Source organism: Neoarius graeffei, chromosome 16, assembly GCF_027579695.1.
Source record: "Neoarius graeffei isolate fNeoGra1 chromosome 16, fNeoGra1.pri, whole genome shotgun sequence".
Lineage (NCBI taxonomy): Eukaryota > Metazoa > Chordata > Actinopteri > Siluriformes > Ariidae > Neoarius > Neoarius graeffei.
In genome coordinates this window covers 4,584,770-4,728,948 of record NC_083584.1, presented here as the reverse complement: position 1 = coordinate 4,728,948, position 144,179 = coordinate 4,584,770, and the positions used below count along the sequence as shown (strand labels likewise).

The 144,179-nt window shown below is 40.5% G+C and overlaps 2 protein-coding genes across 2 annotated transcripts; one reads left to right on the top strand and one right to left on the bottom strand.

The window, feature by feature from the left end:
* Positions 1–59,659: 59,659 nt before the first annotated feature.
* Positions 59,660–70,043, bottom strand: LOC132901025 (NLR family CARD domain-containing protein 3-like). Its single transcript, XM_060943437.1, has 4 exons — positions 69,976–70,043; positions 69,461–69,577; positions 63,925–64,059; positions 59,660–61,433 (listed from the first exon to the last, which is right to left on the bottom strand). The coding sequence occupies exons 1-4, from the start codon at positions 70,041–70,043 to the stop codon at positions 59,660–59,662; spliced, it is 2,094 nt and encodes a 697-aa protein (XP_060799420.1).
* A 2,020-nt stretch (positions 70,044–72,063) lies between these two features.
* Positions 72,064–130,819, top strand: LOC132901024 (uncharacterized). The gene is made up of 11 exons (XM_060943436.1): positions 72,064–72,510; positions 73,392–73,580; positions 119,680–119,904; positions 120,552–120,743; positions 123,543–123,698; positions 124,071–124,194; positions 125,738–127,600; positions 127,782–127,944; positions 129,618–129,780; positions 129,997–130,129; positions 130,271–130,819. Exons 1-11 carry the CDS (start codon positions 72,064–72,066, stop codon positions 130,435–130,437), a joined length of 3,822 nt encoding a protein of 1,273 aa, XP_060799419.1. The 3' UTR covers positions 130,438–130,819.
* Positions 130,820–144,179: the final 13,360 nt, after the last annotated feature.

The window sequence follows — 144,179 nt, the reverse complement described above, 5'->3', positions numbered from 1 at the left end:
CAGGGCTGCCCTTTGTCACCAGTTCTGTTCATAATTTTTATGGACAGAATTTCTAGGCACAGCCAGGGGCTGGAAGGAATCCTGTTTGGGAACCACAGGATGTCATCTCTCCTTTTTGCGGATGATGTTGTCCTGTTGGCTTCTTCAAACCAGGACATTCAGCATGCACTGGGGCGGTTTGCAGTCGAGTGTGAAGCGGCTGGGATGAGAATCAGCACCTCCAAGTCCGAGGCCATGGTTCTCGACCGGAAAAGGGTGGCTTGCCCTCTCCAGGTTGGTGGAGAAGTCCTGCCTCAAGTGGAGGAGTTTAAGTATCTCGGGATCTTGTTCACGAGTGAGGGAAGGATGGAGCGTGAGATCGACAGGCGGATCGGTGCAGCCTCCGCAGTGATGCGGTCGCTTTACCGGTCCGTCGTGGTGAAGAAGGAGCTGAGCCAAAAGGCGAAGCTCTCAATTTACCGGTCGATCTACGTTCCGACAATCACCTATGTAATTTAAGTATTTACATAATAATTTTTCAACATATCTGAGGTAAATGTTGATGTTCTTAATGACTCTGTCATTTCCACTGTCACTGTGTTAGCAGTTTGATGCTAAATGTTATTCCAGTGTAATGTAGGTATTTTCTTATTAATTTTTCAACATATCTGAGGTAAATGTTACATTGTAGGTAATTCTGTGTCATTTCCACTGTCACTGTGTTAGCAGTTTGATGTTAAGTATAATTACTGTGTAATTTAAGTATTTTTGTAATAATTTTTCAACACATCTGAGGTAAATGTTGATGTTCTGGATGACTATGTCATTTCCACTGTCACTGTGTTAGCAGTTTGATGCTATGGTAAATGTTATTACAGTGTAATGAAGTTATTTTCTTATTAATTTTTCAACATATCTGAGGTAAATGTTAACATTGTAGGTAATTCTGTGTCAATTCCACTGTCACTGTGTTAGCAGTTTGGTGTTACGTGTAATTACAATGTAATTTAAGTATTTTCATAATAATTTTTCAACACATCTGAGGTAAATGTTGACGTTCTGGATGACTCTATGTCATTTCCACTGTCACTCTGTTAGCAGTTTGATGCTAAATGTTATTACAGTGTAATGTAGGTATTTTTTTATTAATTTTTCAACATATCTGAGGTAAATGTTAACATTATAGGTAGTTCCGTGTCATTTCCACTGTCACTGTGTTAGCAGTTTGATGTTAAGTGTAATTACAGTGTAATTTAAGTATTTTCGTAATAATTTTTCAACACATCTGAGGTAAATGTTGACGTTCTGGATGACTCTATATCATTTCCACTGGCACTGTGTTAGCAGATTGATGTTAAGGATGTTAAGTGTAATTACAGTGTAATTTAAGTATTTTCGTATTAATTTTTCAACACATCTGAGGTAAATGTTGATGTTCTGGATGACTCTATGGCATTTCCACTGTCACTGTGTTAGCAGTTTTATGCTAAATGTTATTACAGTGTAATGTAGGTATTTTCTTATTAATTTTTCGACATATCTGAGGAAAATGTTAACATTGTAGGTAATTCTGTGGCATTTCCATGCTCGCTGTGTTAGCAGTTTGATGCTAAATGTTATTACAGTGTAATTTAAGTATTTTCCTATTAATTTTTCAACACATCTAAGGTAAATGTTGACGTTCGGGATGACTCTATGTCATTTCCACTGTCACTGTGTTAGCAGTTTGATGCTAAATGTTATTACGGTGTAATGTAGGTATGTTCTTATTAACTTTTCAACATATCTGAGGTAAATGTTAACATTATAGGTAATTCTGTGTCATTTCCACTGTCTCTGTGTTAGCAGTTTGATGTTAAGTGTAATTACAGTGTAATTTAAGTATTTTCGTAATATTTTTCCAACATATCTAAGGTAAATGTTGACGTTCTGGATGACTCTGTCATTTCTACTATCACTGTGTTATCAGTTTTATGCTAAATGTTATTACAGTTTAATGTAGGTATTTTCTTATTAATTTTTCAAGATATCTGAGGTAAATGTTAACATTGTAAGTAATTCTATGTCATTTCCACTGTCACTGTGTTAGCAGTTTGATGCTAAATGTTATTTTCTTATTAATTTTTCAACATATCTGAGGTAAATGTTAACATTGTAAGTAATTCTCTGTCATTTCCACTGTCACTGTGTTAGCAGTTTGATGCTAAATGTTATTACAGTGTAATGTACAGTGTAATGCAGTGTAATGTAAATTACATTGTAATTTAAGTATTTTTGTAATAATTTTTCAACATATCTGAGGTAAATGTTAACATTGTAGGTAATTCTGTGGCATTTCCATGCTCGCTGTGTTAGCAGTTTGATGCTAAATGTTATTATAGTGTAATTTAAATATTTTCCTATTAATTTTTCAACACATCTGAGGTAAATGTTGATGTTCGGGATGACTCTATCATTTCCACTGGCACTGTGTTAGCAGATTGATGTTAAGGATGTTAAGTGTAATTACAGTGTAATTTAAGTATTTTCGTATTAATTTTTCAACACATCTGAGGTAAATGTTGATGTTCTGGATGACTCTGTCATTTCCACTGTCACTGTGTTAGCAGTTTTATGCTAAATGTTATTACAGGGTAATGTAGGTATTTTCTTATAAATTTTTCAACATATCTGAGGTAAATTTTAACATTGTAGGTAATTCTGTGTCATTTCCACTGTCACTGTGTTAGCAGTTTGATGTTAAGGATAATTACAGTGTAATTTAAGTATTTTCGTAATAATTTTTCAACATATCTGAGGTAAATGGTGATGTTCTTGATGACTCTATGTCATTTCCACTGTCACTGTGTTAGCAGTTTGATGCTAAATGTTATTTTCTTATAAATTGTTCAACATATCTGAGGTAAATGTTAACATTGTAAGTAATTCTGTGTCATTTCCACTGTCACTCTGTTAGCAGTTTTATGCTAAATGTTATTACAGTGTAATGTAGGTATTTTCTTATTAATTTTTCAACATATCTGAGGTAAATGTTAACATTGTAGGTAATTCTGGTGCATTTCCATGCTCGCTGTGTTTGCAGTTTGGTGCTAAATGTTATTACAGTGTAATTTAAATATTTTCCTATTAATTTTTCAACACATCCGAGGTAAATGTTGATATTCTGTATGACTCTGTCATTTCCACTGTCACTGTGTTAGCAGTTTGATGTTAACTGTAATTACAATGTAATTTAAGTATTTTCGTAATAATTTTTCAACACATCTGAGGTACCGTAAATGTTGACGTTCGGGATGACTCTATGTCATTTCTACTATCACCGTGTTAGCAGTTTGATGCTAAATGTTATTACAGTGTAATGTAGGTATTTTCTTATCAATTTTTCAACATATCTGAGGTAATTGTTAACATTGTAGGTAGTTCCGTGTCATTTCCACTGTCACTGTGTTAGCAGTTTGATGTTAAGTGTAATTACAGTGTAATTTAAGTATTTTCGTAATAATTTTTCAACACATCTGAGGTAAATGTTGATGTTCTGGATGACTCTATATCATTTCCTCTGGCACTGTGTTAGCAGATTGATGTTAAGGATGTTAAGTGTAATTACAGTGTAATTTAAGTATTTTCGTATTAATTTTTCAACACATCTGAGGTAAATGTTGATGTTCTGGATGACTCTATGGCATTTCCACTGTCACTGTGTTAGCAGTTTTATGCTAAATGTTATTACAGTGTAATGTAGGTATTTTCTTATTAATTTTTCGACATATCTGAGGTAAATGTTAACATTGTAGGTAATTCTGTGGCATTTCCATGCTCGCTGTGTTAGCAGTTTGATGCTAAATGTTATTACAATGTAATGTAGCTATTTTCTTATTAATTTTTCGACATATCTGAGGTAAATGTTAACATTGTAGGTAATTCTGTGGCATTTCCATGCTCGCTGTGTTAGCAGTTTGATGCTAAATGTTATTACAGTGTAATTTAAGTATTTTCCTATTAATTTTTCAACACATCTAAGGTAAATGTTGACGTTCGGGATGACTCTATGTCATTTCCACTGTCACTGTGTTAGCAGTTTGATGCTAAATGTTATTACGGTGTAATGTAGGTATGTTCTTATTAACTTTTGAACATATCTGAGGTAAATGTTAACATTATAGGTAATTCTGTGTCATTTCCACTGTCTCTGTGTTAGCAGTTTGATGTTAAGTGTAATTACAGTGTAATTTAAGTATTTTCGTAATATTTTTCCAACATATCTAAGGTAAATGTTGACGTTCTGGATGACTCTGTCATTTCTACTATCACTGTGTTATCAGTTTTATGCTAAATGTTATTACAGTGCAATGTAGGTATTTTCTTATTAATTTTTCAACATATCTGAGGTAAATGTTAACATTGTAGGTAATTCTGTGGCATTTCCATGCTCGCTGTGTTAGCAGTTTGATGCTAAATGTTATTACAGTGTAATTTAAATATTTTCCTATTAATTTTTCAACACATCTGAGGTAAATGTTGATGTTCGGGATGACTATCATTTCCACTGGCACTGTGTTAGCAGATTGATGTTAAGGATGTTAAGTGTAATTACAGTGTAATTTAAGTATTTTCGTATTAATTTTTCAACACATCTGAGGTAAATGTTGATGTTCTGGATGACTCTGTCATTTCCACTGTCACTGTGTTAGCAGTTTTATGCTAAATGTTATTACAGGGTAATGTAGGTATTTTCTTATTAATTTTTCAACATATCTGAGGTAAATTTTAACATTGTAGGTAATTCTGTGTCATTTCCACTGTCACTGTGTTAGCAGTTTAATGTTAAGTATAATTACAGTGTAATTTAAGTATTTTCGTAATAATTTTTCAACATATCTGAGGTAAATGGTGATGTTCTTGATGACTCTATGTCATTTCCACTGTCACTGTGTTAGCAGTTTGATGCTAAATGTTATTCCAGTGTAATGTAGGTATTTTCTTATTAATTTTTCGACATATCTGAGGTAAATGTTAACATTGTAGGTAATTCTGTGGCATTTCCATGCTCGCTGTGTTAGCAGTTTGATGCTAACTGTTATTACAGTGTAATTTAAATATTTTCCTATTAATTTTTCAACACATCTAAGGTAAATGTTGACGTTCGGGATGACTCTATGTCATTTCCACTGTCACTGTGTTAGCAGTTTGATGCTAATTGTTATTACAGTGTAATGTAGGTATTTTCTTATTAATTTTTCAACATATCTGAGGTAAATGTTAACATTGTAGGTAATTCTGTGTCATTTCCACTGTCTCTGTGTTAGCAGTTTGATGTTAAGTGTAATTACAGTGTAATTTAAGTATTTTCGTAATATTTTTCCAACATATCTAAGGTAAATGTTGACGTTCTGGATGACTCTGTCATTTCTACTATCACTGTGTTATCAGTTTTATGCTAAATGTTATTACAGTGTAATGTAGGTATTTTCTTATTAATTTTTCAACATATCTGAGGTAAATGTTAACATTGTAAGTAATTCTCTGTCATTTCCACTGTCACTGTGTTAGCAGTTTGATGCTAAATGTTATTACAGTGTAATGTACAGTGTAATGCAGTGTAATGTAAATTACATTGTAATTTAAGTATTTTCGTAATAATTTTTCAACATATCTGAGGTAAATGTTAACATTGTAGGTAATTCTGTGCCATTTCCACTGTCACTGTGTTAGCAGTTTGATGTTAAGTATAATTTCCGTGTAATTTAAGTATTTTCGTAATAATTTTTCAACACATCTGAGGTAAATGTTGACGTTTGGGATGACTCTATGTCATTCCCATTGTCACTGTGTTAGCAGTTTGGTGTTAAGTGTAATTACAGTGTAATTTAATTATTTTTGTAATAATTTTTCAACACATCTGAGGTACCATAAATGTTGACGTTCGGGATGTCTCTATGTCATTCCCACTGTCACTGTGTTAGCAGTTTGATGTTAAATGTAATTACAGTGTAATTTAAGTATTTTCATAATAATTTAACATACCTGAGGTAAATGTTCACGTTCTGGATGATTCTATGTCATTTCCACTATACACAGCTGCTCACAGCTCAAATCAATAAACTGCATGCTCAACACTGAGAAAGACATTTAGCCTAAATAAGAAAAGTGCTCATTCATTAAATTATTTAAAAAAAAAGATCTCCAAGCTCTTAACCTGACTACTGAGAACCACTGGAACATTCACAATAGAGAGAGAGAGATTGAGGGAGAGAAGAGAGAGATCTGCAAAACATAATTTTTCTCTTTGCACACTTTTTAACTGAATGTTTTCTGGCTCTGCCTCTCAGATGTGTATAATTCCGGTACTGCCTTCTCTGTAAAATGTCTGCAACCAGGCAACTCATATTTGGGATTGAGTGTGTTTAGTAATTTTTGGAAGCCTGGTTTTTCCACTATACTAATTGGGATCATGTCTTCGGCAATCAAGTTAGTGATTGCATCCGTTATAGCTCTCCATCTCTGACTTGTTTTCTCATATGGGGTGGCTTTGGAGAACGAGGCCGGTTGGGTCATTTGTTTTGCTTGTAGGGAGGTTTTAGCTCGTGGGCAAGTAGTTCGGAGTTTAAGAGACTCTTCATACTGTACCGGGTGAGTTTATGGAACATATTTGTAGTGCTGCTGCCTTTCTTGATGACAGGTTTTTTTGCACACTTTACAAACTGGCATTTGCTGTTCCACGTCCTCCTCACGATATCCAAAAAATGCCAGATGACTGACCCCTTACTAGTTCTTTTAGGAACCAATTTGTCCGCTTCCATTTTTAATTTGTTGCTGAAATTGACAGAGCTTACACGGTAGCCTATGCAGCACCAGCGATTGCATGAACTGAGTCAGCGCTGTAAACCGAAACTAGGAAATCTTCCCGCCGGCAGTGTTGCCAGATACTGCTGACGTTTTCCAGCCCAAAATATGTTCAAAACCCGCCAAAACGCACTTAAAACTGCCCAATCTGGCAACACAACCGAAACTAGAAAATCTTCCCGCAAGTTCCTTTCAGCACCAACATGTCGCCCGGGATTGGTTGGCGAGTGCGTGACGTTTGTTTTCTTTCCCCTTAGGCAGCCTCTCGCGTTACTGCCTGAGGGACAGGGAGAAAACCACCGGAAAAGGTTTTAAACAAAGACAACAAACGCAAGTCGGAAGATGACCATAAAATACTCGATAGTTACGAGATAATAATTTTATGTATCGCACACAGAATTTTCGGTGATATATCGAGTATATTCGATATATCGCACAGCCCTATGTGAACCCTTGCTTGTTTTTCTCTGTCTCCTTCTGTGGTGTAACAGGACGGTGGAGGATTTACTGCAGAGAGGTGCAGAACCCATCCTGCTGCTCAGTGAAGGTGTGGCTGCGGTGCATCTGGCTGCAGGGAAGGAATCAGAAAAAGGACTGCGGTGCCTTAAAGTGCTCCTGCAGAACGGCGCTGATCCAAACCTCAGGTCAGGGATAGAGCGGATAAAAATGATTTATTCTTGAATTTCTTTCTTTTAACTTGATTGGGAATATTTGGTTTGAAATGATCTTATTCCCCTTTTCATTCTTTTCCCCTCTCCTTCCCAGTTCAGTACCCGGACCCTTCTTCTACGCAGCCGTGATGCTGTAATTGATGCAGTATATGGTTTGGCATTGCCATGTTCTAGGGCGTAATTTTGGGTAGGGACGCTAGGGACGTGTCCCTACCCATATTCAGCTGCTACTGTGTAATCACGATCAATAAAACCGATGTCCTAACCTGAGCAATGATTATATGGCACACAAAGGGTTAAATGTATGACACTGTTAATAATCCCCCCTCTAACGTAGATATAATTCTCTGATTAGCTACCTGTTTCTTGCTAACTTACATGGTTGGCTATCCCAGCTGTCACTCCATCTGCTGTAAAAGCAGCACACTTCCCACAGCGGCCGTGACTACCCGTCCATCAACCCCCCGTATCTCACACGTACACACCTGACCTACCCCACGCACCCCCCACTCTCTGTCAGCCTACAAATTGAGCTGGACTTCGATGTCCATGCATGCTTGCCCTACGACTCGCATGCTGACTTGAGTATCATGGATGACGGCCCCCCTCCCAAGAAACGAGACATTCGTTCATTCTTCTTCAAAGTCAAGAATGTAAGTGCAGGGTTTCCGTCGAGCTTTAAAAACTCAACAAAATCCTTTTGATGTATGGAAACCCTTCATAAAAGTATTGCTGCGGCTCCTTAGGCAGGTTTAGCAATGTGACAGGACGCATCAGAGCTAGGCTACTGCATAGCTGCAGAGAAAAGGAATGCTGGAGCAATGTAACTTGGTGTTAGATAATATCCTCAATGAATGAATATTAAATTTATAGACCTAATGGTTTTACAGAATGTAAGTAGTCAGATGTAGGCTACTGCATGGCCATGCAGATGTGCGACTTGCATTTCAGAATCAACAGCGTGACAGCCACTGAGTCTGCTGCTGAGTCTGCTGCGTTCACCGTTTTACAGAGACCTCTTTCTACTACTACTAGGCTAGGCTAGATACAACAAATCCATGGTCCTTTACTGCCACCTACAGACGAATATTGGTAACTGCAGCATGAACATAAAAGAAGTCACAAGCACATCTGCAGTGAAAATCATAACACACGTTACGAACAGAGAAACAGGCAACAAAAAGACATAATATGGAAAATGGAGGGGCAACAAAAAGACAAAAAAATGGGGGGAATACTACAAATGCAATACTAATGTAATCATAATCATGCTATAATAGGCAATCACTAAATTATATATCCAAATATCATTTTAACTAAATTTGAGCTTAATTACAGAGTAGAAAATGCCACCAGTAGCACCTATTTATGAGTGTCTCAATAAGGCAGTCAGTGAATTTTGAGACACCCCCCCATGTCAAACAATACAGATATTGAATTTAAAAACAAACAAACAATATTTAATGCAAAAAATGCTTAAAGTTTTTAATTCTTATTTTCATGTATTTCTGTGGAAGAGACAGAATGACTGCTTAAACACAAATTAGGAATTGTGTGGTGTAAAAGTAATAAATCATCAGATTCTAGAAGATTCTAGAAGAATAATTAGAATTCTAGAAGAATAATTTTGTCCTTTTTGGCTAGCCCTTTTTGCTGAGGCTACAACCTTACCATGAAACTCTACAGTCATTCTATCCCTAATCTGTTCATACACTACCGTTCAAAAGTTTGGGGTCACCCAGACAATTTTGTGTTTTCCATGAAAAGTCACACTTTTATTTACCACCATAAGTTGTAAAATGAATAGAAAATATAGTCAAGACATTTTTCTGGCCATTTTGAGCATTTAATCGACCCCACAAATGTGATGCTCCAGAAACTCAATCTGCTCAAAGGAAGGTCAGTTTTATAGCTTCTCTAAAGAGCTAAACTGTTTTCAGCTGTGCTAACATGATTGTACTAGGGTTTTCTAATCATCCATTAGCCTTCTGAGGCAATGAGCAAACACATTGTACCATTAGAACACTGGAGTGATAGTTGCTGGAAATGGGCCTCTATACACCTATGTAGATATTGCACCAAAAACCAGACATTTGCAGCTAGAATAGTCATTTACCACATTAGCAATGTATAGAGTGTGTTTCTGATTAGTTTAAAGTGATCTTCATTGAAAAGAACAGTGCTTTTCTTTCAAAAATAAGGACATTTCAATGTGACCCCAAACTTTTGAACGGTAGTGTATGTTATGCATCAACATATTTTTGTAAGGTGACAGACAGCAGAGAGGCTGGAGGAGATGAAAGACAGTGCAGAGAAGGTAGAGGAAGAGAGGCAGGAAGAGAAAGAGGAGCAGAGGCTGAAGGAGAGGATGGAGGAGGTAGAGGAGGGGAATCCACAGCTGGAGGAGATAGAGGAGGAGATGGAGAAGCGGAAAGCGAGGTTGGAAACTCACAGGTGAGGTTAATGATGGATATGCCAGTCATGAGATTCAGCCCCACTGTGCCAAGTGTTTGTTAGTGTGATGTTGATCTGAATAACAATGCTTTACCCATGTGGCTTTAAAATCAGAGCTTCATGTCAAGGCTGGTTTTCTAAGAGGCCTCGTCATGTATTACTGGTAGTGTGTATGTGTTTACAGTAGTTGCAATAGAGTTGATAAACTTACATTGTGGTAGCCTTTCGGAAGCTCTGCCTTGGATCACTTTTGTGTCCCCACCAATGTCAAAATCAAAGTGACTCCCTTGGTCATGTTGGAAAATGCAAGGTCTTCCCTGAAAGAGACGTCGTCTTGATGGGAGCATATGTTGCTCTAGAACCTGGATATACCTTTCAGCATTGATGGTGTCTTTCCAGATGTGTAAGCTGCCCATGCCACACGCACTAATGGAACCCCATACCATCAGAGATGCAGGCTTCTGAACTGAGCGCCGATAACAACTTGGGTCGTCCTTCTCCTCTTTAGTCCGAATGACACGGCGTCCACGATTTCCATAAGGAACTTCAAATTTTGATTTGTCTGACCACAGAACAGTTTTCCACTTTGCCACAGTCCATTTTAAATGAGCCTTGACCCAGAGAAGATGTCTGCGCTTCTGGATCGTGTTTAGATATGGCTTCTTCTTTGAACTATAGAGTTTTAGCTGGCAGCGGCGGATGGCACGGTGAATTGTGTTCACAGACAATGTTCTCTGGAAATATTCCTGAGCCCATTTTGTGATTTCCAATACAGAAGCATGCCTGTATGTGATGCAGTGCCGTCTAAGGGCCTGAAGATCACGGGCACCCAGTATGGTTTTCCGGCCTTGACCCTTACGCACAGAGATTCTTCCAGATTCTCTGAATCTTTTGATGATATTATGCACTGTAGATGATGATATGTTCAAACTCTTTGCAATTTTACACTGTCGAACTCCTTTCTGATATTGCTCCACTATTTGTCGGCGCAGAATTAGGGGGATTGGTGATCCTCTTCCCATCTTTATTTCTGAGAGCCGCTGCCACTCCAAGATGCTCTTATACCCAGTCATGTTAATGACCTATTGCCAATTGACCTAATGAGTTGCAATTTGGTCCTCCAGCTGTTCCTTTTTTGTACCTTTAACTTTTCCAGCCTCTTATTGCCCCTGTCCCAACTTTTTTGAGATGCATTGCTGTCATGAAATTTCAAATGAGCCAATATTTGGCATGAAATTTCAAAATGTCTCACTTTCAACATTTGATATGTTGTCTATGTTCTATTGTGAATACAATATCAGTTTTTGAGATTTGTAAATTATTGCATTCCGTTTTTATTTACAATTTGTACTTTGTCCCAACTTTTTTGAAATCGGGGTTGCATTTGCTTGGACATAATTTGTTTTAAAGGTCCCCTTGCATCGTTTTTTCATTAATTGTGCGGTGGTCTCTAGTATGAATGAATGCCCTGTGAGCCGGTTTTGGTGAAAAAAATGCTGTGGTTCTCCTGTTTCAGGCTGTTCTAGTTTGGTGGAGGAGTGGGTGGTGGGAGAACGACAGGATTTCAGCTCTTACTCATTAATATTCATGACATGTAAACGTATTACCTCTGATTGGCTAACAGCAATCAGTAAACGTGTTACCTCTGATTGGCTAACAGCACTGTGACGCTACCTCCAGTGGGTCAGAACAAGCAGATGTGGGTGTCTTTGGAAAAACTGTTTCGATTGGCTATTATGGTCTCGACATCGATGTTTTGACCAATAACAATGTAGTTGTGGCAGCGGGGGCGTGGCTGAGCGTCGGTCTATGAATGGAGGGTGGAGTCAGGGAAGGTAAGTGGCAGAATCACTGCACCTGACAGGAATTAATGTGTTTGTGTGTCTTCCCCTGTGACCACGCCCTATAAGAGGAGAGGGAGAGCAGAGGAAGGGAGCTCTCTCCCCAACCAGAACACGCGTGCATGTGTGCACGCACGACTGGGAGGGAGTCATTCATTCGTTCATTTATTTATTTAATTGAATACTCCCTGCGGCAGCGGCTCTCATCAAGGCACGAGGCACGGAGCGGAGCTCGCCTTGGGGTGTGTGTGGGGGGAATAACGTCCCCTGGCTGTGAGCTGATGGGCCCTAGCAGTGTTGGTTCGTTCGGGAGAGGGCAGGGGTCACTGGCTGCCAAGTCTGGGACCTAGGGTTAGGGCTAGGTGAATTATGTCCCGAGGCGCGGAGCTAGCCCGCCCAGGGAGCACTCTTTCGTTCGGGAGAGGGCAGAGGCCGCTGGCTGCCAAGTCTGGGGAGGCTGGGATGTCCCCTGCCCGAGTTACAAGCGTGCAAATTCGGGCTGGAGCCGCCATTGAAACGAAACTGATGCGGAGCACCGCGCCGCGCCTCGGAGCGAATTACGTCCCATGGTGCGGAGCTAGCCCGCCCTGGCAGCACTGGTTCCTTCGGGAGGGGGCAGAGGTCACTGGCTGTCAAGTCTGGGGAGGCTGGAACCTCCCCTGCCCGAGTTACGAGTGTGCAAAGTCGGGCTGGAGCCACCGTTAGAAACGAAACTGATGCGGAGCACCGCTCCGCGCCTCGGGCCGAATTACGTCTCTCTCCTCGCGCTTTCTTCCCATGGGCGGTCGCAAGCCAAGGTGGGCAAGGCCATAAATACTAATTTTCGAAATTACATAACTTCGTATGGCTTTTTCTGATCCGCTCGTTTTCCCGACTATTTTCTTTCATAAGCTAATACAGGGAATGGGAGTAGAATTACATTTTCACATGCAGCATGCATATGCAACTCGGAGTGAACTATGGTATTTCAAAAAGAGCCAGTATTCAACGTTTTTGGTGGAAAGGCACCTTTAAAAGGGATCAACCGATATGTTTTTTTCAGGGCCGATACCGATTATTATGGAATTGGGATGCCGATAACCGATATGTGCAACCGATAAATGTAAACATTATAATTCACATGAAATTAAACATAGCACACACTGACACAGACCTTCATATCCATGAAATGTATGTTTAATTGTACAATTGAACATGAAATTTTGTGCAGGGAGATGCCAGCAGCATTTGTACAATAAAGTCAAACATTAGTTAGAATAAAATGAGAAATAAAATAATAATAAAATAAATATTCACCAATAAAAAATAAATCACTCCCTACTATATTACAGCTCACCATTTTCAGTGGAAAATAAATGAAAATACACTCTGGATTCTGGATAGAGAAAGTGAGAACGGAGTGTTAAAAGCTCTGGTTAAAAGGAGCGGCTGCTCCTTTAAGAGTATATCGCTTTCCGAATCAGAAGCGCTAGCGAAGAGAATCACTTGCGCAAGAATTATAAATACTATTGGAGTACATTACAGCGCGATGTGAAGTAGCACAAGAACATTTAAGAGTTTAATTGATGTATTTCGTTCATTACCGTTTATCCAAGCAAGTGTGCATCCACGACACAATTAATTACTGAGCCCACAACAAGCGTCCTGACAAACTCCCTACAGTATTACACAGCCTGCTAGCACCATATCACACCTGGCGTGTTTAAATGTTCAAATAGCGCTTTATAAAGTTACCTAACATATACAAGTGCAATGCGTTTTTTGAGCACGAGTCACGTCATGAAGTTTACTCATCACCATAACAAATAGCCAGTAGGCTTGCGCTAGCCTACAGAACACAAACACTACGTTTTATTTCGTCTTCCCTTGACCACCTCTCTGTATGGCTGTCATTCTACTGTTCGAGTAGAACTACTGACACATTCACAACGTTTCCAGACGGGGATTTAAAAATGACTGCAGCCTACGTTATGCTGGGGACTGCTTACTATGGACAACATTACATGTAGTTTCAGCGAGACTAGTTGGTTGTAGGCTAATTCAAGTGCTTCCTTCCGTAAGCTAAGTTTGCCTGGCTACACAGATGCAAATGGACAATTTTAACGAGTAGTAGATGAAGAATGTAAACATATAACGATGATGTGCTTTTGCAACTTGTGCGTTTGTGACTTATTGCGGCAAAAGCAGCGTGTCCTTACCTTGAAGTGGGATCTGCTTCTGCCCGAGTGCCCGTACGGCCGCCTTGAAACAGTTCACAGCGGTTAGCTACGCGTGTTGATTGGCTGTATCTCTTGTGCCAAACAAATCAGATGTTGTGGTGGGCGGGACCGTGTTCTTGAACTCAGAGAGGCGAGTGCAGGAAAGGACGTGCTGTGACAGTCGCGTTAGGAACAAAATGGCTGCAAAAAGGCATGTTATCGGCATATCGGTGGAAATTATGGCCGATCCCGATAACCCTAAAAATGCAGAATATCGGCCCGATATATCGGTCGACCCCTAGAGTGATGATTTGTGCAGCATTTGTTTTGTTAGCGGAATAAAATTTGTGCATTATAACCCCTGTTTTGCAGAAGATTGTTGAATAAAGTCATTTTTGCGCCGTTCTCTTTATCACAAGCTTTTTGTCATCAGCATGTGCTCTGTTTGAACACATTTCCCCAAGCTGTTTTTTCTGTGTTCAGGTCTGGTGAGGATCTGACTCCGTTACACATTGCTGCGTTATGGGGTTGTTATCAGAACCTCAAACTCCTGCTGAAGAACGGAGGAGACCCGAGTCTGAAAGACCAGGTGAGCATGTCCACTGTGGGAACCACTAACCTGTGTTTCAACACTAAAAATAATCGAACATTTTATTTTGTTCCATTCATGCATATTTTAAAATATTTTTTCTTTTTTTTGTACAATCTTTTGTTCTTATCAATTAAACATGTTTATGTTTAAAATGCGTTCAATATAAGGAGAAAAAAGACGAGAATAGGTTCTATATTTCTGTAACATTGGATTTCACTGATAAACAAAGCGGTATATTGTTACAGTTACATAATCAAGAATATGGTATATAATTATCTTTAAGTAAGAAATTTATGTATACTGTATACTTTAATGTTATTGTGTGTGTGTGTGTTCAGGATGGGAATAAGGCAGTTGATCTGGCAGAACAGGAGGAAAACAGTAAATGCGCCAGCATCCTTCAGGAATACGAGTCTCACACACCCCAAGCTGAATATGAGGATTTGCCCAAATTTCAATACTGTAAGAGATTTTCTTTACTATTCCACTAGAGTTAAAGCTGTTAAAGTGAATGTAATGCCTTATTGTAATGCTTTAAAATGAATATATGTCATGAGTAACAACCAAAATGAATAAAGCAGAGGGAAAAAATAATATAAATTATTTATTTTATTATCAAGCACAAAACTATCAATAAATCGCGGCTTCCGGATCCCGGAAAAGGCAGCCTTGCCACAGGGCTAATCTTGCATGACGTCACGTGTGGAACCGCGGTTATCTGGGTCATTTTGGTTCATCTGACTCCATGTTTGTTTACTCACTGAAATTGGACATTGTTGTTGTAATCTTACAAAAATAACGATGTGAAAGTGCTGTGTTGTGTTTGGATGTTCAAATCCATATACAACAGAACATTCAGTTCACAAATTTCCGAGAAATGACACTAATCTAAAGCGACAGTGAGGTTTGCAAAAACGAAGCGGGTAGATTTTGTGTCACCTACTAATAATAAATCTGATTCATCAAGTGTTCATCAGCACCAGAACGACTACATGGGAATTATTGGAGCAAAAAAGAAACCCATTGATTTCATAAATGACATTTGATCTGACGTTTGGACAGTTTATCGATTCCCCCATTATCGCCCACTTCATATTTTCTTTTAGTAATTACACTGCATAAGTGTACGTTTTAGAGGTTATATTTCTGCATTTATTGAGGTACATGTAAGTATTTTTCCTATATTGCAGCAGCCAGCTTAGAATAAAAATCCACAAACCAATCTGTTTCCCCAATTCTCTCTGGCTGATGGCGCGCTATCGGCGCTGAGCGGGACTGTCGTGAACTGGCAGGTTCTGGTCTTGGGGGCTTGAAAAGATAACCATTTGCTCCAGAATATCCTTGATAATCATCTGCTCCTTCATCCGACATATAAGAATCCCAATCACTATCAGAATTCTCTCCAAAACGTGATTCCATATCAAGACTGCTCTAACCACTGCTGCACACAGGAATGAAATTAATATCTGGATCTTTATTACACATGTGATGTCACGCAGCCCTTCAGGATCTTGCGGTTCAGTCTCGGCAGATTTCGTGAAAATCGGCTGAGCTTCTTGATTTTCCATTAATTTATGGCCTTTTGGATCAGCTATGGTTCAAAAACACATGGTCAATCAACATAATGACTTACTTTGTATAAGGAAAAAAAGTGTGGTTTAGGGGCATTACATTCACATTAATAAGCAGTGACCTACACGACATGTTTTGGTGGCAATATATAGGTATGTACGGTAGGTGTGTCTTTTTGAGACCATATAAGGAAGTTTGTAAATAGGAGGAAGGAAGTCGTTGACTGCCAGTCTTAGACACACCAGTCTGTCCCACTCGGACACACCCAGCTCCTTTCTAGTCACACCAAAAAGTCTTCCTTGGACACACCCACTTTCCCTATTCGGACACGCCTGTTTGTCCCTTTCAGAGCCATTCCCATGTGTCTCATTCAACACCATCCGTCTCTTGCGTCAATCTCAAATAAACATCCCTGGAATCTGTCTGTCTTTTCCAGCGCTCTACTCAGGCCACTCGGTGAGAGACTGCAGCGGGAACCTGACACAGATGAGTGATTTCGGAGACAAGCTGCTCAGCAGCACCCGATATTCAAGTTTATTTGTACAGCGCTTTTAACAATAAACATTGTCGCAAAGCAGCTTTACAGAATTTGAACAACTTAAAACATGAGCTAATTTTATCCCTAATCTATCCCCAATGAGCAAGCCTGTGGCGACGGTGGCAAGGAAAAACTCCCTCAGACGACATGAGGAAGAAACCTCAAGAGGAACCAGACTCAAAAGGGAACCCATCCTCATTTGGGCAACAACAGACAGCCTGACTATAATATTAACAGTTTTAACAGGTATAACCCTCAACTGTCCTCATGGGGCCGTCCTTCACAGGAGTGGGGCGATAAAACTCCGACCAGACACAGGGCACCAGGATGGATCAAGCAGGTCCGAGGGGCAGAAGAGGCCAGCATCTCAATCCCAGGATCAATATGTAACTCAGAGGGACAGATGGGGGGGTGGGGGGGGAGAGAGAGAGAGAAAGAAAACACGTTGTTAGGTATGCCCTAAAAATGACAAGTATTAAATCTGTGTGGTAGGCTCGCAGAGACGAGAGTCTTTACATCAGGCATGACGCACAATGGCATGTTAATACGGTAAAAAATATATCATGACCTGCTCTGGCTGGATGCTTGATTGGGTGATGGGAGCACACTCCTCAGCAATGATGAGATGCAGATGGGACCGTTAGGCCTGGCCAAGACAATTCAGTTACATTTCACCGGGTCTGGGACATGCGACAGAATGTCTGACGGCCGATTCCCTGCAGGCTACGATAGCCAGTCGAGGTCCCCACCGTCTCCACCAAAAGATTTCCTGTTGACTCCATGTAACTCAGAGGGACAGATTTGGGGTGGGGGGGGAGAGAAAGAAAACACAGGTGGTTAGGTATGCCCAATGTCACCTGAATAAGTAGGAACAGTATACATATTGCACCGAGTACAAGCAGGGACTCCGGCAACTAACTATGACAGCATAACTAAAAGGAGAGAGCCAGAAGGTAACACAGGCATGAGGGAGCCCCGGGACATAAAGCAGCCAGCCACTGCACCGTCAACAAACTCGAGTGAGCAAGCGAGTGGGGACTGACAGCATCCATACATCCCAGTTTACCAAAACACTCTATGTCTGAGGACCCTCCAGATCTACTCCTTTACCTCATAAACACCATTAACAAAAGGCTTGACTAAACAGATATGTTTTCAGCCTAGACTTAAATGCTGAGACTGTGTCTGATTCCCGAACATTACTTGGAAGGCTGTTCCATAACAGTGGGGCTTTGTAAGAAAAGGCTCTGCCCCCTGATGTAGCCTTCACTATACGAGGTACCAGCAGATAGCCTGCACCTTTTGATCTAAGTAGGCGTGGCGGGTCATAGAGGAGCAGAAGTTCACTCAGGTACTGTGGTGCGAGACCATTTAGTGCTTTAAAGGTCAATAGTAGTATTTTATAATCAATACGAAATTTGATTGGGAGCCAATGCAGTGTGGATAAGACAGGCGTGATGTGGTCATATTTTCTAGTTCTAGTAAGGACTCTTGCTGCGGCATTTTGAACTAACTGGAGCTTGTTTATGCACTTATTGGAACATCCAGACAGTAAGGCATTACAATAATCCAACCTGGAGGTAACGAAAGCATGGACTAGTTTTTCTGCATCATGCAATGACATTAAATTTCTTATCTTTGCAATATTTCTGAGATGAAAGAAAGCTATCCGGGTGATGTTATCAATGTGAGTTTCGAATGAAAGACTGGGGTCAATAATCACTCCGAGGTCTTTTACTGCTGCACGTGAAGAAACAGAAAGGCCATCCAGAGTTACTGTGGAATCAGAAAACTTACTTCTAGCTGTATGTGGTCCTAGCACAAGTACTTCAGTCTTGTCAGAGTTAAGCAGAAGGAAATTTATAAGCATCCAGTGTCTAATGTCCTTAACACATTCCTCAATTTTATTAAGCTGGTGTCTCTCATCAGGTTTTGCAGAAACATACAACTGTGTGTCATCAGCATAACAGTGGAAACTAATACAATGTTTACGAATAATATCGCCCAGAGGTAACATATATAGAGAAAAAAGCAGTGGACCCAAGACAGAACCTTGTGGAACACCAAACTTTACCTCGGTACGTCTAGAAATATCACCATTTATATCGACATACTGATAACGATCAGTTAGATAAGACCTGAGCCAGGAGAGGGCCATTCCCTTAACTCCCACAACATTTTCTAGTCTATCCAGAAGAATGGAATGATCAATGGTATCAAATACTGCACTAAGGTCAAGCAACACAAGTAGCGAGACACAGCCCTGATCAGACGCCAACAGTAGGTCGTTTACTACTTTAACCAGTGCTGTCTCTGTGCTATGATGAGGTCTAAATCCTGACTGATACATTTCATGGATGTTATTCCTATGTAAATATGAGCATAACTGCTGTGCCACAGCTTTTTCAAGGATCTTGGAGATAAAGGGGAGGTTTGATATTGGCCAATAATTGGACAGCTGACAGGGATCAAGGTCAGGTTTTTTAATCAGGGGTTTGATAACTGCTAGTTTAAAGGATTTGGGTACATAGCCAATCGTAAGAGAAGAATTTATTATTTTTAGAAGCGGTTCAATTACTCCAGGCATTATCTGTTTGAATAGATGTGTCGGTAAGGGATCTAGTACGCAAGTTGAGGCTTTTGATGTAGAGATTAATGAGAGTAATTCAGTTTCTTTTAGGGGAGTAAAACATTCTAACTGATGATCTGATACAGTTATATTGTTAACTACAAGGTCACTTTCATTGTCTAACCTTAAATTAGTAGTTTGAATTTTTTGTCAGATATTCTCAATTTTGTCATTAAAAAAATTAATGAAGTCGTTGCTACTACATACTGCAGGTGTGCATGTGTTGATAGTGGACTTATTCCTGGTTAATTTTGCTACAGTATTAAATAGGAATCTAGGATTATTTTTGTTATCTTCTATTAGGGAGGAGAGATATGTTGATCTCACAGCACTAAGAGCTTTTTTATACTTCAGGAAGCTCTCCTTCCACGCCAATTTGAACACTACCAATTTTGTTTGACGCCATTTACGTTCCAATTTTCGAGTGGTCTGTTTTAATGTGCGAGTGTCATCATTATACCAGGGTGCTAATTTTTTGTCTCTGACCATTTTCCTTTTTAGAGGAGCTACATTATCTAAAGTATGGCGGAATGTTGACTCTAAGCATTCAGTTGCCTGATCAAGTTCTGCAGGGGCTGACAGTGACCCAATCAAAGTTGACAGCTCTGGGAGATCATTTATAAAGCTCTGTGCAGTAGTTGACGTGAAAGTACGTTTAATACAGTAGCGTGGTGAGGTGCATATATTATTACTCAGACATATTTTGAATGAGATGAGACAATGATCTGAGATAACTTCAGACTGTGGAAGTCTGACTATATTGTCTACGTTTAATCTGAATGTTAGTATTAGATCAAGGGTGTGACCACCATTATGGGTCGGTCCTATGACATTCTGCTTAATCCCGACTGAATCTAAGATGGACACAAACGCTGTTTTTAAAGGGTCTTCTGGGTTATCAAAGTGAATATTAAAATCTCCGACAACTAAAGCTTTGTCTAAGGAAATAACCAAATCTGAGATAAAATCTGCAAATTCAGAAAGAAACTCAGAATATGGCCCCGGGGGCCTGTAAATAATAAGCAATGGAATTAACTGGTTAGACTTATTTTTCGAGGCTACATACATTATATGAGTATGAAGAACTTCAAATGTATTAAATTTATAACCAGGTTTGTGTGTTACACCTAGATAATCGTTATAAATAACCGCAACGCCTCCTCCTCTGCCAGTTAGACGAGGCTGGTGTATATAACTGTATCCAGGAGGACTCGCTTCATTTAATGCTATATATTCATTTGGCTTAATCCATGTTTCTGTTAAACACAGTACATTAAACTCCTGATCAGTAATGAGTTCATTAACCATTAGCGCTTTAGATGTAAGAGATCTAATATTTAATAGCCCCACCTTTAGATCAAAGGTGCTGGCAGCAGCTGTACAGTCAGTCTGATCTAATTTTATATTGATTAGGTTACTGGAACAAACTCTCTGAAAATTTCTACCTTTTTGTTGAGCTCGGGGAACAGACACAGTCTCGATGTAGTGGGCCCTGAGTGACGACTCTGTGCAGCTAGCAGACAGTTGGTTTAGCCTGTTCGTCTGCTCCCTGGCCTTGGCTCTGGATTGTCAGAAATTAACTAGGCCTGTTCTGAGACTATGACCTATGCTGCAGGAAATGAGAGCAGCACCTTCCCGAGTGGGATGGATACCGTCCCGCCCTAACAGGCCAGCAGTGCCCTCAAAATTAGCCCAATTATCTATAAAGCCCACACTGTTTTCAGAGCACCACCTGGACAGCCAGCAGTTCAGCAACCATAACCTGCTGTAAGCTACATCGCCACGCCTCATTGGGATGGGGCCAGAGCATACTACAGCATCGGACATCGCCTTCGCTAATTTAAACACCTCTACAAAGTTACTCTTAGTAACCTCAGACTGACGAAGGCGTATATCATTAGCTCCTGCATGGATAACTATCTTTATTCCTACGATATTCCTCGTTTTACCGTAAAGCAGAAAGTAACGGGCTGCCAAGGGCCAGAGACCCTCACGAGTCCTGGCTCTCTGACATCTCTGGTTTTACTGCACGTGATAGTGACGTGTTTAACAGAGAAGAAGTGGGCGGTTCTCTTCCTCCGGTTCTCTCCAGTACTCGCCTGTCAGGGATGGACTTTAAGAAGAGTACAGAAGTGGTCCAGCCAGCTTGTTTTCTCACAGCAAGCCGGAAAAGCGTCACGTTCAGAGATTACAATGAGGATTTTCCAGATTTGAACCAAAACAATGATGACATCAGCAACTCCATGGACTCGACGGTCGATTTCTCGCTGTATCCCGACTTCTTGCACTCGGAGCGCATGACTACTGTGCTGCAGAATCAGGGGATTGACGTGACGTCTCCAGATGATGTATTTGTCTTCTGCAGAGACGGAAACACCACAGACGATTTTGATAAGACTGTAGTGGGAGGGACGGCTCTGGGGGAGGACGACGGAGATGATGGAGAAGACGTGTTTGTTGATAAGGTTGATTCGCTGAAGTCGCCGCTCACTCCGCTGCCAGCAGCAGCAGTGGGTCGAGTCAGTACAGCAGCTGCGACAGCGAGCCGTACAAGACTACCATCAAAGCACCTTTATCTTCTGAAAACATTGCACCATCAGAAAAAGATGGACAGACAAAAGGAAGTCTGGACTCTGACAAGAAGGAAGAACTTAATTTACAGTTGCAAGCATGCGATGAAAAAACGAGTGAGCTTTCCTTCACTCCGAGTCCGTTCGTCACAGGCAGGACCTGTTCACGGCTCAGTCGCTGCTCCCAGAGAAACAGCACATCGTCTTTTTCCTCCTCGTCTCTTTTTGAACAGATGCTCCCTACACCAACGCGAGTGCGCCGCGATGTTACTCAATCAGACAAACGTAAACAGAGACGTCCCTCTGAAGAAGACAAAGGAGCACATCTCGATTCCCAAATGGCCAATCTCTGCGTTTCTTCTCAACTTCATGGAAGCCAAGCGGATACTCTGATTATCTCTGGAAGCATGGCAGATACCATCATCATTCCGAGAGGTGCCACTGAGGATGCTTTAGAAGGTGGAACATCATCATCATTATCATTATGCCACCAAGAGGAGGATGTGTTCACTGAAGACGAGGAGTTTTTAACTTCAGATGTTTCCACATCAAATGCAGAAATACACAGAAACACCAATTCTCAAGAGTCCAGTTCAGAGTCAGGTTCCAGCTTGAGTCAAATCCTCGAGGTTCCATCCACCAGCTGCACGCCGAGATACAGCATGAGCCAAATCTGCAATCGTTCCCAAACTCAGTCACTCGCAAACCTGTCCTACACCCTCGGAGGACGTCCTCTCATCACTGACGTGGACGAACCGGTGGAGTATCTTTACACTGATACTGAGGAGGGGCATGAGCTGATCGAGACACACGTCCCTCCTATGTCCAACATGTCTCTAAGCTCCTCTGTCAGCGAGGAGACCGTTATTTACTACTGGCGCTCGTTACAGGCTGCAGCCAAAAGTCCAGAGAAGGGAAAAGAAAACCGCTGTCCTAATGAAGTGATGGAGAGCGCGAATATCTCTGAGACGGAAGGGTTAACAGACCGAGAGCTCAGGCGCAAACTCGTCGAACTGGGAGAGGAACCCGGACCCATCAACAGAAACACGCGCCGTCTGTACGTTCAGAAATTACGAACACTGCTGAAGGAACGTGTTGCTGAGAAATCAGTGCAGGATGAACAGAACACAATCGCCGGTATGTTCAAGACCCTTACATTTACATATAAACACAACAATTAAGTGTCATTTTTTTATCATGGTTTATATAATAATTATGAGTGCATTATTCAGGGTTAGTGTTTATTTAGCGTGATTAAGGAGCATTAGCAGAAATGTGAGTTGGTATTTATGGCAGTATTTGTTCCCCGTATGAGTTACAGGTTACAGTCCAGAGATGAATAAAGTGTTGTGTTCGTTCAACCTGCCTGACTGTAAAGCTGATGAGTTTGCGCTGTGTGAGCAGTTCGATCAGCCTGATCAAAATAAACGCTGGCGTGAAGGTGTCATAAAGTCCAGCTTTAACTACCTGTTACTTGACCCCAGGTAAAATATCCAAGTCTACTCTAACCCAAAACTACAACCCCAAATCAGAGTTGGGACGGTGTGGAAAATGCAAATAGAAAAAAAAAGAAAAGCAGTGATTTTCTAAATTTACTTTGGCTTGTACTTCATTGCAGACAGAATAAACCCGAGATATTTCATGTTTTGTTGGCCAGGTTCATTTCATTAGTTAATATCCATCCATTCCTGTGTTTCAGACCTGCAACACATTCCAAAAAATGTTGTTACGGGGCAATTTAGGGCAAGTAATGAGGTAAAACAGTTAAATAATGATGTGATTTGAAACAGGTGATTATAATCATGATTTGGTCCAAAATCCAAAAGATGGGACGAGGATCTCCCAGTTGATCAACAAATGTGTGAGAAAATTATTGAAATGTTTAAAAACAATGTTTCTCAAAGAAAGATAGGAAGGGATTTGGATATTTCAACCTCTACTAAAATATCATTAAACCATTCAAGGAATCTGGAGGAATTTCGGTGTGTAAAGGGCTCAAACCTAATCTGAACCCCCGTGATCTCCGATCCCTCACTGCATCAGGAACCGTCATTCATCTACAGCTGATAGAACCACATGGGCTCGGGATTACTTTGGAAAACCTTTATCAAGCTACAATACGGAGTTACATCCACAAACACCAGTTAAAACTTGACTGTGCTAAAAGGAAGCCTTATGTTAACTGTGTCCAGAAGCGCCGTCGACTTCTCTGGGCTCGGAGGCGTCTGGGATGGACCATCACACAGTGGGAACGGGTACTGTGGTCAGATGAATCAGTATTCCAGGTTTTTTTTTTAGAAGAAATGGACGCAGTGTGCTCTGAAGATGAAAAGGGACCATCCAGACTGTTAGCAGGAACGAGTCCAAAAGCCAGGGTGTGCCATGGTATGGCGTTGGGTCAGTGCCCTTGGCAAAGGTAGCTTACACTTCTGTGATGGAGCATTAATGCAGAAAAGTCCACTGAGATTTTGGAGCAACATCTGCTGCCTTCAAGACGACGTCTTTTCCAGGGAGATTTCAACAAGACGATACAAAACCACATTCTGCTCACATTACAAAGGCGTGGCTGTGGAAGAAGAGGGCGTGTCCCCTCTGTCCCCAATAGAGAATGTGTGGAGAATTTAGAAATGATAAATATGACAGTGACGACCCCGAACTGTTCCACACCTTAAGACCTGTTTACAGGAAGAACGGGACAAAAATAACACCTGAGACACTTCATCACTTGGAGTCTTCAGTCCATAAACAGCTTTAAGTGTCGGGAGAAGGAACGGGAACATTATACACATTATAAAGTGGGAAATGATTTACTGTAACTTTCAACATTGAAAAATGTTCATTTTGAAAAAAAAAACAATTAATGAGGTAAAACATCAAATGTGCTTTTGTATTGATTTGAGTGTGATACAGGTCAAAGAATATTTACAAATCATTGTTTTTAGTTTTAATTTCAATTTCAACACACCGTCCTGACTTTTTCTGATTTGGGGTTGTAGTCTACACTCGACCAAGTGAAGTCCACTTAATCCTGGGGCAAAGCCACTTGATCCCAGTCTCAGGAAGAAGTTTTTCATTCTCTGTTTATTAATTAAAAAGCTAACACCTTTTTAACAATAACCCAGTGTAAATAATCCTTTGTAATGTGGTTCTGTGTTCAGTGTCAAAGAATCTTCCATACCGCAGTCAGTGGATGACTCCCCACGAGTGTTTCCAGACTTTCATCAGCTCCATTTTCTACGTGGGAAAAGGCAAACGCTCTCGACCGTACAGCCACCTGTACGAAGCTCTGGAGTATTTCAAAGGAGACAAATCATCCAAGGTACAATACTCAAGAGATACTAGCTAACTACACTATGGGATAACAATGAAGTTAATCTCAGTAGTGTTAACATTAGCAAAAGAGAGTTAGGTAGCAGATATGGACTTACAATCCTGATGAAAGTGGATCTGAACGGGGAAAAATATGGCAATGACAGAAAAATCATGAGAATGAAATTATAGAACACCATGGTGTTTTTGTTCCTGGTGTTTTTCAGAAACTCTGCTCGAAGGTGCAGCACATCCTGCAGGTGTGGAACTGTGGTCATGGTGTTCTCGTTGCACTGCTTCCAGAATGTGATTCCTGTGGAGGCGTACACACGCGAGGCCTGCATGGTGGACGCCATCGGTACGAACTCTGTGCTCATGTGTGATAAACGATAAAAACAGACCATAATATCAGGATCTCTCTCTCTCTCTCTCTCTCTCTGTATAAAATGAATTCGTTACATTTCAATTCATTCCTCTCATCAGGTTTGAAGATGTTGACCAATCAGAAGCGAGGGGATTATTATGGGATGGTCTCCACCTGGCCTGCTAAGAGGCAGCGTGAGCTCGGGATTCACCTGCTGTACAGATCCATGCAGATTTTCCTGGCTGAGGGAGAGAGACAGCTCCGGCCAGCTGATATCAGGCGATGATGTCACGCTGTCTGTACGACACTGAGCGTTAGAGAGTCCTTTGGGTTAAATCAGTCAGATCCGAAATCCTGAGCGCACCACGGTTGATTTTACTCCATTAGTCATCAAGCACTGTACCTGTTTCTGTACTCGTGCCCTACCCGTACTCCCTATTCCCCTTATGTTGACACTTAATCTAAGCCGTGCATCGTGGAATCTCCTCAGGGGTTACAAAAGTTTAATTTGTAAATTATGTTCCAGTATGATTTGAGACATGCTGACGAAAGACAAAAGTAGTGCACTATATAATCACTAAGTCCATAAAGTGGATTCTGATTGGCTGAAATAAGTACAAACACTAACACGCCTGGGCTGTGTCTCAAATACTGCACTTTACACACTTAGTTCAATACGAGATCATGTATTTAAATAATAACCATCCTGTCTCGAGCTGTTACAGTAAACTAATCAACAACTGGGTGGTGTGATGAAACAGTTACCATCCAGAAGCTGATTTTCCTGTCACACCATGTCCCAAAGATATTTAAAAAAAAAAACCACTTTTTTTTTAAACCCATATTGTTTTATTTAATGTTCTGTGAAATAAGTTAGTTCCCAGTTAGATTATAAACAGTCGCTCCCTCACCAGCCTCTTTTCTCTCTAACATTAGTAAAACAAAAAAACAAAAAATGCAGTTTGTTACCAAGAAACCACAAAGAATTGTAAAATTGTAATCCTGAAACAGTCAGAAAACTTGAACTTTACCTCTGACTGTTAAAAAGCGCTGACACTAGAGACTCCTTCCAGAAATGTGAAAAAATAAAACTCTCCTCACAGAAAACTTCATATTAGTGATTTGAGCACGTTAACATAAACCTGTGAGTTGCAGCTGCGCTACTGTCAGAGCTGCAAGTTATCGACAATTTAATCAGCACCTTCTGACCAATCAGAGTCCAGAATCCAGCAGCGACATGCTGTACCAGTGCTTCATGACTGATGGAATAAAATTAGTCATTTTATAGCGCACTCTGTAGCATTATATTTCAATTAGCGTATCGTTAAACCCACAACAATCCGGTTGCAGCTCAAGAAACCCTAAAAAATACTGAGAGTTCCAAAAATCATGATCACATTGGAACAGGCCACTGAAGTTAACAATAGGTTAAAAAAAAAGCATTAATATTGTTTACCAAGACCTAGCAAGGACACTTTATTTTTGGAGGAAAATGTCTTACAATCGTGTTACTGTGCAACTGTTTTATTACTAATGAAATATTAATGCTAATGTAAATGATTAATAATAAAGTTTTGAGAGATGATCTGATAACTGGAAAAAAGGAACCTGCTGTATGGTGTAAAAAAAAACCAAGTTTTATGTCAATAATCTGAACCATCATTGGGAAAAACACAATGAAATAAGGACTATTCATTAAACACACACACAGCTGTAGAACTCTTGGTCCTGTAGTCATTTCAGTATAGTCATAGTGTTAGAAATTGATGGAAGGATATTTACACCACTGGGGTTTTGACTTTTTTTTTTTTTTTGCTCAATGTGAAGACAAACCTAGATCAAGTAAATAAAGTCAAACCAAATTTAGTATCATCGGATTCTTGAATGGTGATTGGGGGAAACTGCTGCTCTTCTTCTCCGTGCTCTCATGGAAGGCGGTCGCATTTCTCTGCTCTCCTCTCCTTTTTTTCCTGCTTGTGCTCTTTGTTTCATCTCGTCTGCCTATACTTTTTTTTTTTGAGAGACTCTCTCCGCATTGAATTTCTAAACTAAAAAAGCATGGATTTGATAAACTGGTCTCCTAATGAAATTGACAGTTTCTGGGTTCGGGGGAACCCACCTGTCCTGCCGGAACGTCTGTGGAGGACATTGGAGATATCTACCTATTCAGAACCATGATTACCAGACTTTTGCTGATTGGATTAGGCATTGTCCTGGTATATCGAGGAAATCAGACAACGGTGACAGCTGTTCAAAGCCCCATAAAGCTGCCCGATATGATTGAAGCGGTGGGCAAAGCTGTCGGCACTCAGACTGTGGCTGTAGAACTTGAACCACAACATGGTTGTCATCTGGAGATGCTTTCGGCTTTGCAAGGAATAAGTATTTCGGAGACCAAATGGAATTGAATTGAACGGAAATGGACAGATATGGACGAGTTGTGTGGACGTGTAAAGACTGCGTCTGTTCGAAAGACCAAACAATCTCTATCTTATCGACATTCGGCTCCCTGTACAGCGCCGGCCTTGATCAAGGCCGTTGCTGGGGCAACATTTCCCGCAGAAGGTCACTGCTGGGAGACACTCTCGCATTCTTCGCATTCCTTCCCCAATTTCTGCAGTTGCCATTTTTCACCCCCAGTGTGACAAGCGAATGCGTGACCAGCACCGCTTGCATGGCTGCAGGAGTGGACGGCTGCTTGCTTGCGCTGGGTTACCTCTACCCCTCCCCTCCTACCCCCTTACCCCTGATTGCCCCTCCTTACCCCCTTTCCCCCCCTCAAGTCCCATGTTTTAAAGTGTACTTGTGTTATTGTGTGCTTGTGTGGAGGTTTTTAAATGCTCCCACACTGTACTCCTGATAGGAGCGTGGTGGTGGTGTTTCTTTTTTTCCTCATCTTTCCTCATGTTTTTACTGTGTGTGGTTTTTCTTTTATCCCTGTCTTCCTGTCCTGTTCCCCCTCTGTAAGGACAGGTTGATGGTCAATTTCACTGGTAACAGTGAGAATAAAGGGTTAATTCATTCTTATGCCTTTTTCACAATTTTTAATACACATGATTACATTCAAATAAACCTTTACAGACAAATTTACATTATGAAATTCAATTTGAAAAAGTAAGTTATTTACAAACTGAATTCTCATATCACTCTGGGTGGGTTTTTATAAATGTTGTGTGATAGTGTTAATTCTTTTGTACTCTTGGTTTTGTTTCATCGAACCTTAATAGTTGATTATTCATGTGAATGGACAAATATTCAGTATTTGTGTTTGGTTTTTTGCAGTGATGTAAATCAAAACTGTGAGGAACATCTTAACATTTAATGAGCCCGTGACATTATTTCACTCACCAAGTAGGAGTTAGCAACTTTTTTAACCCATGTTCATTGATGTACTCTTGTGAAAGGCATCTCTGTTTTGTGCAAATTGTATTATACAATACTTTAACTGTTCTGCATAAAACTACCAGTACTTTGTGTTTCCTTTTCCTCCTAGCTTGTCTTGATGAAAATCACTTTATTAAAACTTCAGTTTAGACGTAAACACAAGCAATATGACTCTGGTGTCAGTTTCCCCCCCCCCCCCCCCCCCCCATGTTTTATGTTTGCTTCACACACAGTGATATATTATTATATAGTGGATTTACTTACAGAGAACTTCAATCTCTTACCAAGTGTAAAATCCATGTCTGTAATTTTTAAATAAGCTACATGATTGATTATTCAGACTAATCACTAACCGTATGAAGGAATACTTTGTTATACACTGATCAGCCATAACATGGAACCCACTGAGAGGTGAAGTGAATAATGTTGATTATCTCATTACAATGGCACCTCTTAAAGGGTGTGGTCTATTAGACAGCAAGTGAACAGTTAGTTCTCAAGGTTGATGTGATGTAAGCAGGAAAAATGGGCAAGTGTAAGGATCTGTGCCACTTTTTTATGAGGGCCAAATTGTGATGGCTAGATGACTGGGTCAGAGCATCTCCAAATCAGCTGGTTTGTGAGGTGTTCCTGGTTTGCGGTGGTTAGTACCTGTTAGTATGTACCAAAAGTGGTTAAAGGAAGGACAACTGGTGAACTGGCAACAGGGTCATGGGCGCTCAAGGTTCACTGATTCGTGTAGGGAATGAAGGCTAGCCTGTCAGGTCTGATCCCACAGAAGAGCTACTGTAGCGTTCCTGAAAAAGTTCATGCTGGCTCTGATAGAAAGATGTCAGAACACACAGTGCATCACAGCTTGCTGTGTATGGGGCTGTGTAGCTGCAGACCAGTCAGAGTGCCCATGCTGACCCCTGTCCACCACCGTTTACCTGGGGAAGAGGATGCTCTATGGGTAGAAGGCAAGCCTATGGAGATGGTGTGATGCGCTGGGCAATGTTCTGCTGGGAAACCTTGGGTCCTGGCATTCATGAGGATGTTACTTTTGCCTCTTTCATACCAAAGACCAGGGTTGAATCTGGGTTATTTGACCAATGTTTAACACTTCTGTAACAGCAAGGATGTGGTCAAGTGTCAGCTGTGAACGGCAGGGAGCTGGGTTGAACCAGCAGGTAACATGTGATGAGTTACACCTGTGTCTCATTACTGGCTGTCTATTAATGTGTTTTCCTGTGTGTTTTGCAGATGGCCAGTAACGAGACTGAGCTGTGTTCTCCAACGTGTGTGTATGTTATTCACTGAAAGGTTTTTATTATATTTTCATTATTGCAAACAGACAAATGTTTTTTCCCCTCTTCCCCATATCTTATTCTTTTTTTATATTTGTATATGCAAATACCTAATTTAATTTATCTAGAAGTTTTTCTCTATTTCTAATCTCTGTTTATCCTGTAATGATGCTATTGGAATTTTAATTTCCCTGAGGGAACCCGCCCAAAGGGATCAATAAAATTCTATCTAATCTAATAATAATAATAATAAATAAATAAATGAAATAAAAACAAGACAGGCAGGTAAGTAGGTAGGCAGGGTAGGCGACTCAACACATCTGTCCACCAAAACTATCCCATTTTTCTTTCATCATTATCATTTTCACAGTTTAATCTCCCCAACATCATCTCGCACGCCACAGTCGCCATCATCTGGGTTTTCCACATATTCAGTGTAGGAGCTTGAGGCTCCCTCCAACACCTCAGAATAGTCCGCGCACATGCCAGTTTTTAATATTCTAAAAATATATTTGTTTAACTGGGGTACCATAGTTCTGTCTCCGAGGAGACATAATCTTGGTGACCTGAGAAGTTCACAATTTAACCATTTGCTCATATAATCTATAACATTTTCCCTTAAGGGGAGGATCTTATAACATTCCCATAATACATGGATATAAGTGCCACTTTTTTCCCCACACTTCCAGCATAGATCATTATTAAGTAAACCCATTCTGGACTTCCGGTGATGTCGTGATGGGAGCAACAGCCTGACCTTTTAGCTCCTGAGGAGAACTTAAAAAAACCTAGCCAAAATTTATTCATTTACAATACGGATAATTTATACTACTCACAACAAGTAAACATGATGTCTGCTCTTCGAAAGGAAGCAGAAAAGCAACTGAAAAAAAGTAAAAGCGGCAAGCAAAACCAAAACGATACAGAACTCAGTAAAGAAGACATGGCGGGCGTACTAGAAGAGCTGCGTACGTTAAGAAGAGAGCATGCAGAGGCCTCTAAAGAAACCAGAGAATCATTAGTTAGAGTGGAATCCGCTCTGAGTGAAATTGCTGAAAGAACGTCAAAACTTGAGCGGCGTATGACAGAAGTTGAGCAGAGATTGAGCGACACAGAAGATAAAGCACAACGACACGAGAGAGCCCTTCACTACCTATTACAACGAGACGCTAACCTCTCAGCTAAATGTGAGGACCTAGAATCCAGAACAAGATGGAATAACCTCCAAATTTATGGGGTGAAGGAGGGCGAGGAAAAGGACCATATGGTCAGCTTCATAACCAACCTTATTCAAACCTCACTGGCCCTACCAGAAGAACTGAACCTGAACATAGTGAGGGCGCATCGCTCATTGACCATGAAACCGAAAGATTCAGACCCACCGAGATCCATTATCGTCAGGTTCCTCGACTACAGAGTCAAAGAAACAGTCATCCAAGAGGCATGGAAACACAGAGGAGGGGTGACACATGAAGGACAAAAGATATTCTTCGACCAGGACTATACAACAGGTATACAGCGGAAGCGGAAACAAGTGAGAGACGTGATAAAACGGCTTAAACAGAAGAATATAAAAGCACAGTCACCTTTCCCCACGAAGCTGAAAATTCACCTGGAATCAGGAGTAAAGACCTTTGCGACCCTCGCCGACACCTCAACGGTACTGGAAGAAATGGGTATTCATGTTCAAGTTGACCAACGGGAAAAGCTCCAGACGGAACTTTTGCACAATAACTGGGCGCAAGCACCCGCGACAAACAGGGCGAACCTAATTATGACCAGCGCGGACCTGAAGTGCTTTCTGCATGATGAACAATGAGCTAACAAGAATAACTGTGAGTAGTAGTAAAAAACCGTAACAGGACATGATGTAGCTGACTGTTTAAAAGATATTCTGGCTAGCAACAGTTTAAAAAAACCTGAGTTAAAGTTCTCCTCATGCGAGGAGTTTCACTTTCGCGCCATCTCCTGTAGGCCTAGGCTATTTATTTATTTATCAATCTATTTTTTTAAATATTTTTTTTTCTCTCTCTTCCCTGGAGAGGCCTTAGCACAGGCAATGTGCATGCCTAATTGCAAAAACACTGTGTGTACATCCCCGGCGAGAATGTCACAACTCTCCGTCCTTGTTGAGACTGATTTTACGTTCTTCAAGTCGGTCGGGTTTTTGGAAGTCAGTTTTGTTGTTCAAAAATTGTGTTTATTTTTCAAGGAATTAGATGTTACCGTACAATATTTCTATGCGATCATGTATGTCTTGCAAATACAGGTACACTTTTGGGAAAATATGTTTTTGATAATCAGCTTAAAGAGGTTTTTATATCCACATGGATAAATTAATTATAACAACTTACGAAGTCCATGAACTAAACCATCCAATCAAAAGGAAAAAAAAATTTACTCAATTGAAAAAGACGCAATGCTCAGTTGCATTACTACAGGAAACACATTTAACAGAGATTGAGCATACAAAATTAAGAGGAGAATGGGTGAACTTGGTATACAGTGCTTCAAATGGTAAAAACAGAGGAGTCGCCATCTTAATCAGTAAAACTTTGGCCTTTTGCACCGAGAAAGTAGTGCAGGATAAATCAGGAAGATATGTCATGGTGATTGGGACAGTTGGAGGCATAGAGATATCCATCTTGAATGTATATGCCCCAAACGAATATGATTCAGGCTTCTTCAGGGAAATTGCTAACATCATTGCAGATAACTCAAGGGGTTTACTAATAATTGGAGGAGGTTTTAATGCTGTACAAAATGGGAAGTTGGACAAGACGCCACCAGAAAAAGGGCCGCAGAATATAAAGACGCAGACTTTGAATAATCTGTTCTCTGGATTAGGACTTATAGACCCGTGGAGAGCTAAGAATCCAAAGGGGAAAGATTTTAGCTTTTTCTCCAAGGTTCATAATAGTTACTCAGGGATTGACTTTTTCTGTCTCCCCCAGCAATATAAATATATATATATATATATATATATATATATATATATATATATATATATATATATATATATATATATATATATATATTGTCATATAGAACCGATAACTCTGAGTGATCATGCTCCTGTGATACTGAAAGTAGATTTAGGTGCTCATTCCTTTTTCAGATACTGGAGGTTAAATGCATCACTACTAAACAATGCAGAAACAGTGAAAGAATTAAGACAACACTTAAAATAATACTTTGAGATTAACGACAACAGTGAGGTTAACTCCTCCATTTTATGGGAGGGTGCGAAAGCAGTCATTAGAGGGAAAATATCCAAATATCATCAAGACTAAAGAGACAACGACTGGAGGAACAATTTAAACTAGAAAATAAAATAAAACGAATGGAAATACAACACAAGACCACAGGAGCAAGTAACATCTTGTCAGAGCGTAAAGAGACAAGAAAATCCTTAGATAAGCTCTTGTCTTACAAAGCAGAGGGAGCCTTAAGGTTCACCAAACAAGGATATTATGAAATGGGGAATAGAGCTAGCCGCCTTCTAGCTTTCCAACTACGTAAAGCTCAGGCCGATTGTACTGTCTCCAAAGTTACTCATCCTGCTATTCGAAAAATGGTATCTCACCCTAAAGAAGTGGCAGATGCCTTTGCCTCATTCTATCAGAACCTATACAGAGAAACTAAACCAACACTAGACAACATTGAGACCTTCCTTGCTAGTTTGGACTTCCCTTCATTACCAGAAGAGGCGTCAAACCAAATGATATCAGCAATCACTGAAACAGAAATAAGAGAAGCAATAAAAAGGCTGAAAAACAATAAATCCCCAGGTGTGGATGGATTATCAGGAGAGTTCTATAAATGCTTTGTAGACGACCTAATACCAATACTAACAAGGGTCTTTAGATACTCTCTATCTCAGGACAAGCCGCCTGAGACATGGTCACAGGCTATAATATCTGTGATTCATAAAGAGGGAAAGGACCCAACACTCTGTGAGGGCTATAGACCCATTAGTTTGATTTGCAATGACCAGAAATTACTGACCAGTATTTTAGCACAGAGAATTCAAAAACGTATTACAAACCTGATCAATCTGGACCAGACAGGGTTCATACCCAATAGACAGGGAGCAAATAATATCAGAAGAACCCTAAACATTATTACATGTGCCAAGAAACAAAGGCAGACTTCTATGCTAATTAGTTTTGACACTCAAAAAGCATTTGATACTGTAAACTGGGACTTTCTGAACAAAACATTATCTGTGATGGGATTTCATTCAAAGTTTGTAGACTGGGTCAGAGTCATGTATAAAAGTCCACGGGCATGTGTCGGAGTAAATGGTTGCTGCTCTGAGTTTTTTGACGTACAGAGGGGGGTGAGGCAGGGAGATTGCCTAAGTCCCCTGCTCTTTGCTATAAATATTGAGCCATTGGCAGCCTCCATTAGACAAAATGTGGATATTAAAGGAATTAGAGACATGAGTAATAGAGAACACAAGACATCACTCTATGCAGACGATTTATTGGCCTATATAGCTGACCCAATAGTCTCTGTTCCTTCACTAATGGATACATTAAAAAGTTATGGACAGCTTTCTGGTTATCAGATTAACCAATCAAAATCAGAGGCAATGATGCTAAATGGAAACTGGCCCACACAGTTATCAGGTAGACTTCACTGTCGTTGGTCACAAGGTTTTAGGTATTTGGGAATCGTAATAACAGATTTAGCAAAACTATTTAAACTTAATTATGGCAAACTGATGGGCCAAATAAAAGTGGACCTTGCAAGATGGGAAATTATACCACTATCCCTCATAGGGCGAATAGAGGCGATAAGGATGAACATTATACCAAGATTACTTTTTCTTTTTCAGTCACTACCCATATATGTCTCGACCTCCACCTTCAATACAATTGATAAATGACTATCAAAATTTATATGGCAAAGCAAAGCACCCAGAGTTAAATTTAAAAGACTACTATGCTCAAAAGCCAATGGAGGTCTAGATCTTCCTAACTTGAAAATGTATTATTGGGCAGCTCAACTTAAGTAAATGGTTGCTTGGATATCCCGGGACACTGATACGATATGGGTAGGAATAGAACAGAGCGATTGTCCTGATATGCCATGAGACTCAATCCCATTCCTGAACCAAGATCAGTGGGGAAAGGGGAAAATTAATAATATTTGGATAAAAAAATACTCTAAAAATATGGTCAACTGTGAGGAAAAAACTATCCAAGGCTGTAAGGATAGCAAACAACATAGATTTCCCCTAGCTGGACTTGATGGAGGCTTTAAGAGATGGGAAGAGGCAGGTTTAGTGGTTCTAGACCAGCTGTTTGAGGGACATACTCTTAGATCATTTGAACAACTCCAGAACAAATTTGATTTACCAAACCAGGATTTTTTTTAGATTCTTACAAATAAGACATTACTTACACGCACATCAAGAATGGGAGACCCTTTGTAACCCAGCATCTGTTATGGAACATTTCTTTATTTCAACCATTGAAGGCACAATTACAACCAAGTTCATATCACACATCTATAGGATATTGCAAGATGATTTAAAAAACAATAATCTGGACATCAAAGGAAAATGGGAGTTAGAGATGAACGTTATAATTTCTGATGAACATTGGGAAAATTCATGTAGCCATGGACATAAAATAACCAGTAGCCCTAACTGGAAAGAGTTTGGATGGAAGATTAAAATGAGGTACTTTAGGACCCCACAGTTTACGTCAAAATGGAGCAATACCTCAGTACAATGCTGGAGAGGATGTGGTATGGTGAGGGACCATACATGTATTTTTTGGGACTGCCCAATACTTTCAGAATACTGGAAAAACGTACAAAAAGAAATTAAGAAATGTCTATCAATAGACATGCCACTAGAACCACAATATTTCATATTAGGGATATTACCAGAGGATCTTGAAGAAAATAACCAGGCAGATTTATTGAGAATTCTTCTCCTGATAGCAAACAGTAATTACAGTCTCCTGGTTAAAACCACACTCCCCAACAATAATGCAATGGCGAGAAAGAATCCAAGATGTTTACAATATGGAATACTTGACTGCATCGTTACATTTAAAAATAGATGCTTTCATAAATAAATAAATGGGCCCCAGTTGCCTTGCATTTTAATTTAATATAATTTTTTTTCTTTGGATCGTTTTTTTTTTTTTTTATTTATTTAATCATTATTTTTTATTTATTTTTTTATGTCATTTGTATTTATTATTATTGTTGTTTTTTCTCTCTTCTCCCCACCTTGAATAAGACTGTGAAAATGGCCATTTGCGGAGTAATGCCAAAGTGTTTCTAGATTGTGAATCAATCCAGTTTTGTAACATCTCTAATTGTATGTGGACTCTTGGTGTAGATTCTCATTTCACTCTGCACATGATGGGCAAGATTGGAGACCCATGGACTAATGACTCTTTCAAGACTTTCGTACCTGTGGATATACTTGCTTTGTTTTGTTTTTATTGTACTGTATATAAGATATATGACTGCACATGATAAATGGAAATAAAAAGAAGTTCCAAAAAAAAAGTAAACCCATTCTGTTAAGTCTTGATGGGGTAAAATAATATCTATGAATTTTTTTATACTGAATAAATTTGCCTCTGGCTTCTCTTATGTATTCTTCAGTGGTGGAAAGAATCCCCTCCCATGTTTTTTTCATCTAGTGTACAAGACAAATCTTTTTCCCATATCATCTCGAGATTATTGCAACCATTATTTGTCCAAGGACACATCTCAGACCATCTTGAAGCCTTATGATGCATTTTGGGTAGTTGTACGGTAAGTAGCATTCAACCGCACTTCTATCCTGACCAACAGGAACAACCTCTTTAATACAGTGTCTAATTTGTAAGTACTTCCAAAAGTGTCCTCTGCCCTCCAAATTAAATTTTTCTTTAAATCTGATATATGAAAGAAAATTGCCATTTTCAAATAGATCATCTATTATTCTGATGTCTTTTCTTAGCCACTGAGCCCAATAGATAGACTGTCTGTCTATCTTTATTTTCGGGTTATGCCATATGGATGCATATTTTTGAGTATACTGAGAAATTTTACATCTCTTATATACCTCCTGCCAAACCATTTTTGAATGTTCTAGAATAGGATTGCTCACCTAATTTTTCTCATTTTTAACTGTTTGTGCTAGAACCTCAATAGGTTTAAAGGGGGAGGTGAGTTCCCGCTCAATCAGGACCCAGTCCAGGTCAGCACCAGCTTCGTCCCAATGTCCTGTAAGCTTGGACATCTCAAATGCAACACTGTAATATTTTATGTTTAGTAATGATAAACCCCCTCTCTTCTTGGACTCACAATTTATCCAAACGAATTCGAGTTTTTTCCCCACCCCAAAGAAATTATCATTTTGTCATATCTTACTAATAGTTGCTTTGGAATGCATATGGGTATCATCCTGGTTAGGTAATTTATTTGTGGTGCCACAACCATTTTTATTGCATTTACTTTACCCCATAATGTCAGGTGTAATTTACTCCAATTATCCAAATTAGCTTTTATTTTATTTAATACTTTTTCCATGTGGGGCGGCACGGTGGTGTAGTGGTTAGCGCTGTCGCCTCACAGCAAGAAGGTCCGGGTTCGAGCCCCGTGGCTGGCGAGGTCCTTTCTGTGTGGAGTTTGCATGTTCTCCCCGTGTCCACGTGGGTTTCCTCTGGGTGTTCCGGTTTCCCCCACAGTCCAAAGACATGCAGGTTAACTGGTGACTCTAAATTGACCGTAGGTGTGAATGTGAGTGTGAATGGTTGTCTGTGTCTATGTGTCAGCCCTGTGATGACCTGGCGACTTGTCCAGGGTGAACCCCGCCTTTCGCCCGTAGTCAGCTGGGATAGGCTCCAGCTCGCCCGCGACCCTGTAGAACAGGATAAAGCGGCTAGAGATAATGAGATGAGAATGAGACTTTTTCCATGTTAGTTGTCATAATTTCCCTTATGTCTGGGTCTAATTCTATACCTAAATATTTCATCCCCTTTGGTAACTATTTGAAATTAAAAGCGGATAGCTGATCATGTGAACAAGTTTGAGACACTGGCATGGCTTCTGATTTGTGCCAATTGATGCAATAACCAGACACTTTAGAATATGTTTCAGTAGTTTCTAGTAAAACTGACACAGAACTGGCTGTTTTTGGTATTTTGTAAAAACTGTCGAGTTTCTTTCAGTGTGTGTGTGTGTGTGTGTGTGTGTGTGTGTGTGTGTACACCATTACACCTGAAACACCAAGGAATAATGTACAGCACGCAAATAAGTTCATATATATATATTCTGATACGAGTTATACGTTTATTGAACTGTTGCAGAAATTTAAATACACAAACTAGTTTTATACAATAAAAATAAAAACACTACATTTTTATTTCTTTGGAATGGATTTGACTGATAAATTGCGCAGAGTACTGTAAGCAGTTTCATGCAGCTCACAAGTTGTTCCTAATAAAGTGCTCATTTCCAACATGGAACTGCAGGAACACGAGAGTCTTCATCACACACACGCGTTCATCGAAACCTGAAAAGAAAAACATCTGGATTAATCCCCACGCACTGGACTGCGGTACTTCATGACCACCAGCATGTAATCATCTCTGCTCCAAGAGAAACATTATTATTATCTCCTGTTTATAATTTAATCCAACATTTATTCAGTCTTCTATAAGATCTAACATTTAGCTCCAACAAACGAGAACTTCCACAAGATCTAACAGGAAAGTGAGCAGACGTTTCCCATCACATCACTGCTCTTATCCAATCCCAGGCTTTGGAGCTTTTTAAACAGTAACTCCCACTGCGGTGGGTTTGATCTCTTGTTCTACATGTAGATTTAAGTGCAGACTTTAAGAAGAAGCCGAGGTGAAGTTTACAGGAAGGACAGAAGACACGGTGTGGAGGTGGAGAGCAGGAAGGAGTGTCAGAGTGAGTCAAGTGGCTCCTTAAATCACACATTTGTGGCCGTGTGGCATTAAAGAGGATCATTTTACTGAGTTTTGAGGAGAGTTGAGAAGAAAGTGTGCTGCTGATCAGAAACAGGGAAAAGCCGAGATCATCTTATTCAGACAAAAGCAGCAGGATGAAGTCAGAGACAGCAAGGTGTCACAAGGAGACGAGTTGCTCATTTACAATCACTCTCATGCACTCAGACGGGACATTTTGGAGACTCGGACTGACTCCCTGTCTTCTGCTTTCAGAGCCATTTTAAATCAACACTTTAATGAACACTAAACAACATTAAAGGTAATTGTGAGAAGGAAAAAACCCACATCTGATTAAATAGAACACAGTGAACATTTCCAAAACTGGTTTCATTTCATGGCCTGGTCATGTGATCTTTACTGAACTTAAACAAAAATGATAACGAGATTAAAAGATTTTTCTTCCCCAACATTGAACTAAAAAAGTCATTACTCACCCCAGTGTCTGTAGTTTGTAATGTTTATCATCCTTAAGAGCAGAGAGCAGATTCTTTCCTGAGACTCTGATTTTATTCCCAGACAGATCCAGGTCTCTCAGGTGTGAGGGGTTTGATCTCAGAGCTGAAGCGAGAGCAGCACAGCCTTCATCTGAGACACCACACCGCCCCAACCTGCAGAGACACAATGACACACACTTCACTGTCTCAGTTTATGATCATCAAGATTCGCTTCGTGTCTTTAAATTCGAGGTGTGTGTGTGTGTGTGAGAGAGAGAGAGAGAGAGAGAGAGAGAATATCGCTCCATAATCGTTCAGTCTGTAGAAGAATACCTGATTAGTGTTGGATGGAAATGATTTTCATTGGTTTTGTTAAACAGACTTTCTCTGTAATTTAGAACAGTTTTATTGTTCAGTGTTGTTTCTTCCAGTGGACACATGAACAGAGACTTTAGTGAGTTCTAGAGATTTCTGCAGCTGTTCTGCTCTCCTTTGCTTTCTCTTTCTCCTCCTTCAGTATTCCACGCTGTGCTCTTGGAGTGATTTTTGCAGGATGCCTCGATCTTAGGCAGAGGAGCAACAGCACTGAATCTGCTCTGTTTGGAGACAATTTATCTTCCTGTGGACCGAGTCACACACACTCGCTCTTTACAAACGCTGTTTTAGTCACGTTTTCCTGCTTCACACATCTCTACAAAATCTCTCTTTAATCAGAGTTCACATGAACAGCTCTTTCCTGAGAAGATCAGACGGTCAGTAATCAGACTGTGTGTGTATTTTATAGAACAGGGTCGGACTCTAATTGGCTTTTGGAGAAGTCGTTATCAGAGAGGGTCACACACTTTAAAACCCAGAGTGTGGATGTTTAAATGGTTTATTCAGGACTAACAAGAACAAGTGCGAGTGTGTTTTCTTTCGACAGAATGGGTTTGTCGACTCTTCTGACTTGGATGAAGATTAGACCATGTTTTATTATTAATGAACGCAGAAAACCAGGTCATGTCAAAGGCTTCAAAAATGTTTCTGCAAACACAAGTAGTGAAATATAGATTTTTAAATCACCTGTTATTTAGAAAGAAACATTTTGTGGCTGTTCAAATTGGTGCATTTTTCAATGTATGGTAGTGTAGGAGCCATATTTAGGTTGCTGTATGACTTAGTATTTGTTGTTTCTATATGATTTAGTTTGGTAACCTGTAAAAGGAATTATGTTAGAATTATGTTAGATACTTACCTGATTGCCTTACCTGTCATGTGGTATGTAGCCACTCCCCTTGACGTGCCGGTGTGGCGCGTAACTGCAAGCTTTAATTAGTCCTTTGAATCAGGGGTAAGGTAGATGACGAGGCGGAATAGTTTTACGACCGCAATAAGCCGAATGCATTGGAATAACCTACTAAACTAACAGAGCTTTACCTTAGTTTCCCTTTTCGATCCTTTGTTCGCAACCGTAAAGTAAACCGGAATTGTCTTAATGGAATAAACCACCATCTCATTTCATTGAACTTTCTGAGTGCTTAACTGGATTGTGTGTCGGGAACCTCATCAACCTCACGTGGCAATATTTGTTGCAAGGAATTGCTATTTCAGGTAGAGTTTTATCTCTCATCTCATTATCTCTAGCCGCTTTATCCTGTTCTACAGGGTCGCAGGCAAGCTGGAGCCTATCCTAGCTGACTACGGGCGAAAGGCGGGGTACACCCTGGACAAGTCGCCAGGTCATCACAGGGCTGACACATAGACACAGACAACCATTCACACTCACATTCACACCTACGCTCAATTTAGAGTCACCAGTTAACCTAACCTGCATGTCTTTGGACTGTGGGGGAAACCGGAGCACCCGGAGGAAACCCACGCGGACACGGGGAGAACATGCAAACTCCACACAGAAAGGCCCTCGCTGGCCACGGGGCTCGAACCCGGACCTTCTTGCTGTGAGGCGACAGCGCTAACCACTACACCACCGTGCCGCCCCTGGTAGAGTTTTAATTTCAGAAAATAATTCTTCTTCTTTACAGTTCTGTGTGTGTGTGTGTTTTCCCATGGATTGGTGATGTTTGTGAACCTGATGTTAATCATATCTGTAGAATAAAACAGAGCGTAGTGGTCGTGCCCTGTGATCTCCTCTCACACACACCTATTGATCCTGTTCTCCACTTTAGCTCTGGGTTACTGTATGAATGGGACGGAGTCAGTGGGTTTACTCACAGACAGTCTGTATTTATGACAATGTGGAATAGGAGATGATTTTAGTGAAAGCACTACTGAGGAAAACTGCATGGGTTTAATCCTGCTGATCCACTGAGCTGCTTCTGTAACGTAGATCTGGCAACCCTGTTCAGAGCAGCGAGACGGAGACGTCCTGAGAGAATATTTACTACTTTATCCTTTTATTACTATATTACTAGGGGCCCATGGAGCAAAACTGTAGGAACCCTGTTGGTTTTCTTATAATAATAATAATAATAATAATAATAATAATAATAATAATAATAATCTCCTAAAAGTATGTGGACAGAAAACTGTAACTCACACAGGCACCAAACTTGGTTTATCGGGGCCTTTCACATGGTGTAATCCTAACTGTGGATTTGTTTATGTGGCCATGTTTAAGCTTTGTGTTTGACGACCGGCACAAGTGTACACGAGTGATTGTGAGCCCAATTCAGTAAACATCTACAGATAAACTTATAGAAGTTACACAGCGAAATTTCTCCTCTGCATTTAACACCCATCTGAAGCAGCGAACACATGCACACAAGTGAACAAATCAGCGAGCACACACACACACACACACACACGTTCAGGAAAAAAAATTATGGGTAAATTAAGAAAGAAAACAACTTTATTCATCACACCATGCAAACAGTGCCCGGGGAGCAGTTGGGAGTTCGCTGCCTCGCTCAAGGCCGTCCCATATTAACCTACTGCATGTCTTTGGACTGTGGGGGAAACCGGAGCACCCGGAGGAAACCCACGCGGACACGGGGAGAACATGCAATCTGCTGGTAGAATCTAAATGTTTGATCGTTTCAGAGAGATAGTACTGACTGCAGTCGTCTCGATTTTCATTATTAACCATCGCGTTTTGTCCACAGGAGGCGCTAAAACTGAAATATTGTAATATCTTAAAGGTAAAGTGCCTTTAGCCACATGGCCCTAAATTCTCTGCTATTTTTTCCTGCTTCCCCATGACCCAATTCAAGATACTACGTCATGCATCACGTGGTGGGCTTTCCCCGTTCACGCAAGGCATTGTGGGATACAAATTTGAAACAGGAGAGAAAAATGGAGGACACGAGTGTGCGAATGAAACGTGAAAGAGCAACTACAGTAACAGAAAGTGAGAAGAAAAGACGTTATGTTCTATACGAAGGAAAGGAAACGCAGGACCAAACTAATAAATATGGGCGCTCAGCGAGCACCTCGGTGTGATCAGCTGTTCGTTTAGCGACAGAATGATGGAACTGTCAGTGCACGCTCAAAGGGAAACCTGTAGATGGCAGTAATGCAACACTGTGGATGCCAGCTGCCGTAAAACCCAAAAGAAGAAGGTGTTAAACCTGTGCATGCGCACACGGACTTCCTCTGTCTGCTTGACTGCGTGAAGCGAGCGATTTCATGCACAATATTTGCTTTAATCCCCTCAAATTAAATAACTTCCCAGCCACAGAACGGCCTGATATTTTGTGAGATAGTACAGAAATAAACAGATATCACAATCACCACATTTCAGACGGAAACTAAATTTCACCGATTTTATGAAATCGAAAGGCCATCTCGTTTTAAGAACCTCTCAAGTAAGAAATTTAAAATCGGGTGTGGTCTCACTTGGCCCCTTATTGCTTGGATCCCGATGATCGCTGCTTGTGGCTATATTTATTACTATATTACATTATTTGAATTATTAAAAAATCAACAGAAAGACAGTTACTATGATCGGCTCCATTTAATTTTTTTTAATTTAAAAGCAAAGTTTTTTCATCAATTCTTTGGCATTAACGTCTCATTTTAGTTTTCAAATTTTGTATTCCCGAGATCATTTCCACCATGTCACTGCTGCTCACACAGAGGGCAGTTAGTTTGAGTCTCAGGTGCAGTTTGTGGGATTCGTTACAGTGTTGTAGTAAATTTCACAGTGAGTTCAGACACATCGCAGTCGGATCAAGTCCCGTTTTGTGCTGCAGCTTCTCACATACGTCCATCTGACCCAAAGACTCTGTGACAAATCATCAGTGTGCAGTGAACAGAAACAATCTTCCTCCTCAGGACACTGATGATGAAGCTAAAACCTCTGCTTCAGTCTCACTATTAGAGAATGGGTCTTACTGAGGAGCAGGTCATGTGACTCTCAGAGAGATGATCTTACCCCAGTGTCTCCAGTTTACAGTGAGGATTCTCCAGTACAGCAGAGAGACGCTTCACTCCTGAGTCTCCCAGATTATTACCGGACAGATCTAGGTATCTCAGGTGTGAGGGGTTTGATCTCAGAGCTGAACTCAGAGCAGCACAGCCTTCATCTGAGACACCACACTGCCCCAACCTGCAGAGACACAATGACACACACTTCATCAACAGATTTAATACTGACTTTAAAGATGATGTGTCTGATGATGGACTGTCTCCCTTCTCTTGTCCAATCACAAGATATTATTAACTCTGACCAATTATTAAAGCTATTTTTGATTATTCTTGACATCGAGTTTACAAGAGGTGTAAAGGTTTTACTGGTTTAAGGAAAAAAAGAAAAAAGAAACCTGACTCATCTGTGTTTAACAGGGTTTTCATTAGTAACCGATTGCCGATCGAAATCATCGGTTGTAATGACGTCTGAATCGGTTGTTTTTTGGCCAAATGCAATTTTCCCGTAATTGTTCGAGCTTTCTCGTCGGACTTACTTGATAAGGAACGCTGTTACCTGCACGCCGTTTGGTTGCTGAGGCTGTGTACATGTGACTAGATAAAAGGTGGGAACCGATTGGCTAATCTATATTGTCCAATCATTTAGCGCGTATTAAATTATAGCATATCACATGGTTCCCACATGGTAAGATGGCGACCCTATCCTGTATGGTATAGCATGATGGCGACCGCGAAAAAATGAAAGCGAACGCTGTTCAATTTCGGCTTCGCAGAAAAAACTGGTAAGTCTCGCGGAAAATGCCCAGCAGTGTTCTCCACGGGCGCTTTTAAAGTGGCGCGCTGCCCTTCCCTTGGCCAAAAAAACCCCCCCCTGTGACTTCATCAGTATTCACCAAATAAATCATAAAGTATTTGCTTTATTATAAATTTGAAACTATTTAACACGCAGAAGACCATTAAACGAATGCATACGGGGCGACCTGAAGTGGCCAAAATAACGAGCCAGCAGCTAAATAACTCTGCAGGTGTTTGTAGTGTTATTGTGCAACGGGTATGCTTATCTATAGTCTTTTCTGACCCTACACCATTACAGTAATCATATAACAACACACACACACACACACACACTAGTTAAGTTCAGGTCTTTTATTTTACGTATCTGTGATCGTGTAGGCGAGAGCTGCATTTTCCCGTTGCTTCAGTGTTTGTTTACTGCAGGACTTCCGGGTTCCTGGGTCAAAGGACCCGAACTACGGAGGCCGGGTGGCTTTGTAGTGCAGTGGCGGCTGCTGGTTTTTAAAACAGGGGAAGCCCATTTTACGCATTCATCGTAAAACCTGTAGGCCGGATATCAAAGCATAGAAAGGTGTGCCCCATTAGCATAGTGAACTAGACAACCCTACCTAGTGGCAGAAAGTATTTTTGCTTGTACATTTCATGTTATAGTCTGGCTTGCCAGGCTAGTGCCTCATATCCTTAATCAAAAATATCAAACATCCAAAAATCACTGGCTATTCAACGAAGAGCCTTGAACATCATACCCTGATATGCAACACAGAGTCTTTAACACAACACCCAGCTGTGCAACACATCCTTGAACATCTTCTGCAACACAGTCTGGAAATTCATAACCAGATAGGCTATGCAACACACAGAACCTTGAATATTATACCCAGGTATAACCTATAACACAGAGCCCACCATTCTCTTAACATTACTGAACAATATACACACTTCAGATTCATGAACATTATATGATGCACACTATTTATACACAAATTCTGCCCTCCGCTCCTTTTCCAGAAAATGGTCTGTGACCCTGTCATACTAGCTAGTTGTGCTTTCCAGAGACTTCACCAATTTCTGTTAGCAGCTAGCACTGCAGATCCCAATAAGGCTCAAGCTAGCCTACAACCAGATTGAACTACAAATGAAATAAACGAGTGAATTCATGAATGATCAAACTGATAGAATGGATGAAAGTTAACGGAGCACAACGAGTAATATTTACATTTATTTACAGAGTAATGTACAGAGACATCAATGAGAAGAAACGTTTATATGAAAAGAAATTCGGACAGCACTTTGGCACACGACTACACTTTCTCGACATCCGTGTCATGCTTCCGTGTTCCTTGCTGACGCCGAAGTACAGAGCCCGCCCTCCTCATGTCTTTCAAACACTACCTCCAATAATCCTTCATCAGCCCGGCTTCTTGCCCCTCCCACTGTCTCGTTAGTCCCAGAGAAGCCCGGCTTCCCTGGAAGTGACAATTTTGTCGATTTTAACCAATAACAACTAGCCGAAATTGGCTGTTCAGAGCCCTCTCATAGACTGCAACGGATACCCGGCTGCCAGCGCATAGAGCCCATTGTTACAGCCAGTGTTGCCAGATTGGGCGGTTTTAAGTGCATTTTGGTGGGTTTTTAACATATTTTGGCTGGAAAATGTCAGCAGTATCTGGCAATGCTGGTTACAGCCTGGCAGCAAAGGTGATTCTCGTACTGCAAGTTTGTCAGACATCACTCAAATAAGTTACAGGATAGTTATGAACGTAAATACAATCTTGGGCATATATTATGTTATGCAAGTTATTGTTTTAATGAGAATTCAACGTCATAGATGCCGCAGTTTGGGGAGAGAATTTTAGGGGATGCTCGGCTTCCCTTGTTGTCTCTGAGAAATCGCCCCTGTTGTAGTGCCAGTCTCGGGCACGCGCACCAGCTGGTGCATGGATTGAAGTGGTTTCACCCAATCAACATTAATTATGTGCATTGTAAAAAATATATGCATTTATTGTAATTGGGTATTTTGTTTATGCATGGAAGTTCATTTATTTTTCTCACAGAAAAAAAAATATAATTAATTCAGGGATGCGCAACAGGCGCATCAGTCTCAACTGAAATGTCAAATGAGTCTCACATTGACAATAAAGATATGTACAGTAAGAATGCGTTAATTTTCTGTAAAATGATTTTAACAATGATTTAGCATTTCCTATCCATTTATTGGCCAGTTTCACTGTCAAAAAAGCCCAAAGTCTGTCACCTTCAGGGGGATTTTGTCCCCCTGGCCCCCCACTGGGGCCCCACCCCCTCTTTTTATTTTTGAAAAGTGGAGAACCCTGCCCAGTTTACATTTTAAAAAAAGTTATTGCTATTTTGCATGTTTCTTGTGATACATTCGATTTCTTTATTCTGCAAGCGTTGGTGTTGTTCTGATTTCCCAAATCTTGATTGGGTTTTGTGGCATACGAACTGTAATCGCCATGAGACCCAGGAATGACTTGAATTTCTATTTCAGATGGACCATGGAGAGCTAACGACTGGCTGTTAGAAATTGCAAAATTCGTTTTCGGCTCTGGGCTCCGCCCCCCTGGTCCTCCCACCAGGGCAACATTTCATCTGTTTTCCATACTAATGAAAACCCTGCTTTAACTGTATTTTTATCCCCATGTATCAAATTCTCAGTGTGTTTAATTAGTGCTTTAATGCAGAAGTGAGGAGTTTAATGAGGAATATATTTGTTCTGCATGTTGTACTGTTACAGTCAAATTCAACTGAAAATCAATAATGCACACAAAGAGATGATCTTACCACAGGCTCTCCACTTTACAGTGAGAATTCTACAGTGCAGCGCAGAGACGCTTCACTCCTGAGTCTTCTACAACCCCGATTCCAAAAAAGTTGGGACAAAGTACAAATTGTAAATAAAAATGGAATGCAATAATTTACAAATCTCAAAAACTGATATTGTATTCACAATAGAACATAGACAACATATCAAATGTCAAAAGTGAGACATTTTGAAATTTCATGCCAAATATTGGCTCATTTGAAATTTCATGACAGCAACACATCTCAAAAAAGTTGGGACAGGGGCAATAAGGGGCTGGAAAAGTTAAAGGTACAAAAAAGGAACAGCTGGAGGACCAAATTGCAACTCATTAGGTCAATTGGCAATAGGTCATTAACATGACTGGGTATAAAAAGAGCATCTTGGAGTGGCAGCAGCTCACAGAAGTAAAGATGGGAAGAGGATCACCAATCCCCCTCATTCTGCGCCAACAAATAGTGGAGCAATATCAGAAAGGAGTTCGACAGTGTAAAATTACAAAGAGTTTGAACATATCATCATCTACAGTGCATAATATCATCAAAAGATTCAGAGACTCTGGAAGAATCTCCGCACCTAAGGGTCAAGGCTGGAAAACCATACTGGGTGCCCGTGATCTTCGGGCCCTTAGATGGCACTGCATCACATACAGGCATGCTTCTGTACTGGAAATCACAAAATGGGCTCAGGAATATTTCCAGAGAACATTATTTGTGAACACAAGTCACCGTGCCATCTGCCGTTGCCAGCTAAAACTCTATAGTTCAAAGAAGAAGCCGTATCTAAACATGATCCAGAAGCGCAGACGTCTTCTCTGGGCCAAGGCTCATTTAAAATGGACTGTGGCAAAGTGGAAAACTGTTCTGTGGTCAGACGAATCAAAATTTGAAGTTCTTTATGGAAATCAGGGATGCCGTGTCATTCGGACTGAAGAGGAGAAGGACGACCCAAGTTGTTATCAGCGGTCAGTTCAGAAGCCTGTATCTCTGATGGTATGGGGTTACATTAGTGCATGTGGCATGGGCAGCTTACACATCTGGAAAGACACCATCAATGCTGAAAGGTATATCCAGGTTCTCAAGCAACATATGCTCCCATCCAGACGACGTCTCTTTCAGGGAAGACCTTGCATTTTCCAATATGACAATGCCAAACCACATACTGCATCAATTACAGCATCATGGCTGCGTAGAAGAAGGGTCCGGGTACTGAACTGGCCAGCCTGCAGTCCAGATCTTTCACCCATAGAAAACATTTGGTGCGTCATAAAACGGAAGATATGGCAAAAAAGACCTAAGACAGTTGAGCAACTAGAATCCTACATTAGACAAGAATGGGTTAACATTCCTATCCCTAAACTTGAGCAACTTGTCTCCTCAGTCCCCAGACGTTTACAGACTGTTGTAAAGAGAAAAGGGGATGTCTCACAGTGGGAAACATGGCCTTGTCCCAACTTTTTTGAGATGTGTTGTTGTCATGAAATTTAAAATCACCTAATTTTTCTCTTTAAATGATACATTTTCTCAGTTTAAACATCTGATATGTCATCGATGTTCTATTCTAAATAAAATATGGAATTTTGAAACTTCCACATCATTGCATTCCGTTTTTATTTACAATTTGTACTTTGTCCCAACTTTTTTGGAATCGGGGTTGTAGTTTATTCCCAAACAGATTCAGTTTCCTCACAGTCAGATGCAGTTCTCTCAGATTGGAGGTTTCTGAGTTGAGCGCTGAGGCCAGAGCTTTAGCGCTGCTCCCTGCAATTCCATCACAACTGATACTGAAGGAAATAAAATAAAACATCATAAACTCACCCAAATGATCAAAGTCAGGTTGAGATGAAGCAGGCAGAGTTAGAGGCAGAGTCATATTTATCTGAACAGCTCAGACATTGGATTTGTTCTCTAATTAGTGAGCTACTGAAATGATCACCAGCCCCGTGCTGAAGGGGTTTTATGGAGCGACTCATGATGAGCTCGTTGGATAGCAGTGTGTGTGTGTTGCCAGGTGCTCCTTATTTGTTCCTGGTGCCAGTGATTTACAGACTGGACATGTTCTTCCCCTTACACTCTGTGTGTTGTGTCTCCCAGTCTGACTTTCCCTGTGTGTGGGGGGTAAAGACCTCTCCCAGAAAAGGACACTGAAGTTTGAGACAGAGCTTTTTGTTTCAGAGACAAATAAACACACCAAAGAGTGACAGCATGAAAAAGAATAAAAGCTGTGAGAAGGTCAACACAACAAAAAAGTTACAATTTATAAACGCTGTCAGGACATTACAACAACAGAATAATTAGCGCGGAATCAATTTACATTAGGCCAAGCAAAAAATAATAAATTGTGTTTTCTGTCACAGGGGCGGCACGGTGGTGTAGTGGTTAGCTCTGTCGCCTCACAGCAAGAAGGTCCGGGTTCGAGCCCCGTGGCCGGCGAGGGCCTTTCTGTGCGGAGTTTGCATGTTCTCCCCATGTCTGCGTGGGTTTCCTCCGGGTGCTCCGGTTTCCCCCAAAGTCCAAAGACATGCAGGTTAGGTTAACTGGTGACTCTAAATTGAGCGTAGGTGTGAATGTGAGTGTGAATGGTTGTCTGTGTCTATGTGTCAGCCCTGTGATGACCTGGCGACTTGTCCAGGGTGAACCCTGCCTCTTGCCCGTAGTCAGCTGGGATAGGCTCCAGCTCGCCCGCGACCCTGTACAGGATAAGCAGTTATGGATAATGGAATGGTTTTCTGTCACAACCTCAAAAATTCAGGGTACGATGGTCAGATTTTTTTCCCTTTCCTTTCAGAACCGTATTAAATTGGTACATATAAACAATTTGGTGACTAAATATCAAACTGAGTTATGATGGAAATTTATTATAATTATATGCATGATTTCAGGATTTCATGAAAATAAAAATAATACTTTTTGAGGTGTTTTTCTTCTTTGTTCATACACCACCGCCCAATGTTTGATCCCACAAACGCAACATCAACACTTCATAATGTTCTTCTTTATCAGTTCCACAATGAATGCATGAGCATGAAGATGTGTTGATAACAGTAGCTGCCATAAGACAGATTGGAGTTGACAGATTGTGGGCTGTCGTAAAGTTGTTGTCATAACTTAAGCATGCGCGAGTAAAGCGACACTGGCTGTTAACTGATTGTACAGTTTAATGTCAGTTTTGGGTCTTGTTTTAAAATGACATGGAAGAGATTCATTTTAATATTCATTAAAATAACGTTTTAGTCACATCCGCCCCCCAGCCACGAACTATCACTGGCGCCCACGTGCAGTCGCACTCTCAACGAGCAGCGTGTGACTCAAGGACCAATTACAGGCTGAACACAAACAGACTTCGTGAAGTCACCGCTCAGTGCACTCATGTCTGACCTTCTCGAGCCGTTCTTTGTGTTATTACTCCGGTTTTTGTCTCGGCCTTGACTCGCCTGTCTGTAGATCACATGACCTTTGCTCGTCTTCCGATTTTGATTCTTCCCAATCTTTTGGAATTGTATACCTGCTTATTGTTTTTAGAATAAACACACTCTTCCAGCGATGACATCCGTCTACCGCCACTTACACGACAGTTTTACTGAATCAATGTTCAAACCTTTCCAGCAGATCTTCAAGTGGGATGTCTGCACTGACCTGAGCACCTTTTTCAGTGGCGCTATAATTGCAGGCGGACACGAATGCTGATGTGTGATTTTGACTGGGATTGTGTGTGGAGGGATGAGTATGGGATAGTTTTATATTGGCTGTGACTGGTTTTCATGCATGTGAAGTGAACGTTAAATATCGCATGTGTTTGCATTACGTTTGTCACCATTTTGTCGCCAATTGGTTTCCCGCGAGAATCACGTTGAATTCCCGCGTGTTATCGCTGTCGTCACGTGGTACATCAAATATGGCTGCGCCCGTAGACGCGATTGTTTCTGAGCAGCGGTAAACGTTTTCCATCATTTTAAATGCTTGATACTTTAAAAAAAAAAAGACTGCTTGCATTTTTCCAACACTTCAGAAATGTTCAGGGTTGGACGGGTGATCGGAAACAAACTTTTTTTGATAGACCTTGTGACGTTTTAAAAATAAATAAGAATAGTGCTTCTAATAAGCGCTCTGTGAAAGGCTGTTTTCACCACCTGAATAAAACCTTTTATTAGACAGACACGAGTGTTTTACTGGGAAACACGCCACTCGTATTTTTCATATGAAACACATCCTTGACCTGAGTGACACATACAGAGGATATTACATGGTGGGACAAAGACATGAAGTTTATCTTCGAGCAGTGAATGTATAGATCACGAGTGAGCGAAGTGAACAAGTCAAATATTTTTCAACACGAGAAGATAAACTTCAGATCTTCAAGCCAACGTGTGATTTTCTTTTTATTATATCGACACGTTCACAAACAAAAAGTCCCCAAATTTATCAAAACAACTCACTGATTTCCTCACGAGTGACAGATAGAGATTTACATCTCGGTTTTGGTTCTCCATGTCCCGGATGGAGCTCGGATGAAAAACACGAGCGGTGGATTTCCCAGTAAAACACTCGTGTCTGCGTCATATTTCCCAATATTTCACCCCGATGACGTCACTCCCAGCGTTTCCCTGCTGATTAGACGCGCATTGTCAAAATGGCGAACCGGTTCAAAATTAAAACTCTTTTGATTAACTTGTGTCCATATAATATAAAGAACATTACACGCTCACTTCACTCACTCGTGATACGTACATTCACCACTCGAAGATAAATTTCAGATCTTCGTGCCACCGTGTAATATCCTCTATTTATCAGGTCATTAATAACAGTAAAGTTTTGTGGAATTATAATTTTGTATTACTGCAAACTCCACATGGCTCTACAGGCCCAGCGTCTGTGTAATTACATTTCAGCTACAACACAAATTTAATGTGGAGGGATGTGAACAAAAAACCCTCACACTGCACTCAGTGAAGGTTTTACACAGAAAAAAAACCCTCAGTGTTTACGGGACATCGGAGCCTGCAATAGTGGTGTAATTTGTAAATATTGTAAATAAACTGTTAGTATAAAGTTCTGTTTGATTATTTGTTCAGTTTTGGAAATGTGGTGTTTGTGAGTCTCGTTAGCTGGCTGTCACTTCCATCTTCAGCTCACAGCTTCCACACTTCTTGGGACAAAATGGCAGAATGTGAGACGTAAACATTTTTCTCCTGAAATGACATCAACTGGTTTCTACTTCTTTAATAGCTGAACTTCAGTTTTATTCAATTCTACATGCAGCTGTTTTCCCCTCATTTATCTACTGATCTATTTGTATTAACACACTCTGGATCACCTGAAACTCAAAACATCCCAAAGTGCGTTTCTGTCAAAGTGCTTTCAGTTTCTCTCTTTCTAACAGTGTGTTGTAAAATAAATTAATGCATGTCCAGTAGGATGCTGTGTGTGCGGGTGTGGGCCGGGCTAGAAGTAGGGTAGCGGAAGGAAGATAAATAAAATAAAGGAAAAAAAAAGATATGTAGTCAGCGCGGCAACCGGAGCAGTTGTTGTATTGCGAGTTCCTCACAATAAATCCTCGGAAAGAAGCCGTCGTGTGAAGCCTTGTATATAAGCTTATATAAGTTTATCCAGAGGGAAGTTAACCCCGGAGTAGGTCATTACTCCGGCCCTGGAGACCCAACGCACCAGTAAACTGAGATTCTTCTCCCCTGATCTCCTAACTACGGTTGGGAAAACATCAGGAAAGGTTAACACTGGCGACCACGAAGGGACCGTTACACATGCAACACCGGTGAGCATATTTATACCTCATGGGACTGGAGATATTGGCAAAATAGTAAAGTGGCATTTATTTTTCTTAACCACGAAAACAAGATGGTGGCCCCCAGTCAGATACATCTGAATATAAGTAAACACGAACTCGGCAACGTAACCAGCCACTCTAACCCTGCGATGTCGCTGACTACGGCGAATGAAGGAGAAATAATAATGAATGTAGACAAACATTATGGTCGCAAGACACAAAATAACCCTTTTTCATGTGATGAGAGGATGTTACATGCAAGTGCCACGAGCTATATACCCATCCAATCTCTGAAATTATCCGATTCTAATCCATTTAAGACTGATGTGGAGAGAGACTATAAAGCTGAAGTGCGATGCAAACCACCCTGCACTCACATGCATAACATTGATAGTTATGGGCAGGTAGAAATGCCATCCACAGCTACTGTTGCAACCCCCAGCACAAATCCCTTTGCCACTGTTCACTCAGGGAGTTTTATTCATAGCACTCCTGTTTTCAGTCATGCCCCTCAGTCAAAGCCATTGCCCCACTCTGCCCATCTTAAAGCATCTAAAGACTCTTATCAAGCACGCTTATTGCAAGATGGCAATACAGTTATGCAATTAATGTCTCATTCCCCAAAATGCGAGCAACGCCAACTCCGTAGACATAGCCGCCGCCCCTGCTCCGTACGCTACCAACCCTGATCAGAGAGTGAGGATGATAGCGATGCTAGGGAAAGAATCCCCACCCTCCGTCCTGGCCAGTATGATGGCACCACGCCGTGGACAGAGTTCCTGCACCGGTTTGAGAGCTGTGCCAAGGCAAATCATTGGACTGAAAAGACTAAAGCCATCCAGTTGAAGTTTTGTCTGGTTGGCGCAGCAGGGGCAATCGTGCATAAGAACCCCCGGTCCACTCAGTGGGACTATAGCCGCCTAGTGGAGGAAGTCGAAAATGCATATGGCTCTTCATCAGAGCATGCAGCTGCCATTGCCATCGAACTAAGACAACGTGTTCGCAAGTCAGGCGAAGCTCTCCATTCATTAAGGGATGACATATATGGTAAAGTGTCGGTGGCATACAGTGATAGGACTGAGAAAGAGCAAGATGCAGTAGGCGTTGAAGTTTTCACTCATGCCATAGGAGATGCAGAAGTTGTACAAAAGCTGTTAGAAAAGCGACCGCAGACCTTAGTTCAAGCCTATGACATTGCTCACCGTTACGAAAACACCAAGCGAGCAGCATCACATGTCACCACCCTTATGCACTCAGGGGCATGGGGTCTTTCTGAATGCAAACCCCGCACTGCAGCTATGGTGAGGGAAAGGACTGAAGGGGGGGGAAATGGATATTCTCACCACCATCCCGGGGGTCAACAACAAACCTGCTAGCCCTGAATTTCAACAAACAGTCCCCTGAAAAACATATAAAAACACTAAGTGGGAGGAAATTCGCTGCCACAACTGCTCAGGTATTGGGCACATGAAGAGAAATTGCCCCTCTCCCAGGAAAACGAACAGGACAGTTCATCAGTACCGAAACACCTCTTGCAAGAGCTCCGGGCCCACCGTCCTTCATTTCAAAACCCACGGTCATGAAATGAGCATTCATCTGATGGTTTATGAGTTGGACATCTGTGCTGTGCTGGACAGTGGAGCACGGCGGAGTGTGTTTCCCCTGCGCTGTTACAACGCCATTCACCCCAATGTTAGGCCTGTACTTCAGCCATCTACGGTGAAGATGCTGCTGGGGGTCGGGCCGGGTGATGTTCCGGTGATAGGGGAGGTCCAGCTCCTTGTCCAGATTAACAACCGGCAGGTGAGCATGAATTTCCTGGTGGCCGATATTGCTGGTGAAGAGGCACTCCTAGGCCACCCATTCCTCACTCAAGCCCAAGCGCGGCTTGACTTTGGCACCAATCGCATCATCCTGTTTGGTGAGGAAGTGCCTTATTTTAGCACTGTGAGCCAGCCAAAGATCCAGGCTGTAAGGGTTTCTCGGACGGTGGTGGTGGAGGCCAGGGCAGAGTATGTCATAAGAGGCAAAGTCCCTGTTAAAAGGTGCCTGGAAGGGGAGGTGATGCTAACTCCTACCAGGGGTTTCGTAGGGAGACACAAAGTGCTAGTTGCTCACGTGCTGCTTGAAGCCCAGCCCTTTAAGGGTGTGCCCCTCCGTGTATTTAACCCTGGCAATACTTCTGTCACCATCAGGAGAGGCACTATTGCAGGTGTCCTCCAGCCTGCGCAAGCTCTGCCGCCCAGCAGCACCACAGATATGGCCAAACCACTAGAGCACCATGAGGTCCCCCAGCACCTGCAAGAGCTTTACCAGCAGAGCGCTGCTGAGCTTGAACATGAGCAGCAGTTTCAGCTCACCCAGCTTCTATGCAGGTATGGAGCGGTGTTCTCGACAGGGCCTAATGACCTCGGCCATACCAGCCTTGTGCAACATGACATCATGGTCTGGCCAGGTGCCGCTGTGAAGCAGCAACCGCGTCGCATGGCCTGGGAGAAACAACAGGATGCTGACCAGCAAATAGAGCAGGGCCTGGAGGCTGGAGTGGCCCGTCGCAGCAACAGCAGCTGGGCCTCGCCCATCGTGATGGTCCGTATGAAAGATGGAATGTACCGCCTCTGCGTTGACTATCAGGCACTGAACGACTGCACTATCAAGGATGCCTACCCGCTGCCCCGTATCCAGGACACGTTGGACATTCTTTCCACTGCCAAGTGGTTCAGCACGCTGGACCTCGCGTCTGGATACTGGCAAGTGGAGCTGACACCACGAGCCCGCCGAGCTGCCGCTTTCTGCACCAGAAACGGATTGTTTGAATGGAATGTCATGCCATTCGGGTTATGCAATGCCCCGGCAACGTTCCAACGTTTAATGGACCGGGTGTTAGCTGGCATGCAGTGGGAAACGTGTCTTGTATATTTAGATGACATCATAGTGCTAGGCCAAGACGTGTCCGAGATGTTACACCGTCTCAGTCAAGTATTTGACAGGCTACAACAAGCAAACTTGAAACTGAAGCCGGGAAAATGTTGCCTCTTCCGATGACAGGTAGCTTACTTGGGGCACATTGTCTCCGAGGAAGGAGTGGCTTCAGACCCTGCCAAGATACAGAAGGTACGGAATTGGCCTACGCCCACTTCGGTTCAAGAAGTTCGCCAGTTCATCGGGTTGGCATCGTACTACCGAAGATTTGTCAAGGATTTTGCAACAGTAACTGGACCCCTCCACACTTTAACTAAGAAATATGCTCAGTTCCAGTGGACTGTGGAATGTCAACAGGCTTTCGACCAACTCAAACATCTGCTGACCACTGCCCCAGTCCTGGGCTACCCATTAGACAAAGGGAATATGGTACTGGACACTGATGCAAGTGATGTCGGCATTGGTGCAGTACTTTCTCAAGTGCAGCTAGGCAGAGAACGTGTGCTGGCCTATGGGAGTCGCCGACTGTACAAAACTGAGCAGAATTATTGCACCACCCGGCGAGAATTGTTAGCGGTGGTTGAGTTCACATCGCATTTCCGACAGTACCTCCTTGGACGGTCATTCACTGTCCGCACCGACCACAGCAGTCTCCGTTGGCTGACAAAGATGAGGGAGCCTGAGGGTCAGCTGGCCAGGTGGCTCGAGAGACTCGGCGAGTATAACTTCAACATTGTCCATCGTCCTGGCCGGCTGCATGCTAATGTGGACAGCCTCTCTCGACAGCCTTGTAGACAGTCATGCCCATGTCAACTGCCAGGGCCATCTCCTTACCCGAGGAAGGTCTGCCATCAGGCCGTGCAGTGCGATCTGGACCCTGTTCAAAGTCTGACGGTGCAAACTCCAGTGGGGGTGGGCGGACACCTAACGATGATAAGAGCAAGTTCAGTGGGGGTAAATGCTCCACCTCATGACTCCCCACCATTCAGTGGTTGGTCTACCCAATAGTTACGACAGGCACAGGTGGCTGACCCAGACATTTCACCTGTCAAGGCATGGCTAGAGGCTGGTGGAGAGCGGCCTTTGTGGACCACCATCTCATCCCATAGTCCAGCCACCAAAGCCTATTGGAGCCAGTGGAAGCGCCTCTTTGTCCGAGATGGCATTTTGTTTAGGCGGTTTTACTGCCTGGATGGTGCCCAGTTTTATCCCCAAGTGATATTACCACATGTGTTCCGTTCGGATGTCCTAGGGCAGATGCATGAAGGTCCCATTGGAGGGCACTTTGGAACGGAGCGCATGGTGTCACGGCTTCAGACACGATACTACTGGTATCGAATGCGAGAAGACGTTAGTCTATGGTGTCAGACATGCACCAGCTGTGCATCCAAGGCAAGGCCCCATAAAACACCCCAGGCTCCTATGGGAACTGTCCGAGTTGGAGCACCGATGGAGCGGGTAGCACTAGACATTATGGGTCCACTGAATGAGACCGAGCACAGAAACTGCTATGTGCTCGTGATCCAGGACTATTTCACGAAGTGGGTGGAGGCTTTTCCTCTGCCCAACGAAAAGACAGAGACGGTGGCGGAAGTGCTTGCCTCCGAGTGGGTGAGCCGTTTTGGTGCTCCACATACTTTACACAGTGACCAAGGTAGAAATTTCGAATCTGAAGTGTTCCAGAAGATGTGCGCTCTGTTCGGTGTCGAGAAGACACATACTACCCCATTCCGACCGCAGTCAGACAGCCAGGTCGAGCATTTCAATTCTACCTTGCAGAAGATCCTGGCCACGACCGCTGAGCGTTGCCACTGGGATTGGGACATTATGATTCCCTATGCAGTTATGGCCTACAGATCAACCAGGCACAGTGCAACTGGCCTCACTCCCAATTTCATGATGTTTGGCCGGGAAGTGTGTGAGCCAGCAGACCTGGTGACCAGCCTTCCTCCTGACTCAGAGGATGCTCCTACTGCTCCCGAGTATGTCCAGCGCCTCCGTGAATGACTGGAGCTAGCTCATCAGATTGCTAGGGACGCACTTGGGGAGTCAGTGGAGCGTGCAAAGAGACAATATGACAAAAATTGCTGCCGTACACAATATCGTGTTGGAGATGCTGTGTGGTACCTCATCAAGGGCACATGGAAAGTCAAGAACAAGGTCAAGAAGTTCCTTCCATCATATGAGGGACCTTTCTTCGTCTTGGGGCAACTTGATGACCTGGTGTATCGCATACAGAAGAGCCCAAAGACCAAAGTGAAAGTGGTTCACCATGACCAGCTGAAGCCCTATCGGAGTCGTGATCCACTGGATAATGCCTGGGTCATGGTGCAAGCTCAGGCATGGGCACCAGTGGAGGTGCCCTCCCCAGCCTTGACCGCAGATCCTGTGGACCCCGACCTCGCCAGCCTGTTCTCCCGCACGGACCAGGAGGAGGTCCTGGATGCAGCTGGAGGTGACTCTGAGGCAGCTGCACCGCTGTCTGATCATCGCTCTCAAAGGCCGAGACGTCAGCGAAGATCCCCAGTCAGGTTTGGGGATTGGGTAAATTAGATAGAAAGCTGTGGTTCCACAGGGCAGAATAATCCCTGCACGGCTTGGGGACCCGGGCAGTCTACCCTGACCCCTAGAGTAGGAAAGTTATGACTGAAAAAAAAAATGTTATTGTTTACTGTTAACAATGTGTACTGTTCACTTGCTCTTATGCTCCGGTTGCTCAGGTATTATAGGGACTGTACCTTGTTGCTGTAGGCCAGCACTCATGTAACTGTAATGCCCTGCTTATTATGAATGACCTGCAAGGACTATGCCTCCCTATTGGGGTATTTTGCTTTTGTTTCCATGTATTTAAAAAAAATGAAGTAAAGAGATGTTTGGTTATGCTGTTATACTGGATTAGAATTAGTTGTAATTGCTATCCAGAGTGGGGGTAGTGTTGTAAAATAAATTAATGCATGTCCAGTAGGATGCTGTGTGCGCGGGTGTGGGCGGGGCTGGAGTAGGGTAGCGGAAGGAAGATAAATAAAATAAAGGGAAAAAAAGATATGTAGTCAGCGCGGCAACCGGAGCAGTTGTTGTATTGCGAGTTCCTCACAATAAATCCTCGGAAAGAAGCCGTCGTGTGAAGCCTTGTATATAAGTTTATATAAGTTTATCCAGAGGGAAGTTAACCCCGGAGTAGGTCATTACTCCGGCCCTGGAGACCCAATGCACCAGTAAACTGAGATTCCTCTCCCCTGATCTCCTAACTACGGTTGGGAAAACATCAGGAAAGGTTAACAAGTGGAACAGTAGAACAGTTCTATTCAGCTTTACTTACACGGCTTTCCTGGATGCTGCAATCACAGGCATCACCTTCACAAGAACCCAATCTGGTATCTTCTCTGTACTGGTATATTTTCTCAGATCAAACTCCTCCAGCTCCTGTGCTGAAGTCAGTAACACAAACACCAGAGCAGACCACTGTGAAGGAGAGAGTCCACTTCGTTTCCCAGATTTCAGGTAGCGTTGGATTTCCTCCACGAGAGAATCATCACCCAGTTCATTCAGACAGTGGAACAGATTGATGGATTTTTCTGCAGGAAGATCATCTCTACTGATCTTCTTCTTAATGTACTTAACTGTTTCCTCTTTGCTCTGGGAGTTACTTCCTGTCTGTGTTACTAAGGCATCTAAGAGTTTCTGATTGGACTCCAGTGAGAGACCCAGAAGAAAGCGGAGGAACAGATCCAGATGTCCAGTCTCAGATTTTAACGTCTGATCTACAGCCCTCCTGTGTACATCTGAAATTGTCTCAAAGGACCGACTCTGATCAAGAACATTTCTCTTTTCCTTCATGAAGGTCAGATGCACATACAGAGCTGCGAGATGCTCCTGAATGCTCAGATGAACAAAGCAGTACACTTTACTCTGGTGAAGCCCAGGCTCCTCTCTGAAGATCTGCGTACACACACCTGAGTACACTGCTGCTTCTGTCACATCAATGCCACACCCTCGCAGGTCTTCCTCATAGAAGATCAGGTTGCCTTTCTTCAGCTGCTCAAAAGCCAGTTGTCCCAGTTTGAGCAGCATTTCTTCATCACTCTCCTGCTTCTTTGAGTATTTTTCTCTGATGACGTTTGTCTGAATGATGAGGAAGTGTGTGTACATTTGAGTCAGAGTCTTGGGGATCTCTCCACTCTCTGCTTCACCCAACATTCTCTCGAGGACAGCGGCTGAAATCCAGCAGAAGACTGGGATGTGACACATGATGTACAGGCTTCTTAATGACTTCAGGTGTGTGATGATGTTCTCGGCCAGGCTCTGATCACTGACCCTCTTCCTGAAGTACTCCTCCTTCTGGGGGTCATTGAACCCTCGTACCTCTGTGACTCGATGGACATACTCAGAGAGGATTTGATCAGCTGCTGCTGGTCGGGAGGTGATCCAGACGAGAGCAGAGGGAAGCAGATTCCCTTTGATCAGGTTTATCAGCAGCACACGCACCGATGCTGATTCAGTTACATCACACACTCTCACTGTGTTCCGGAAATCCAGAGGGAAACGACACTCGTCCAATCCATCAAAAATGAACAGAACCTTTTCCAACCTGGACATTTCTGTTTCTCTGGTTTCCTTAAAGCAGACATGAAGGAGCTCCATCAGACTCCGGTTTTGGTCCTTCATCAGATTCAGCTCTCTGAAAGGAAGTGGAAATATGAGGGGGACGTCCTGATTTGCTTTCCGTTCAGCCCAGTCCACAATGAACTTCTGCACAGAGACTGTTTTTCCGATACCAGCCACGCCCTTTGTCACTACAGTTCTGATGGGTTCGTCTTCTTCAGATAAGGGCTTAAAGATGTCACTGCATTTGATTGGTGTTTCCTCTGTTGTTTTTCTCCTGGACGCTGCCTCAATCCGTCTCACCTCATGTTCTTTATTGACGTCTCCACTGTCTCCCTCTGTGATGTAGAGCTCGGTGTAGATCTCATTCAGGAGCGCTCGCGTTTCCGGCTTTATCATCACTCCATTTAAACACTGAAACTTCTTCATCAGGTTTAATCTGAATTTTTTCTGGAATTCATTTACAGCAGGAGATTCTGGGGCGTGTCTGTGTGACGGGGTGAAATAAGAAGACGCGGTGAGACCTGGGCTCCAATTATTACAGTTTAACATCACAGTTTTTTCTGACTGGTTCCCACAGATAACCGTTCTTTAGGATGCTAACACTATGGATTTACCGGATTTGATTGTATCTTTTCCACTGAGCTCTATATTAAACCTGGAGAGCTCAGAGCCTATTCCCTGCTGTAGAGACGAGTGAAGCCGTCTGGCCGCCATATTACCACTCCCATCGCGTGTCTCTGGCTTGTGTGTTAAACCGTGGTATCTCATCAAATTTGCCCCAAGAAAAGTACCTCCTGACTCTGCCCCCTTTCATTACCTCCTCTTATTTTCTCAACTTGACCCCCATTCCTGACACATCTTTATCGCGCTCTGCTTCACTGTTAGTATTTTTTTTCCCTTTTCCAGTTCAGTCTCTGATCATTTTTTTCATGGCTCTTTTTTTTTTACTAGAGCGGCAGCTACAATTATCAACAGTCCATAATTATCGACACCTTTTCAGATTTACCAATAAAAACAAACAAACAAACAAACAAACAAACAAACAAACAAACAAACAAACAAACAATCGTACAAAGCTGAGTTTCAGTTACAGCAGTTATTATCGGTTAATTAATAAACCGGAAGACCCCACCCCCACCCTTTGATCTTGTCGTCTGATGACACAGCTCGTTACCTGAGACGGAATTTCTTTTAGCACGATCAGCAAGTTGAGGAAAACCCGGACGTTATCATCGCAGGGAAGCATGGTGCAAAGATCATGGACATGTTTTTACTGATCAAATTCACCGATATTTCATGATCTCCTCGTCAAAACCTACTTTATTTCTTACTCTTTCATTTACAGCCGCCATTTTGTATCTAAACGCACGTTTGAGAAGTCACGTGAGGTGTCGATAATAGTGATCACTTTCACCGGTGTCCACCATTATCGACACCCTGTGGGATTAAGGGACATTTACGACTGTTATGGATCGATCTCTGTGTGTAACGTTGTTGAAGTAGATGAAGTGCTTTAAAAAAATAAAAGTGCTGTGATTTATAATAATTTTTTTTCTGATTTATAACAGAATGGAATGTTTATAGAGTATTTGGAATCCGATTGAAATCAGTAGAATTAGACCTGAATTAAATTCCTAACGTAAAAAAAATTACATGCTTGAAATATTCAGATTTTTCTATTCCATTCAGAATTTTTTTCAGTTTGTTGTAAATATCGACCACATATTACAATATCAGTGGACATTTTATTTTTGGTTCAAGGAATGACATGCGACCTTTGACCTGGATTTTCATTTGGTTACAATGTCAACTGCCTGTTGTCAATGCATTTATTGGTAAACGACAAAACTAGAAATTAATACAAACAACAACAACGAATGACTAACAAAATGTGATTTACGAAAATCCTTCGAAAGTGGAACAAAAATATTTTCTGACGCAGGTTAAACATCAGTTGATTTGTTTACAAACATTAGAATTACCTCCTCATTTATGTCAACACCAACATCCATATATTTATATAAAAGATTTTATATTTAGTACAAGTCTACGTAAAACAAATTTTAAATTAAAGCTGTCTTGTTAACTTAATAGTATGTACGATTTTTTAAAAATAAAACCATCTGAATGTCAATAATTGTGGAACGGTGTCGATAACTGTGGACAAAGGTGTCGATAATTGTAGAACGGAGTCACGTGATCTGATGCGCTAAATAATCAGGAATCAGCTCATTTTTCCCAGTGGAAGTTTGAGTAATTATTCATGCACAATTTACAGATTGAAAGTCTCTTCCACTTTTGCAACGACCAAAAGATCGTTAAGGTGTCGATAATTGTAGCCGCCACTCTATAATTCTTTTTACGGAGATTATTTCAGTTCCTGTCGCTTTCTCCTTCATACATTTCTTCTTCCTTTTTTTAATATTTTATAGACAGACATTGGCTTTGATCTAGTCAGGAACATTTGCATCGATAATCTGACACAGTCACAGTGTTCATCCCAGATATCAATGTCAGATTTTCAACAAAAACAGACAAGACGATCAGACAGGTTTTCCCCTCTCTTCCTATAGGGGGTCCACGCAAACGGCACTGTGCACACACGTGTAAAAATGATCACACGCTAGCCATCAATACTCACAGGTGAAATGTCCGTCCACAACCTTTGACCTGACGATTTGTACAGTTCACTGCTGCACATGTAGGCATTTTTCTTCTCATTTTTCTCACCGACTACATAAATAACTCGTCCAATTTTGTGGAGCTTCCAGTCGTCTAAATGACAGTTCCGCTCCGTGATGGGAGTGGTAAGATGGCGGCCAGCTGGCTTCACCCTGACGAGCCTATGAGCTCTCCAGATTTTATATAGAGCTCAGTGATGTTTTCTATAATCTAATCCTGTAGATAATAACAGCAGAGAGGTTTAGAATACCAGAGCGTCAGTGTCACGGTCATGTTGTTGGGTTTGATCTTACCCTGTATCTGCGATGAAGATCTTTTCTCTTCTGTCTCCTGCCTTCTGTAAAACACTGAGAACAAAAATAGTAGCTGTTAAAGACAACAACTTTAATCCCTTTAATACTGGAGTCTCAGATTTAGTCCCAATTTTACTGCAATAAATGGAGCAAGTGAATAATTATTTAGAGAACACAGAACTAAATACAGCAACATTGTGGACCTGGAGAAAAATCTGTCCCTGTTTTAATTTTAGGCTGCTAGTTTTTTTTTCCTTCTTCCGACAGGCCCCTCCAAAAGTACCAGAATAGCAAGGCCAGCTCTTTTGTTTTTGCTTTACACTGAAGACATTTGGGTTTGAGATCCAAAGATGAATGAGATAAGAGATCAGAATTTCAGCTGGTTCAGTTCTTTGTGCTTATATTACTGTAACAGTTCAATGTTCGTGGGTGGAGCACAGAGGGCGGCAGGACAGAGATCAGGTTTGACAGAACGTTTTATTGCCACACTTTTCAGCATAACAATTATGTATGCACTTTTCAGACACACACACACACTCAGCGTCTGGTTCAGGAAGAGCTCCCCTGCTCTCTGCTCTCCCTCCCTAAATAGGACGCGGTCACTGGGAAGACACACACAAACAGGTTAATTGCAGTCAGGTGTAGTGATTCTGCCACTTACCTTCCCTGACTCCGCCCTCCTGTCACAGACCGGTGCTTGACCACGCCCCCGCTGCCACATACCCCCACTGCCCAACTCAGGCCGGGCGGCCGTCCGGCCTGCAGCTGACTCCCCCCCCCCCCCCGACGGGAGAGGAAGTCCGCCACAACCATCTGCGCCCCTGGCCTGTGGACCACCTTAAAATTGAAGGGTTGGAGTGCCAGATACCAACAGGTGATCTGCGCGTTGGCATCTTTCATGCCGTGGAGCCACTGGAGGGGCGCGTGGTCCGAACAGAGGGTGAAAGGGCACCCCAGCAGGTAGTAACGGAGGGCGAGGACCGCCCACTTGATCGCCAGACACTCTTTCTCTATTGCGCTGTAGCGCCCCTCATGCACTGACAGCTTCCTTCTGATGTACAGGACGGGGCGGTCCTCCCCCTCCACCTCCTGGGACAAAACCGCCCCCAGCCCTCTGTCCGACGCATCGGTCTGCAACACAAAGGGGAAAGAAAAGTCAGGGGAGTGTAAAAGTGGCCCCCCACACAGTGCAGCCTTTACCTCCGAAAAAGCCCGCTGGCATTGCTCCGTCCACTGGACCGGATCTGGTGCCCCCTTTTTAGTGAGATCAGTCAGCGGGCTGGTGATGTCCGAATAATTAGGTATAAACCTATGGTAATAGCCAGCCAGCCCCAGGAACTGTCACCCCCTTTTTGGTCTTGGGCCTCGGGCAGGCCACAATTGCTGCCGTCTTATTAATTTGGGGACGCACCTGCCCATTGCCCAAGTGGAAGCCCAGATACCGTACTTCCACCCGCCCAATCGCACACTTCTTTGGGTTGGCTGTGAGCCCCGCTCGCCTCAGCGACCTAAGGACGGCCCTCAGATGTTCGAGATGCCACTGCCAGTCATTACTATAGATGATGATATCATCTAGATAAGCGGCCGCATAAGTGGCGTGAGGGTGGAGGACTCTGTCCATCAGCTGCTGAAACGTAGTGGGCGCCCTAAACAGCCCAAACGGAAGGGTGACAAATTGGTGTAAACCAAAAGGTGTGGAAAAGGCCATTTTTTCTCAGGATAGTGGAGTCAAGGGGATCTGCCAATATCCCTTCGTCAAATCCAGCGTCGAATAAAAGCGAGCAGTGCTGAGTCGATTGAGCAACACATCAATATGAAGCATTGGGTACGCGTCGAATTTAGAAGCCGCGTTGACTTTTCTGTAGTCCACACAGAACCGGACCGACCCGTCAGCCTTGGGTACCAAGACCACCGGGCTGCTCCAGTCACTGTGGGACTCCTCGACGATGCCCATTTTGAGCATGGTCTCAAGTTCTTCCCGAACCACCTTTTTTTTGTGTTCGGGTAGTCTGTAAGGGTGGCTACGCACTACTACCCCCGGGGGCATCTCTATGTGGTGCTCTATGAGGTTAGTGCTACCGGGCAGGGGCGAGAACACATCCGAAAACTCGGCCTGCAACTGGGCGACCTCCGTGAGCTGGGTCGGGGAGAGGTGGTCTCCACAGGGGATTGGAGGGGTACGTGATGTCAATGCCCCTTTTTGAACCTTTTTGAACCACTGACACCAACGCCACGGGGACCTCCTCCTTCTAGAGTTTAATGAGATTGAGGTGGTAAATTTGTAGCGCCCCACCCCTGTCCGTTCGCCTCACCTCGTAGTCGACGTCCCCGACTCGCCGTGTGACCTCAAAGGGACCTTGCCACTTGGCAATCAATTTGGAGCTCGAAGTGGGCAACAATACGAGTACTTTATCTCCCTGGGTGAACTCCCTAAGGCGCGTACCCTTGTTGTACAGGCGGGCTTACCGTTCCTGGGCCTGCCGCAAATTCTCCTGGGTTAGGTGGGTGAGCGTGTGGAGTTTTGCGCGCAGGTCCATAACGTATTGAATTTCGTTCTTGCTTTGTGAAGGTCCCTCCTCCCAATTTTCCCGCAGCACGTCTAGGATGCCGCACGGATTACGCCCATATAATAATTCACACGGGGAGAACCCCGTCGAGGCTTGGGGAACCTCTCACACTGAGAATAACAAGGGTTCAAGCCACTTATCCCAATTACGTGCGTCCTCACTTATGAATTTTTTAATGATATTTTTGAGGGTGCGATTGAACCGTTCCACTAAGCCGTCCGTTTGTGGGTGATACACACTGGTGCGGATCGGCTTAATCCCCAATAACCCATACAGTTTGCGCAGTGTCCATGACATAAATTTAGTGCCTTGATCAGTCAGAATCTCTTTCGGGATTCCGACTCGGGAGATGACGCGGAAGAGTGCCTCTGCAATACTGCGTGCTGAGATATTGCGCAGAGGCACTGCTTCCAGGTATCACGTTGCATAGTCCACCAGAACTAATATAAAGCGGTACCCTCGTGCTGACCGATCTAATGGCCCGACGAGATCCATCCCAATTCTCTCAAATGGGGTCTCGATCAATGGAAGAGGGCACAAAGGAGCTTTTGGAATAGCCGCTGGATTTACTAACTGGCATTCGGGGCATGCCATACACCACCTACGAACATCGCCGCGAATCCCCGGCCAATAGAATCGGGCCATTATTCGGGCTAGTGTCTTGTCCTGCCCTAAGTGTCCAGCCATGGGATTAAAGTGAGCCGCCTGGAATACCAATTCCCGGCGGCTCTTTGGAATTAAAAGCTGCGTGATTTGCTCTTTTGTCTGAGTGTCCTGCGTCACTCGGTATAATCTATCCCTCATAATAGAGAAATAGGGGAAGGACGGGGTGGCGTTCGGCGGGAGCGTTTGACCATTGATTACTCTCACTTGGTCAAACGCATGTCGCAGAGTCTCGTCTCGCGACTGCTCTAACGGGAAATCTGCGAGGGATTCCCCGAGAGAGTGAGGAGGAGCCTGGGGCTCCTCACTCTGACGCGGAGATGACGTAGACGGCTCTGTGACAGCTGCTCCCGCCAAAGCGACACCGGGACCTCCCCCTGCTACATGGCAGGACCCACTCTCTACTAAGCGCGTCAACAAACCCCGAAATCCCGGCCAATCAGTCCCCAAAATCAGAGAGTGGGTAAGGCGAGGATTAACCGCCGCCTTCACTATAAATTTTTCCCCTCGGAAAAAAATGTGGACTGACACCAAAGGGTAGCTGTGAACATCCCCGTGCACACACAACACCTTCACCCCCTGTGCTCCCCCCAATGCCTCGTTCTGCACCAGGCTTTGGTGAATTGAGGTCTGATTACAGCCAGAATCCACCAACGCCTGATATGTATCCCCTTGGATACTCAACAGTATGCGATATGCTCCGGCCTGATCGAGGGCGGCCTCTGACGCATCGGGGATCCAAACCACCACGCCCACCTCCATCGCCGTGCACTGCTGTTGAAAGTGGCCCGGGTCCCCGCAGCGCCAGCAAACCGGCCCGGGCTTTCCCTCTGCACCGGTGATCTGGGGCTCACTCACCTGAGGGGGGGGAGAGACAGACACAGAAGGGAGAAATGGGAGGGCACCGCGGGTGCGGCGGGCCGGCTGGGGTGGTGCCGGCCCCCGCCTCCGCGGTGGGGGAATGGGGCGAGGACGGAACACAGGAGGAGGGGGAGAGAGAGAGAGAGAGAAGAGGAGAGAAAAGAAGATGCCACCTGCTGTCCTGCCGCTGGGACAGCTGCCAAATGGTCCTCCACCAGCTCGACTACCTGATCCAGCGACGCCGGGTGGTGGCACCGGACCCACTCCGCAGTTCCTGCTGGCAAGTGAGCGACGAACTGTTCCAGCACCACCTGGTCGATGATTCCCTCGGCGTCGCGGTTGTCGGCCTTCAGCCACCGCCAGCATGCATCCCGGAGCTGCTGGCCAAACGCGAACGGCCGGCCGACTTCCTCCAAGCGCAACGCGCGGAAGCACTGGCGCTGCTGTTCTGGGGTGCGCCCCACGCGCTGGAGGATGGCCCGGCGGAGGTCCGCGTAGGCCAGCCGGCGGTCGGCAGGGAGCTGTAGCGCGGCCAGCTGTGCCTCTCCCGTTAGCAGGGGGAGGAGGCGCGCCGCGCGCTGCTCCATCGGCCACCCCAAGGCTTCGGTGACTTGCTCGAAGAGCATGATGAACGCCTCGGGGTCGTCCTGCGGGCCCATCTTGGTGACGGTGAGGGGAGACGGGCCCGCGGTAGGAGCGCTGGTGGACCCCGCCGACGCGAGGAGGTGCCGGAACGCCTCTCGATCTTCTTGTTGGGCCAACACCAGGGCCTCGAACCGCTGTTCTTGCTCCTTTCGGAGGGTGAGTAGAGCCTGGTGCTGGCTTTGCTGGGCCGTGGCGAGGGCGTGGACCAGTTCAGCGAACGGGGAGGACTCCATGGGGCTGTTAGGCTGCTGTGCTCCAGGTCCCGGGTTTCAGCACCACTGTAACAGTTCAGTGTTCGTGGGTGGAGCACAGAGGACGGCAGGACAGAGATCAGGTTTGACAGAACGTTTTATTGCCACACTTTTCAGCATAACAATTATGTATGCATTTTTCAGACACACACACACTCAGCGTCTGGTTCAGGAAGAGCTCCCCTGCTCTCTGCTCTCCCTCCCTAAATAGGGTGCGGACACTGGGAAGACACACACAAACAGGTTAATTGCAGTCAGGTGTAGTGATTCTGCCACTTACCTTCCCTGACTCCGCCCTCCTGTCACAGACCAGCGCTTGACCATGCCCCCGCTGCCACAATTACCATTTCAGGCTTTAGCATTCAAAACATTAGCCATAAGACGTTTTCACCTGAATAAATGTTTACACTATTTCCTCTAAAGCATTTACTGAAAGCATTGTAGCATCACTAAAGACCAAGGAACTATAATAAACATCAAAACAGCTGCTAATGACAGTGGAGCACATCCATTACTGTGACTTTAACCCCGAGAATTATGGGATGTTACCTGTGCCCAGGTGATGGGTTTCCAGTTTTAAAGCTCCAGGGAACATCCATACACCGATCGCTCTTCATCGAGACACAGCTGGGTTCTGGTGAGTCTGATCTCTTCATCTGGACTTCACTGTACAACATTATAGACACGCCATTAAATAAACCATTTACACTCTTTGAATGATTTGTTATTTTGACTTAATTTGACCAACAGTGAACAGTGGAATGAGTCTTTATTGTTTATTTAAGTGATTTTGTTCACCATTACTCTGACTTTTATTGTCACATCCAGATGAATTTACTTCCTGATGATGTACGTGACACTGTGAAACACTGAACTGCACAGTTATTGATATTAATTACTCTAAAATGTTTACTGAAAGTACTGTAGCAGGATTATGGCCTAATTAAAGTATAACAGACTGATAAATATCAAAATTCTGCTAATGATCTGAACTGGATAAAGGAATGTGTAACATGGCCTTTCACTCTGCAGTGACTTTAACTCTGAGAATTATGGGATGTTACCTGTGTCCAGGTGACGGGTTTCCAGTTTTAAAGGTCCAGGGAATATCCATAGACTCATCGCTCTTCATGGAGACACAGCTGGGTTCTGGTGAGTCTGATCTCTTCATCTGGACTTTACTGTACAGCATTATAGAGTGGACATGAGACAGTTTTTCTTACACAGACATGTAAATGTGTTACCTTTGATTGGCTAACAGCAATCAGCAAACGTGTTACCTCTGATTGGCTAACAGCACTGTGACGCTACCTCCAGTGGGTCAGAACAAGCGGATGTGGGTGTCTTTGTAAAAACTGTTTTGATTGGCTATTATGGTCTCAACATCGATGTTTTGACCAATAACAATGTAGATAACACGAATTTTACATCACATTTAACGAGATTAAACGAGACTAAAGATGGCGACTTACAAATAATGTGTAAACATCGTTGGAGTTAATAAAGTTTGAACAGCATGAAGGAACATACCCCAACCCCCTGAAATTAATAAAAAAATTCTCAACAGATTTGGCATAATATAAAAAGGTCGTTTTTTACTCAGAAAAAGCGGAAATCCGCCGAAAAGCGGAAAACTCTCATCCCTGCCGAGCTTGTGACCATGTCATGCATGCTAACGTGGATAATATGAACATGCTATTTTGTAACAAAAATCTTCGAACAAAAAGTTCATGTTTTACTTATAGCTTGTGAGCTGGTGGTCGATCGTCTTGACGGTACAGATCCAGGTATTAAAAACAGCCTCGAAGCAAAACCACTACTGAAGGCACCAAAGTTTGAAAAGTCACTGTGGTTGAAATGATCAGAACACAGTACTAATGTTGCATTACAGTATACTTTGCTGCTGGTGTTTCAAAGATAAATTCCAACCATTTCTTCTTCAGCTCTTCTATCTTGAGCAAGAAATGCAACGTTGATGTGTTACTGCCACAAATAACACAGGCACGAACTTGTTCAGACATGTTTTCAACTTGCTGTTAGGTCCTCTTCATTAGCTATTGATGAAATGGGCTCTGCTATCTCTCCTCGTGCTAAAATCCAAACTTTCTTTCCGTGGGCGGTCGCAAGCCAAGGTGGGCGAGGCCATGAATACTAATTTTCGAAGTGACGTAAGTTCGTAGGGCTTTTTCAGATTCGCTCGTTTTTCCGACTATTTTCTTTCATAAGCTAATACAGGGAATGGGAGTAGAATTACATTTTCACATGCAGCATGCATATGCAACTCGGAGTGAAATATGGTATTTCAAAAAGACCCAGTATTAAACGTTTTTGGTGGAAGGGCACCTTTAAAATCTATATGGAACTCTAAACACTGATAGTGTAATAATAATAATAATAATAATAATAATAATAATAATAATAAAACAGAAGAGCACCTCCTGCTGTACGATGCTGTTAAAACCTTGTGTATGTTGTATATTATAGTTTATACAGCAAGTCCCTATATTTTTAGCTCTCATCTGCAGTTTAAACTTTATCTTTGTGAAACTTTCACACAATTAAAATCTGAGTTATGACAAGATCAGTAGGCCCCCAATGGAGCGGGTACGTTTCCAGGCTTGCCGAGGTGTTGAGCGGGAGGACAAGATCAGTAGGCCCCCAATGGAGTGGGTACGTTTCCAGGCTTGCCGAGGTGTTGAGCGGGAGCACAAGATCAGTAGGCCCCCAATGGAGTGGGTACGTTTCCAGGCTTGCCGAGGTGTTGAGCGGGAGCACAAGATCAGTAGGCCCCAATGGAGCGAGGACGCTTCCAGGCTTGCCGAGGTGTTGAGGAGGAACGCCCGACAGGGGGACTGAGCGCGTGTTTTTGGAGCAGCGTCTGTGAGACTGTGCAGTAGTGTTTTAAGAAGAAATTTTGATGCAACTGCTGGATGGTGGAAAAGGTGGTTTTGCCATAATCTGGATTGTGACTGAATCAGAATGGCTAGTAGTAGTGGAGGACTTTCTGAGGAGGAAGATACGGACCTTGAATGGACAAGAGTAGTAAAAAATAGGAAGGAGGAGGAAGGAAGGAAAGGAAAAATAACAGTGACAACACCAGGCAAACGAGCACTTGAAGAGGATGAGGAATGAAGTGAAGCAGGTAAAAAATAATGAAGGAAGAATTTAAGATTATTCTTAAGTTTAAAGCAGGAGATGAGGTATCGTCTGTAAGTCCAATTGCCTTGACAAATGGACTGAGAAAAGCCATTGGGGATCTAGAGATAGCCGAGGTGTTAAGAGATGGCAGTTTGCTGGTGAAATGCAAAAATGCTGAACAGAGAAATAAAGCGTTTAAACTACAAACAGTGTGTAAGAAAGAAATAGCAGAAAGAAGAGTGATTGGTGAGAAAAACAGAGTTAGGGGAGTGATATCAGGAATCCCCCGAGGAGAAAATCTGGATGAACTGAAGGAAATGCTTAAAGGAGGAACAATAACAGGAATTAGACGGCTACAAGCAATTAGGAATGGGGAAAGAGAAGATAGTCCATTTGTGTTACTGGAGTTCAAAGATGACGTTCTTACAGGAAAGGTGATGGTTGGATATATGAGCTTCTGTGTAAGAGCATATGTTCCTCCTCCCCTTAGATGCTATCAGTGTCAGAGGTATGGCCACATTGCTAGTGTGTGTAAGGGAAAGCAGAGATGTGGATGATGTGGAGGGGAGCATGCATATGGAGAATGTGGGAGGAATAGTGAAGTAAAATGTAACTGCGGAGGAAATCACACAGCAGGATATGGAGGATGCACAGTGAGGAAACAGGCAGTTGAGATTCAGCAAGTAAGAACAGAATGGAGAGTAACTTATGCAGAGGCAGTAAAGATTGTGAATGTAGGGGAAAAATGAAAGTATAATCCAAAATAAACAGGCAAGCAAAGACAGAGGGTTGTCAGATAACTACAAGCAGGAATCACAACGGACAGATTGGTTCTGTCTCTGGCCTGTGTTATCAACTGCTCAGAACAAGCAAAGACTAAAACTGAAAAAATCTAAATTATAGTGAAGGCAGCAGCAAAGTTCCTGAACACAAAGGACTTATCTTGGGAAAAAATATGTGCAGATCTTAGTCAAGGGGAAGGGACAGCAGAGGGAAGTCATCAAATCATACCATCATGCTTATTCTTCAGTGGAATGCTTGAAGTCTGATAACAAATGGGCAAGAGTGTCAAGGTTACATCAATTCATTAAAAACAAAACCAGATGTTAAATACATACAGGAAACATGGCTCAAACCACTTCTAGACTTGAATATTAAAGGATATCATAGCATACACAAAGATAGGGTCAATGGAAATGGTGGAGGATGTGCAACATTTATCAGACAAGGTATGAAATACAGACAGCTAATGGCATTACAAGAGTTAGAAATAGTAGTGATTGAAGTATGGACTAGAGAAGGAAGTATGAAAATTATAAACTTCTATAACCCATGTAAACAGTTTGAGAAAGGAAAATTAGAATCAATTTTGGAGCGCTGGAGAGGGAAAGTAGTCTGGGGTGGAGACTTCAATGCACACAGCACAATATGGGGGAACCAAGAAGACCCAAATGGAGACATTATAGAAGAAATAATGGATGAAAAGGAATTGGTGTGCTTAAATGATGGTTCAGGCACAAGGGTGAATGTGGTGAGAGGAACAGAATCAGCAATCGATATCACACTGGTTTCACAATTGCTGGCTGTAAAAAGTAGATGGATGACACTGAAAGGAAGTACTCTAGGAAGTGATCACTACCCAATATTTGTTAATATAGGAATAGAATATGATATAAAATGAGATTGTAACCCACCTTAAAATTGGTTACTAAAGGCAATTCCAATATAAGTTGTGCCAAAGTATTTTAAGAAAAAAAAAAACAACTAAGAAGGAACCAGAAGGAAACAAATTTAATTGCAAATATTTTATTTGTATTTCATTATCTTGTTGTCTAGTTAGAAGTAAACATTTTCTGGAAGTTTTTTACTTTGATGTAACTTCCTGTAAGGGGGACTTTTTTTCCTTCTCATTCTCCGATCCACTCAAGACACATGTAAGAAGCGCAGCTGAAGCATACTGATCTGTAAAGAAAAGTAAAGTGGAAACTTTCGGTTATTTCGAAGCAGATTGACTGAAAATAGGTTTATTTTTCAAGACTGTATCACTATTGGCTGTTCCGAAGCTTGAAGCATATTTTTTTTGGTGTTGTTACTCGAGAATCCGGTGAGTAGTATGATGTCCGCAAGCAATGCAAGATGACTGGTCTGTGTGAAATGATATGGGCATATTAATGTTTGGTCTGTGTGTCATGATATGGGCGTATTAATGTTTGGTCTGTGTGTAATGATATGGGTGTATTAATGGTTGGTCTGTGTGTAATGATATGGGCATATTAATGTTTGGTCTGTGTGTCATGATATGGGCGTATTAATGTTTGGTCTGTGTGTAATGATATGGGTGTATTAATGGTTGGTCTGTGTGTAATGATATGGGCGTATTAATGTTTGGTCTGTGTGTAATGATATGGGTGTATTAATGTTTGGTCTGTGTGTAATGATATGGGCATATTAATATTTGGTCTGTGTGTAATGATATGGGTGTATTAATGTTTGGTCTGTGTGTAATGATATGGGTGTATTAATGGTTGGTCTGTGTGTAATGATATGGGCGTATTAATGTTTGGTCTGTGTGTAATGATATGGGTGTATTAATGTTTGGTCTGTGTGTAATGATATGGGCATATTAATATTTGGTCTGTGCGTAGCTAATGATATGGGCGTATTAATGTTTGGTCTGTGTGTAATGATATGGGCGTATTAATGTTTGGTCTGTGTGTAATGATATGGGTGTATTAATGTTTGGTCTGTGCGTAGCTAATGATACGGGCATATTAATGTTTGGTCTGTGTGTAATGATATGGGTGTATTAATGTTTGGTCTGTGTGTAATGATATGGGTGTATTAATGTTTGGTCTGTGTGTAATGATATGGGCGTATTAATGTTTGGTCTGTGTGTAATGATATGGGTGTATTAATGTTTGGTCTGTGTGTAATGATATGGGTGTATTAATGTTTGGTCTGTGTGTAATGATATGGGCGTATTAATGTTTGGTCTGTGTGTAATGATATGGGTGTATTAATGTTTGGTCTGTGTGTAATGATATGGGTGTATTAATGTTTGGTCTGTGTGTAATGATATGGGTGTATTAATGTTTGGTCTGTGTGTAATGATATGGGCGTATTAATGTTTGGTCTGTGTGTAATGATATGGGTGTATTAATGTTTGGTCTGTGTGTAATGATATGGGTGTATTAATGTTTGGTCTGTGTGTAATGATATGGGTGTATTAATGTTTGGTCTGTGCGTAGCTAATGATACGGGCGTATTAATGTTTGGTCTGTGCGTAATGATATGGGCGTATTAATGTTTGGTCTGTGTGTAATGATATGGGCGTATTAATGGTTGGTCTGTGTGTAATGATATGGGTGTATTAATGTTTGGCCTGTGTGTAATGATATGGGTGTATTAATGTTTGGTCTGTGTGTAATGATATGGGCGTATTAATGTTTGGTCTGTGTGTAATGATATGGGTGTATTAATGTTTGGTCTGTGTGTAATGACATGGGTGTATTAATGTTTGGTCTGTGCGTAGCTAATGATACGGGCATATTAATGTTTGGTCTGTGTGTAATGATATGGGTGTATTAATGTTTGGTCTGTGTGTAATGATATGGGTGTATTAATGTTTGGTCTGTGTGTAATGATATGGGTGTATTAATGTTTGGTCTGTGTGTAATGATATGGGTGTATTAATGTTTGGTCTGTGTGTAATGATATGGGTGTATTAATGTTTGGTCTGTGCGTAGCTAATGATACGGGCATATTAATGTTTGGTCTGTGTGTAATGATATGGGTGTATTAATGTTTGGTCTGTGTGTAATGATATGGGTGTATTAATGTTTGGTCTGTGTGTAATGATATGGGTGTATTAATGTTTGGTCTGTGTGTAATGATATGGGCGTATTAATGTTTGGTCTGTGTGTAATGATATGGGTGTATTAATGTTTGGTCTGTGTGTAATGATATGGGTGTATTAATGTTTGGTCTGTGTGTAATGATATGGGCGTATTAATGTTTGGTCTGTGCGTAGCTAATGATACGGGCATATTAATGTTTGGTCTGTGTGTAATGATATGGGTGTATTGATGTTTGGTCTGTGTGTAATGATATGGGTGTATTAATGTTTGGTCTGTGTGTAATGATATGGGTGTATTAATGTTTGGTCTGTGCGTAGCTAATGATACGGGCATATTAATGTTTGGTCTGTGTGTAATGATATGGGTGTATTAATGTTTGGTCTGTGTGTAATGATATGGGTGTATTAATGTTTGGTCTGTGTGTAATGATATGGGTGTATTAATGTTTGGTCTGTGTGTAATGATATGGGCGTATTAATGTTTGGTCTGTGTGTAATGATATGGGTGTATTAATGTTTGGTCTGTGTGTAATGATATGGGTGTATTAATGTTTGGTCTGTGTGTAATGATATGGGCGTATTAATGTTTGGTCTGTGTGTAATGATATGGGTGTATTAATGTTTGGTCTGTGTGTAATGATATGGGTGTATTAATGTTTGGTCTGTGTGTAATGATATGGGTGTATTAATGTTTGGTCTGTGTGTAATGATATGGGCGTATTAATGTTTGGTCTGTGTGTAATGATATGGGTGTATTAATGTTTGGTCTGTGTGTAATGATATGGGTGTATTAATGTTTGGTCTGTGTGTAATGATATGGGTGTATTAATGTTTGGTCTGTGCGTAGCTAATGATACGGGCGTATTAATGTTTGGTCTGTGCGTAATGATATGGGCGTATTAATGTTTGGTCTGTGTGTAATGATATGGGCGTATTAATGGTTGGTCTGTGTGTAATGATATGGGTGTATTAATGTTTGGCCTGTGTGTAATGATATGGGTGTATTAATGTTTGGTCTGTGTGTAATGATATGGGCGTATTAATGTTTGGTCTGTGTGTAATGATATGGGTGTATTAATGTTTGGTCTGTGTGTAATGATATGGGTGTATTAATGTTTGGTCTGGGTGTAATGATATGGGCGTATTAATGTTTGGTCTGTGTGTAATGATATGGGCGTATTAATGGTTGGTCTGTGTGTAATGATATGGGTGTATTAATGTTTGGTCTGTGTGTAATGATATGGGTGTATTAATGTTTGGTCTGTGTGTAATGATATGGGCATATTAATGTTTGGTCTGTGTGTAATGATATGGGTTTATTAATGTTTGGTCTGTGTGTAATGATATGGGCGTATTAATGTTTGGTCTCTGTGTAATGATATGGGCGTATTAATGTTTGGTCTGTGTGTAATGATATGGGCGTATTAATGTTTGGTCTGTATGTAATGATATGGGCGTATTAATGTTTGGTCTGTGTGTAATGATATGGGCGTATTAATGTTTGGTCTGTGTGTAATGATATGGGCGTATTAATGTTTGGTCTGTGTGCAATGATATGGGTGTATTAATGGTTGGTCTGTGTGCAATGATATGGGTGTATTAATGGTTGGTCTGTGTGTAATGATATGGGTGTATTAATGTTTGGTCTGTGTGTAATGATATGGGTGTATTAATGATTGATCTGTGCGTAATGATATGGGTGTATTAATGTTTGGTCTGTGTGTAATGATATGGGTGTATTAATGTTTGGTCTGTGTGTAATGATATGGGTGTATTTATGTTTGGTCTGTGTGTAATGATATGGGTGTATTAATGATTGATCTGTGCGTAATGATATGGGTGTATTAATGTTTGGTCTGTGCGTAATGATATGGGTGTATTAATGTTTGGTCTGTGTGTAATGATATGGGTGTATTTATGTTTGGTCTGTGTGTAATGATATGGGTGTATTTATGTTTGGTCTGTGTGTAATGATATGGGTGTATTAATGTTTGGTCTGTGCATAATGATATGGGTGTATTAATGTTTGGTCTGTGTGTAATGATATGGGTGTATTTATGTTTGGTCTGTGTGTAATGATATAGGTGTATTTATGTTTGGTCTGTGTGTAATGATATGGGTGTATTTATGTTTGGTCTGTGTGTAATGATATAGGTGTATTTATGTTTGGTCTGTGTGTAATGATATGGGCGTATTAATGTTTGGTCTGTGTGTAATGATATGGGCGTATTAATGTTTGGTCTGTGCGTAATGATATGGGCGTATTAATGTTTGGTCTGTGTGTAATGATATGGGTGTATTAATGTTTTGTCTGTGTGTAATGATATGGGCATATTAATATTTAGTCTGTGTGTAATGATATGGGTGTATTAATGTTTGGTATGTGTGTAATGATATGGGTGTATTTATGTTTGGTCTGTGTGTAATGATATAGGTGTATTTATGTTTGGTCTGTGTGTAATGATATGGGCGTATTAATGTTTGGTCTGTGTGTAATGATATGGGCGTATTAATGTTTGGTCTGTGCGTAATGATATGGGCGTATTAATGTTTGGTCTGTGTGTAATGATATGGGCGTATTAATGTTTGGTCTGTGTGTAATGATATGGGCGTATTAATGTTTGGTCTGTGCGTAATGATATGGGCGTATTAATGTTTGGTCTGTGCGTAATGATATGGGCGTATTAATGTTTGGTCTGTGTGTAATGATATGGGTGTATTAATGTTTGGTCTGTGTGTAATGATATGGGCGTATTAATGTTTGGTCTGTGCGTAATGATATGGGCGTATTAATGTTTGGTCTGTGCGTAATGATATGGGCGTATTAATGTTTGGTCTGTGTGTAATGATATGGGTGTATTAATGTTTGGTCTGTGTGTAATGATATGGGCGTATTAATGTTTGGTCTGTGTGTAATGATATGGGTGTATTAATGTTTGGTCTGTGTGTAATGATATAGGTGTATTTATGTTTGGTCTGTGTGTAATGATATGGGCGTATTAATGTTTGGTCTGTGCGTAATGATATGGGCGTATTAATGTTTGGTCTGTGTGTAATGATATGGGTGTATTAATGTTTTGTCTGTGTGTAATGATATGGGCATATTAATATTTAGTCTGTGTGTAATGATATGGGTGTATTAATGTTTGGTATGTGTGTAATGACATGGGCATATTAATATTTGGTCTGTGCGTAGCTAATGATATGGGCATATTAATGTTTGGTCTGTGTGTAATGATATGGGCGTATTAATGTTTGGTCTGTGTGTAATGATATGGGTGTATTAATGTTTGGTCTGTGTGTAATGATATGGGTGTATTAATGGTTGGTCTGTGTGCAATGATATGGGTGTATTAATGTTTGGTCTGTGTGTAATGATATGGGTGTATTAATGTTTGGTCTGTGTGTAATGATATGGGTGTATTAATGTTTGGTCTGTGTGTAATGATATGGGTGTATTAATGTTTGGTCTGTGCGTAGCTAATGATACGGGCATATTAATGTTTGGTCTGTGTGTAATGATATGGGTGTATTAATGTTTGGTCTGTGTGTAATGATATGGGTGTATTAATGTTTGGTCTGTGTGTAATGATATGGGTGTATTAATGTTTGGTCTGTGTGTAATGATATGGGCGTATTAATGTTTGGTCTGTGTGTAATGATATGGGTGTATTAATGTTTGGTCTGTGTGTAATGATATGGGTGTATTAATGTTTGGTCTGTGTGTAATGATATGGGCGTATTAATGTTTGGTCTGTGCGTAGCTAATGATACGGGCATATTAATGTTTGGTCTGTGTGTAATGATATGGGTGTATTGATGTTTGGTCTGTGTGTAATGATATGGGTGTATTAATGTTTGGTCTGTGTGTAATGATATGGGTGTATTAATGTTTGGTCTGTGCGTAGCTAATGATACGGGCATATTAATGTTTGGTCTGTGTGTAATGATATGGGTGTATTAATGTTTGGTCTGTGTGTAATGATATGGGTGTATTAATGTTTGGTCTGTGTGTAATGATATGGGTGTATTAATGTTTGGTCTGTGTGTAATGATATGGGCGTATTAATGTTTGGTCTGTGTGTAATGATATGGGTGTATTAATGTTTGGTCTGTGTGTAATGATATGGGTGTATTAATGTTTGGTCTGTGTGTAATGATATGGGCGTATTAATGTTTGGTCTGTGTGTAATGATATGGGTGTATTAATGTTTGGTCTGTGTGTAATGATATGGGTGTATTAATGTTTGGTCTGTGTGTAATGATATGGGTGTATTAATGTTTGGTCTGTGTGTAATGATATGGGCGTATTAATGTTTGGTCTGTGTGTAATGATATGGGTGTATTAATGTTTGGTCTGTGTGTAATGATATGGGTGTATTAATGTTTGGTCTGTGTGTAATGATATGGGTGTATTAATGTTTGGTCTGTGCGTAGCTAATGATACGGGCGTATTAATGTTTGGTCTGTGCGTAATGATATGGGCGTATTAATGTTTGGTCTGTGTGTAATGATATGGGCGTATTAATGGTTGGTCTGTGTGTAATGATATGGGTGTATTAATGTTTGGCCTGTGTGTAATGATATGGGTGTATTAATGTTTGGTCTGTGTGTAATGATATGGGCGTATTAATGTTTGGTCTGTGTGTAATGATATGGGTGTATTAATGTTTGGTCTGTGTGTAATGATATGGGTGTATTAATGTTTGGTCTGGGTGTAATGATATGGGCGTATTAATGTTTGGTCTGTGTGTAATGATATGGGCGTATTAATGGTTGGTCTGTGTGTAATGATATGGGTGTATTAATGTTTGGTCTGTGTGTAATGATATGGGTGTATTAATGTTTGGTCTGTGTGTAATGATATGGGCATATTAATGTTTGGTCTGTGTGTAATGATATGGGTTTATTAATGTTTGGTCTGTGTGTAATGATATGGGCGTATTAATGTTTGGTCTCTGTGTAATGATATGGGCGTATTAATGTTTGGTCTGTGTGTAATGATATGGGCGTATTAATGTTTGGTCTGTATGTAATGATATGGGCGTATTAATGTTTGGTCTGTGTGTAATGATATGGGCGTATTAATGTTTGGTCTGTGTGTAATGATATGGGCGTATTAATGTTTGGTCTGTGTGCAATGATATGGGTGTATTAATGGTTGGTCTGTGTGCAATGATATGGGTGTATTAATGGTTGGTCTGTGTGTAATGATATGGGTGTATTAATGTTTGGTCTGTGTGTAATGATATGGGTGTATTAATGATTGATCTGTGCGTAATGATATGGGTGTATTAATGTTTGGTCTGTGTGTAATGATATGGGTGTATTAATGTTTGGTCTGTGTGTAATGATATGGGTGTATTTATGTTTGGTCTGTGTGTAATGATATGGGTGTATTAATGATTGATCTGTGCGTAATGATATGGGTGTATTAATGTTTGGTCTGTGCGTAATGATATGGGTGTATTAATGTTTGGTCTGTGTGTAATGATATGGGTGTATTTATGTTTGGTCTGTGTGTAATGATATGGGTGTATTTATGTTTGGTCTGTGTGTAATGATATGGGTGTATTAATGTTTGGTCTGTGCATAATGATATGGGTGTATTAATGTTTGGTCTGTGTGTAATGATATGGGTGTATTTATGTTTGGTCTGTGTGTAATGATATAGGTGTATTTATGTTTGGTCTGTGTGTAATGATATGGGTGTATTTATGTTTGGTCTGTGTGTAATGATATAGGTGTATTTATGTTTGGTCTGTGTGTAATGATATGGGCGTATTAATGTTTGGTCTGTGTGTAATGATATGGGCGTATTAATGTTTGGTCTGTGCGTAATGATATGGGCGTATTAATGTTTGGTCTGTGTGTAATGATATGGGTGTATTAATGTTTTGTCTGTGTGTAATGATATGGGCATATTAATATTTAGTCTGTGTGTAATGATATGGGTGTATTAATGTTTGGTATGTGTGTAATGATATGGGTGTATTTATGTTTGGTCTGTGTGTAATGATATAGGTGTATTTATGTTTGGTCTGTGTGTAATGATATGGGCGTATTAATGTTTGGTCTGTGTGTAATGATATGGGCGTATTAATGTTTGGTCTGTGCGTAATGATATGGGCGTATTAATGTTTGGTCTGTGTGTAATGATATGGGCGTATTAATGTTTGGTCTGTGTGTAATGATATGGGCGTATTAATGTTTGGTCTGTGCGTAATGATATGGGCGTATTAATGTTTGGTCTGTGCGTAATGATATGGGCGTATTAATGTTTGGTCTGTGTGTAATGATATGGGTGTATTAATGTTTGGTCTGTGTGTAATGATATGGGCGTATTAATGTTTGGTCTGTGCGTAATGATATGGGCGTATTAATGTTTGGTCTGTGCGTAATGATATGGGCGTATTAATGTTTGGTCTGTGTGTAATGATATGGGTGTATTAATGTTTGGTCTGTGTGTAATGATATGGGCGTATTAATGTTTGGTCTGTGTGTAATGATATGGGTGTATTAATGTTTGGTCTGTGTGTAATGATATAGGTGTATTTATGTTTGGTCTGTGTGTAATGATATGGGCGTATTAATGTTTGGTCTGTGCGTAATGATATGGGCGTATTAATGTTTGGTCTGTGTGTAATGATATGGGTGTATTAATGTTTTGTCTGTGTGTAATGATATGGGCATATTAATATTTAGTCTGTGTGTAATGATATGGGTGTATTAATGTTTGGTATGTGTGTAATGACATGGGCATATTAATATTTGGTCTGTGCGTAGCTAATGATATGGGCATATTAATGTTTGGTCTGTGTGTAATGATATGGGCGTATTAATGTTTGGTCTGTGTGTAATGATATGGGTGTATTAATGTTTGGTCTGTGTGTAATGATATGGGTGTATTAATGGTTGGTCTGTGTGCAATGATATGGGTGTATTAATGTTTGGTCTGTGTGTAATGATATGGGTGTATTAATGTTTGGTCTGTGTGTAATGATATGGGTGTATTAATGTTTGGTCTGTGCATAATGATATGGGTGTATTAATGTTTGGTCTGTGTGTAATGATATGGGTGTATTTATGTTTGGTCTGTGTGTAATGATATGGGTGTATTTATGTTTGGTCTGTGTGTAATGATATGGGTGTATTAATGTTTGGTCTGTGCATAATGATATGGGTGTATTAATGTTTGGTCTGTGTGTAATGATATGGGTGTATTTATGTTTGGTCTGTGTGTAATGATATGGGTGTATTTATGTTTGGTCTGTGTGTAATGATATGGGTGTATTTATGTTTGGTCTGTGTGTAATGATATGGGTGTATTAATGTTTGGTCTGTGCGTAATGATATGGGCGTATTAATGTTTGGTCTGTGTGTAATGATATGGGTGTATTAATGTTTGGTCTGTGTGTAATGATATGGGCGTATTAATGTTTGGTCTGTGCGTAATGATAAGGGTGTATTAATGTTTGGTCTGTGTGTAATGATATGGGTGTATTAATGTTTGGTCTGTGCGTAATGATATGGGCGTATTAATGTTTGGTCTGTGTGTAATGATATGGGTGTATTAATGTTTTGTCTGTGTGTAATGATATGGGCATATTAATATTTAGTCTGTGCGTAGCTAATGATATGGGCGTATTAATGTTTGGTCTGTGCGTAATGATATGGGCTTATTAATGTTTGGTCTGTGTGTAATGATATGGGTGTATTAATGTTTGGTCTGTGTGTAATGATATGGGTGTATTAATGTTTGGTCTGTGCGTAGCTAATGATACGGGCATATTAATGTTTGGTCTGTGTGTAATGATATGGGTGTATTAATGTTTGGTCTGTGTGTAATGATATGGGTGTATTAATGTTTGGTCTGTGTGTAATGATATGGGCGTATTAATGTTTGGTCTGTGTGTAATGATATGGGTGTATTAATGTTTGGTCTGTGTGTAATGATATGGGTGTATTAATGTTTGGTCTGTGTGTAATGATATGGGTGTATTAATGTTTGGTCTGTGCGTAGCTAATGATACGGGCGTATTAATGTTTGGTCTGTGCGTAATGATATGGGCGTATTAATGTTTGGTCTGTGTGTAATGATATGGGCGTATTAATGGTTGGTCTGTGTGTAATGATATGGGTGTATTAATGTTTGGTCTGTGTGTAATGATATGGGTGTATTAATGTTTGGTCTGTGTGTAATGATATGGGCGTATTAATGTTTGGTCTGTGTGTAATGATATGGGTGTATTAATGTTTGGTCTGTGTGTAATGATATGGGTGTATTAATGTTTGGTCTGGGTGTAATGATATGGGCGTATTAATGTTTGGTCTGTGTGTAATGATATGGGCGTATTAATGGTTGGTCTGTGTGTAATGATATGGGTGTATTAATGTTTGGTCTGTGTGTAATGATATGGGTGTATTAATGTTTGGTCTGTGTGTAATGATATGGGCGTATTAATGTTTGGTCTGTGTGTAATGATATGGGCGTATTAATGTTTGGTCTGTATGTAATGATATGGGCGTATTAATGTTTGGTCTGTGTGTAATGATATGGGCGTATTAATGTTTGGTCTGTGTGTAATGATATGGGCGTATTAATGTTTGGTCTGTGTGTAATGATATGGGCGTATTAATGTTTGGTCTGTATGTAATGTTATGGGCGTATTAATGTTTGGTCTGTGTGTAATGATATGGGTGTATTAATGGTTGGTCTGTGTGTAATGATATGGGTGTATTAATGTTTGGTCTGTGTGTAATGATATGGGCGTATTAATGTTTGGTCTGTGTGTAATGATATGGGCGTATTAATGTTTGGTCTGTGTGTAATGATATGGGTGTATTAATGGTTGGTCTGTGTGCAATGATATGGGTGTATTAATGGTTGGTCTGTGTGTAATGATATGGGTGTATTAATGTTTGGTCTGTGTGTAATGATATGGGTGTATTAATGTTTGGTCTGTGTGTAATGATATGGGTGTATTTATGTTTGGTCTGTGTGTAATGATATGGGTGTATTTATGTTTGGTCTGTGTGTAATGATATGGGTGTATTAATGTTTGGTCTGTGCATAATGATATGGGTGTATTAATGTTTGGTCTGTGTGTAATGATATGGGTGTATTTATGTTTGGTCTGTGTGTAATGATATGGGTGTATTAATGTTTGGTCTGTGCGTAATGATATGGGCGTATTAATGTTTGGTCTGTGTGTAATGATATGGGTATATTAATGTTTGGTCTGTGTGTAATGATATGGGCGTATTAATGTTTGGTCTGTGCGTAATGATATGGGTGTTTTAATGTTTGTTTTGTGTGTAATGATATGGGCGTATTAATGTTTGGTCTGTGCGTAATGATATGGGCGTATTAATGTTTGGTCTGTGTGTAATGATATGGGTGTATTAATGTTTTGTCTGTGTGTAATGATATGGGCATATTAATATTTAGTCTGTGTGTAATGATATGGGTGTATTAATGTTTGGTATGTGTGTAATGACATGGGCATATTAATATTTGGTCTGTGCGTAGCTAATGATATGGGCATATTAATGTTTGGTCTGTGTGTAATGATATGGGCGTATTAATGTTTGGTCTGTGTGTAATGATATGGGTGTATTAATGTTTGGTCTGTGTGTAATGATATGGGTGTATTAATGGTTGGTCTGTGTGCACTGATATGGGTGTATTAATGTTTGGTCTGTGTGTAATGATATGGGTGTATTAATGTTTGGTCTGTGTGTAATGATATGGGTGTATTTATGTTTGGTCTGTGTGTAATGATATGGGTGTATTAATGTTTGGTCTGTGCATAATGATATGGGTGTATTAATGTTTGGTCTGTGTGTAATGATATGGGTGTATTTATGTTTGGTCTGTGTGTAATGATATGGGTGTATTTATGTTTGGTCTGTGTGTAATGATATGGGTGTATTAATGTTTGGTCTGTGCGTAATGATATGGGCGTATTAATGTTTGGTCTGTGTGTAATGATATGGGTGTATTAATGTTTGGTCTGTGTGTAATGATATGGGCGTATTAATGTTTGGTCTGTGCGTAATGATATGGGTGTATTAATGTTTGGTCTGTGTGTAATGATATGGGTGTATTAATGTTTGGTCTGTGCGTAATGATATGGGCGTATTAATGTTTGGTCTGTGTGTAATGATATGGGTGTATTAATGTTTTGTCTGTGTGTAATGATATGGGCATATTAATATTTAGTCTGTGCGTAGCTAATGATATGGGCGTATTAATGTTTGGTCTGTGTGTAATGATATGGGTGTATTAATGGTTGGTCTGTGTGTAATGATATGGGCGTATTAATGTTTGGTCTGTGTGTAATGATATGGGTGTATTAATGTTTGGTCTGTGTGTAATGATATGGGCATATTAATATTTGGTCTGTGCGTAGCTAATGATATGGGCGTATTAATGTTTGGTCTGTGTGTAATGATATGGGCGTATTAATGTTTGGTCTGTGTGTAATGATATGGGTGTATTAATGTTTGGTCTGTGTGTAATGATATGGGTGTATTAATGTTTGGTCTGTGCGTAGCTAATGATACGGGCATATTAATGTTTGGTCTGTGTGTAATGATATGGGTGTATTAATGTTTGGTCTGTGTGTAATGATATGGGTGTATTAATGTTTGGTCTGTGTGTAATGATATGGGCGTATTAATGTTTGGTCTGTGTGTAATGATATGGGTGTATTAATGTTTGGCCTGTGTGTAATGATATGGGTGTATTAATGTTTGGTCTGTGTGTAATGATATGGGTGTATTAATGTTTGGTCTGTGCGTAGCTAATGATACGGGCGTATTAATGTTTGGTCTGTGCGTAATGATATGGGTGTATTAATGTTTGGTCTGTGCATAATGATATGGGTGTATTAATGTTTGGTCTGTGTGTAATGATATGGGTGTATTTATGTTTGGTCTGTGTGTAATGATATGGGTGTATTAATGGTTGGTCTGTGTGCAATGATATGGGTGTATTAATGGTTGGTCTGTGTGTAATGATATGGGTGTATTAATGTTTGGTCTGTGTGTAATGATATGGGTGTATTAATGTTTGGTCTGTGTGTAATGATGTGGGTGTATTTATGTTTGGTCTGTGTGTAATGATATGGGTGTATTTATGTTTGGTCTGTGTGTAATGATATGGGTGTATTAATGTTTGGTCTGTGCATAATGATATGGGTGTATTAATGTTTGGTCTGTGTGTAATGATATGGGTGTATTTATGTTTGGTCTTTGTGTAATGATATAGGTGTATTTATGTTTGGTCTGTGTGTAATGATATGGGTGTATTAATTTTTGGTCTGTGCGTAATGATATGGGCGTATTAATGTTTGGTCTGTGTGTAATGATATGGGTATATTAATGTTTGGTCTGTGTGTAATGATATGGGCGTATTAATGTTTGGTCTGTGCGTAATGATATGGGTGTATTAATGTTTGTTTTGTGTGTAATGATATGGGCGTATTAATGTTTGGTCTGTGCGTAATGATATGGGCGTATTAATGTTTGGTCTGTGTGTAATGATATGGGTGTATTAATGTTTGGTCTGTGCGTAATGATATGGGCGTATTAATGTTTGGTCTGTGTGTAATGATATGGGTGTATTAATGTTTTGTCTGTGTGTAATGATATGGGCATATTTATATTTAGTCTGTGTGTAATGATATGGGTGTATTAATGTTTGGTATGTGTGTAATGACATGGGCATATTAATATTTGGTCTGTGCGTAGCTAATGATATGGGCATATTAATGTTTGGTCTGTGTGTAATGATATGGGCGTATTAATGTTTGGTCTGTGTGTAATGATATGGGTGTATTAATGTTTGGTCTGTGTGTAATGATATGGGTGTATTAATGGTTGGTCTGTGTGCAATGATATGGGTGTATTAATGTTTGGTCTGTGTGTAATGATATGGGTGTATTAATGTTTGGTCTGTGTGTAATGATATGGGTGTATTTATGTTTGGTCTGTGTGTAATGATATGGGTGTATTAATGTTTGGTCTGTGCATAATGATATGGGTGTATTAATGTTTGGTCTGTGTGTAATGATATGGGTGTATTTATGTTTGGTCTGTGTGTAATGATATGGGTGTATTTATGTTTGGTCTGTGTGTAATGATATGGGTGTATTAATGTTTGGTCTGTGCGTAATGATATGGGCGTATTAATGTTTGGTCTGTGTGTAATGATATGGGTGTATTAATGTTTGGTCTGTGTGTAATGATATGGGCGTATTAATGTTTGGTCTGTGCGTAATGATATGGGTGTATTAATGTTTGGTCTGTGTGTAATGATATGGGTGTATTAATGTTTGGTCTGTGCGTAATGATATGGGCGTATTAATGTTTGGTCTGTGTGTAATGATATGGGTGTATTAATGTTTTGTCTGTGTGTAATGATATGGGCATATTAATATTTAGTCTGTGCGTAGCTAATGATATGGGCGTATTAATGTTTGGTCTGTGCGTAATGATATGGGCGTATTAATGTTTGGTCTGTGTGTAATGATATGGGTGTATTAATGGTTGGTCTGTGTGTAATGATATGGGCGTATTAATGTTTGGTCTGTGTGTAATGATATGGGTGTATTAATGTTTGGTCTGTGTGTAATGATATGGGCATATTAATATTTGGTCTGTGCGTAGCTAATGATATGGGCGTATTAATGTTTGGTCTGTGTGTAATGATATGGGCGTATTAATGTTTGGTCTGTGTGTAATGATATGGGTGTATTAATGTTTGGTCTGTGTGTAATGATATGGGTGTATTAATGTTTGGTCTGTGTGTAATGATATGGGTGTATTAATGTTTGGTCTGTGCGTAGCTAATGATACGGGCATATTAATGTTTGGTCTGTGTGTAATGATATGGGTGGATTAATGTTTGGTCTGTGCGTAGCTAATGATACGGGCGTATTAATGTTTGGTCTGTGCGTAATGATATGGGCGTATTAATGTTTGGTCTGTGTGTAATGATATGGGCGTATTAATGGTTGGTCTGTGTGTAATGATATGGGTGTATTAATGTTTGGTCTGTGTGTAATGATATGGGTGTATTAATGTTTGGTCTGTGTGTAATGATATGGGCGTATTAATGTTTGGTCTGTGTGTAATGATATGGGTGTATTAATGTTTGGTCTGTGTGTAATGATATGGGCGTATTAATGTTTGGTCTGTGTGTAATGATATGGGTGTATTAATGTTTGGTCTGTGTGTAATGATATGGGTGTATTAATGTTTGGTCTGTGAGTAATGATATGGGTGTATTAATGTTTGGTCTGTGTGTAATGATATGGGCGTATTAATGTTTGGTCTGTGTGTAATGATATGGGCGTATTAATGGTTGGTCTGTGTGTAATGATATGGGTGTATTAATGTTTGGTCTGTGTGTAATGATATGGGTGTATTAATGTTTGGTCTGTGTGTAATGATATGGGCATATTAATGTTTGGTCTGTGTGTAATGATATGGGTTTATTAATGTTTGGTCTGTGTGTAATGATATGGGCGTATTAATGTTTGGTCTGTGTGTAATGATATGGGCGTATTAATGTTTGGTCTGTGTGTAATGATATGGGCGTATTAATGTTTGGTCTGTATGTAATGATATGGGCGTATTAATGTTTGGTCTGTGTGTAATGATATGGGCGTATTAATGTTTGGTCTGTGTGTAATGATATGGGCGTATTAATGTTTGGTCTGTGTGTAATGATATGGGCGTATTAATGTTTGGTCTGTATGTAATGATATGGGCGTATTAATGTTTGGTCTGTGTGTAATGATATGGGCGTATTAATGTTTGGTCTGTGTGTAATGATATGGGCGTATTAATGTTTGGTCTGTGTGTAATGATATGGGCGTATTAATGTTTGGTCTGTATGTAATGATATGGGCGTATTAATGTTTGGTCTGTGTGTAATGATATGGGCGTATTAATGTTTGGTCTGTGCGTAATGATATGGGTGTATTAATGATTGGTCTGTGTGTAATGCGAGTAGGACGCTTCTTTGCTTTGCTCCTGCTTTCTTAATCTTTATTTGTAAACTTTACTTTCTCATTGAATTTCCACTTTTTTTTCTTCATCTTTTTAAGCTTTTAATTTAATTTTAATTTCCACTTTTTTTTTTTTAAATGCCAGGAAGCAAAAAATCCTGCAGAAAATGCATGGAATTAGAACAGAGGATTTCTATTCTGGAATCAAAGATTAATGCTCTGCCAAATACGGATGAATTAAAAGCGATATCTCAGGAAAGGAGTACAGAAACAGTGGCTGAGAATGCAGAGATTGCGCTCCGACAGACTGAGGACATTGCAGACCAAGTGGAAGAATTCATAACTCAAGCTGTACAAAATGTGAGTACTGAAAACTGGCAAATGATGGGTGCTAAGCCTAAAAACAAAAACAGAAGAGTAATTACTTCAACACCAGCTCGTTCTACAAATTACAATAGGATCTACAATCCTATGGAAAATCCACAGCCCATAAAGCTTCAGAACAAATTTGAATGCCTCAGGGATGTGGAAGAGGATTTGTCAAGTGGACAAACACATAGTAAAAAGAGATCGCACCAGGATCGAAGAGCTGTGAGAAGAGGCAAAAAGCAGCTCGTAACACCACCTGATCCCACAACCCTTGTTCTTGGTGATTCCACTGTAAGACAGTTAAAAGGTTATGAGATGATTATTTGTTGTCTTCCAAATGCATCCATCTCTGACACCAAAGACATTTTGAAACTCATGTCCGAGCATAAAACGATTAAGCGTATCGTTGTGCATGTGGGAGCAAACGATGTTTTCAGAGAACAGCTGTTTGTCCAAGATGATTTCAGAAAACTTTTTTCTGAGCTCTATAAGACTGGAATTCAATCTTTTATCAGTGGCCCACTCCCAGCGAGAGGAAGTTTTGCTTTTTCTCGACTCTTCAGTCTTAACACCTGGCTTGGAAAAACTTGTTCTTCATTTGGTATGAATTTCATAGACAATTTTAATCTTTTTTGGAATCGCAAAGAATTCTACAAGCCAAATAGCACTGAACTCAGCTGGATTGGAGCCAAAGTCTTAGCAGACCACTACAAACTTGCAATCTTTTCTCAACCAGCACCGAGGAAAACAGTTGAAAAGATGTCGCAGACTGACATAGCTACAAAGCCTAAACAATCATCTTTGCAAGTCGTCATCAAGGACACACAAACATCTGACTTGCAGGCCTCCCAACATTCAAGGACAGACGACTCCACTTCTCCTCGGATGGATTTCCCAAATAGCATGAAAAAATTGCTCCAAATGGCTACACTCTCTTTTTCCAGCCCAAATTTGTCGCGACAAGCAGTGTACCCAGTTCATCAAAATTGTGTTCCTCCAGGACTTTCAGCTGGCTACAAATCTTTTTCACCATCCAAAAGATACATGTCATCTCCAGTCCTTTCACCCTCAAACCAAATGGAACATTTAGAAAGTCTTGTTTGATGTACTCTGGGTCCCTGCAAATGGATGTAGAAAAAAGCTGGGACCTGATGTTGACACTATTCCTGTGTTGATAAGAAACAGAAAACATAGAGCACATTTAACCCTGGGGGTAAACCAATCTAATCTCCTTCCTGTTTTAAAACAGCATCAGAGTGCACAACCAAATATTACTGTAAAACTAGCCCTTCTGAACATTAGATCACTTTTAAACAAGTCATTTTTAATTAATGATCTTATTTGTAAACACAATCTTGATTTTTTGCTTCTAACTGAAACCTGGCTGGATCAAGCAAATAGTGCTACCACCCTTATCGAAGCAGCTCCCCCAAATTTTAATTTTTTGAATGTTACCCGACAAGGGAAAGGTGGAGGGATCGCAAATATATTCAAAGTCTCTTTTCAATGTAAACAATCCTCACTTGGTGATTTTATGTCCTTTGAACACTTATGTGCACTTGTTACTTGCTCTCCTAACATATTATTATTAACTATTTACAGGCCTCCGAGACATTCAGCCAAAGTCTTTCTTGAAGATTTTGGTGAATTGTTATCAGTCATTTGTTTAGAGTTTGATTGTCTTATTATATCTGGGGATTTTAACTTGCTTGTAGATAATACTGATAACATTTATGCCAAAGAACTACTTGCAATTATTGATAACTTTAACCTAGTACAACATGTACAGGGACCGACCCACTCTCGTGGTCATACTCTTGACCTCGTCATCACAAAGGGTCTTACTGTTTCTTATACTGTTGTTGACCTGGCCTTATCTGACCATTTCTGTGTTTTCTTTGAAGTTTCTATGTCTCCTCACATTCAGAATAGCTCAACGACTATAGGAAGAGTGTCATAAACGACAACACATGTGCTCTTTTTAAGCAAGCTCTCTCTCAGAACTCAATCAAAATGTCAGACTCTGTAGATGATTTACTGGAATTTTTTAATTTAAATATGACCCAAATTATGGATGATATTGCTCCATTCAAAATAAAAAGAGTCAATGATAAGCAGAAAGCACCATGGAAGCAGTACCCGGCTGTTAAACTGCTAAAGAGAGAATGTAGAAAGACTGAAAGAAAATGGCGCAAATCTAAACTTCACATCCATTATCAAATCCATAAAGAGATGCTTTGTAATTATAATTATGAAATTCGTAAAGCAAGACAGTCTTTCTTCTCCAATATCATCAGCAGGAATATGAACAATGCCCGTGTGCTATTTTCAACAGTAGAGAAGCTAACTAATCCCCCACCACAATTAGCACCTGAACTTCTCTCAGTTAATAAATGCAATGAGTTTGCATCTTTCTTCAAAGGTAAAATTGATAAAATACGGCAGAATATTTCTCATAATATATCTCAGTTGCAAAAAATTGAAAAACTGCAATCACCAATGACACAGATAGATAACTAACACAATGTCAGAATTTTGTTTAATTGATTATGAGACTCTTGAAAAAACTGTACAAAATCTCAGTTCCTCAACATCTGAACTGGACATTCTGCCCACCAACTTTTTTAAGTCTGTTCTTCATCTTATAATTACAGATGTGCTTCAAATTATTAATACATCCTTGGAGACTGGTGTTGTTCCTGTGTCCCTAAAAAAAGCTGTTGTAAAGCCCCTTCTTAAAAAAAATAACCTGGATCCTTCAGTGTTAAATAATTACAGGCCAATATCAAATCTACCATTCATCGGGAAAATCCTGGAAAAAATTGTCTTCAATCAATTAACTGCCTTCTTGATATCAAACAGCCGTTTTGATAATTTTCAGTCAGGATTTCGTGCCAATCATAGCACTGAAACAGCGCTGATTAAAGTTATAAATGACATACGTCTTAATACTGATGCAGGCAAAACATCGGTCCTGGTATTACTGGACCTCAGTGCAGCTTTTGATACTGTTGATCACAACATACTGCTATATCGACTTGAACACTGGGTTGGATTGACTGGTAAAGTTATCAATTGGTTAAAATCATACTTAAAAGATAGAAGCTTCTTTGTTACCCTGGGAAATTGTTCCTCAACATCAATGCCCTTGACCTGTGGTGTCCCCCAGGGGTCGATTCTTGGACCATTACTTTTCAACCTTTATATACTCCCACTTGGGCAAATTATCAATAAAAATTCAATTTTGTATCACTGCTATGCAGATGATACCCAAATTTATTTTGCTCTATCACCAAATGATTATGCCCCCCTTGAATGTCTCTACCAGTGTATCGATCAAATCAATAGCTGGATGTCACAAAATTTTCTTCAGCTGAACACAGATAAAACAGAAGTAATTCTATTTGGAAAAAAAGATGAAAGACTCAGGATTACCACTATTCTTGACACAAAAGGGATTAAAACAAAAGATATGGTTAAAAATCTTGGTGTTTTCATTGACAGCGAGCTAAACTTTGACAGTCACATGAAAGCAATCACTAAAACGGCATTTTATCACCTAAAAAACATTTCCAAGCTAAGAGGACTTATGTCAAAACATGATCTGGAAAAACTAATACATGACTTCATCTCTAGTAGGGTTGATTACTGCAATGGCCTTTTCACAGGCCTGCCAAAAAAGACCATCAAACGACTTCAGCTGGTTCAAAATGCAGCGGCTAGGGTTCTCACACGAACAAAAAGAACAGAGCACATTACTCCAATTCTAAGGTCCCTTCACTGGCTTCCAGTAAGCTACAGAATTGACTTTAAAGTATTGCTGCTGGTGTACAAATCTCTAAATGGTACAGGGCCCAATTACCTCTCTGATATGTTGCAGCGGCCTAACCCAATCAGATCTACCAGATCGCAACAGAAAAATTTACTATTAAAACCAGTTGTTAAAACAAAGTGTGGTGAAGCAGCTTTTAGCTACTATGCAGTACAGCTATGGAACCAACTGCCAGAGGACATTAAAAATGCTCCTGCTGTTGGCAGCTTCAAATCTAGATTAAAGACCAAGCTGTTTTCAGATGCTTTCTGTTAAATAATTAATATTTTTACATTTTTTATAATCTTTACTTTCTCTGCATGTTTTAAATTTACTTTAACTTTATTCTATTTTATTCTGCTAGTTTCTTTTTCTTTCTTTTTCTCCTTTTTCTTTTTCTTTTTGGCATTTTAATATTTTATTTCTACTATTGTTTAATTCTTATTATTTTCTTTTAATTCTTTTAATTCTTTTAATTAATTATTTTAGAATAAAGATACAAATATTTTATGTAATTTTATTTCTCTATTGTTTACTGTTTTTGTTTTTACTTCTGTAAAGCACATTGAACTGCCATTGTGTATGAAATGTGCTATATAAATAAACTTGCCTTGCCTAATGATATGGGTGTATTAATGGTTGGTCTGTGTGTAATGATACGGGTGTATTAATGTTTGGTCTGTGTGTAATGATACGGGTGTATTAATGTTTGGTCTGTGTGTAATGATATGGGTGTATTAATGTTTGGTCTGTGTGTAATGATATGGGTGTATTAATGGTTGGTCTGTGTGTAATGATATGGGTGTATTAATGGTTGGTCTGTGTGTAATGATATGGGTGTATTAATGGTTGGTCTGTGTGTAATGATACGGGTGTATTAATGTTTGGTCTGTGTGTAATGATACGGGTGTATTAATGTTTGGTCTGTGTGTAATGATATGGGTGTATTAATGTTTGGTCTGTGTGTAATGATATGGGTGTATTAATGTTTGGTCTGTGTGTAATGATATGGGTGTATTAATGTTTGGTCTGTGTGTAATGATATGGGTGTATTAATGTTTGGTCTGTGTGTAATGATATGGGTGTATTGATGTTTGGTCTGTGTGTAATGATATGGGTGTATTTATGTTTGGTCTGTGTGTAATGATATGGGTGTATTTATGTTTGGTCTGTGTGTAATGATATGGGCGTATTAATGTTTGGTCTGTATGTAATGATCTGGGCGTATTAATGTTTGGTCTGTATATAATGATATGGGCGTATTAATGTTTGGTCTGTGCGTAATGATATGGGTGTATTTATGTTTGGTCTGTGTGTAATGATATGGGTGTATTAATGGTTGGTCTGTGTGTAATGATATGGGTGTATTAATGTTTGGTCTGTGTGTAATGATATGAGTGTATTAATGGTTGGTCTGTGTGTAATGATATGGGTGTATTAATGGTTGGTCTGTGTGTAATGATATGGGCGTATTAATGTTTGGTCTGTATGTAATGATCTGGGCGTATTAATGTTTGGTCTGTGCGTATTGATATGGGCGTATTAATGGTTGGTCTGTGTGTAATGATATGGGTGTATTAATGTTTGGTCTGTGTGTAATGATATGGGCGTATTAATGGTTGGTCTGTGTGTAATGATATGGGTGTATTAATGTTTGGTCTGTGTGTAATGATATGGGTGTATTAATGTTTGGTCTGTGTGTAATGATATGGGTGTATTAATGGTTGGTCTGTGCGTAATGATATGGGTGTATTAATGTTTGGTGTGTGTGTAATGATATGGGTGTATTAATGTTTGGTCTGTGTGTAATGATATGGGTGTATTAATGTTTGGTCTGTGTGTAATGATATGGGTGTATTAATGTTTGGTCTGTGTGTAATGATATGGGTGTATTGATGTTTGGTCTGTGTGTAATGATACGGGCGTATTTATGTTTGGTCTGTGTGTAATGATATGGGTGTATTAATGTTTGGTCTGTGTGTAATGATATGGGCGTATTAATGTTTGGTCTGTATGTAATGATATGGGTGTATTAATGTTTGGTCTGTGCGTAATGATATGGGTGTATTAATGATTGATCTGTGCGTAATGATATGGGTGTATTAATGATTGATCTGTGCGTAATGATATGGGTGTATTAATGGTTGGTCTGTGTGTAATGATATGGGTGTATTAATGGTTGGTCTGTGTGTAATGATATGGGCGTATTAATGTTTGGTCTGTGTGTAATGATATGGGTGTATTAATGTTTGGTCTGTGTGTAATGATATGGGTGTATTAATGGTTGGTCTGTGTGTAATGATATGGGTGTATTAATGTTTGGTCTGTGTGTAATGATATGGGTGTATTAATGGTTGGTCTGTGTGTAATGATATGGGCGTATTAATGTTTGGTCTGTGTGTAATGATATGGGCGTATTAATGTTTGGTCTGTGTGTAATGATATGGGTGTATTAATGGTTGGTCTGTGTGTAATGATATGGGTGTATTAATGGTTGGTCTGTGTGTAATGATATGGGTGTATTAATGGTTGGTCTGTGTGTAATGATATGGGCGTATTAATGTTTGGTCTGTGTGTAATGATATGGGTGTATTAATGGTTGGTCTGTGTGTAATGATATGGGCGTATTAATGTTTGGTCTGTGTGTAATGATATGGGTGTATTAATGGTTGGTCTGTGTGTAATGATATGGGCGTATTAATGGTTGGTCTGTGTGTAATGATATGGGTGTATTGATGTTTGGCCTGTGCGTAATGATATAGGTGTATTAATGTTTGGTCTGTGTGTAATGATATGGGCGTATTAATGATTGGTCTGTGTGTAATGATATGGGTGTATTAATGGTTGGTCTGTGTGTAATGATATGGGCGTATTAATGTTTGGTCTGTGTGTAATGATATGGGCGTATTAATGTTTGGTCTGTGCGTAATGATACGGGCGTATTAATGTTTGGTCTGTGTGTAATGATACGGGCGTATTAATGTTTGGTCTGTGTGTCACTGTCACTGTGTTAGCAGTTTGATGTTAAGTGTAATTACAGTGTAATTTAAGTATTTTTGTAATAATTTTTCAACATATCTGAGGTAAATGTTGATGTTCTGGATGACTCTATATCATTTCTATGCTAAATGTTATTAAAGTGTAATGTAGGTATTTTCTTATTAATTTTTCAACATATCTGAGGTAAATGTTAACATTGTAGGTAATTCTGTGTCATTTCCACTGTCACTGTGTTAGCAGTTTGATGTTAAGTGTAATTACAGTGTAATTTAAATATTTTCGTAATAATTTTTCAACACATCTGAGGTAAATGTTAACGTTCTGGATAACTCTGGCATTTCCAGTGTCACTCTGTTAGCAGTTTGATGCTAAATGTTATTACAGTGTAATGTGGGTATTTTCTTATGAATTTTTCGACATCTCTAAGGTAAATGTTAACATTGTAGGTAATTCTGTGGCATTTCCATGCTCGCTGTGTTAGCAGTTTGATGCTAAATGTTATTACAGTGTAATGTATGTATTTTCTTATGAATTTTTCGACATATCTAAGGTAAATGTTAACATTGTAGGTAATTCTGTGGCATTTCCATGCTCGCTGTGTTAGCAGTTTGATGCTAAATGTTATTACAGTGTAATGTATGTATTTTCTTATGAATTTTTCGACATATCTAAGGTAAATGTTAACATTGTAGGTAATTCTGTGGCATTTCCATGCTCGCTGTGTTAGCAGTTTGATGCTAAATGTTATTCTAGTGTAATGTAGGTATTTTCTTTTGAATTTTTCGACATATCTAAGGTAAAGGTTAACATTGTAGGTAGTTCTGTGTCATTTCCACTGTCACTGTGTTAGCAGTTTGATGTTAAGTGTAATTACAGTGTAATTTAAGTTTTTTTGTAATAATTTTTCAACATATCTGAGGTAAATGTTAACATTATAGGTAATTCTGTGTCATTTCCACTGTCACTCTGTTAGCAGTTTGATGCTAAATGTTATTACAGTGTAATGTAGGTATTTTCTTATTAATTTTTCAACATATCCGAGGTAAATGTTAATATTGTAGGTAGTTCTGTGTCATTTCCACTGTCACTGTGTTAGCAGTTTGATGTTAAGTGTAATTACAGTGTAATTTAAGTATTTTTGTAATAATTTCTCAACATATCTGAGGTAAATGTTGATGTTCTGGATGATTCTATGTCATTTCCACTGTCACTGTGTTAGCAGTTTGATGCTAAATGTTATTACAGTGTAATGTAGGTATTTTCTCATTAATTTTTCAACATATCTGAGGTAAATGTTAACATTGTAGGTAATTCTGTGTCATTTCCACTGTCACTGTGTTAGCAGTTTGAAGTTAAGTGTAATTACAGTGTAATTTAAGTATTTTCGTAATAATTTTTCAACACATCTGAGGTAAATGTTGATGTCCTGGATGACTCTATGTCATTTCCACTGTCACTGTGTTGGCAGTTTGATGTTAAGTGTAATTACAGTGTAATTTAAGTATTTTCGTAATAATTTTTCAACACATCTGAGGTAAATGTTGACGTTCGGGATGACTCTATGTCATTTCCACTGTCACTGTGTTAGCAGTTTGATGCTAAATGTTAGTTTCTTGTAAATTTTTCAACACATCTGAGGTAAATGTTAACGTTCTGGATGACTCTGGCATTTCCACTGTCACTCTGTTAGCAGTTTTATGCTAAATGTTATTACAGTGTAATGTAGGTATTTTCTTATTAATTTTTCAACATATCTGAGGTAAATGTTAACATTGTAGGTAATTCTGTGTCATTTCCACTGTCACTGTGTTAGCAGTTTGATGTTAACTGTAATTACAGTGTAATTTAAATATTTTCGTAATAATTTTTCAACACATCTGAGGTAAATGTTAACGTTCTGGATGACTCTGGCATTTCCAGTGTCACTCTGTTAGCAGTTTTATGCTAAATGTTATTACACTGTAATGTAGGTATTTTCTTATTAATTTTTCGACATATCTGAGGTAAATGTTAACAATGTAGGTAATTCTGTGGCATTTCCATGCTCGCTGTGTTAGCAGTTTGATGCTAAATGTTATTACAGTGTAATTTAAATATTTTCCTTTTAATTTTTCAACACATCTGAGGTAAATGTTGACGTTCTGGATGACTCTGTCATTTCCACTGTCACTCTGTTAGCAGTTTTATGCTAAATGTTATTACAGTGCAATGTAGGTATTTTCTTATTAATTTTTCAACATATCTGAGGTAAATGTTAACATTATAGGTAATTCTGTGTCATTTCCACTGTCACTCTGTTAGCAGTTTGATGCTAAATGTTATTACAGTGTAATGTAGGTATTTTTTTATGAATCTTTCGACATATCTGAGGTAAATGTTAACATTGTAGGTAATTCTGTGTCATTTCCACTGTCACTGTGTTAGCAGTTTGATGTTAAGTGTAATTACAGTGTAATTTAAGTATTTTCGTAATAATTTCTCAACACATCTGAGGTAAATGTTGACGTCGTGGATGACTCTGTCATTTCCACTGTCACTGTGTTGGCAGTTTGATGTTAAGTGTAATTACAGTGTAATTTAAGCATTTTCGTAATAATTTTTCAACACATCTGAGGTAAATGTTGACGTTCGGGATGACTCTATGTCATTTCCACTGTCACTGTGTTAGCAGTTTGATGCTAAATGTTAGTTTCTTGTAAATTTTTCAACACATCTGAGGTAAATGTTAACGTTCTGGATGACTCTGGCATTTCCAGTGTCACTCTGTTAGCAGTTTTATGGTAAATGTTATTACACTGTAATGTAGGTATTTTCGTATTAATTTTTCGACATATCTGAGGTAAATGTTAACAATGTAGGTAATTCTGTGGCATTTCCATGCTCGCTGTGTTAGCAGTTTGATGCTAAATGTTATTACAGTGTAATTTAAATATTTTCCTTTTAATTTTTCAACACATTTGAGGTAAATGTTGACGTTCTGGATGACTCTGTCATTTCCACTGTCACTCTGTTTGCAGTTTTATGCTAAATGTTATTACAGTGTAATGTAGGTATTTTCTTATTAATTTTTCAGCATATCTGAGGTAAATGTTAACATTATAGGTAATTCTGTGTCATTTCCACTGTCACTCTGTTAGCAGTTTGATGCTAAATGTTATTACAGTGTAATGTAGGTATTTTCTTATGAATCTTTCGACATATCTAAGGTAAATGTTAACATTGTAGGTAATTCTGTGGCATTTCCATGCTCGCTGTGTTAGCAGTTTGATGCTAAATATTATTACAGTGTAATGTATGTATTTTCTTATTAATTTTTCAACATATCTGAGGTAAATGTTAACATTGTATGTAGTTCTGTGTCAGTTCCACTGTCACTGTGTTAGCAGTTTGAAGTTAAGTGTAATTACAGTGTAATTTAAGTATTTTTGTCATAATTTTTCAACATATCTGAGGTAAATGTTAACATTATAGGTAATTCTGTGTCATTTCCACTGTCACTCTGTTAGCAGTTTGATGCTAAATGTTATTACAGTGTAATGTAGGTATTTTCTTATTAATTTTTCAACATATCTGAGGTAAATGTTAACATTGTAGGTAGTTCTGTGTCATTTCCACTGTCACTGTGTTAGCAGTTTGATTGTAAGTGTAATTACAGTGTAATTTAAGTATTTTTGTAATAATTTTTCAACATATCTGAGGTAAATGTTGATGTTCTCGATGATTCTATGTCATTTCCACTGTCACTGTGTTAGCAGTTTGATGCTAAATGTTATTACAGTGTAGGTATTTTCTCATTAATTTTTCAACATATCTGAGGTAAATGTTAACATTGTAGGTAATTCTGTGTCATTTCCACTGTCACTGTGTTGGCAGTTTGATGTTAAGTGTAATTACAGTGTAATTTAAGCATTTTCGTAATAATTTTTCAACACATCTGAGGTAAATGTTGACGTTCGGGATGACTCTATGTCATTTCCACTGTCACTGTGTTAGCAGTTTGATGCTAAATGTTAGTTTCTTGTAAATTTTTCAACACATCTGAGGTAAATGTTAACGTTCTGGATGACTCTGGCATTTCCAGTGTCACTCTGTTAGCAGTTTTATGGTAAATGTTATTACACTGTAATGTAGGTATTTTCGTATTAATTTTTCGACATATCTGAGGTAAATGTTAAAAATGTAGGTAATTCTGTGGCATTTCCATGCTCGCTGTGTTAGCAGTTTGATGCTAAATGTTATTACAGTGTAATTTAAATATTTTCCTTTTAATTTTTCAACACATTTGAGGTAAATGTTGACGTTCTGGATGACTCTGTCATTTCCACTGTCACTCTGTTTGCAGTTTTATGCTAAATGTTATTACAGTGTAATGTAGGTATTTTCTTATTAATTTTTCAACATATCTGAGGTAAATGTTAACATTATAGGTAATTCTGTGTCATTTCCACTGTCACTCTGTTTACAGTTTTATGCTAAATGTTATTACAGTGTAATGTTCTTATTTTCTTATGAATTTTTCAACATATCTAAGGTAAATGTTAACATTGTAGGTAATTCTGTGGCATTTCCATGCTCGCTGTGTTAGCAGTTTGATGCTAAATATTATTACAGTGTAATGTATGTATTTTCTTATTAATTTTTCAACATATCTGAGGTAAATGTTAACATTGTACGTAGTTCTGTGTCATTTCCACTGTCACTGTGTTAGCAGTTTGAAGTTAAGTGTAATTACAGTGTAATTTAAGTATTTTTGTCATAATTTTTCAACATATCTGAGGTAAATGTTAACATTATAGGTAATTCTGTGTAATTTCCACTGTCACTCTGTTAGCAGTTTGATGCTAAATGTTATTACAGTGTAATGTAGGTATTTTCTTATTAATTTTTCAACATATCTGAGGTAAATGTTAACATTGTAGGTAGTTCTGTATCATTTCCACTGTCACTGTGTTAGCAGTTTGAAGTTAAGTGTAATTACAGTGTAATTTAAGTATTTTTGTAATAATTTTTCAACATATCTGAGGTAAATGTTGATGTTCTGGATGATTCTATGTCATTTCCACTGTCACTGTGTTAGCAGTTTGATGCTAAATGTTATTACAGTGTAATGTAGGTATTTTCTTATTAATTTTTCAACATATCTGAGGTAAATGTTAACATTGTACGTAATTCTGTGTCATTTCCACTGTCACTGTGTTAGCAGTTTGATGCTAAATGTTATTTTCTTGTAAATTTGTCAACATATCTGAGGTAAATGTTGACGTTCTGGATGACTCTGTCATTTCCACTGTCACTGTGTTAGCAGTTTTTTGTTAAGTGTAATTACAGTGTAATTTAAATATTTTCGTAATAATTTTTCAACATATCTGAGGTAAATGGTAACGTTCTGGATGACTCTGGCATTTCCACTGTCACTGTATTAGCAGTTTGATGGTAAATGTTATTACAGGGTAATGTCCGTATTTTCTTATTAATTTTTCAACATATCTGAGGTAAATGTTAACATTGTAGGTAATTCTGTGTCATTTCCACTGTCACTGTGTTAGCAGTTTGATGCTAAATGTTATTACAGGGTAATGTCCGTATTTTCTTATTAATTTTTCAACATATCTGAGGTAAATGTTAACATTGTAGGTAATTCTGTGTCATTTCCACTGTCACTGTGTTAGCAGTTTGATGTTCAGTGTAATTACAGTGTAATGTCGGTATTTTCTTATTAATTTTTCAACACATCTGAGGTAAATGTTAACGTTATGGATGACTCTGGCATTTCCAGTGTCACTCTGTTAGCAGTTTTATGCTAAATGTTATTACACTGTAATGTAGGTATTTTCTTATTAATTTTTCGACATATCTGAGGTAAATGTTAACAATGTAGGTAATTCTGTGGCATTTCCATGCTCGCTGTGTTAGCAGTTTGATGCTAAATGTTATTACAGTGTAATTTAAATATTTTCCTTTTAATTTTTCAACACAGTTTGATGTTAAGTGTAATTACAGTGTAATTTAAGTATTTTCATAATAATTTTTCAAAACAGCTGAGGTAAATGTTTACGTTCTGGATTACTCTGTCATTTCCACTGTCACTGTGTTAGCAGTTTAATGCTAAATGTTATTACAGGGTAATGTCCGTATTTTCTTATTAATTTTTCAACATATCTGAGGAAAATGTTAACATTGTAGGTAATTCTGTGTCATTTCCACTGTCACTGTGTTAGCAGTTTGATGTTAAGTGTAATTACAGTGTAATTTAAGTATTTTCGTAATAATTTTTCAACACATCTGAAGTAAATGATGATGTTCGGGATGACTCTTTGTCATTTCCATTGTCACTCTGTTAGCAGTTTGATGCTAAATGTTATTACAGTGTAATGTCGGTATTTTCTTATTAATTTTTCAACATATCTGAGGTAAATGTTAACATTGTAGGTAATTCTGTGTCATTTCCACTGTCACTGTGTTAGCAGTTTGAAGATAAGTGTAATTACAGTGTAATTTAAGTATTTTGATAATAATTTTTCAACACATCTGAGGTAAATGTTGACGTTCTGGATGACTCTATGTCAGGGGTGGCCAACCAGTCAGAGCCCAAGAGCCACAATTCTTACTGTGTTATGGCAAAGAGCCACATCGGCACATGAACATGGGCACACAAATATTACCCTTCCTTCTGCGCGCGCGGACACACACACACACACACACACACACACACACACACACACACACAGCCACATTGATGTCACACTCCAACTTAACCAATGCCCCACACCAACATGATACATTTACTGCAGTACCAAGACCACAGGCCAGTCATTTTCAACAGTGGCGACTGGTGAAGAAAATTGTAGGTGGGGCACAAAGGCAGACATTGTTTACATGTGGGGATTCCCCCCATTGGGGGGGTTCCGGGGGGCCTCCCCCGAAAAATTTTGGATTTCTTAGATGCAATTTCCTGTATTCTAGTGCATTTTGGAGTTACCTGTTTAACATCGAAAATGCAAAAGCCATTTTGATTCAGCGTGAATTCTCAATTGCATGACCTGCACAAGACCTGCATTCAAATAAATAAGTATTCAAATAAATACAGTCAGTCGGAAAATGGAAATTACAAAGTGCTAATTTAATTTCCTCAAACAGTACAAGCTCCATAGGCACTGGGAACAGTGATCAGTGCAAGTGCAAATATAGATAAAATATAATACAATGCTCAAATTTTTGAAAGAAGAACACACACGCGCACACACAAATTGATAACTGGAAAACAAATGAACAAATACATAATGTATATACACTACATGCCAAAAGTTTGGACACACCTTCTCATTCAATGTGTTCTGTGTTCTCATGACTATTTACACTTACAGTATACTCTACTCTCACTCAAGGCATCAAAACTGAATGAGCACTCACCCACTACTCAGGCTTGCGCGCCCAGCGCGTATCCCAAGCCTCAGCAGCAGGGATGGTATGAAACTCACACACACAGTTAAATCCACAAGAACTCACCCATTACTCAGGCTTGCAGGCCCAGCGCATATCCCAAGCCTTGTGCTTACGAAGTTCAGCTCACTACATGCTAAAATCGACCAGGAGTTTCCAAAAGGGAGTGAAGAGACGCTGAAGATTTGAACCCTTGAAATGCGACAATGACAACTGACATAGAAGGCAGAATGGCTTGCCATTCACGAGTTGCTCCCTGTGGATGATGCAGTGGAAATTCCAAAAATCGGGAAATGTTTCGTCGGCTTTGCACAGCCCCACGAGCCCGTTCACAGATCCGATCATGGATGGTGCACCGTCAGTGGCTATTGCGGTTAATTTACTTAGGGGCAGATTTGCTTTCTCAAATACAGTCATCATCGTTTCTTTAACATCTATGCCACGGGTTCGGTCTTTCAGTGGCACGATATCCAGGAGTTCCTCTTTGATTTCACACTCCTTTGACACAGAACGTGCAAATATTGCCAACTTAGGCTTGTCTTCTATGTCACAACTCTCATCCAATGCCACACTGAAATACTCGCATGCTTGAAGATCAGAGTGCAACTTAGATTCAACAGATGTGTTAATGTCTGATATTCTGTGCTCTACCGTGTGGCGGGACAGTTGGAGGTCCGATGCTATGTGTTTTAGTTGGTCGTTTTCAGGACACAAGATTTCAACAGCGTCAGTTATGCATTTTTTAATGAACTCCCCTTCATTGTATGGCTTTTTAGCCCGAGCAATGTTCCAAACCAGTTTATACGATGCATGTGTTACTGTCTCTGATTGTTTTGTAAATTTTTTGAAGAGCTGTACCTGCTTTTGTGATTGACTTTTTAACGTGATTAACTTGTGTTTACGAAGTTCACTCCCTTTCGGAAAGTCCTGGTCGATTTTAGCATGTAGTGAGCTGAAGTGACGCTGAAGATTTGAAGCCTTGAAATGCGACAATGACGACTGACATAGAAGGCAGAATGGCTTGCCATAACGTTCAACGAAAAAATATAAATCCTCCCACTCTGTTAAAAACGTCCTGTTTTCATCTTCATATTTTCTTTTTGAAGTGCATTTTTTCCCTGCTATTTTGAGATCTGAAATTTAGCACATCATCTCACGCACCTGCGCATTTGTCATGATGTGAAAATACCGTAATGAAACCAAGCGAAGCACTTTTAATAAAATAACTGTAATTAACTGCAGTGAAGCGAAAACGCACATAAAACCACAAACGAACACCAACTTGGACGTGAAGGTGAGAGCCGCATGACACCAGGCAAAGAGCCACATGCGGCTCGCGAGCCGCGGGTTGGCCACCTATGCTCTATGTCATTTCCACTGTCACTGTGTTAGCAGTTTAATGTAATGTAGGTATTTTCTTATTAATTTTTCAACATATCTGAGGTAAATGTTGATGTTCTGGATGATTCTATGTCATTTCCACTGTCACTGTGTTAGCAGTTTGATGCTAAATGTTATTACAGTGTAATTTAGGTATTTTCTTATTAGTTTTTCAACATATCTGAGGTAAATTTTAACATTGTACGTAATTCTGTGTCATTTCCACTGTCATTGTGTTAGCAGTTTGATGTTAAGTGTAATTACAGTGTAATTTAAGTATTTTTGTAATAATTTTTCAGCACATCTGAGGTAAATGTTGACGTTCTGGATGACTCTGTCATTTCCACTGTCACTGTGTTAGCAGTTTGATGCTAAATGTTATTACAGTGTAATGTAGGTCTTTTCCTATTAATTTTTCAACATATCTGAGGTAAATGTTAACATTGTAAGTAATTCTATGTCATTTCCACTGTCACTGTGTTAGCAGTTTGATGTTAAGTGTAATTACAGTGTAATTTAAGTATTTTTGTAATAATTTTTCAACACATCTGAGGTAAATGTTGACGTTCTGGATGACTCTATGTCATTTCCACTGTCACTGTGTTAGCAGTTTAATGTAATGTAGGTATTTTCTTATTAATTTTTCAACATATCTGAGGTAAATGTTAACATTGTACGTAATTCTGTGTCATTTCCACTGTCACTGTGTTAGCAGTTTGATGTTAAGTGTAATTACAGTGTAATTTAAGTATTTTCACAACAATTTTTCAACACATCTGAGGTAAATGTTGACGTTCTGGATGACTCTGTCATTTCCACTGTCACTGTGTTAGCAGTTTGATGCTAAATGTTATTACAGTGTAATGTAGGTATTTTCTTATTAATTTTTCAACATATCTGAGGTAAATGTTTGTGTTCTGGATGATTCTATGTCATTTCCACTGTCACTGTGTTAGCAGTTTGATGTTAAATGTTATTACAGTGTAATTTAGTTATTTTCTTATTAATTTTTCAACATATCTGAGGTAAATGTTAACATTGTACGTAATTCTGTGTCATTTCCACTGTCATTGTGTTAGCAGTTTGATGTTAAGTGTAATTACAGTGTAATTTAAGTATTTCCGTAACAATGTTTCAACACATCTGAGGAAAATTTTGACGTTCTGGATGACTCTGTCATTTCCACTGTCACTGTGTTAGCAGTTTGATGCTAAATGTTATTACAGTGTAATGTAGGGCTTTTCCTAATAATTTTTGAACATATCTGAGGTAAATGTTAACATTGTAAGTAATTCTGTGTCATTTCCACTGTCACTGTGTTAGCAGTTTGATGTTAAGTGTAATTACAGTGTAATTTAAGTATTTTTGTAATAATTTTTCAACATATCTGAGGTAAATGTTGATGTTCTGGATGATTCTATGTCATTTCCACTGTCACTGTGTTAGCAATTTGATGCTAAATGTTATTACAGTGTAATGTAGGTATTTTCATATTAATTTTTCAACATATCTGAGGTAAATGTTTACATTGTACGTAATTCTGTGTCATTTCCACTGTCGCTGTGTTAACAGTTTGATGTTAAGTGTAATTACAGTGTAATTTAAGTTTTTTCGTAACAATTTTTCAACACATCTGAGGTAAATGTTGACGTTCTGGATGACTCTATGTCATTTCCACTGTCACTCTGTTAGCAGTTTGATGCTAAATGTTATTACAGTGTAATTTAAGTATTCTCGTAACATTTTTTCAACACATCTGAGGTAAATGTTGACATTCTGGATGACTCTATGTCATTTCCACTGTCATTGTGTTAGCAGTTTAATGTAATGTAGGTATTTTCTTATTAATTTTTCAACATATCAGAGTTAAATGTTAACATTGTACGTAATTCTGTGTCATTTCCACTGTCACTGTTTTAGCAGTTTGATGTTAAGTGTAATTACAGTGTAATTTAAGTATTTTCGTAACAATTTTTCAACACATCTGAGGTAAATGTTGACGTTCTGGATGACTCTATGTCATTTCCACTGTCACTGTGTTAGCAGTTTGATGCTAAATGTTATTACAGTGTAATGTAGGTATTTTCTTATTAATTTTTCAACATATCTGAAGTAAATGTTAACATTGTAGGTAATTCTGTGTCATTTCCACTGTCACTGTGTTAGCAGTTTGAAGTTAAGTGTAATTACAGTGTAATTTAAGTATTTTCGTAATAATTTCTCAACACATCTGAGGTAAATGTTGACGTTCTGGATGACTCTGTCATTTCCACTGTCACTGTGTTGGCAGTTTGATGTTAAGTGTAATTACAGTGTAATTTAAGTATTTTCGTAATAATTTTTCAACACATCTGAGGTAAATGTTGACGTTCGGGATGACTCTGTCATTTCCACTGTCACTGTGTTAGCAGTTTGATGCTAAATGTTATTTTCTTGTAAATTTTTCAACATATCTGAGGTAAATGTTGACGTTCTGGATGACTGTCATTTCCACTGTCACTGTGTTAGCAGTTTGATGCTAAATGTTATTACAGTGTAATGTAGGTATTTACTTATTAATTGTTCAACATATCTGAGGTAAATGTTAACATTGTAGGTAATTCTATGTCATTTCCACTGTCACTGTGTTAGCAGTTTGATGTTAAGTGTAATTACAGTGTAATTTAAGTATTTTCGTAACAATTTTTCAACACATCTGAGGTAAATGTTGACGTTCTGGATGACTCTATGTCATTTCCACTGTCACTGTGTTAGCAGTTTAATGTAATGTAGGTATTTTCTTATTAATTTTTCAACATATCTGAGGTAAATGTTAACATTGTACGTAATTCTGTGTCATTTCCACTGTCACTGTGTTAGTAGTTTGATGTTAAGTGTAATTACAGTGTAATTTAAGTATTTTCGCAACAATTTTTCAACACATCTGAGGTAAATGTTGACTTTCTGGATGACTCTGTCATTTCCACTGTCACTGTGTTAGCAGTTTAATGTAATGTAGGTATTTTCTTATTAATTTTTCGACATATCTGAGGTAAATGTTAACATTGTACGTAATTCTGTGTCATTTCCACTGTCACTGTGTTAGTAGTTTGATGTTAAGTGTAATTACAGTGTAATTTAAGTATTTTCACAACAATTTTTCAACACATCTGAGGTAAATGTTGACGTTCTGGATGACTCTGTCATTTCCACTGTCACTGTGTTAGCAGTTTGATGCTAAATGTTATTACAGTGTAATGTAGGTATTTTCTTATTAATTTTTCAACATATCTGAGGTAAATGTTTGTGTTCTGGATGATTCTATGTCATTTCCACTGTCACTGTGTTAGCAGTTTGATGTTAAATGTTATTACAGTGTAATTTAGTTATTTTCTTATTAATTTTTCAACATATCTGAGGTAAATGTTAACATTGTACGTAATTCTGTGTCATTTCCACTGTCATTGTGTTAGCAGTTTGATGTTAAGTGTAATTACAGTGTAATTTAAGTATTTCCGTAACAATGTTTCAACACATCTGAGGAAAATTTTGACGTTCTGGATGACTCTGTCATTTCCACTGTCACTGTGTTAGCAGTTTGATGCTAAATGTTATTACAGTGTAATGTAGGGCTTTTCCTAATAATTTTTGAACATATCTGAGGTAAATGTTAACATTGTAAGTAATTCTGTGTCATTTCCACTGTCACTGTGTTAGCAGTTTGATGTTAAGTGTAATTACAGTGTAATTTAAGTATTTTTGTAATAATTTTTCAACATATCTGAGGTAAATGTTGATGTTCTGGATGATTCTATGTCATTTCCACTGTCACTGTGTTAGCAATTTGATGCTAAATGTTATTACAGTGTAATGTAGGTATTTTCATATTAATTTTTCAACATATCTGAGGTAAATGTTTACATTGTACGTAATTCTGTGTCATTTCCACTGTCGCTGTGTTAACAGTTTGATGTTAAGTGTAATTACAGTGTAATTTAAGTTTTTTCGTAACAATTTTTCAACACATCTGAGGTAAATGTTGACGTTCTGGATGACTCTATGTCATTTCCACTGTCACTCTGTTAGCAGTTTGATGCTAAATGTTATTACAGTGTAATTTAAGTATTCTCGTAACATTTTTTCAACACATCTGAGGTAAATGTTGACATTCTGGATGACTCTATGTCATTTCCACTGTCATTGTGTTAGCAGTTTAATGTAATGTAGGTATTTTCTTATTAATTTTTCAACATATCAGAGTTAAATGTTAACATTGTACGTAATTCTGTGTCATTTCCACTGTCACTGTTTTAGCAGTTTGATGTTAAGTGTAATTACAGTGTAATTTAAGTATTTTCGTAACAATTTTTCAACACATCTGAGGTAAATGTTGACGTTCTGGATGACTCTATGTCATTTCCACTGTCACTGTGTTAGCAGTTTGATGCTAAATGTTATTACAGTGTAATGTAGGTATTTTCTTATTAATTTTTCAACATATCTGAAGTAAATGTTAACATTGTAGGTAATTCTGTGTCATTTCCACTGTCACTGTGCTAGCAGTTTGAAGTTAAGTGTAATTACAGTGTAATTTAAGTATTTTCGTAATAATTTCTCAACACATCTGAGGTAAATGTTGACGTTCTGGATGACTCTGTCATTTCCACTGTCACTGTGTTGGCAGTTTGATGTTAAGTGTAATTACAGTGTAATTTAAGTATTTTCGTAATAATTTTTCAACACATCTGAGGTAAATGTTGACGTTCGGGATGACTCTGTCATTTCCACTGTCACTGTGTTAGCAGTTTGATGCTAAATGTTATTTTCTTGTAAATTTTTCAACATATCTGAGGTAAATGTTGACTTTCTGGATGACTGTCATTTCCACTGTCACTGTGTTAGCAGTTTGATGCTAAATGTTATTACAGTGTAATGTAGGTATTTACTTATTAATTGTTCAACATATCTGAGGTAAATGTTAACATTGTAGGTAATTCTGTGTCATTTCCACTGTCATTGTGTTAGCAGGTTGATGTTAAGTGTAATTACAGTGTAATATAAGTATTTTCGTAATAATTTTTCAACACATCTGAGGTAAATGTTTACGTTCTGGATTACTCTGTCATTTCCACTGTCACTGTGTTAGCAGTTTTTTGTTAAGTGTAATTTAAATATTTTCGTAATAATTTTGCAATGCATCTGAGGTAAATGTTGATGTTCGGGATGACTCTGTGTCATTTCCACTGTCACTGTGTTAGCAGTTTGATGCTAAATGTTATTACAGGGTAATGTAGGTATTTTCTTATTAATTTTTCAACATATCTGAGGTAAATATTAACATTGTAGGTAATTCTGTGTTATTTCCACTGTCACTGTGTTAGCAGTTTGATGTTAAGTGTAATTACAGTGTAATTTAAGTATTTTCGTAATAATTTTTCAACACATCTGAAGTAAATGATGATGTTCGTGATGGCTCTGTGTTATTTCCATTGTCACTGTGTTAGCAGTTTGATGGTACATGTTATTACAGTGTAATGTCGGTATTTTCTTATTAATTTTTCAACATATCTGAGGTAAATGTTAACATTGTACGTAATTCTGTGTCATTTCCACTGTCACTGTGTTAGCAGTTTGATGTTAAGTGTAATTACAGTGTAATTTAAGTATTATCGTAACAATTTTTCAACACGTTTGAGGTAAATGTTGACATTCTGGATGACTATGTCATTTCCACTGTCACTGTGTTAGCAGTTTGATGCTAAATGTTATTACAGTGTAATGTAGGCATTTTCTTATTAATTTTTCAACATATCTGAGGTAAATGTTAACATTGTAGGTAATTCTGTGTCATTTCCACTGTCACTGTGTTAGCAGGTTGATGTTAAGTGTAATTACAGTGTAATATAAGTATTTTCGTAATAATTTTTCAACACATCTGAGGTAAATGTTTACGTTCTGGATTACTCTGTCATTTCCACAGTCAATGTGTTAGCAGTTTTTTGTTAAGTGTAATTACAGTGTAATTTAAATATTTTCGTAATAATTTTTCAATGCATCTGAGGTAAATGTTGATGTTCGGGATGACTCTGTGTCATTTCCACTGTCACTGTGTTAGCAGTTTGATGCTAAATGTTATTACAGGGTAATGTAGGTATTTTCTTATTAATTGTTCAACATATCTGAGGTAAATATTAACATTGTTGGTAATTCTGTGTCATTTCCACTGTCACTGTGTTAGCAGTTTGATGTTAAGTGTAATTACAGTGTAATTTAAGTATTTTCGTAATAATTTTTCAACACATCTGAAGTAAATGGTGATGTTCGGGATGACTCTGTGTCATTTCCATTGTCACTGTGTTAGCCGTTTGATGGTAAATGTTATTAGAGTGTAATGTCGGTATTTTCTGATTAATTTTTCAACATATCTGAGGTAAATGTTCACATTGTACGTAATTCTGTGTCATTTCCACTGTCACTGTGTTAGCAGTTTGATGTTAAGTGTAATTACAGTGTAATTTAAGTATTATCGTAACAATTTTTTAACACATTTGAGGTAAATGTTGACGTTCTGGATGACTCTATGTCATTTCCACTGTCACTGTGTTAGCAGTTTGATGCTAAATGTTATTACAGTGTAATGTAGGTATTTTCTTATTAATTTTTCAACATATCTGAGGTAAATGTTGATGTTCTGGATGATTCTATATCATTTCCACTGTCACTGTGTTAGCAGTTTGATGCTAAATGTTATTACAGTGTAATTTAGGTATTTTCTTATTAATTTTTCAACATATCTGAGGTAAATGTTAACATTGTACGTAATTCTGTGTCATTTCCACTGTCATTGTGTTAGCAGTTTGATATTAAGTGTAATTACAGTGTAATTTAAGTATCTTCGTAACAATTTTTCAACACATCTGAGGTAAATGTTGATGTTCTGGATGTCTCTGTCATTTCCACTGTCACTGTGTTAGCAGTTTGATGCTAAATGTTATACCAGTGTAATGTAGGTCTTTTCCTATTAATTTTTCAACATATCTGAGGTAAATGTTAACATTGTAAGTAATTCTGTGTCATTTCCACTGTCACTGTGTTAGCAGTTTGATGTTAAGTGTAATTACAGTGTAATTTAAGTATTTTCGTAACAATTTTTCAACACATCTAAGGTAAATGTTGACATTCTGGATGACTCTAATGCCGCTTTTCCACTACAAACGCAGCTGAGTCGGGCTGAGCCGTGCCGTGCTGAGTTGTGCTGAGCGGGGCTGTTGGAGTTGCATTTCGACTACAACCGCGCTGAACCGTGCTGGCTGGCAGTGGGTGGACACATTGGGTGGAGTTAGCGAAAGTGGGTGGACGTCACGTGATGTCGTTAAGCAGCGCAAACAGTGACATCAGTGAGCTTTTAAGCGGTAGTCTCACGACCCGAATAGTAAACAATAAACATGGAGGACATGGAGTCGTTAGTGTTGCTGGTCTTGGTTCTGTGGCTTGTTGTCACCGACAACGCCAACAGATACTGGCAAGAGCGTATAGATGAGGCGAGGCGCATAAGGCTTCAGAAATTCTCGTAATTTGTAATTATTCTTCTTCCGGGTTTGCGGTGTTTACAGATCCCAGCGTGCTCGCGGGGCGTGTGTGGGCATGTGAGGACACTCCTCCTCACCAATCAGTGCACAGGGGAGTGTCTGCTCACGCCCCCAGCCTCACTCGGCTCGCTTTGGCTCGCTTCAGCCCCACTCCAAAACAGTGCGAGTTTTAGGGGCTAAGCAGGGCTGAAGCGAGCTGAGTCGTGCTGTTCTTTGGTAGTCGAAACGCGAGCCGTGTCGGGCTGAAGTGAGCTGAATTGAGCTGAAAAAGGGTAGTGGAAAAGGGCCATATGTCATTTCCACTGTCACTGTGTTAGCAGTTTGATGCCAAATGTTATTACAGTGTAATGTAGGTATTTTCTTATTAATTTTTCAACATATCTGAGGTAAATGTTAACATTGTAGGTAATTCTGTGTCATTTCCACTGTCACTGTGTTAGCAGTTTGAAGTTAAGTGTAATTACAGTGTAATTTAAGTATTTTCGTAATAATTTCTCAACACATCTGAGGTAAATGTTGACGTCCTGGATGACTCCATGTCATTTCCACTGTCACTGTGTTGGCAGTTTGATGTTAAGTGTAATTACAGTGTATTTTAAGTATTTTCGTAATAATTCTTCAACACATCTGAGGTAAATGTTGACATTCGGGATGACTCTATGTCATTTCCACTGTCACTGTATTAGCAGTTTGATGCTAAATGTTATTTTCTTGTAAATTTTTCAACATATCTGAGGTAAATGTTGATGTTCTGGATGACTCTTTCATTTCCACTGTCACTGTGTTAGCAGTTTGATGCTAAATGTTATTACAGTGCAATGTAGGTATTTACTTATTAATTTTTCAACATATCTGATGTAAATGTTAACATTGTAGGTAATTCTGTGTCATTTCCACTGTCACTGTGTTAGCAGGTTGATGTTAAGTGCAATTACAGTGTAATATAAGTATTTTCGTAATAATTTTTCAACACATCTGAAGTACATGTTGACGTTCGGGATTACTCTGTCATTTCCACTGTCACTGTGTTAGCAGTTTTTTGTTAAGTGTAATTACAGTGTAATTTAAATATTTTCATAATAATTTTTCAATACATCTGAGGTAAATGTTGATGTTCGGGATGACTCTGTCATTTCCACTGTCACTGTGTTAGCAGTTTGATGCTAAATGTTATTACAGTGTAATGTAGGTATTTTCTTATTAATTTTTCAACATATCTGAGGTAAATGTTAACATTGTAGGTAATTCTGTGTCATTTCCACTGTCACTGTGTTAGCAGTTTGAAGTTAAGTGTAATTACAGTGTAATTTAAGTATTTTCATTATAATTTTTCAATACATCTGAGGTAAATGTTGATGTTCGGGATGACTCTGTGTCATTTCCATTGTCACTGTGTTAGCAGTTTGATGCTAAATGTTATTACAGTGTAATGTATGTATTTTCTTATTAATTTTTCAACATATCTGAGGTAAATGTTAACATTGTAGGTAATTCTGTGTCATTTCCACTGTCACTGTGTTAGCAGTTTGAAGTTAAGTGTAATTACAGTGTAATTTAAGTATTTTTGTAATAATTTTTCAACACATCTTAGGTAAATGTTGATGTTCTGTATGACTCCTGTCATTTCCACTATCACTGTGTTAGCAGTTTGATGATACCGTAAATGTTATTACAGTGTAGTTTAGGTATTTTCTTATTAATTTTTCAACATATCTGAGGTAAATGTTAACATTGTAAGTAATTCTGTGTCATTTCCACTGTCAATGTGTTAGCAGTTTGATGTTAAATGTTATTATAGTGTAATTTACGTATTTTCGTAATAATTTTTCAACACATCTGAGGTACATGTTGACATTCTGTACGACTCTGTCATTTCCACTGTCACTGTGTTAGCAGTTTTATGCTAAATGTTATTACAGTGTAATGTAGGTATTTTCTTATTAATTTTTCAACATATCTGAGGTAAATGTTAACATTGTACGTAATTCTGTGTCATTTCCACTGTCACTGTGTTAGCAGTTTGATGTTAAATGTTATTATAGTGTAATTTAAGTATTTTCGTAATAATTTTTCAACACATCTGAGGTAAATCTTGATGTTCTGGATGCCTCTATGTCATTTCCACTGTCACTGTGTTAGCAGTTTAATGCTAAATGTTATTACAGTGTAATGTAGGTATTTTCTTATTAATTTTTTGATATATCTGAGGTAAATGTTAACAATGTAGGAAATTCTGTGGCATTTCCATGCTCGCTGTGTTCGCAATTTGATGCTAAATGTTATTACAGTGTAATTTAAATATTTTCCTTTTAATTTTTCAACACATCTGAGGTAAATGTTCATGTTCTGGATGACTCTGTCATTTCCGCTGGCACTGTGTTAGCAGTTTGATGCTAAATGTTATTACAGTGTAATGTAGGTATTTTCTTATTAATTTTTCAACATATCTGAGGTAAATGTTAACATTGTAGGTAATTCTGTGTCATTTCCACTGTCACTCTGTTAGCAGTTTGATGCTAAAATGTTATTACAGTGTAACGTAGGTATTTTCTTATGAATTTTTCAACATGTATAAGGTAAATGTCAACATTGTAGGTAATTCTGTCATTTCTACTGTCATTGTGTTAGCAGTTTGATGCTAAATGTTATTACAGTGTAATGTAGGTATTTTCTTATTAATTGTTCAACATATCTGAGGTAAATGTTAACATTGTACGTAATTCTGTGGCATTTCCATGCTCGCTGTGTTAGCAGTTTGATGCTAAATGTTATTACAGTGTAATTTAAATATTTTCCTTTTAATTTTTCAACACATCTGAGGTAAATGTTGACGTTCTGCATGACTCTATGTCATTTCCACTGGCACTGTGTTAGCAGTTTGATGCTAAATGTTATTACAGTGTAATGTAGGTATTTTTTTATTAATTGTTCAACATATCTGAGGTAAATGTAAACATTGTAGGTAATTCTGTGGCATTTACATGCTCGCTGTGTTAGCAGTTTGATGCTAAATGTTATTACAGTGTAATTTAAATATTTTCCTTTTAATTTTTCAACACATCTGAGGTAAATGTTGATGTTCGGGATGACTTTGTCATGTCCACTGGCACGGTGTTAGCAGTTTGATGTTAACTGTAATTACAGTGTAATTTAAGTATTTTCGTAATAATTTTTCAACACATCTGAGGTAAATGTTGACGTTCGGGATGACTCGCTGTCAGTTCCACTGTCACTGTGTTAGCAGTTTTATGCTAAATGTTATTACAGTGTAATGTAGGTATTTTCTTGTTAATTTTTCAACATATCAGAGGAAAATGTTAACATTGTAGGTAATTCTGTGTCATTTCCACTCTCACTGTGTTAGCAGTTTGAAGTTAAGTGTAATTACAGTGTAATTTAAGTATTTTCGTAATAATTTTTCAACACATCTGAGGTAAATGTTGATGTTATGGATGACTCTGTCATTTCCACTGTCACTTTTTTAGTAGTTTGATGCCAAATGTTATTACAGTTTAATGTAGGTATTTTCTTCTTAATTTTTCAACATATCTGAGGTAAATGTTTACATTGTAAGTAATTTTGTGTCATTTCCACTGTCACTGTGTTAGCACTTTGATGTTAAGTGTAATTACAGTGTAAATTAATATTTTCGTAATAATTTTTCAACACATCTGAGGTAAATGTTGACATTCTAGACGACTCTATGTAATTTCCACTGTCACTGTGTTAGCAGTTTGATACTAAATGTTATTACAGTATAATGTAGGTATTTTCTTATTAATTTTTCAACATATCTGAGGTAAATGTTAACATTGTACGTAATTCTGTTTCATTTCCACTGTCACTGTGTTCGCAGTTTGATGTTAAGTGTAATTACAGTGTAATTTAAGTATTTTTGTAATTTTTCAACACGTCTGAGGTAAATGTTGACGTTCGGGATGACTTTGTCATTTCCACTGTCACTGTGTTCGCAGTTTGATGTTAAGTGTAATTACAGTGTAATTTAAGTATTTTTGTAATTTTTCAACACGTCTGAGGTAAATGTTGAAGTTCGGGGTCACTTTGTCATTCCCACTGTCACTGTGTTAGCAGTTTGATTTTAAGTGTCATTACAGTGTAATTTAAGTATTTTTGTAATTTTTCAACATGTCTGAGGTAAATGTTGATGTTCTGGATGACTCCTGTCATTTCCACTATCACTGTGTTAGCAGTTTGATGATACCGTAAATGTTATTACAGTATAGTTTAGGTATTTTCTTATTAATTTTTCAACATATCTAAGGTAAATGTTAACATTGTAGGTAATTCTGTGGTATTTCCATGCTTGCTGTGTTAGCAGTTTGATGCTAAATGTTATTACAGTGTAATTTAAATATTTTCGTAATAATTTTTCAACACATCTAAGGTAAATGTTGACGTTCGGTATGACTCTGTTTCATTTCCTCTGTCACTGTGTTAGCAGTTTGATGCTAAATGTTATTACAGTGTAATGTCGTTATTTTCTTATTAATTTTTCACCATATCTGTGGTATGGTAAATATTAACATTGTAGGTAATTCTGTGTCATTTCCACTGTCACTGTGTTAGCAGTTTGAAGTTAAGTGTAATTACAGTGTAATTTAAGTATTTTCGTAATAATTTTTCAACACATCTGAGGTAAATGTTGACGTTCTGTACGACTCTGTCATTTCCACTGTCACTGTGTTAGCAGTTTTATGCTAAATGTTATTACAGTGTAATGTAGGTAATTTCTTATTAATTTTTCAACATATCTGAAATAAGTGTTAATGTTGTAGGTAATTCTGTGTCATTTCCACTGTCACTGTGTTAGTAGTCTGATGTTAAGTGTAATTACAGTGTAATTTAAGTATTTTCGTAATAATTTTTCAACACATCTGCGGTAAATACTGACGTTCGGGTTGACTTTGTCATTCCCACTGTCACTGTGTTAGCAGTTTGATGTTAAGTGTAATTACAGTGTAATTTAAGTATTTTCGTCATAATTTTTCAACACTTCTGAGGTAAATGTTGACGTTCTGGATGTCTCTATGTCATTCCCACTGTCATTGTGTTAGTAGTTTGATGCTAAATGTTATTACGGTGTAATGTAGGTATTTTCTCATTAATTTTTCAACATGTCTGAGGTAAATGTACGGAGCCGTAGAGGGGACATGGTGAATAAAAAAATAACAAAGCATGGGAACGACTTATAAGGCGTGTACACGAGATATTAATGCGCGCGCACGAGTTATAACCCGTGTGCACGCTTTGCGTTAAGGCGTGCGCTCGGGTAGTTAAAAGTGAGGGGACGAGTTACAAATCGTTCCCTCGCTTTCATTAAGGCATGTGCACGAGATATTAGTACGTGCGCTCGAGTTATAAAGGCGTGCGCACGGGTTATTAAAAAGTGAGGGAACGTCTTAAAACTCGTTCCCTCGGTTTATATCCAAGGCGTGGGAATGATATCCTATGTCGTTCCCTCGATTTATTAAAATATTCCCACAATATCCTTGTTTTCGTTGATCTCGTTGCCTACACACACACACACACGTACACACAGGCTGTAGCTCACCATGGTAGCGCCGGAAATACTAGACGCTATTTTATTATATTTTAATATTGGACTCAGATACACAGAAATCCTGGATGCACTTGCATCCCAACATGGCTTTATTATAAGTCTGAGACACCTCAAGAGAGTTCTGAGAGAGAATGGGCTTTGCCGTCGTAGTTTTTCTGACCTAGGAACGACTATAGATTTCATCATCAGCCAACTAAATAGCCCAGGTCGCCTCCACGGGTACCGCTGGATGCACGCAAAGTGCCTAGAACATGGCATTCAGGCAAAAACAGAGGATGTACGGATTATCCTTCAATTACTGGACCCAGAGAGTGTTGCGCTACGCCGTCGTCGTAGACTTCAGCGCAGACAGTACTTTTCCAAAGGACCCAATTTCATTTGGCATGTCGATTCTTATGACAAACTAAAACCGTTCGGAATCTGCATAAACGGATGCATAGACGGGTTTTCCCGTAGGATCGTCTGGCTGAAAGCCGCACACACAAGTAGTAACCCGCGAGTGATTGGCAGTTACTATGTGGATGCAGTGGAGAGGTTAGGTGGATGCCCGAGAATCGTACGAACTGATTTTGGAACTGAGAATGTGACTGTGCGAGACATCCAGAAGTTCTTCAGGCGTGACGGAGAAGACGACAGGGCAGGGGACCGAAGCTACATCTCCGGGGCCAGCGCTGCAAATCAGCGTATTGATTCTTGGTGGGGCCAGTTGCGTAGACAAGGGGCTGAATACTCGATCGAGTTCTTCGGAGAGCTGAAAGACGAGGGACTATTTGGTGGTGATTTCCTGGACAAGCCATTGGTCCAATTGTGCTTTAAAAATGTCATCCAGGTGTGTATTTGTGTTATGTGTTCACATAGGTAGGCTAGCCTAATGCGTTGTGTCACTGTCATGGGTAAAGATCCTCCCCCCAAATGGAACGCATCCTTCCCCCAAAAATAGACAATTAACTTACGACATCCTCTTATAAATATGATATGCTGCGGAGATAAACACGTTCATATCATTTTGTTAAACTTAAAGTTATGGGTGACAGATGACTTCTAGGCCTAGTCCCCACACAGTGTTCGCCGTGTTTATGCACAGACTGATCAACTGTCTGGGACAGACAGACAGACAGACAGACAGCACCTGCTATTCGCCTATTAGCCTATAGCTGTTGGTGGCATATCCTCAGATCTCCATCGATTGATAAATAGGCTACTCACAGCATTACAGTCCAACTCACCGTTGTGACAAGGGTAGCCTCTGCAATCACAGTTACAGACAGCGCTTAAAAGTAGGCCTAGTTAATTTTCTGCATTTTTATTGATGAGCCGAGACCGAGTAGGCTCATCAATAAAAATCACATTGGGTTCAATGTGAAGAATCCATGCGCTCTGCATTTGGAACCCTCACCCTCCGTGAAACGGGGCTGGATGCGTTCCTGTTTTGTTTAGGCCATCCATTTCCAATCTTCATTTCAATTTGTTTTACAGGAAGAATTGAATGAGGTCACGGCTGTTTGGAATGCGCACCGGATCCGACCATCGAAGAACCCAAACTGTCCCAGCGGGATCCCAAATGCCATGTTTATGGTGCCTCAGCTATGGGGGACAGATGACTTCAAGGTCTCACCAAGCAATGCTGATCTTCAAACAGCCAAAGATGCATGCACGTTCCTTACTGCAGTACCTTGTGACGAAGACGTTTTTGACCTATCTATAACCATAATGGATGAGCTGAATTTGAGTTTTCCCAATGACAGACACCAGGCTGTAGAACTATACATTGCACTCAGGGATGCTATCCGCTTGCAGATGAACGCATAGACCAAGTTATGATTTATCATATTCTGAGATTCATGCTTTGGAAGCAGGCATGCTTTGGTGACTTCATCTCAAAGCTAAAGTCATGCGTGCGCCTCACGCACGCACGCGTGCACTTCAACGTGCACATGGCACGAATAAATGTTCCTGCGAATGCATAGGCTATTAAGTAGGCTAAAATGTTTGACTAGTTTTAGTTAAAGAAACAAACAGCAAGTCACCTTATTGTCTTATCAGAATACATTTTACTGTGTAGCCTATGTGACAGGCGAGGTTTCAGAGCACACTGTCATAACATTTAGCCTACACAAACCTGGGGTAGCCTATATACATTCCTAGGCGATTAGCCCTATTGTCATTCTTCTGTGTTTTTTCTCTCTCTCTCTGCATCAGCGTTCACTGTATTGAGCTATAGACTGTTGTGTAACTTGTGTTGATATGCAAAATAAGTAGCCGGGGAACTTAAACTGGAAACGGGAATGCATCCTCGGACAATCTACCCAAGCACAAAGGTTGCAAATACTACTGATGTGCTGACTTAATTTAGTTTCTCTTCCTCAATTTCTGATTCATTAAGAAGATTCATTAAATTTAGATAATTTTTATTAATCAGTTGCAACACAGCCTTTTAAAAGGGATTGAGAGATACTGTTTGAACATTGATTGCTTAGGATGTTATATGATGAATATTGCCTTCACGTTGAAATTATTGTTGAATTGTTTTGTTTATTTAGCTGAAATAGTTTAACTGAAAAAATTTTTTTATTGTTGAAAGGGTTTACTGTATAAAACATACAGTATCTGATTTTTATTGTGTTGTTTTTTGTGTTTATTAACATATTAACACCACATTCATTCAATGTCAACTATTTCATTGATATTTTAACTACTTATTACAAAGACCTTTGCACATTTTGCAGAATACAAAAAGAAGGGGTATTTGAAGAATCACTGTAGCATTAGCATTTGATGAGCCAGTTGCTCTATAAAGACAGCGCTGGCCCCGGAGATGTAGCTTCGGTCCCCTGCCCTGTCGTCTTCTCCGTCACGCCTGAAGAACTTCTGGATGTCTCGCACAGTCACATTCTCAGTTCCAAAATCAGTTCGTACGATTCTCGGGCATCCACCTAACCTCTCCACTGCATCCACATAGTAACTGCCAATCACTCGCGGGTTACTACTTGTGTGTGCGGCTTTCAGCCAGACGATCCTACGGGAAAACCCGTCTATGCATCCGTTTATGCAGATTCCGAACGGTTTTAGTTTGTCATAAGAATCGACATGCCAAATGAAATTGGGTCCTTTGGAAAAGTACTGTCTGCGCTGAAGTCTACGACGACGGCGTAGCACAACACTCTCTGGGTCCAGTAATTGAAGGATAATCCATACATCCTCTGTTTTTGCCTGAATGTCATGTTCCAGGCACTTTGCGTGCATCCAGCGGTACCCGTGGAGGCGACCTGGGCTATTTAGTTGGCTGATGATGAAGTTGTGCAAGAATTATAAATACTAGTGGAGTACATTACAGCGCAATGTGAAGTAGCACAAGAACATTTAAGAGTTTAATTTATGTATTTCGTTCATTACCGTTTATCCAAGCAAGTGTGCATCCACGACACAATTAATTACTGAGCCCACAACAAGCGTCCTGACAAACTCCCTACAGTATTACACAGCCTACTAGCACCATATCACACCTGGCTTGTTTAAATGTTCAAATAGCGCTTTATAAAGTTACCTAACATATACAAGTGCAATGCGCTTTTTGAGCACGAGTCACGTCATGAAGTTTACTCATCACCATAACAAATAGCCAGTAGGCTTGCGCTAGCCTACAGAACACAAACACTACATTTTATTTCATCTTCCCTTGACCACCTCTCTGTATGGCTGTCATTCTACTGTTCGAGTAGAACTACTGACACATTCACAACGTTTCCAGACGGGGATTTAAAAATGACTGCAGCCTACGTTATGCTGGGGACTGCTTACTATGGACAACATTACATGTAGTGTCAGCGAGACTAGTTGGTTGTAGGCTAATTCAAGTGCTTCCTTCCGTAAGTTAAGTTTGCCTGGCTACACAGATGCAAATGGACAATTTTAATGAGTAGTAGATGAAGAATGTAAACATATAACGATGATGTGCTTTTGCAACTTGTGTGTTTGTGACTTATTGCGGCAAAAGCAGCGTGTCCTTACCTTGAAGTGGGATCTGCTTCTGCCCGAGTGCCCGTACGTCCACCTTGAAACAGTTCACAGCGGTTAGCTACACGTGTTGATTGGCTGTATCTCTTGTGCCAAACAAATCAGATGTTGTGGTGGGCGGGACCGTGTTCTTGAACTCAGAGAGGCGAGTGCAGGAAAGGACGTGCAGTGACAGTCGCGTTAGGAACAAAATGGCTGCAAAAAGGCATGTTATCGGCATATTGGTGGAAATTATGGCCGATACCGATAACCCTAAAAATGCAGAATATCAGCCCGATATATCGTCCAGGCCGATTATCGGTCGACCCCTAACCTTTAAAAGAGTGATGATTTGTGTAGCATTTGTTTTGTTAGCGGAATAAAATTTGTGCATTATAACCCCTGTTTTGCAGAAGATTGTTGAATAAAGTCATTTTTGCGCTGTTCTCTTTATCACAAGCTTTTTGTCATCAGCATGTGCTCTGTTTGAACACATTTCCCCAAGCTGTTTTTTCTGTGTTCAGGTCTGGTGAGGATCTGACTCCGTTACACATCGCTGCGTTATGGGGTTGTTATCAGAACCTCAAACTCCTGCTGAAGAACGGAGGAGACCCGAGTCTGAAAGACCAGGTGAGCATGTCCACTGTGGGAACCACTAACCTGTGTTTCAACACTAAAAATAATTGAAAATTTTATTTTGTTCCATTCATGCATATTTTAAAATATTTTTTCTTTTTTTTGTACAAGCTTTTGTTCTTATCAATTAAACATGTTTATGTTTAAAATGCGTTCAATATAAGGAGAAAAAAGACGAGAATAGGTTCTATATTTCTGTAACATTGGATTTCACTGATAAACAAAGCGGTATATTGTTACAGTTACATAATCAAGAATATGGTATATAATTATCTTTATTTTAAGTAAGAGATTTATGTATACTGTATACTTTAATGTTATTGTGTGTGTGTGTGTGTGTGTGTGTGTGTGTGTGTGTGTGTTCAGGATGGGAATAAGGCAGTTGATCTGGCAGAACAGGAGGAAAACAGTAAATGTGCCAGCATCCTTCAGGAGTACGAGTCTCACACACCCCAAGCTGAATATGAGGATTTGCCCAAATTCCAATACTGTAAGAGATTTTCTTTACTATTCCACTAGAGTTAAAGCTGTTAAAGTGAATGTAATGCCTTATTGTAATGCTTTAAAATTAATATATGTCATTAGTAACAACCAAAATGAATAAAGCAGAGGGAAAAAATAATATAAATTATTTATTTTATTATCAAGCACAAAACTATCAATAAATCGCGGCTTCCGGATCCCGGAAAAGGCAGCCTTGCCGCAGGGCTAATCTCGCATGACGTCATGTGTGGAACCGCGGTTATCTGGGTCATTTTAGTTCATCTGACTCCATGTTTGTTTACTCACTGAAATTGGACATTGTTGTTGTAATCTTACAAAAATAACGATGTGAAAGCGCTGTGTTGTGTTTGGATGTTCAAATCCATATACAACAGAACATTCAGTTCACAAATTTCTGAGAAATGACACTAATCTAAAGCGACAGTGAGGTTTGCAAAAACGAAGCGGGTAGATTTCGTGTCGCCTACTAATAATAAATCTGATTCATCAAGTGTTCATCAGCACCAGAACGACTACATGGGAATTATTGGAGCAAAAAAGAAACCCGTTGATTTCATAAATGACATTTGATCTGACGTTTGGACAGTTTATCGATTCCCCCATTATCGCCCACTTCATATTTTCTTTTAGTAATTACACTGCATAAGTGTACGTTTTAGAGGTTATATTTCTGCATTTATTGAGGTACATATAAGTATTTTTCCTATATTGCAGCAGCCAGCTTAGAATAAAAATCCACAAACCAATCTGTTTCCCCAATTCTCTCTGGCTGATGGCGCGCTATCGGCGCTGAGCAGGACTGTCGTGAACTGGCAGGTTCTGGTCTTGGGGGCTTGAAAAGATAACCATTTGCTCCAGAATATCCTTGATAATCATCTGCTCCTTCATCCGACATATAAGAATCCCAATCAGTATCAGAATTCTCTCCAAAACGTGATTCCATATCAAGACTGCTCTAACCACTGCTGCACACGGGAACGAAATTAATATCTGGATCTTTATTACACATGTGATGTCACGCAGCCCTTCAGGATCTTGCGGTTCAGTCTCGGCAGATTTCGTGAAAATTGGCTGAGCTTCTTGATTTTCCATTAATTTATGGCCTTTTGGATCAGTTATGGTTCAAAAACACATGGTCAATCAACATAATGACTTGCTTTGTATAAGGAAAAAAGTGTGGTTTAGGGGCAGTACATTCACATTAATAAGCAGTGACCTACACGACATGTTTTGGTGGCAATATATAGGTATGTACGGTAGGTGTGTCTTTTTGAGTCCATATAAGGAAGTTTGTAAATAGGAGGAAGGAAGTCATTGACTGCCAGTCTTAGACACTCCAGTCTGTCCCACTCGGACACACCCAGCTCCTTTCTAGTCACACCAAAAAGTCTTCCTTGGACACACCCACTTTCCCTATTCGGACAAGCTTGTTTGTCCCTTTCAGCCATTCCCATGTGTCTCATTCAACACTATCCTTCTCTTGCGTCAATCTCAAATAAACATCCCTGGAATCTGTCTGTCTTTTCCAGCGCTCTACTCAGGCCACTCGGTGAGAGACTGCAGCGGGAACCTGACACAGATGAGTGATTTTGGAGACGAGCTGCTCAGCAGCACCCGATATTCCTCGTTTTACCGTAAAGCAGAAAGTAACGGGCTGCCAAGGGCCAGAGACCCTCAGGAGTCCTGGCTCTCCGACATCTCTGGTTTTACTGCACGTGATAGTGACGTGTTTAACAGAGAAGAAGTGGGCGGTTCTCTTCCTCCGGTTCTCTCCAGTACTCGCCTGTCAGGGATGGACTTTAAGAAGAGTACAGAAGTGGTCCAGCCAGCTTGTTTTCTCACAGCAAGCCGGAAAAGCATCACGTTCAGAGATTACGATGAGTATTTTCCAGATTTGAACCAAAACAATGATGACATCAGCAACTCCACGGACTCGACGGTCGATTTCTCGCTGTATCCCGACTTCTTGCACTCGGAGCACATGACTACTGTGCTGCAGAATCAGGGGATTGACGTGACGTCTCCAGATGATGTATTTGTCTTCTGCAGAGACGGAAACACCACAGACGATTTTGATAAGACTGTAGTGGGAGGGACGGCTCTGGGGGAGGACGATGGAGATGATGGAGAAGACGTGTTTGTTGATAAAGTTGATTCGCTGAAGTGCGCCGCTCACTCCGCTGCCAGCAGCAGCAGTGGGTCGAGTCAGTACAGCAGCTGTGACAGCGAGCCGTACAAGACTACCATCGAAGCACCTTTATCTTCTGAAAACATTGCACCATCAGAAAAAGATGGACAGACAAAAGGATGTCTGGACTTTGACAAGAAGGAAGAACTTAATTTACAGTTGCAAGCATGCGATGAAAAAACGAGTGAGCTTTCCTTCACTCCGAGTCCGTTCGTCACAGGCAGGACCCATTCACGGCTCAGTCGCTGCTCCCAGAGAAACAGCACATCGTCTTTTTCCTCCTCGTCTCTTTTTGAACAGACGCTCCCTACACTGACGCGAGTGCGCCGCGATGTTACTCAATCAGACAAACGTAAACAGAGACGTCCCTCTGAAGAAGACAAAGGAGCACATCTCGATTCCCAAATGGCCAATCTCTGCGTTTCTTCTCAACTTCATGGAAGCCAAGCGGATACTCTGATTATCTCTGGAAGCATGGCAGATACCATCATCATTCCGAGAGGTGCCACTGAGGATGCTTTAGAAGGTGGAACATCATCATCATTATCATTATGCCACCAAGAGGAGGATGTGTTCACTGAAGACGAGGAGTTTTTAACTTCAGATGTTTCCACATCAAATGCAGAAATACACAGAAACACCAATTCTCAAGAGTCCAGCTCAGAGTCAGGTTCCAGCTTGAGTCAAATCCTCGAGGTTCCATCCACCGGCTGCATGCCGAGATACAGCATGAGCCGAATCTGCAACCGTTCCCAAACTCAGTCACTCGCAAACCTGTCCTACACCCCCGGAGGATGTCCTCTCATCGCTGACGTGGACGAACCGGTGGAGTATCTTTACACTGATACTGAGGAGGGGCATGAGCTGATCGAGACACACGTCCCTCCAACGTCCAACACGTCTCTAAGCTCCTCTGTCAGCGAGGAGACCGTTATTTACGACTGGCGCTCGTTACAGGCTGCAGCCAAAAGTCCAGAGAAGGGAAAAGAAAACCGCAGTCCTAACGAAGTGATGGAGAGCACGAATATCTCTGAGACGGAAGGGTTAACAGACCGAGAGCTCAGGCGCAAACTCGTCGAACTGGGAGAGGAAACCGGACCCATCAACAGAAACACGCGCCGTCTGTACGTTCAGAAATTACGAACACTGCTGAAGGAACGTGTTGCTGAGAAATCAGTGCAGGATGAACAGAACACAATCGCCGGTATGTTCAAGACCCTTACATTTACAGATAAACACAACAATAAAGTGTCTTTTTTTATCATGGTTTATATAATAATTGAGTGCATTATTCAGGGTTAGTGCTTATTTAGCGTGATTAAGGAGCATTAGCAGAAATGTGAGTTGGTATTTATGGCGGTATTTGTTCCCCGTATGAGTTATAGGTTACAGTCCGGAGATGAATAAAGTGTTGTGTTCGTTCAACCTGCCTGACTGTAAAGCTGATGAGTTTGCGCTGTGTGAGCAGTTCGATCAGCCTGATCAAAATAAACGCTGGCGTGAAGGTGTCATAAAGTCTAGCTTTAACTACCTGTTACTTGACCCCAGGTAAAATATACAAGTCTACTCTAACCCAAAACTACAACCCCAAATCAGAGTTGGGACGGTGTGGAAAATGCAAATAGAAAAAAGAAAAGCAGTGATTTTCTAAATTTACTTTGGCTTGTACTTCATTGCAGACAGAATAAACCCGAGATATTTCATGTTTTGTTAGCCAGGTTCATTTCATTAGGTAATATCCATCCATTCCTGCGTTTCAGACCTGCAACACATTCCAAAAAATGTTGTTACGGGGCAATTTAGGGCAAGTAATGAGGTAAAACATTTAAATAATGATGTGATTTGAAACAGGTGATTGTAATCATGATTTGGTCCAAAATGCAAAAGATGGGACGAGGATCTCCCAGTTGATCAACAAATGTGTGAGAAAATTATTGAAATGTTGAAAAACAATGTTTCTCAAAGAAAGATAGGAAGGGATTTGGATATTTCACCCTCGACTAAAATATCATTAAACCATTCAAGGAATTTGGAGGACTATCGGTGTGTAAAGGGCTCAAGCCTAATCTGAACCCCCATGATCTCTGATCCCTCACTGCATCAGGAACCGTCATTCATCTACAGCTGATAGAACCACATGGGCTCGGGATTACTTTGGAAAACCTTTATCAAGCTACAATACAGAGTTACATCCACAAACACCAGTTAAAACTTTACTGCGCTAAAAGGAAGCCTTATGTTAACTGTGTCCAGAAGCGCCGTCGACTTCTCTGAGCTCGGCGGCGTCTGGGATGGACCATCACACAGTGGGAACGGGTACTGTGGTCAGATGAATCAGTATTCCAGGTTTTTTTTTTTTTTAGAAGAAATGGACGCCGTGTGCTCTGAAGATGAAAAAGAACCATCCAGACTGTTCGCAGGAACGAGTCCAAAAGCCAGGGTGTGTCATGGTATGGCGTTGGGTCAGTGCCCTTGGCAAAGGTAACTTACACTTCTGTGATGGAGCATTAATGCAGAAAAGTCCACTGAGATTTTGGAGCAACATCTGCTGCCTTCAAGACGACGTCTTTTCCAGGGAGATTTCAACAAGACAATACAAAACCACATTCTGCTCACATTACAAAGGCTTGGCTGTGGAAGAAGAGGGCGTGTCCCCTCTGTCCCCAATAGAGAATGTGTGGAGAATTTAGAAATGATAAATATGACAGTGACGACCCCGAACTGTTCCACACCTTAAGACCTGTTTACAGGAAGAACGGGACAAAAATAACACCTGAGACACTTCATCACTTGGAGTCTTCAGTCCATAAACAGCTTTAAGTGTCGGGAGAAGGAACGGGAACATTATACACATTATAAAGTGGGAAATGATTTACTGTAACTTTCAACATTGAAAAATGTTCATTTTGAAAAAAAACAATTCATGAGGTAAAACATCAAATGTGCTTTTGTATTGATTTGAGTGTGATACAGGTCAAAGAATATTTACAAATCATTGTTTTTAGTTTTAATTTCAATTTCAACACACTGTCCCGACTTTTTCTGATTTGGGGTTGTAGTCTACAATCGACCAAGTGAAATCCACTTAATCCTGGGGCAAAGCCACTTGATCCCAGTCTCAGGAAGAAGTTTTTCATTCTCTGTTTATTAATTAAAAAGCTAACACCTTTTTAATAATAACCCAGTGTAAATAATCCTTTGTAATGTGGTTCTGTGTTCAGAGTGTCGAAGAATCTTCCATACCGCAGTCAGTGGATGACTCCCCACGAGTGTTTCCAGACTTTCATCAGCTCCATTTTCTACGTGGGAAAAGGCAAATGCTCTCGACCGTACAGCCACCTGTATGTAGCTCTGGAGTATTTCAAAGGAGACAAATCATCCAAGGTACAATACTCAAGAGATACTAGCTAACTACACTATGGGATAACAATGAAGTTAATCTCAGTAGTGTTAACATTAGCAAAAGAGAGTTAGTTAGCAGATATGGACTTACAATCCTGATGAAAGTGGATCTGAACGGGGAAAAATATGGCAACGACAGAAAAATCATGAGAATGAAATTCTAGAACACCATGGTGATTTTGTTCCTGGTGTTTTCAGAAACTCTGCTCGAAGGTGCAGCACATCCTGCAGGTGTGGAACTGTGGTCATGGTGTTATCTCGTTGCACTGCTTCCAGAATGTGATTCCTGTGGAGGCATACACACGCGAGGCCTGCATGGTGGACGCCATCGGTACGAACTTTGTGCTCATGTGTGATAAACGATAAAAACAGACCATAATATCAGGATCTCTCTCTCTCTCTCTCTCTCTCTCTCTCTCTTTCTCTCTGTATAAAATGAATTCGTTACATTTCAATTCATTCCTCTCATCAGGTTTGAAGATGTTGACCAATCAGAAGCGAGGGGATTATTATGGGATGGTCTCCACCTGGCCTGCTAAGAGGCAGCGTGAGCTCGGGATTCACCTGCTGTACAGATCCATGCAGATTTTCCTGGCTGAGGGAGAGAGACAGCTCCGGCCGGCTGATATCAGGCGATGATGTCACGCTGTCTGTACGACACTGAGCGTTAGAGAGTCCTTTGGGTTAAATCAGTCAGATCCGAAATCCTGAGCGCACCACGGTTGATTTTACTCCATTAGTCATCAAACACTGTACCTGTTTCTGTACTTGTGCCCTACCCGTACTCCCTATTCCCATTATGTTGACACTTAATCTAAGCCGTGCATCGTGGAATCTCCTCAGGGGTTACAAAAGTTTAATTTGTAAATTATGTTCCAGTATGATTTCAGACATGCTGACGAAAGACAAAAGTAGTGCACTATATAATCACTAAGTCCATAAAGTGGATTCTGATTGGCTGAAATAAGTACAAACACTAACACGCCTGGGCTGTGTCTCAAATACTGCACTTTACACACTTAGTTCAATACGAGATCATATATTTAAATAATAACCATCCTGTCTCGAGCTGTTACAGTAAACTAATCAACGACTGGGTGGTGTGATGAAACAGTTACCATCCAGAAGCTGATTTTCCTGTCACACCATGTCCTAAAGATATTTAAAAAAAAACACTTTTTTTTAAACCCTTATTGTTTTATTTAATGTTCTGTGAAATAAGTTAGTTCCCAGTTCGATTATAAACAGTCGCTCCCTCACCAGCCTCTTTTCTCTCTAACATTTAGTAAGACAAAAAAACAAAAAATGCAGTTTGTTACCAAGAAACCACAAAGAATTGTAAAATTGTAATCCTGAAACAGTCGGAAAACTTGAACTTTACCTCTGACTGTTAAAAAGCGCTGACACTAGAGACTCCTTCCAGAAATGTGAAAAAATAAAACTCTCCTCACAGAAAACTTCATATTAGTGACTTGAGCACGTTAACATAAACCTGTGAGTTGCAGCTGCCCTGCTGTCAGAGCTGCAAGTTATCGACAATTTAATCAGCACCTTCTGACCAATCAGAGTCCAGAATCCAGCAGTGACATGCTGTACCAGTGCTTCATGACTGATGGAATAAAATTAGTCATTTTATAGCGCACTCTGTAGCATTATATTTCAATTAGCGTATCGTTAAACCCACAAAAATCCGGTTGCAGCTCAAGAAACCCTAAAAAATAGTGAGAGTTCCAAAAATCATGATCACATTGGAACAGGCCACTGAGGTTAACAATAGGTAAAAAAAAAAAAGCATTAATATTGTTTACCAAGACCTAGCAAGGACACTTTATTTTTGGAGGAAAATGTCTTACAATTGTGTTACTGTGCTACTGTTTTATTACTAATGAAATATTAAGGCTAATGTAAATGAATAATAATGAAGTTTTGAGAGATGATCTGATAACTGGAAAAAAGGAACCTGCTGTATGGTGTAAAAAAAAAAAGTTTTATGTCAATAATCTGAACCATCATTGGGAAAAACACAATGAAATAAGGGGCGGCACGGTGGTGTAGTGGTTAGCGCTGTCGCCTCACAGCAAGAAGGTCCTGGGTTCGAGCCCCGGGGCCGGCGAGGGCCTTTCTATGTGGAGTTTGCATGTTCTGTCCGTGTGGGTTTCCTCCGGGTGCTCCGGTTTCCCCCACAGTCCAAAGACATGCAGGTTAGGTTAACTGGTGACTCTAAATTGACCGTAGGTGTGAATGTGAGTGTGAATGGTTGTCTGTGTCTATGTGTCAGCCCTGTGATGACCTGGCGACTTGTCCAGGGTGTACCCCGCCTTTCGCCCATAGTCAGCTGGGATAGGCTCCAGCTTGCCTGCGACCCTGTAGAAGGATAAAGCGGCTAGAGATAATGAGATGAGATGAGACAATTAAATAAGGACTATTCATTAAACACACACACAGCTGTAGAACTCTTGGTCCTGTAGTCATTTCAGTATAGTCATAGTGTTAGGAATTGATGGAAGGATATTTACACCACTGGGGTTTTGACTTTTTTTTTTTTTTTGCTCAATGTGAAGACAAACCTAGATCAAGTAAATAAAGTCAAACCAAATTTAGTATCATCGGATTCTTGAATGGTGATTGGGAGAAACTGCTGCTCCTCTTCTCCGTGCTCTCATGGAAGGCGGTCGCATTTCTCTGCTCTCCTCTCCTCTCCTTTTTTTCCTGCTTGTGCTCTTTGTTTCGTCTCGTCTGCCTATACTTTTTTTTTTGAGAGACTCTCTCCGCATTGAATTTCTAAACTAAAAAAGCATGGATTTGATAAACTGGTCTCCTAATGAAATTGACAGTTTCTGGGTTCGGGGGAACCCACCTGTCCTGCCGGAATGTCTGTGGAGGACATTGGAGATATCTACCTATTCAGAACCATGATTACCAGACTTTTGCTGATTGGATTAGGCATTGTCCTGGTATATCGAGGAAATCAGACAATGGTGACAGCTGTTCAAAGCCCCATAAAGCTGCCCAATATGATTGAAGCAGTGGGCAAAGCTGTCGGCACTCAGACTGTGGCTATAAAACTTGAACCACAACATGGTTGTCATCTGGAGATGCTTTCGGCTTTGCAAGGAATAAGTATTTCGGAGACCAAATGGAATTGAATTGAACAGAAATGGACAGATATGGACGAGTTGTGTGGACGTGTAAAGACTGCGTCTGTTCGAAAGACCAAACAATCTCTATCTTATCGATATTCGGCTCCCTGAACAGCACCGTCCTCGATCAAGGCCGTTGCTGGGGCAACATTTCCCCCAGAAGGTCACTGCTGGGAGACACTCTCGCATTCTTCGCATTCCTTCCCCAATTTCCGCGGTTGCCATTTTTCACCCCCAGTGTGACAAGCGAGTGCGTGACCAGCGCCGCTTGCATGGCTGCAGGAGTGGACGGCTGCTTGCTTGCGCTGGGTTACCTCTACCTCCTCCCCTCCCCTCCCCTCCTACCCCCTTACCCCTGATTGCCCCCTCCTTACCCCCTTACCCCCCTCAAGTCCCATGTTTTAAAGTGTACTTGTGTTATTGTGTGCTTGTGCGGAGGTTTTTAAATGCTCCCACACTGTACTCCTGATAGGAGCGTGGTGGTGGTGGTGGGGGTTTCTTTTTTTCCTCATCTTTCCTCATGTTACTACTGTGTTTCTTTTTCTTTTATCCCTGTCTTCCTGTCCTGTTCCCCCTCTGTAAGGACAGGTTGATGGTCAATTTCACTGGTAACAGTGACAATAAAGGGTTCATTCATTCTTATGCCTTTTTCACAATTTTTAATACACATGATTACATTCAAATAAACCTTTACTGTTAGGACTGGGACTGTTTTGGCCTCTAGAGGCCGCTGTTATTTCCTTTTTGTGTCATGTTTGTTTTGGCCTCTAGAGGCCACCACTGTTCCTGTGTTTTGTGTTTGTGTTGATTGCCTGTTTAGTCCTGATTATTTTCACCTGTGTTCAATTTAGTTTGTGTATTTATACCCCCTGAGTTCAGTCCTCTTGTCACGGAGTCTTTGTGCTGTTATGTTTATCTCCAGTTTCCTCTGTACCATGTTCTTTGTTTTGCACTTTGCTTTGCTTTTGGACCTAGTAGTGACTGTGTTTTTGGATCTTCTGAGCTTTGGTATTTTTGCCTTTTCTTTTCTGGTTTTTTGGCTTTTGCTTTGTACTTTTGGATTTTTATATCTTCTGAGCGTTTTTGGATTATTACTTTTTGGATTTTTTGTGTATATATTGTAAATAAACCTTTTGATACTTTTTCTACTTCCGCCTCACGCCTCTGCATTTGAGTCATCCCCCTGGTGGCCTAGTGGGGGTTTGCTGGATTATCACACCAGCCAACCAGGTTCGTATCCCAGCAAAACCCTAACAGAAAGACTCCGTCATGACCGACTCAGCAGAGGCTGCTTCAACTGTCTACCCGGCCAACCTTCAGGGAATTATGGCAACTTTGACACGCTTTGGAGTGACCATGGACGCTCATGGACAAACGCTCACCAGCCAACGTGAGGCCCTTGCTCGCCACAAGGAACTGCTTCAGCAAATTGGGAAAACCCTGGCACAGCTGACACCTCTGCCTGCATCGCCTCATCCTGATCCAGCTCCCACTCCTGCTCCAGTGCCTCCTGCCATGCTGCCTTCTTCACCTCGCGAACCCAGCCTTCCTGCACCACAGAGATATGACGGCAAGCACAGTGAGTGCCGAGAGTTCCTTACCCAGTGTCAACTCACCTTTGAGCTTCAGCCTACCACCTACACTACGGATCGCCGCAAGATTGCCTTTGTGATCACCTTATTAGCTGGTAAGGCGCGAGCCTGGGCTACTGCTATCTAGCAGAGACAGGGACCTGAGTGCTTTGATTTCCAGCTGTTTTCTGAAGAGATGCTTCGGGTCTTCGATCAGGCGGACATCAGTACCGACGCAGCCAGAAAGCTCATGTCCATCCGGCAAGGAGGAAGCGTCGCAGATTACGCCATCTCGTTCCAGACGCTCGCAGCAGTAAGTGAATGGAACGAGACTGCCCTGGTGTCAGCCTTCCACCATGGTCTGTCTGACCCCATCAAGGATGGTCTGGCCTCTATTGGATGCCCAAGTGACCTCGAAACTCTCATCTTACATGCTATTCATCTGCACAACAGGATTAGAGAACGCCGCCAAGTCCTGAGCCCCCCCAGCCTCCCTACCTCTACCTGGAGCCCGTCTACCTCCTTCAGTGACTGTCCAGAACCCATGCAAGTGGGTCGTACTTGCCTCTCCGCATCTGAGAGGGAGCGCAGAAGGAGGGACAAGTGCTGCATCTACTGTGGCATGCCTGGTCACTTCTGAGCATCATATCCCGAACTCTCGGGAAAAGGACCGCCCCGTCCAGCCGAGGGAGGGTTGTGATGGGGCCTACCCTCTCTCCCGGACTCCCTGGCCAAGGAATCTACATCCCGGTCTCCATCTCCTGGGGTGAGTCTGTCCACTCTTGTCAAGCTTTGTTAGACTCAGGGGCGGCTGGGAACTTTATGGATATTCACTTCGCCCAAAGTATCAATGTTCCGACTGCACCTCTTGAAGTCCCACTGTCTGTGTCTGCCCTCGATGGCCAAGCGTTAGGTGATGGAAGAGTCACCCAAGTTACTTCTCCAGTCTTCCTCCAGTCTCAAGGTCACAAGGAAGAAATATCCCTGCACCTGATTCCTTCACCTGAGTTCCCAGTTATTCTAGGCCTTCCTTGGCTTACTCGCCACAACCCTCGCATAGACTGGGTAACAAGCCAGGTTGTGGAATGGGGCCCTGCATGCCATGCCTCTTGTCTGCTCTCTAGCTCTCCTGTGTCTCCTGCCGAGCCCCCTGATCTCACCGAGTTATCTCAAGTTCCCACAGAGTACTGGGATCTCAAAAAGGTCTTCAGCAAGAGCAGGGCCGCCGTTCTTCCTCCGCACCGGGCCTACGACTGTGCCATCGACTTGCTCCCTGAGACTACCCCTCCTCGTGGCAGACTGTTTTCCCTCTCTCAGCCAGAACGCAAGGCCATGGAGGAATACCTCAAAGATGCCCTGGTCTCTGGGTTCATTCGACCCTCCACCTCACCTGCTGGTGCCGGCTTCTTCTTTGTCGGCAAGAAGGATGGGGGGCTCCGACCATGTATTGACTACAGGGGCCTGAACAAGATCACTGTGCGCAACCGATATCCCCTTCCGCTGATGTCCACAGCTTTCAACCTGCTCCAAGGCACCACCGTCTTCACCAAGTTGGACCTACGGAACGCATACCACCTCATCCGTATCCGACAGGGAGACGAGTGGAAGACTGCCTTTAACACCCCGTCTGGGCACTACGAATACCAGGTGATGCCCTTCGGACTCACCAGCTGTTTTTCAGGCCCTAATCAACGACGTCTTAAGGGACATGATTAACCTGTACGTTTTTGTCTACCTCGACGACATCCTTATCTTTTCCAAGACCGTGCAGGAGCACCGCCACCATGTCCACCAGGTTCTCCAGAGGCTGCTACAGAACAATCTGTTTGCCAAGGCCCAGAAATGCGAATTTCATGTTCCCGAGGTCTCCTTTCTGGGATTTATTGTACGGACAGGCCAACTCCAAATGGACCCAGCCAAGACCCTGGCCGTCCGGGACTGGCCTACTCCCAAGTCCGTTAAGGAGGTTCAGCGGTTCTTAGGATTCGCTAACTTCTACCGCAAGTTCATCAGGAACTTCAGTTCTGTAGCAGCACCCATGTCAGACCTCACCAAAGGGACAGGTGGATCTTATGTCTGGTGTCCTCAGGCGGAAAAGGCATTCAAAGACCTCAAGGACCACTTCTGCACGGCACCCATTCTGGTCCTCCCGGACATCTCCCAACCATTCATCGTGGAGGTGGATGCCTCAGACAGTGGTGTCGGCGCGGTGCTCTCTCAACGTTTGGAAGGAAAGCTGCACCCCTGCACTTACTTCTCCCACCGCCTGAGTCCTGCGGAATCCCGGTACGATGTGGGGGATCGAGAACTGCTAGCGGTCAAACTGGCCCTTGAGGAGTGGAGGCACTGGCTGGAGGGAGCGCAACATCCATTCCTGGTTTAGACTGATCACAAGATCCTGGAGTACCTCCAGCAAGCCAAGAGAATGAACCCACGACAGGCTAGGTGGGCCCTGTTTTTCAGTCGGTTTGACTTCACCCTCTCGTACCGCCCCGGCTCCAAGAACACCAAACCTGACACACTGTACAGGCTGTTCTCTGCCACTAACAGGGAGAGTGAAGTCGGGCCTATTATCCCTGTGTCCCGGATTGTGGCCCCTGTCCACTGGGGTATTGAGGAGGCTGTCTGACGAGCCCAACGCCAGGACCCCGGTCCCCGGACGGGGCCACCGGGCCTCTTGTACGTCCCACATCAAGCCCAGGCCAAGGTTCTCCAGTGGGGTCACTCTTCCCCTCTCACCGCCCACCCGGGAGCTCGGAGGACCCTGGACTTCCTGAAAAGATGCTTCTGGTGGCCTAACATGGAGAAGGAAGTAAGGTCATTTGTCCTGTCCTGTGAGGTTTGCACTAGAACCAAGAACCCACGACAGCGTCCCCAGGGTCTCCTGCATCCTCTGACCATTCCCCGGCGTCCCTGGTCCCACGTGGCAGTCGACTTCATCACGGGTCTCCCTGAGTCACAAGGTAACACTGTCATTTTGGTCATAGTTGACAGATTCTCCAAGGCCTGCCGCTTCATACCACTGTGCAAACTCCCCTCTGCTCTTGAAACAGCGAAACTTATGTTTAATCATGTCTTCCGAGTCTTTGGTCTCCCACAGGACATCGTCTCAGACCGAGGGCCCCAGTTCTCCTCCCGAGTGTGGCACGGGTTCTGCAAGGTCATCGGAGCCACTGCCAGCCTCTCCTCTGGGTTTCACCCACAGTCCAATGGTCAGACGGAGAGGCTCAACCAGGACCTGGAAACCACCCTGCGAGGCCTGGCTATTGATAACCCGACATCGTGGAGCACCTGGCTGCCATGGGCAGAGTACGCCCACAACACCCTGCAGTCATCGCCCACCAAGCTGTCGCCATTCCAGTGCCAATTCGGGTTCCAGCCACCTCTGTTCCCGGACCAGGAGGAGGACGCGGGGGTGCCCTCGGTCAACCAATATGTGAGACGGTGTCGCAAGACCTGGAGCAAGGTCAGGAAGACCCTCATACAGACCTCCAGAACCAACCAGACTCAGGCCAACCGCCATAGAAGACCTGCCCATGCCTTCCGCCCTGGGCAGCGGGTTTGGCTGTCCACTAAGGACCTTCTGCTGCGGGTGGAGAACCGCAAGCTTGCTCCTCGCTACATTGGCCCCTTCAAGGTGGTGCGCAGGGTGAACCCTGTCTCCTACCGGCTCCAGTTGCCCCGGACTCTGAGGATAAACCCCACTTTCCATGTTTCCCTGTTGCGGCCCGTACTGACGTCTACGTATGCCCCTAGGAACCCCCCACCCCCCCGCATCTTCCAGGGTCAGACTGTGTTCACTGTGCATCACCTGCTTGACTCCTACCGGGTCCGCGGCGGGCTGCAATATCTGGTGGACTGGGAGGGCTATGGTCCTGAGGATCGCTGCTGGGTTCCTGCTCGGGATGTCCTAGATAAAGAACTGTGTCGGGACTTCCATTCGGCCCATCCGGATCGCCCTGGGAACATCAGGAGACGCTCCTGGGGGGGGGGGTCCTGTTAGGACTGGGACTGTTTTGGCCTCTAGAGGCCGCTGTTATTTCCTTTTCGTGTCATGTTTGTTTTGGCCTCTAGAGGCCGCCACTGTTCCTGTGTTTTGTGTTTGTGTTGATTGCCTGTTTAGTCCTGATTATTTTCACCTGTGTTCAATTTAGTTTGTGTATTTATACCCCCTGAGTTCAGTCCTCTTGTCACGGAGTCTTTGTGCTGTTATGTTTATCTCCAGTTTCCTCTGTACCATGTTCTTTGTTTTGCACTTTGCTTTTCTTTTGGACCTAGTAGTGACTGTGTTTTTGGATCTTCTGAGCTTTGGTATTTTTGCCTTTTCTTTTCTGGTTTTTTGGCTTTTGTTTTGTACTTTTGAATTTTTATATCTTCTGAGCGTTTTTGGATTATTACTTTTTGGATTTTTTGTGTATATATTGTAAATAAACCTTTTGATACTTTTTCTACTTCCGCCTCACGCCTCTGCATTTGAGTCATCCCCCTGGTGGCCTAGTGGGGGTTTGCTAGATTATCACACCAGCCAACCAGGTTCGTATCCCAGCAAAACCCTAACATTTACAGACAAATTTACATCATGAAATTCAATTTGAAAAAGTAAGTTATTTACAAACTGAATTCTCATATCACTCTGGGTGGGTTTTTATAAATGTTGTGTGATAGTGTTAATTCTTTTGTACTCTTGGTTTTGTTTCATCGAACCTTAATAGTTGATTATTCATGTGAATGGACAAATATTCAGTATTTGTGTTTGGGTTTTTGCAGTGATGTAAATCAAAACTGTGAGGAACGTCTTAACATTTAATGAGCCCGTGACATTATTTCACTCACCAAGTAGGAGTTAGCAACTTTTTTAACCCATGTTCATTGATGTACTCTTGTGAAAGGCATCTCTGTTTTGTGCAAATTGTATTATACAATACTTTTACTGTTCTGCATAAAACTACCGGTACTTTGTGTTTCCTTTTCCTCCTAGCTTGTCTTGATGAAAATCACTTTATTAAAACTTCAGTTTAGACGTAAACACAAGCAATATGACTCTGGTGTCAGTTTTTCCCCCATGTTTTATGTTTGCTTCACACACAGTGATATTATTATATAGTGGGTTTACTTACAGAGAACTACAATCTCTGAACAAGTGTAAAATCCATGTCTGTAATTTTTAAATAAGCTACATGATTGATTATTCAGACTAATCACTAACCGTATGAAGGAATACTTTGTTATACACTGATCAGCCATAACATGGAACCCACTGAGAGGTGAAGTGAATAATGTTGATTATCTCATTACAATGGCACCTCTTAAGGGGTGTGGTCTATTAGACAGCAAGTGAACAGTTAGTTCTCACAGTTGATGTGATGGAAGCAGAAAAAATGGGCAAGTGTAAGGATCTGTGCCACTTTTTTATGAGGGCCAAATTGTGATGGCTAGGTGACTGGGTCAGAGCATCTCCAAATCAGCTGGTTTGTGAGGTGTTCCTGGTTTGCGGTGGTTAGTACCTGTTAGTATGTACCAAAAGTGGTTAAAGGAAGGACAACCAGTAAACTGGCAACAGGGTCATGGGCGCTCAAGGTTCACTGATTCATGTAGGGAATGAAGGCTAGCCTGTCAGGTCTGATCCCACAGAAGAGCTACTGTAGCGTTCCTGAAAAAGTTCATGCTGGCTCTGATAGAAAGATGTCAGAACACACAGTGCATCACAGCTTGCTGTGTATGGGGCTGTGTAGCTGCAGACCAGTCAGAGTGCCCATGCTGACCCCTGTCCACCACCGTTTACCTGGGGAAGAGGATGCTCTATGGGTAGAAGGCAAGCCTATGGAGATGGTGTGATGTGCTGGGCAATGTTCTGCTGGGAAACCTTGGGTCCTGGCATTCATGAGGATGTTACTTTTGCCTCTTTCATACCAAAGACCAGGGTTGAATCTGGGTTATTTGACCAATGTTTAACACTTCTGTAACAGCAAGGATGTGGTCAAGTGTCAGCTGTGAACGGCAAGGAGTTGGGTTGAACCAGCAGGTAATGTGATGAGGTAACGTGATGAGTTACGCCTGTGTCTAATTACTGGCTGTCTATTAATGTGTGTTTCTGTGTGTTTTGCAGATGGCCAGTAACAAGACTGAGCTGTGTTCTCCAATGTGTATGTTATTCACCGAAAAGTTTTTTTTAATAATTCAAAGTTATTATATTTTCATTATTACAAACAAAAATACAAACAGACAAATGTTTTTTCCCCTCTTCCCCATATCTTATTCTTATTCTTTTTTATATTTGTATATGCAAATACCTAATTTAATTTATCTAGAAGTTTTTCTCTATTTCTATTCTCTGTTTATCCTGTAATGATGCTACTGGAATTTTAATTTCCCTGAGGGAACCCGCCCAAAGGGATCAATAAAGTTCTATCTAATCTAATAATCAATAAATAAATAAATAAATAAAATAAAAACAAGACAGGCAGGTAAGTAGGTAGGCAGGGTAGGCGACTCAACACATCTGGCCACCAAAACTATCCTATTTTTCTTTCATCATTATCATTTTCACAGTTTAATCTCCCCAACATCATCTCGCAAGCCACAGTCCCCATCATCTGGGTTTTCCACATATTCAGTGTAGGAGCTTGAGGCTCCCTCCAACACCTCAGAATAGTCCGTGCACATGCCAGTTTTTAATATTCTAAAAATATATTTGTTTAACTGGGGTACTATAGTTCTGTCTCCGAGGAGACATAATCTTGGTGACCTGGGAAGTTCACAATTTAACCATTTGCTCATATAATCTATAAAGTTTTCCCTTAAGGGGAGGATCTTAGAACATTCCCATAATACATGGATATAAGTGCCACTTTTTTCCCCACACTTCCAGCATAGATCATTATTAAGTAAACCCATTCTGGACTTCTGGTGATGTCGTGATGGGAGCAACAGCCTGATCTTTTAGCTCCTGAGGAGAACTTAAAAAAACCTAGCCAAAATTTATTCATTTACAATACGTGTAATTTATACTACTCACAACAAGTAAACATGATGTCTGCTCTTCGAAAGGAAGCAGAAAAGCAACTGAAAAATGTAAAAGCGGCAAGCAAAACCAAAATGATACAGAACTCAGTAAAGAAGACAACATGGCGGGCGCACTAGAAGAGCTACGTACATTAAGAAGAGAGCATGCAGAGGCCTCTAAAGAAACCAGAGAATCATTAGTTAGAGTGGAATCCGCTCTGAGTGAAATTGCTGAAAGAACGTCAAAACTTGAGCGGCGTATGACAGAAGTTGAGCAGAGATTGAGCGACACAGAAGATAAAGCACGACGACACGAGAGAGCCCTTCGCTACCTATTACAACGAGACACTAACCTCTCAGCTAAATGTGAGGACCTAGAATCCAGAGCAAGATGGAATAACCTCCGAATTTATGGGGTGAAGGAGGGCGAGGAAAAGGACCATATGGTCGGCTTCATAACCAACCTTATTCAAATCTCACTGGCCCTACCAGAAGAACTGAACCTGAACAAAGTGAGGGCGCATCACTCATTGACCATGAAACCGAAAGATTCAGGCCCACCGAGATCCATTATCGTCAGGTTCCTCGACTACAGAGTCAAAGAAACAGTCATCCAATTGGCATGGAAACACAGCAGAGGGTGACTCATGAAGGACAAAAGATATTCTTCAACCAGGACTATACAACAGATATACAGAGGAAGCGGAAACAAGTAAGAGACGTGATAAAACAGCTTAAAGAGAAGAATATAAAAGCACAGTCACCTTTCCCCACAAAGCTGAAAATTCACCTGGAATCAGGAGTAAAGACCTTTGCAACCCTCGCGGACACCTCAACGGTACTGGAAGAAATGGGTATTCATGTTCAAGTTGACCAACGGGAAAAGCTCCAGATGGAACTTTTGCACAATAACTGGGCGCAAGCACCCGCAACAAACAGGGCGAACCTAACTATGACCAGCGCGGATACAGGGGATAAAACAGGGGGTGATGACGTGGGAGTGAGCGGCCGCATGGACCTTGTGCTCTGTGAAATACCTCTGTCAATTATCTTAATGTTAACCCTCCAAATATATATAACTGAATAACGAAGATTTAAACTAATATCCGTCGAAATTATGCCGACTAAATCGAAAGAAAGAAATGGAAACAATAAAGGTGATGACGAGGAGCTAGACAAAGCTAGCAGCAACAGAGATGAAGAAATCTTAGCAGCTATTCAAGCTCTTCGAAAGGATTTTACCACTCAACTCCAAGAAGTCATAACATCGAACCAAGGGATCAAGGAAGCTATAAACTCATTTTCTGAAAGACTCAATCATGCAGAAACGCGTATTAGTTCTGTCGAGGATCAGATAAGCGACCTCGATGCTAAGGCCACTCGCTCGCAACGAGACGTGCTAGCACTCACCAAGACAGTGGAGGCTATGGAGAGTCGTCAACGCCGCTTGAACTTGAGACTGGTAGGCTTGCTAGAGGGGACCAAGAGGGGCCGAGATTTGGCTTTGTTTCTCGCCGAGTGGTTGCCAAAAGTCCTTGGCTCAGAAAATTTTCAAGATCCTCTGTTTGTCGACGAGGCCTTCAGACTTCCACTGTCCACAAGGATAGCGGGAAGATGCACTCCTCCACCCCGCACAATCCTCATCAAGTTCCGTTGGCTGACCGACAAGGACCGAGTGATGACGGCTGCCCGTGAGAAGAAACTTCTGCAGTTCGAAGGCAATCGACTGATGTTTTTCCCCAATCTCCCCCCAGAGGTCCAACAACAGCGGAGAAAGTTTGGTGGGGTAAAGGCTGATCTTCACAACCTCGGCATCGAGTTTGGAATGCAATATCCAGCTAAGATGAAAATCTACCTCGACGGTGGTGAGACTTTAACATTTCTGACTCCAGCCGAGGTGCAAGATTACATCAAAACAGTACAGAAGGAACGGTCTCCACCCGCAGAGAGTATGGACTGAGATGTTGGTAGGCTTAAACCTTAAATTGATAAATAATTCAGTTAGCATTAATCTTTGGTTATTAGCCACTGTGTCATAGCCAACATGTGATAACCTGGTTATGGAGGTGTTATTTGATATTGCGAGCACAGGTTAAGTTTATATTGGATTTTTTTTTTCCTGCTCCTTATACGTAAGGATCAGTAATGTTCCAGTCTTACCGCATTCGTGTGAGAGGGGTCTGTGCAATTAGGGGGCACAGGGGAATAGGAGAGCTCCTTCTCCATTACCGAGGGGGGGCAGGTGTTTTTTGTGTTCTTGTTCTTTTATTTTTTCTTTTGAATGGTACGAGGTTTTATCATGGTCAGGTAGAAGATGTAACAACACTGCTGACAGATGCATTTAGATTTGGGATATGACAGTCCCCCCATATCTTAATATAGTGACATGGAACGTCAGGGGCCTGAGGAAATTAGTTAAAATTAAGCAAGTTCTAGCTAGAATTAAACATATTCAAGCCAAAGTTGTATATATCCAAGAAAACATTTATTAGCGGACGAAATAATACGCATTAAGAGAAGATGGCCTGGTCAAGTCATTGCTTCTTGTCACTCTTCACAGGCGAGAGGGGTTGCGGTTCTAATTCATAAATCAGTCCCTTTTAGAACGCACAAAATTATCTTAGACCCCATGGGTAGATTCGTTATAGTTAAGGGCTCTTCAATGAAT

Coding starts and splice junctions, on each gene's coding strand:
- LOC132901025 (XM_060943437.1), bottom strand. CDS start 70,043: ATGAAGAGCGATGAGTCTATGGATATTCCCTGGACCTTTAAAACTGGA. Junction 69,578..69,975: donor AACCCGTCACCTGGACACAG/GTAACATCCCAT, acceptor AATGTTGTACAG/TGAAGTCCAGATGAAGAGAT. Junction 61,434..63,924: donor ATCTTCATCGCAGATACAGG/GTAAGATCAAAC, acceptor CCCGTCACACAG/ACACGCCCCAGAATCTCCTG.
- LOC132901024 (XM_060943436.1), top strand. CDS start 72,064: ATGAAGGAAGAATTTAAGATTATTCTTAAGTTTAAAGCAGGAGATGAG. Junction 120,744..123,542: donor CATGCACGTTCCTTACTGCA/GTACCTTGTGAC, acceptor TTTTGTCATCAG/CATGTGCTCTGTTTGAACAC. Junction 129,781..129,996: donor AAGGAGACAAATCATCCAAG/GTACAATACTCA, acceptor TGGTGTTTTCAG/AAACTCTGCTCGAAGGTGCA.